The sequence below is a fragment of the Sparus aurata genome, chromosome 9 (genome assembly GCF_900880675.1).
Source record: "Sparus aurata chromosome 9, fSpaAur1.1, whole genome shotgun sequence".
NCBI lineage: Eukaryota > Metazoa > Chordata > Actinopteri > Spariformes > Sparidae > Sparus > Sparus aurata.
The window spans coordinates 29,008,062-29,152,240 of record NC_044195.1 but is presented as its reverse complement, the minus strand read 5'-3'; the positions used below and the strand labels follow the sequence as shown (position 1 = coordinate 29,152,240).

The window sequence follows — 144,179 nt, the reverse complement described above, 5'->3', positions numbered from 1 at the left end:
GTTTTGACAGTAAGTGCTGCCATTATTGATTATGCTTGTCTGGAGTGAGGTATAAAGGCAGTTTTTCGGAATGTTGGTCGTCTTTATCTGAATAAAAAGGAGCTGAGGTCGTGAAGACCAAACTCCTGAAGCCTGCGGTGCGATTTCTTCAAGATCTAGAGGTTGTGCAGGCTCAAGTCAACAGTTTCTCTATGAATTGATCATCGTCTGATCTATAGACGTCAGCAGATAGAGGGAAGTGTCCATCATCATTACTCATGATCGGAAGGGATGCAACGATACAGTTTATTGGCGAACCATCAGCGTCTGTCAATATTCACCGTGACGGATGGCAGCGGCCGGTGTTCATGGGTTCTGTCCCACAGGTTTTGTGCAGGCACGTAACATAACAGCCATCAGTTTCTGAGGCTAAGATAAAACTGAAAATGTTCTTATCAAGAGCAGGCTTAAATATTTCTTCATGTGGAAGGAGGTTACATTAAAGGTTGTTTCTAGAATTTGCTTGATCGAAGATTTCATCCAACAAAGAAAAGAGCTCAAATATTCTCTCAAATGCGAGGATTTCTGTGGTTCCCTGGCACTTAAGGGAGAATGAATAGCAAAAACAATCACAAAAAAAGCAGGCGGATTGTTATTTTAAACATCGCTATCAGCCCTGATTTTAAACCCAATCCCTTAATTGTTAGCAATCACAATTTACCCAGATATTCAAGCCAGGTTCCGCTCTGTTTTGGGGTTTTTCAGGACTTTGTTTCAGGGAAAAACATGGATTTGTTTGATGGATGAACATCACATTTGAATTGAATATTATTGAATATCTCCAACAGGGTGTCATGTAGGTGTCAAATTGTTGTTTGTCAGTTTAAAAGATCATTTAAAAGTGAAGAAAGTCTCAGTTTGTCATGTACATGGTAAAGCGACAGTTTTGCGCAAAACATTGTCGTCTCGCTACAATATACCTCCCAAACGCCAACATGGCCGCCAACTCAGCACCGAACAGGTACTTAAAAGTTACACTGGGGCTGATATGAACGCATATTATCAGCTGAAGTCATGGGAAAGGAGAGTTAGTGACTCTACAAGGTTTCAGTTTTCTTTCTTGGTGAGCGTTAAATGGGACGACGTCACTTACACAAGACAACGCAAAAAAAAAATGGCTTCCATCGTCTTCAGTTGATAAATGTGTAATTCGCGGCACAATTCGAACAGGAACAAAGAATAATTTGTGTCTTGCCGCTCCAGGGAAAGCTGCAAATCTTCACATTTGAGAAGCTCGAACTGTCATTCGTCACCAACTGATCCGTCAATATTAATTAATTGAAATTGCAGGAAAAGAGAACATTGTTGTGGAAGTTCTGCTCAAACACCAGAACCGGGTATTCTCGTGGCTGTGAAACCCCCACGGTGATGATTTGATTGATCCCCTTATGATGAAGAGCATTCCTTCTCCCCAGCTGACCTACTGTGTTTCTCTGTATTTTCATTTGACATTCTATAAAATGTGTATTTATGTCTGCTAGCAACATCTTTATGCGCCGTTGTAAATCCTCGTTTAATGAGCGAAATTCATGCATTTTAATACGTCTCCCCACACATCTTCATCGCTGTAATGCGCAATCTGACATGAGCATATTTTACAGAGCCAAACAGTTGCACACTCCACATTTATTTATTGTTTCATTAATTTTTTTTTTATTGTTTATTTAGATCCAGTTGTGTGTTTTTTGTTTTTTTTATTATCTTCGTCTGTTTTTTCCCCCAGTGAATCCCATTACTGCCGCCGCTGCGCCGGTCCAATTCCCCACGGAGATCCAATTAAGGTTCCCCTTATCTGTCGTCTCGCACCTCAGCTCATTCGTTAAACTCGTGTGTCACTTACAGGAGACACGCAATAAGTGAGGAGAACGCCGCTCAGAGTCTTGGGGAGATTTAAGAGGTTTGGACTGAAGCGGATTTATTGATTTAAATTATCGTTTTTTAATTGTGTCGTCGCACAGGTGGGGTGAAGGTGTCCGACGAAAAAAGTGGCACCCCCTTCCCCGCCCCCAGAAAAAAATCTGTTGTTTCAGACGGCGCGGGGAGCTTTCGAGTCAGTCAGGGTTTGTGATTAATCGCCATGGCAACACTGTTAATGGTCACATTACCGCCGCGGTCAGCTGGGAGGCTTCGTCGCACACGGCTACGAGAGGATGGAGAGGGTTTGGGGGATTGAGGGTTGAAGAAAATTAAGTCTCCAGACGGCGGTCTGCAATGCATTATGGGAGTCCCGGTCACCGCGCACTGCCAGACGAGACATTAATCAAACAGATGCCAGAGACCGAGAGAGCTCTCCCTGTTGCCACGTACTCCCACCTTCCCCCGCCATGTGATTGATTGGTATTCATTATCCATCGATTTGAGCTTTTTTTTTTCCCCCCTCCGTAATCTCTCGTCTGCAGTCATATCGTGGCCCCGGAGGAGATCATTACTGTGAGCCCCCCCAGGACACGAATCATGAGAGTCAAGTGCATCAACTTTGGCTAAGGAGAAGGGGCTGAGCGTGACGACGTTAGCTGCAAAAGCTAACTGAAGCTCTCATTCATCATTTTACCTGGACAAGCACCACGCAATGTAACAACACAGCGAAGAAGGGGAGAATGGGATGATTTCGGGTGTTTGCTGTTTCCCCGGGCGGCGATCAACATGTGGCGGAAGAAGTTTCTGTGTGACTGCGTTCCTAAAGGAATCTGCAAACACAACGCATTCACACACACACACACACACACACACACACACGACTCACTGCTTTAACACATCAGCAAAAGACACGCATGATAATAGGTTCTTGCACCTCTACGCTGGCTGCCACCTGCCATAAAAAGGAACAATGTTTGAATATTTTCTTTTTGTATGCTTTTAAACAGATGAAGTTCTGGACCAATGATACACAAGTGGCCTTAACGACTGTGAAACTCAGAGCTCACACGGTCCTTGACGACTCTCTAAGGACACTCCCACACAGAGTTTATGGGCGTTTTCACACCTATAGTTCGTTTGCTCTGGTCCGAATGAGGGACCAACTTGTTACAATGTTGCATATTGCCTCGAGTTTGGTTTGTGTTCACACAGCAGCATTTACAAGTGGACCAAAATGTGTGATGCGCGAGGAAACTGCTCTCTAATTGGTCTAAAATTTGAAAACGAGGCAGCAATTCAGCTGAATTTAGCACCGAGCAGACAGGAAGTCAAGCACTGAAACAACAACAATTTGACATCCGGCTACTTTTCAAAATAAAACACTCCGTGTTTACACCAGCACACAAATCTCAAAAAAGAGACAAACACAAGCTCTTCTTCTGATCCTTCGGTCGGGAACACTTCGTGTTGTTGTTTTTATGACACAGACCTATAACTGCGGTCGCAAGTGATCATGTGAATATCGCGGGAACTCCTTGGCCTCGCGACGCCAGCTGCCTACCTACTGCACCGTGTCCGACTCAAAACGCAACCGGGGGTTACCGGACGGCGGAGCAAAACACCTGATCGGGCCGTAACGCAGCGGACACGTATCCAGTGGAAATTCGGGGTTAAGCACTGATGCTTCCTGCAGTTAGGTCGGATCGAGTTGGGATCATGTTCTCACCACAAACGAACTGTACCAGAGTCTGTTTGGAACCGGACCAAGACCACCTCTTCAACAAGGTCTCGGCCCGGTTGTTTTGTTCCGCACCCGAATGCGATTGATGTGTTCACACCTTCCCAAACTAAGTGCACCAAGGGGGTAAATGCTCCAGGGTTCGATTCAACCGAACTAAACAAGGCAGGTGTGAAAACGCCCTAAAAGCCTGCAACTCCCCTCCAGTTAGTTAGCAGTGAAGAAGCCTCTTGGATGACACTGAAACAAAGTCCAGTTGGCTACGAAACAGCACCTAGAATTACCCTGACCTTGATGACTGAGAACCTTCATCGATATCAGGATAAAGACTCTCTCTCTCTGCCTCCCATTTGCCAAAATGAATTGAAAAAAACATACAAAAAGTGAATGAATTGTTAGGTCGTGATGATCGTGTAGTTACAATGTGATATTCTGACAATGGAGAACAAGGAAACCTCAGTGGTGGAAAATACAAAGTTAGAGTTGGACTAATTTATTTGTTCTGTCCTTTGTCATATTTATTGAAAGCAACAGGATCCAGTAGGTCTGAAAAATGACGTCCGGATAGGAGAGAGTTGTTTGCAGCTTTGTCGGTGAAATAAGTAGTAAATACATATAAAATCAATCAATCACCATACTCCTCTTCTTCTTCTTTCTTCTTCTTCTTTCTTCTTGTTCATGTTCGTCTTATTCTTCTTGTTGTTCTTTGTGCAACGTTATCTATCGATCTATCCGTCTGTCTGTCTTCTTTTTTTCCCCCCCTCTCTCTCTACAGTTAGGTTCGGTTGATTGGTTCCGTTCTGAACTGCGTTTCAACTCAGCTGCACATCCAGATTTATTACGCTCGAAGCACGATGAATATTTCATTAAGAAAAAGAAAAAAATAAGATAAATGGTTATTTATTTATTTCATTAAAAAAAAACACTGGGTGAGTACGTTGAAAGAATGGGACTCAGGTTTCGTTTTTAATTAGGGTTGAAGATGAGTTATTTATTTATTTGTGTGTTGTTATTGAATGTGAGGAGAATTGGATTTGATTTGGTTTACTGTGAGCAGATTCAGTGAACTCTAACTGAACCCCGACCCTGCTAACATCACGCCGCAGAGCCCCAGCAGCCTCTCTGGTTAGATGTGAAGGGCGTAACGTAAACTCTGCCTTGTCGCTGTAAATGCAACTTCTTGTTTCTGCCCCAGAGAGACTCTTTATAACCAACAACACTGTATTCAGAGCCTTTATTGCTAAATTAACGCAGGAAATAACGTAGCGTCTCCTTAAAGGGGGGCTGCCACAGCTTCTGGTGTTCCTATTATTTTGTCCACCCCCCCTCTGTATATTCACTCTGTTTATTTGCTGCTTCAGTGAAGCAGACTGCAAATGAGCCAACATGACAGCCCCTCTGATCGGAACATCTAATAGCTCTACTGACAGAGATCTCTGCTGCGCTCTCCAGAGCTGGCAACACGATCCATCAATCAATCCACGCACACGCACTCACACACACACACACACACACACACAAACCCTGTTTTTGGTCTTGTGTTGCACGCATCACTTTTTGAGTTCAATCATTTACGCTCATCGCGACTACAGCTGGGCTCGGATGTCTCAAATCTCTAATCACGTGTAATAAAATTATCCATCAAACGCACACGAGTTTAATCTAATTTTAGGTGGAACATCACCCGAAAGTAAAAAAAAAAAAAAAAAAGACATGTGTGACTAAAGCCATTTAATGTAGGCACACAAGTTTCTTCTGCACCAGTGTGTAATCATGACGCCCGGGTGCTTTGGGGGGGAAATTTTTAATATTAGTTCCACATCTGTCACTGTTTTTGGTTCCAGCTACCGAAGTAGGCTGGTAAAAGTACTTCTCCGCGGACGCTCCATCACGATAAGAACGTGTAAATATTACCCTCGCTGTGCTGAACGAGGAAAAATTATCCCGGTGTTTAAGTTTCATAATTCCCCTTGAGTGGAGGTGGTAATTTTCTCTCCGCGGCTTCCTGCTGTGGATGAATCAAAAGAAAATAAGCGGCACAGGTCAGAGGGAAACTGTGAGAATACGCTCGTGTAGAAAAAAAACACAAACGCTCTGTTTTTTCTTTCAGGCCAGAATCTGAAATCACTCTGGTTTGTAGCTCGTCACGTTTTCACAAATCATCTAAAAAAAAAGGGAGGTCGGGGTGTAATTACAAACGAGCCTGGTTTTCAAAGTTTCAGAGATTACATGTCAACCTTTTGTGTGTTTTAAGTTCATGGACACTCCTACTTCAAACTTTGGATTTCGCACCAGAAACACTTTTGTTAATTTGTGAATGACAGATTTAGCAAGTGTGTTTTTTCTACTCGTCTTCCACACCCAGACTTTAATGACGTCACCTCACAGACGGGACGACAGTTTATAAAAGTGCACGAGACCCAATTACAAATTCAGTTGGACCGGATTTTAAAACCAGGAACTGTGCTGTGAAAGGGCCAGGGTCCTGTTTTAAAACCCCCCTTTTTTTTTAGTTTTTAGTAATGACACATTTTAAAAGAATGCAAATGAAACCATGAGATCACCCTCTGTGCTGCAGCGTCCCTCTCCTGCGGTCCCTCGGGATAGTGTGTCTGGTATGTTTTGAGCTGCCTCAGGATATTATGAGCTTTAATTACTGCAAATCAATTCATATATTTGGGGTTTGAAGATGACGGTAAAATAAAGTAGCCAGTCGGTTTTGAAGCCCGGTCACCATAATTAAACGTTTCTGTATACCACGTACACCTTTACACGCCATATTCACGTTACATGTTTGTGACCTTACTGTCATATCATGAGTTGGAGGGGAAGGATGCTAAACCAGTGACTGCAGTTCAAGACTGTGTTTCAACATTTGTGAGTGTGAAACCACTGGCTAATTTTAAGGAGACCTTGGGGCCGCGTTTGTGGCAACCAAAGCACACCTTAACCCTATTTTAAGCTAATACACGATCTTGTCCTAACCCTAACCAAGTTGCTTCTGCACCTAAACCTAACCATAGCCTAAGCACAACGTTGTCACAAGGTAAAGTTGACAATAAAACGTAAAGTTGCAACATAAAGAAATGTTAAGTTTCGAAAAATCTGCAGTTTGCAGAAGCGCACAGTGCCAACATTTATTCTGTTGATTTTCATTGTCGAGTTTACATTTCTATATCCAGATGTTTGAAAAAGTAACTCAGCGTGGTTGGAAATGCATCAAAAACTTTATTTTTCTGAAATCCGTACATCCTGCCTGATCTGCCAGTGCTGCAAACTTGCAGCTCTCAACAGAGATGAGAACGGAGCGAGATGACTCACTCGTTAGCTCCCTCTCTCACAAAGTATGTTTTTATTTCTGGATGCAGTCTAATGGGGTATATGGTATGAACATATGACAACCTACATGTATGTATGTGTCGCATTGAGGTGGCCTCTGGGCCAGACGTGGCTGATGGGCGGCTGGTTGAATATATTATATTATATTATAATATAATATATACTGTCAGGCGTAACACAACAAAGTTCCGGCCCAGTTGCCAGGATATGATGTCAGCAGTTAACGTTTCAGCAAACATAGATATGTCTAAGTTTAACATATCATTTGCACATTAAAAGATTATCAGCTGACTGTCATATCGGGAGGTGGATCGGAAGTGGCGTTATAACGAGCCAACAAGGCTGGCAAACACTCGACCGCGGTGCATAATTTGTAAGGACACTTGTGGGAATTTCAAGCTGTTTATATTTGGCGGCAAAATCTGGTGTTTCTTCAAGAGACCAGGGGATATTTCCACTTTTTTTGCGGCGTCAAAATCTGTTATTATTCACTGGACGCCATCCGTGATCGTGGTAATCAGAACTTTAAAGCTAACCGAGTTGATTTTTTTTTGTGCCTAAACCCAAAATGTACTCTGGTGATCGGGTTGCAAAGTTGAGCGCTTATTTCCATCCCAGATGTTCCGTCCGTCCATCCTCGTCGCGACAAGGTGGAGAGGTGGAGACAGCCCGTCACCCTCCAGGTCAAACTATATCTGACTTATACATCGTAGCTCAATAGACAGAGACAGACTGCCAGCATGATTGATTCAAGAGCGCTTTACACGATTTACTATTTCTCTGATTCCCCTGATTTTACAGCACTGTTTCATTTCAGATAACATCACAACTTCAAGACTTCTGGGCCGGTGAGGCGACGCTCGGCACTTGACTCAACCAGCTTTACAGTTATTTGCTCAGTGTGGCCTCTGTCTGTCATTTAATTATCATTTTTATTGCCACAGGACCCCCTCCAACTCCATTATAGTGCCGGCGGTTGCCACAGACTCACCTGGAATGGAATCAGTCAAACACACACGGGCATGAATTAAACATCGCGGCCGCACACAGAGTTAGCTGTGAGGCACCGCCTGTTAAATCGTGCATTTTGAGTGCATGGCTGCACATGTTTACGGAGAGACGTATCGCGGGCGCGTGTCCATGTTTCAAAAAGCACATCGTAATTGTTTTTAAAACTCTGTGGAGTGATTGCACGCCGCTCTGAGCTGACACCTGGCGCCCCGCGATGAATGCGTAAATAGAATATGACAACAGCGGACTTATTCATATCTTCTGCTACTTTTAACATTTCAGAGGTAAACATACTGGACTTACTCCAAGGCACATTTTTATATTCTACTAAATAGGACGTGCTTATTCTGAGATGTTCTGCACACAACCCAACAGTATAAAATGTTGGCATATGAATACGAACTGAATATATCTGTAATGCATAGTGTAATTGGCTTTTTTTTTTGTTACACTTGGGGATTAGAATTCAGGACTTCAAGTGTTTTATTTATTTGGTTCCACTCTGTTGGGATTGGAAGTATAAACTGAATGAATGCAATGTAATGCAAAAAAAACAACAACAACACAGTAAACACAGGAGTGTAAGAATAGATTAAAGTAATTATAGATTAAAGTTATTCGGACGTGCGTGTGCAATACGGTTGAGCCACGATCGTGCACTTTCTGGTTTTGTTCCCGTCATCTTTTAAAGGTGCACTACGTAGTTTTTGGGGAAGAAATTGAGTCAGAAGAGAAAGACATCAAACGACTGTTTCTTTTTTTGCACACAACTCAACTAACTCAATAAACAAACCCTCCTTGTTGTCACGAATTAATATACAAACTGACTCATTCACATTGTCGATGTTACGATTCCGAGTTTGGATTTAATTCTCAAAACTATATAGAGTTTGAAAAAATAGCACGCGACGAGAAAGGTTAACTCACTAATGAGGAGGAGCAAATGTGGCACTTTGCTCTCCGTCAGCAGTTCATGCAAAACCGGCTGCTGCTGATTCTGGTGTGAAATCACGACACAGTTTTCACACCGTATGTACAGAGATGGGCCCCAACAGAGGCCTGCAGAAAAGCTGTTATCGTCTCTTTAGATAACAGATGTGATCTGCAACAATACATGAACATAATATACTCTGATCATCTATGAGCCCTCCGTTACACTGCCTGGAACTGGAACTGCACATGTTGAAGACGCCCTTGCTGCTCATTGATGTTGTGTGCACAGCTCGTTCAACTATTGCTGCTTTAAATGTGTCTATGAAGACTTTGCATCATTAAAAAAGGAGAGATTTTTGCACATTTTGTGTCGTTTTTAACCGTCAAGAATAATACTGAGAGATGACATAAACCGTTTTCTTACACGAGGACAACAGTTTTCTAAATGATCAGGTCAGGAAGCCGAGTACTTTTCACCAGAGAGATGTTTTTAAAAGAGACATTTCCACGTTGAAGGGCTTTTGACCGAGTCCTTGTGGCTCAGAAAAGACCAAGCTGGAGGACAATGAGGCTTTTTTTCTTTCCGTCTCTCTCTCAGGCCTCAGACACGTATCAGTACTGGCACTCTGCCCACAGGGTGTTGAATTATCGGCACAGAGCCAGTTGTTATTATAAATTGTTGCACTGAATCGCATTCTGCAATAAAAGTATTCCATGTTGTTAGCCTGGACTAATCTGTTTCCCCGTAATTCAATACTTTCATAGATGGCAAACGATGAAATATGGCCAAGACAGCACCGGCAAAGTGCATTACACAGGCCCTGGATGGCGATTTGTTGCCTAATGAAGCCATTAACCTCACACTACCAAATTTGATACAGGCAAAATAATGGCTTCATTAGTGGGAAAAATTGCAGCCCTGTGAGGAGGAATTTCAATGCGCACGTGTTGGTTGGCGGTGCATGTTATCTCGCCGCCACCCACGAGAAACAAAGCTCGCAGCGGCAAAACACAAATCTCGGTTTTCTGTTCGGAGCAACACGCGAACGAGCCGGCGACGACGTAAAGAACCGAATAATGGCCGCATTAATCCCGCCATTCTGAATGATTCATCCCTTTTTGCTGTGCAGTCATTAATATCGCGGTTATTACGAGTTTATCTGCAGAGAAAATTGTGTGTGCGGCGTTTGGTCACGGCGCTCATTATAGATACAGCTGTTCGACTGTTGTGCGTTGAGGTTCAAAGAGCAATAACTGATAGCGTCAAGTGTCATCCATCCTCTCCTCTCTCCGCGCTGATATGCATGGCCGATCAGTCGACTCATTATAATTAAGAGCCGTTAATTAACGAGAGACAGAACTGGCCTTTGCATTCCAATGGCAGCTCAGCCGCCGTGAAAAAAAAAACAACAACGCCGACACCCGAGTCCCTGCGCAGCTCACCCAGAGCGCCGTCACCTCGCCTCCCTCCTTCCTCCGCGCGGGTCAAGAGTTTCTCAAGTAAATCACGGGCGGTGACTTTTGTTTGTGTCTCCCAGCTCGTTCCTGCAGTTCTCCAAGGTTCCCACCTCGGTTTAATACATCATTCATCAAATTACGGCAAGCCATTAGTGTCAAGATTGGGAACTTGCAAATTCTTTGTGGCGTCTCGCTTAGCATATAAAGCAGAGCGCGCCGGCTTTTATGCCCAACTAAATATCGATGACAGCCCTTGTTACAGTTGATGGATGAGCTTCATAATTAGACGGTGCCACCGCTTTCGACTATTAATGAGGGTTGAGAATCGAGTCCTCTCCCCGCACTGCCGAATTTTTGAGGCGTCTCATATTTGGCAGACAGAGGGGGGCCGACCTGCAAAACAATAGCGCGGCGGCAGGAGGCATGAATAAACATCACGGCGGTCTCTCATGCTGGAAAAACTTGAAACAACTCTCGAGTCGCTCTCGCACACGCCGCCACCGCCGCCGCCGCCGCTCTTCTCCCGCGCTTGGTCGAAGGTAATCAACGCTCATTAAGAGATTCATCCTTAATAAAAAAAAAAACAACTTTCTGATAACGGCTGAGGAATTAATGGGAAAATAATTTGGAGGTTAGCAATTTAAATTTAATTATACTCTATGTTAATTGACCAAAACACCGACAGAATCTTTAAGAGGAGGCAGGTGTTAATGTGAGCGGCTCACAAGAGGACTCAATGTCATGCGAAGTTTGTAGAGAGCAGCAATGAAACTTCTGCGGCAGAAGTAAGAAAACTCTCTGAGTAAACTTAAATGTTCCTTACTTTACAGTTCTGTTTCTCAGCAGGATTTATAGAACGCCACTTCCGATAAATGCACGTCAGTGGTGGGCACGTAGCGGCCTGTGGGCTCAATGTGGCCCTCCCAAAAAAAAAGTGTGTTCCCTTGCTGAAATGTAAAGATTTTTATTTTAATAGTCATCAAAACTTTTACTTATTCTTTAGAAGTCAGCAGTAAATATACATGAAAAGACAAAGCTCACATAAATCCTGATAAGTAAGGCTTGTAACATGCTTTTTAACAGATAAATATCAGTCAAAAACATCGATATCTCCCGAGAATCTGTGGATTAAAAACATTTAAATGTGGAGTTACCTATATGTTACAACAAGGCACCCTAACTGCAACACAACAACGACCAAAGTCAAAAGGAGCACGTGTCTAGGGAATTTATTTACAAAATGATATTAAACAGGGAATTTAAAGACAAATGTGCGACAAATACGGCAACGATATCAAATGTTTGATGCCTCGAAATATGTGCTGGGACCCTATTTCTAATGTTGCTGAAGTTTGGTGCTGTTCTGAGCGTTATTTGTGGCTTTTTGATGGCGGTTTCATATTTGGACCCATTTACTGCAGTGTATTGTTGCCGTGCGGTCCTTTCTGAGGATGCTAAAACTACTTTAGCTAGCAGTCTGCAAACTTTATCTCTCGAGAGGGAGTCTAACACAGTTTCACGGTGTGTTAGATCATGGATTAAATTTACACCGGAATCTCCCTTTAAATGATGTTTATATGCAATACACCTGTAAGGTAGTGCACATATGTACCTAACCGAACTGCAACTAATGGAGGTCCAGCACGCCAATGGTGATGTCGTTTTTTGTCGGTTTGGTAGTCGTTGGCAAACTACCTGCTCAGTCCTTCAGGTACGAGGAAGTGCATGAAACCAAGTAAGGATGCAGTCGATTTGCTAACAAGTGCTGCTGTAGATACTCGTTCACCCTCTAATATGTGATAAACCCCAGAAAGACAGTTGAATAAATACTGAACGAGAGATTGCACTGAGTTACAGAGGCCGGCACGGACGTGACGTCGGGACTCCAGCCCTCTTAACGTTTCCAGTCTCTGATATTCTTGTCAGCTAAAAATGGATTATCTCTGGTTTTCAACGCAATTTCAACACTGAGCGGGAAAAGTGACAGACCGTGAGAAAGAGGAGCCGTCGACTGACAGCTCGTCGGCTTCTATATAAATCAGATTATTTTTCAAAGACGCGCGTTTTAACAAAGATTTGTGCGCTTAATTTTGGTTTCTGTGTCTATCTCTTCTCTGTCTGGTCTGAATAAGGAGACGGTAACGGCCTCCTGAGACGTGCTCCTCGGTCTCTCTATCGTTAAGCGCACTCAAACCGCCATCGTTCGCCTTGTTTCGTTTAATTTCCGAGCAAACACACCAGCGGCTTCTAACAAACACCCCTCGCTCCACGACTAATGGTAAGCCCCGCAATCGCTTACTTAAGCCGATTTGACTTTTAACAAAGCTCAAAAAAAAAAAAAAAATGCTAAAAAATCTTCGCTCCTCTGGGTGTGTCACCGCTTTCTCGTCACGGTCCCCGTTTGAAGACTCGGCTGTCAGTTTGTCGACTTAAACATGCATCAGAGCTCCGTCCCCTGCTCCGCACATGAAACGCGTCTCAGCTCCTGCACCGGGATCTGATGACAACTGTGTGAGCGCTCGTCTTTAATGTCTTCAATCCGTTTTTAAAAAAAAAAAATACAAAATCTTTCCGGAGCCAATATTGTTTTTCTTGACAGATGAGCTGTAGGTGAGTAGCGCCACATTTAATATTCCCACAGTGCAGATTCATTGTGCAGTTTTTTTTACTTTGCTCAGCATCTTGTCTTATTTAGTGTAATCTCATCTTCCTGGCCATTCCTCACAGCCTGAACGACGGAGGTCTGAATCAATCACCTCCCTGTCTATAAGAGAGTCGACTCACCTATTAAACTTCATTGTCATGGCAGGTTTTTGCTAATAAAAGGATTTGACGCACCCGAAAAAGAAACTGAAGTCAAAAAGAGTGTTATAAACGCAACACGTTCTGTCACAGACGTTGATGAACTCAAAACAAACCCTTAACGGGATGAATATGATGCTGGAGACAATAGGGTTTAGCAAGATTAATCCCAGATGGCATAATTGCACCAGACAAGTTAATCCGGCGCCACATATGGCTCTTTGGCGGTCCACCGCTGCTCGCCAGATCTGAGCCACAATCAGGCCATAGATTAGTCATGTCACCGCCTCCCCTTCTGGGTGAAAACAGCCGCCAAATTCTGGGGCCTCTGCCAATTTATTAGCATAAAATAACAATACCGTATGGATTTCAAGCTATTAGGAGCCCAGATCTGATGGCGAGACAGGCAAACAGTCATGTTGCACCATCGCCGATCCACGTTGCTGCATCATTGTATCGTAAAAATTAAAGACACGGATGGTGAGCGTCCTTTCAGTCCGCGTCTCCATCAAAGTGGACGAACCTGGCAACGCGCAACTACCTCAATCAATGTGTTTCGACAGCCGCTTGTTTCTTCATTCTGCGACCGTCGACTCCGAGCTGAGACGAGGCGGAAACAGGTCGGATTTGCTCCAGTTCCAGCGTCACTTTATGCTGCTTACAAGGTTCGTTAGCTGGATGCAGGTCAGCTCAATGTACGTGTGTAATTCACATTAAAACAGCCTCTGCTCCTGGTAAACCATACTCCTTTTAAAAAGCAGGTGTTTTATGGTCGGGCCTTATTTTTTCACAGTACAAACTGTAGTTACAACTTTACACCGGCTCTCTTTCCATTCACCGGGATCTACAGAAACGATCGGCACACATGTAATTAACTCAGTAACCTCTTTAACTGACCTGTGATGAAGTGTTTGCCACGGACGGACGCACATCGACTGGCCGGATCTCACTGTTTACCATTTTCATCCACTCTGCGGGCGACCTAAAGCCTCAGATCTCCTCTTTTACTGTCCTTTGTTCTTTGGGGAAGTAAATGGAACAATAACCTTTGGGATTTTATATTGTTTGTGGAAAATGCATCACGGCGGCTTTGAGCAAAGTCTCTACGATCTGTCTTCAATCGGGCACCGGCACTTTCATAGCGTTTGCTTTCAGCCAAGGCGGGGCGAGGTGGTTCTGGTGGCTGCTCTCGTCTGTACCGTGGCCACATATCATCCTAGAGCGAAGCGAATAAACCAGAAATGGTCCAAATCTGGGCCAATTCATTCCTATTCTCCTGGGCTGGATCTGGCCCAGTTGTTTTTTGCCTGGAAGCCTCTCACCTGGAAAGCTGACACTCGAGGGGAAGGTAGAGCGTCATACTTTGAAGCTCGAGGCCACTGACCAATCTGCCGTATTTGACGAGTCGCGGGTGAGAACGTGTCGTGAATTATTAATGAGTCACTGACTTGTCCAGCGCAGGATATATATAACATCCCCGAAGCTCACAGCTCTTCATTTATGTGGCAGAACATGAAACAAGTGGCTCAAACTTGATAAACTTTAATTCCTGACAGAGATATTCTCCATTTATTATGCAGGCTTATAAACATGCGTTGGCAAAGTAAAAGTTCCGGCATGTGAAGGGGAGCGAGGCGGCGGGGGAGAGAAGGTTTCTCTAACCTACAATGTGTTTTGGCCCTTCGGGAGGCAGCTCTTTTCTGTGCAGATTTTTAAGTCAGGAAAACCATTTTGGGCCAGAATGAATAAATAATGTATAACAGAGTGAAGCAAGAACAAGTAGGCTAAATATTTCATCCCTCCAGCCCTGTGCTGTGACCTAAAAATGTTTCGATTGCAACAACAGACTAGTGTCAACTCTGAAATGAAATAAAAATGAATTGAATTGTTCCCGCCAGAGTGGGAAATTGTTCCCACTTAAGTGTGCCGGGGGTTTGAGGCGGCGGGGAAGATTTCTCATACAGCAAACATTAAAAAAGATGACTTTGAGTCTTGAATATGAGGCAGATCCTCTGTTTTTACACCTGCTTGGGGGACTGTTGTACCTGCGCTCGCTGCTTCCGTGCAGTCAGCAGCAGGTGTTGATGTTCCACTTAGCAGGGACGGCTTTTTAACACACAGAGTCTCTGTTATTTTTAAGAAGCAGGCTGGTGTTTTAACTATATGGACATCAGATCCGTTATATCTTTGAAACAAACACGGCTGGAGTTAACACATGTCAAAAACACCAACTTTTGGTGCCACAAACGCGGCTGGAAATTGTCCCACGATCTCCTCGCCAGCGGGATACATGATGAAAACACAGTCTTGAACCGTGGTCACTGGCTTGGCAGCCCTCTTGCCTGTAACTCCACCTTCCATCCATCTCCTCCTCCTTTTCAGTAAGACAAGGAAGGAACAGTTGTCAGTTGAGCTGCTTATAAGCTGATTATTCTTGCAGCACACAACACTAGAAACGATCCAGAGTTAGATCAGTGGATGTCATTGTCAGAATGTGTTTTTTTTTTGTTTTGTTTTGTTTCCTTTGTCCCGTCCTTGCGTCTGGGAGGACGACCCGCAAACGCCTGCCAGAGCACGCGGCAAGCTTCTCCAAGGGGAATGAGATGAGACCTGTCAGCGTTCCAGTGAAAAGAGTTCATTACAGCGCCGCTCACCAAAAAAATCTTCTCGATCTGCATCCTGTGACTTCTCCTCATTCACAACTTTGACATTAAAAAGTCTTTTTTTCTTTATCGGTTCCATCAAATGCTTAAAAACAAAAGGTGTGTTTCGTAGGAGGAGCCGAGAATTCAGAGCACGTCGGAAAGAGTTAGAAGTGCGAGTCCCTCTTCTATTGATAAAGAGAGCTTGGTGACTGTTTCCATCGCGGTCATAGAGATCTGTTCCCCATTAAACAATGGCACATTCATTTTAATAACAGCGCTGCTTTAATGTCAGGACCACTGACTCGCCGTCGCACCGTCACATCTGTGCTGGAGGTGTCACAATTTGCGGTGTAAGTCCCGCGGTGCGAGATGACTGGTAGAAAAGTTCTCCATGCTCCGACGCCAGACTTGTTCTTGGCGGATGGCAGATAATGAGAGCGAGAAAGAAAGAAAGAAAGAAAGAAAGAAAGAAAGAATGAAAGCCAGCGATCCAGACAAAGACCGAGGCAGACTTGAGTTCAGATTCAACAAGATTAAAGTGAGGGATTACGAGAAGGTTCCCCATAAATAGGCGCAGATCATAAATTAAGCGTTCACTTTGTTATGTTATGTTCGTACTCGTGACCCTGGGACAGCTGCAGAATAAATCGCTCTATTTTCCTCCGCGCCGTCTGCTGCTTTTTCTTTTTCCAACAGCACAACAGAATAATCATTTAGGTCACACAACACATTCAGGCGAGTCTGCAAGAGAAACCAGCGAGAGGCTCAGCACATACAAAGACCCGTCGCTTCATATTGAACTTTTAAATGGCAGGTCGTATTGATGTGCTGCAAATTGGCCGGTGATGGCGCGAGCGTCTGCCTGCGTGTGTCTGAAAGTATATCTGCACGTCTGCTCCGGTCCACAGAGGCAATGAAAAAAATAAAAAAAAAACATCAGAGATGTAACGTCTCCCGTCTGAAAAAGTCTCAAATCAGAGTTTGCCTCAGTTCACCGCGTTCACACTGTTTTGTCCCGCTGCCTCTCTGATGTCCGTCCTCCCTCTCGCTCCTCTCCTGGCGTCCTCACACCTACCTGGGTAAATGAAGGGTTTTGCCGTGACTGCTGGAACGGCAGAAAGACAAACCAAGATGGTTTCGGTGAGTTATATTTTGTTTAAGTGAGGTTCTGTGTTTTAGGATGATTTAAATGACAGTTTTTCTAAATGGAGTCTGGTGGATTTGGTGAGAGTGACGCGCTGGCTGTTTCTGGTTGAACCAAAAAAAGGGATTTTACTCCTGATCACAAAGGTCGATCTATGTGGGTCTCTAAGTTTGGTCAGACATGAATAACAACCTCGGCCTGATAAAGTTGGCTAAAACAGGCCCTTTTAAGAGGACGTTTAGTTAGTTTTGAACCCTGTGCAGCTTCAGCATGAACAACTGGGATGCAGCTAATCAATAGAAGATGTTGTTTATCGGCTCCTGCACAGTAACATGGAGTTGAAGAGCTTCTTATCTTTCCGTTCTTTCCCTCAGTGAATTCCGGCCTGCTCTAGATTTGTCCCGTCACCCGGTAATTGCATGAGATCCACTTGACCTTTAGGAGGAATAACTCCGAGTTATCTCCCTTCACTGTGTGTTTTAGACTTTATTAATGAACTCGAACAGAGAGACCTTTGCCTCCTATCTAAATGTCATCGGACATCATGAAACACTGGGGAAACTCCGCACCGTGCTTAAGGACTTTTAAAGCAAGTTTTTGTTTTATTATTTTGCCTCTCCCAGCTGTGACGCAGCAGACCTTTCAGCGGAGGATCTTCTGGCACAGGACGCTTTAGGCGTAAGCCAACTAAAGCTGCTGCTCGGGGCCAGCATGCAAATCACAACGTGAACTCTCTTTGGCTTCCTCTGTTCTAGTTTTGGGCCAATTTCCAAAGACAGGGATTAGGCCTGGCACTAAAATAAAGAGAGCTTTAAAACCAGATTATCAGAAATTGTGTTTCTCAGACGTGGTTTAAAGTAGTCCTGAGTTTAGCCTGATCTTAAATCACCTGTCCTGGTTTTCTTACAGGAAGATTAGAATAACTGAGGGACTGAAAGGAGGCTTTCATTACATCACCAATACGCACAGTGTGTGGCGTCAAACAAACACGATTGATGCGTTACCTCATCATGAAACATTTGCACAGCTGATTTGAAACTTCCATCGTTTACATCTAAGTCTTCTTCTGTCCGAGCTTTGTTGGGGCATTGCAGCAAACTTTGGTGCATCACTGCCGCCTGCAGACCAGTGGAAGAGTGCGACACCCTTTGCAAGAATCACCCGCCTGTACAAATAGAACTGAGACCCACTCACAGAAAAAAACTGCTCCATAGCACTGCCACAGGTCAACAACTTCATCGGAGAACCTTCAGGGAAATGGTGATATTAGCTGTCTTGTCTGTCAGCTAAATATGACGCTAAAGTCTGGAGCCAGTTAGCTTAGCTAAGCATTTAGAGTGGTGACAGGGGGAAACAGCCCGTGTAGCTCTGTCCAAAGGTGACCTGTAAAAGATTACAATTTAACATGGTAACCTGTAAAAGTGTAAGACTGACTTTTGGGGGGAACGATTCTCAGCTAGCTGCAGTGAATATGCAGGAGCAAGACACAATGAAACACAATGAAACACAATGAAACCAAAAGATGGCTAATCCAGATGTACTGGTGTCTTAAACTGGAGCTTTGGAGGTCCCAGTCTCCTGGATAAAATGTTGGTAGTTAACGTTTCTTTGTGTGTGTCATATGTACCATATTAACATTTCTACAATATGTTTCATATCCTGTTGATCTCACATGTTTACGACCTGACTTTCATATCAGCAGGTGGAGGGGATGCTGGTGGAGTCATAGTCGTGAAGGCTGCCAAGCCCGTGACCAGCGTTCAAGGTTAAAACCACTGTTTTGTATTTTTATGAAGCAGAACAATATACAATAAAACAAAATCACGAAATCAGTGGATATTTTTAAGGAGACCTCAGGACAATTTTTCAGTTGTGTTTGTGACGACAAAACCAGGTATTTTAAGCCAAAACAGGATCTCTTCTTAACCCTAACCAAATGTTTTTTGAGTCTACAACGACCAAAACGACAGCATTGTCACACATATCACTAAGAAATATAGTTTTTTTATCAAATCAGTGGTTTTCCAGAAACTTCCATTGCCAACACCAGGCGATGGGGTTGTAACATACGTCAAAGATTGCTTCATGTAGCGTCATCCAACTCTTATCAATAAAGCATTTCCTAAAATTAATGTAAAAGTGTGTTTTATTGGCGTGAGATTAATGAGACTGATGTGTAAATAATCAGGTTCTTTGTTCTTAACATAACCAAATAACCAAATGGGAAAAAAATAAGAAGATCAGAAAAAGTGGTATTCCTCTGTTGGCTGTTATTAAAGTAATCTGTATACGTGGATGTAGCTGCACAATGTTTTTTTTCCAGTCAGAAAGCTGCTTCATTTTGTGTCCTGTAGTATTCCCTGGATGTACGTCCCTACTGGGTTAATCATTTCCATCCATCTCAGCAAAAATCCCCCCTCGTCTCCAATGCCATTTACTTAACGTACTCTCTAATGTGTTAAAAGAAGCATGAGTTTCAAGACATTGACCTTTAACCTTTTAAAAAAAATCATTTACATTCCCGTGACTTCGTGCTTGCAGATCCATGAGCGGCAGGTCTCCTGAGTTTGCCGCCTGTGTCAGGGATGAAAAAGGAAGCTTCGGTCCCTTTACACTTTTCACTCGCTGGCTCCGTGACAGATGAAGGATGAAACATGGCCTTCTTATTGAATAACAGCGTCGATGCTCGTGGCACAGTACGATCGCGATCTCGCGGATTAAGCTGATGGATCGTGACAGCACGTGGCAAAACGGATTTGGGATGTCGGGGTAGAGGCGCGGCGCAGCCATCACGCGAACAGTTTCCGTAACAAATGTGACGGAAAACTCGTAAAATTATGCTAATGATTGGCTAGTGTAATAAAATCTGTATATATCAAATCACCTTTTTTGTATTGCTACGCTGCACATATAGAAGACCGTGGTACTGTGCATTGGCAGCGCTGCATGTGCAAAGGATGTGAAAAGAAGAAATCACATGCAAGTGAAATAAAGGTGTCGGCTTTTATTTTTGTCACAGTGCGCGAGCTGCGATCTGTCCTGCTTGTCATGACGGCCATACGTGGAAGATGAGAAAGACCATAAGGGAAAATGTCTGTTTCACATACATGAACCCTTTTTTGTGTGTGTGTGTCTGCAATAAAACAAAAACTTCAGCGTGTTTTTGATCTGATCTGATCTGTACGTCGCACGCAGTGACTGAGTGAGATTTCTGTCTGTGGGCACGCTGCAGATGAAGAGGAAAGGACAAGAAAGGGAACACGAAAGAAAGCATGAGCGGTACAAAAAAAAAAAACAAAGGCGAAGGAATGAAAGAAAGACAGCTATTGGATGGGGGATAAAGAATGACACCCAGACCGAATGCTTCATCTGAGTGACAGCTCTCATAAATTTTTCCCTGTGATCTCCCAAGAAACCAGATCTAGGTAGGTGTCAAAAAAAATAAGTGCCGGAGACGGAAAAGAGTTGGCGGGGGGGGAGCGGAGAAACTCTCCCTGCGAAAATCTGTGAAATAAAAAGCGGTGGTGAACAAATAGCAACTAGCTGATGTGGTTAAAGTTTCTGATGGCTGCTTCATCTGTTCATGCAACAAGTCCTCAGAGTTAAATGAGGAGGTATGTTAGAGAGTGACACGTATGAGCATTTCCTCGTCTGTTTGTCCAGGTTTGACCAGCACAACAGCAGTCTACTATAGCCGTTTTTAGACAGAGCACCAAGCCGCCAATTTGCCTGTCCTTTTGGCGGCTCGGTCCTCGGTTTTAAACAGAGGCCGGCAAATTAGGGGTCTGTTTTGGTCTGCCGATTTTCCACCTAGGAGGGGTACACTTATTTCCGCCTCGCCTGCTATCTAAAAACGAGGCGGCAATGTGCCGGCCTCTGCGCTGCTGTGCGACCCACAGCCGGGGAGTTTTAAAACCAAGAAACAGCTGATCACAGCAGTCAGTCCATCACTTCATCTGCGGACATTGAGATGAGCAACTGGACAGCCGCTGAGATCCAGGAGATGCTAGCGACTCCTCGGTCTCTGTAGCTGTTTGGTTGTGTTAGCTTGTTGTTGTGGCAGCAAGCTAGGAACGGTCGCTACTTTCAAATTAAAAGCCCCCCGCTAAGAACCCACTTCTAAACTCCAATGGGGTGCAATGTGAAGCTCTTATTTTTAAGTCAAATTCGTCACGTCACATGTTTACGCCTACCTCAGAGGCGGCTTTTGGAAAAGGAGGAATATTACGCCTCTGTTTTAGAAAGACAGGCCGGCACATTGCCGTCCTTATCTTGGAGCAAATGTGCCGCCTTTTCTATCTAAAAAGGGCTTGTGTTAAAGTCCAACACCTTTTTAGACTGCGGACGTCTAACGAGAACTACATACATGCCTATGGAATTATTTAATTTCTAATGATAGCAGACCTAATGAAATTCTGGATTGTTATGCTAAGAAAATAATACTGTTTCCACAGTTGTACAGCCGCTTCTTGTGAAAAGGTCTTTTTTGGGTCCCTGTGCATCATTTCAGATTAGATTCGATTGTAATTACACGTTTTAGCCACAGAGATTCATCATTTGAACAATAACGTATGCCATTATTTGGTTGCCATTTATTTGCTGAAACAACTGATGCTGACATTTCTAATGGGAGGACAGTCTGACATCCCAATAATGGCAGTGCAGCAGAAGATTTTCACTATATCTTTTGTTGTTCAATGCTTGCTGCTGTCAGCAAATGCACATTTTAGTACTGCTGTGCTCTATTTGAGAAATCAACTCTTTGTTTAGTTTTTTTCTTCAAAGTTATCTTCTTAAAAGAGAAACTCTAAGGCACTTTACTGGCTAAAAGGCTTTTTTAAAAAGCTATCATATACTGAAATTCTTAACCTTGTTAATGCATGCTTTAAAATAAGCCGTGTAGCTGCCCTCACACAGCAGCACAAGGCCGTATCAATGTTTTTGAGAACCTCAGGATGAAGTAGCGTCCTTAGAAAGGCTGGGTTATTTTTTTTTTTTACCTTTTTGCCACATGAGTGCCTTTGATTTTTCTCTTTTGTGAACTTCAGTGTTCACCACCAGAGAGCACCTCCATCATACTTTGTTTGAAGTTCCTGAGCACTCAAGACTTTCAGTCATATTCTTGCTTTGAAATCGACTGTCTCGCAAATACATTTTTTCTTTTTTCTTTTTTTTTCTTTCCACAAAAGAAATAGAGCCACACACAAAGTAGCAAGGCAGCCTACCGGCACAAAACATGTCTACCTGGGCCACATGAAAGTGGAGGCTAGGCTCATAACGAACTTTCAAAGCTGAACTCGACCCTGACAGCCGTCTTAACAGAGCAGAACTTTGTACAGGGACAATAATAAGAATATGGATAGTCTTTATCTAAGCTCTTTAAGACGTGGGTTTAGAAAAGTGCCTTCCTTGTCTGTTGTCACCAGGTGCTTCTCTGAAGTATTTGGGGATTTAACGCTCCACTTGTGCGAGTTGTCGATAGCTGTCTGAGTCAGAGAGAGAATTTTACTATGAAATTAGTGCATTAATTCTTAACTATTACTACGTTTGTAAGGATGTACGTCTCCAGTGGGGTTGGGAATAAGATGGTTTACAGCATGAGGAATCCTACAACACAAAACAACATTACATGCACGGCAGCAGAACATCCAAATGTTCCAGGGACTTAGGCTATAATATCAGTGTTACAAGTGTAAAATCTGCACGTTCGACAATGAGCACAGCACGCTCTCTTCTTCCAGAGCATAATAGAGAGTGCGACTTCATCAAATGCTTCGCTTCATCTTTGTCACGTCATTAAAAGCAAATAAAATGTAGCTTCCTCTGATTGGCTCCGGTCTGTAGACATGAAATTTCCAGCCCCCCTTTTGAAAATGATGTTTTCTCCGCGGGGAGCCTTTGAACATGCCCGATTCTTTCCCCCCGTAAGATCTCAAAGAGGGAGAAATAGCAACTTATTGACAGGAGGAGCCGCGGCTGAATTTAAGAAAATGTCAGCGCTGTCAGGAATCAAAAGCACTCCTCTGTGCTCGGAGAAGGACGGGATTCGGCTTGAAAGAATCGTGTTCTTTTATTGCGAGCGCTTGATCTCGCAACAGAAAATCGTCTCTCGCTCCATGCCAAAGAGCAGCGAACAACACTTCATATACCTTCAGTACCTGCTCGTGTAGTTTATCCTAATCAGAGAAGAGAGGGTGCCCAGACATTTTTTTCCCTTTTTTGTTTGAAGATGTAGTTTCACCAGTCGGGGGTTTTCAAGGCTGATGAAACCTCTGTACTCAAGTGAAAGGCACTTGTCTCACTGATTCTGTTCCTGTTGTACATGAGAGCCATCAGTGACTGGTGGGGGAATAAAAAAACAAACAAAAATGAAACCCTGAAACTTTGAATGTATAGATATTAGATTTGATACCACTGATATTATAAGGACTTCAAAATGTACGCACGCACAAATAGAAGCTGCAGATCCGAAAAAGAAAAAAACACAAAAAAAAAACAGTTGATCAATCAACCACACAAGGATAATATCTGTAATTAACGCATCCATCCAAAGCCTTCATGAATATTGATATTTCACTTAACAGATAATTAAAGCAGACATCGGGTGCGCCGTCTAATTTTGTCCATTGTATCGCCGTGATTTAGAATGATTGAATGTGTGTCTTCATGCCAGGCAAAAAAAAAAAAAAAAAAAAGAAGAACGGAAGAGGAATATATTTACATAATAACATCAGGCAGTAATCTCCATGGCGGCGCCAGAGACGTTTAGTATGGAGGTGCAGAGCAGATGATGATTGTATGATAAAAAACACAGGTGAACACAAACTCTGCAGCTCCAAGTCCACTTCAGCAAAAAAAAAACTTAAGCTCATTCATGCTCATTCGGTTAATGAGACACCCCCCCTTTTTTTTTTCTATACGTGAAATACGCCCGTGTCTGTTAGGGATTAAAAAAGACGTGTTCATAATCACCAAAACAAATAAATCCTATCGCTGCTGCATGTGTTGATTAGCTTACACGCTGCTCATAACGTTGTGTATCTTCACGCCTGATACGAGATCGTTCGACTGAATCGGATGATTGCCAGTGACTCCCGAAGTAAAGTAGTATAAACACTGGGTACAACGTGGGTGAAAGTTTTACCTGACCACCATCCACGATATCCTCCCTAAACTTTTTGCCTGACTCGCTCCTTTGCCGCCGTAGTAATTTCTACAGCCACTAGAGGTCGCCACCTAACAAGAAACGTAAATAATGGTCAAAATAAGGTGCTTTCATAGTCAACCAGTTGTCGTTATTCTCATGACGACAGGCTGTAATATATATCCGGAACGAAGAGGACGAGTGTAGCTAGCATTTCTTCAGACGAACCCACATCTAACTCTTATACAAGTTGTTTCTGTGAAAGAGGTTTGCCATGAAGTAAAATAGGGCTGAAATTTCACTGTCTTTAATGCAAATGTTCAAATGTATTCTGTGCTGACTCGTCACAACAGCAGGCGAAGACGAATACATTTCCCCTGACCTGGCGCTCACAGTGTTGATAACACAGAGCAGGCAAAGCAGGATATTGAATCCCCGTTTATGTGATTCATCCTCAAACACTGAACATGCTTCATGATCTGTCTTGCAGATCTACATTCAACAGTGACCTTTAACAGCGCTTGTGACTGGGGCTGCTCGAATTCAACAGAAAAGGCTGCAAACAGAGATATCTAAAGAGTTCTGGGAGGAGGCATTGTTGTTCTATTAACCCACGACAGGTTAATCCAGAACAAGGTCATGCAAAGAATGGATTACTCGTAATGTGAAGTGCATTTTCCCATCGTTGTCTCCGGAATGGCTCGCTCTGTTGAAGGATCGCTTGTCTTTTCCGGCCCCGCTCTCCAGTAGAATATGTTTGCGTTTTTTTCTACAGTATGTATCGTATCACGTGCACATTACATGTAGATAAGCTTTTCTTTCATCTCAGGAGGTGAAAGGGAGGGTGGTGGCGTCACAGCTGGTGGAGTAGGGTGTGTTTCAATGTTTGTAGGCATGAAACCACTGGATATTTTCAACAGAGGTCGGGATGTTTCGAGGTGTGTTTGAAACAACAAAAGCAGGCATTTTAAGACAAAACCATAACCATGTGGTTATTGTACCTAACTAAAGCATAGGCACAGCGTAACACTGAAAACTGAAAATAAAGAAAATGTAAAGTTTCAATTTATCCGTTGTTTGCCAAGTCGCCAGCTATCGATGGAAGGACTCAAGATTTAATCGCAGGTCACGATAAAAACGCTCAGGATACGTTGATCATGTTGTGATCATTGTGAATATTGGTGACTTGAGAAAGCTGTCTTGCACAATAACATACATTCCTTTATTGATTTCTGGTTCATTTTGAATAGCTACAAGGGGGAGCCTGCATCTTTCCAGGCACTGGAAAAACAAATCCAACACCTGGTTTGGCTCACAGTTTGTTTTGCCCACTATATCCCCCACAGGAACGTTAAACAGGATGTGTGGAAATAAGGTGGATTCCAAACCAAAGAATGAGAGCAACATGGGGAGCACACCATTTATTAATCCATCTGAGATCTTATGATTTACTGACTTAAGATTGTTTGATTTTCACTTAATAAATGTGTCTGTGGTGCAATAAAACTGGGTTTTTATCTCAATAAAGTATAAGGTAAAGGGCTTTCAGGATGTCCTGGTGCCATTTTAAGAGTTTTTGATTAGCAGTTACTTTAGCCAAGATAATCATGACATGAATATAATGTCCCCATGCCTGTTGCCAAATTTTTCGTCTGGCACTTATTTTGAACCGTGGTTCTTGAGCGGCTCTTGCTCTGCACCTAGCAATGGTTGTTGCTTAGAAACGTATTCTCCTGGCCTGGAAAGCCACCAGCCTGCCTCGCTTTGCACATTAGCCCCAAAGAGATGTCGTCTATTACACTAAATAGAAAGAAAACATATATATTCTTAAATGTTTACAAAAAAGAAAATGACAGAGCAAAAAAAAATATATATATAGGAAACATTGATTATTAATACTGTAAGGCAGTCAGTCCAGATTGTCAGTATATGTTCATATGGAGCAACGGCAAGCCTAATGGAGCGTGTTCGGCCCTCTCCTTCTGCTTACATCGATCCAGGTTGTGTTAGTTGGAGAGGGTGGGTGTTGGTTGGCTATCGGAGTAGTACGTGTGTGTGTCGGTGTGTGTGTGTGTGTGTGTCTGTGCGTTAGAGCTTTGGCAAGTACAACAAACCTGAGGGGAAACAAGCAAGTGCACTCGCCTTTCTCCAACCTCTACCCAATTAAAGGGAATGAAAAATCCATGAGCGCTCATTAGATGGGGTTTACAGGTGGCTAATGAGCTGATATTTAAAACTTGTCACTTGCCGTCTCTCTCTCTCTCTGTCTCTCTCTCTCTCAGCCTCTCTCGCTCTTTCTCTCTTTTTCTTTCTGGGTTGGCTGCCCTCCAGGACAGAACACCAGCGGGTCTGCTGGGGTGCCAATATTGCTCTGTATCAGCAAAATGTCAGCCAGGAACACTCTCTCTCACTCACACACACACACACACACACACACACACACACACACACAGGATCCAGACTGCATATTCCCAATGCCCGATTTCCATCAACTGTGAGGGCGCATGCAAGATGGACGACCTTAACTTGACTCCAGTAATGTGGGTTTATAATAGGGGATATGACACGAATGAACTATTTCACATGTGCCTGTGATTACGCACACGATGGCCATTCAAGCCCTTATGGCCTCCGGCTCGTGTGAGAAGTTATACTTGTTGTCCTCATTAAAAATCACCTCACCTTTTTAACCAGCGTGTGATAAAAAAGGCCGATAACACCACGAGCCAGCGCCTCGTCTTTCATGCCAGCCGGCGAATCGCAGGCAAGAGCTGCGTCAGGTAGATTGCCTGCGGACCATAACCACTCTAGTTGCAGTGCAGGAAATATTACCTCAGTAATCTGCAGCAAGAGGCATTTCAGCAGGAAATGGCTCCCTGTGCTGGGTTGTATATATGGCCGGGGCTGAGTGGAGCTCATAATTCAAAGCGGCCGTTGGCACTTTTCATCCTCTGTCTGCTGGGGCTGGGTACTGGCTAAATGACAGTGAAAGCCACAATGGCACTTCTACTATTGCTTTACGACTGGCAGAGACCCTGGGGCACCATGACCGGAGCGCTAAGTGAGAACATGGCTGCCAATCACTTGATATTAATCTCTCTGTGTTCAAGAGAGACAGCCGACACGAGAGGGTGGGAACCTGCAGCGGGGAGGAGCCGGGAAGTGGACCCAGGTGGTGCGAGGCCGACAGAAATTAGCTGTGCGTCCGCTCTGAGCATCCAGGCGTCTCACACTCACCTGCACGCGCACACACACACACACACTTAGATACAGTGAAGGTCACTAGTCCAGAGCCTTTTCCCTACTGTAATATGGTAAGACATGAAATTCCAGACCATCTCCTGATGGATAGCTTGGAGCGCTGTGTTTGAAGTTATTGATTGCTTGCAAAGACTGCATAAAAAGACCAGTGTAAATATATATGAGGCCAGGCGGAGAGGTCAATGATAAAACCAGCAGCACAGAGGTGGTGAACCCTTAAGGCATTGACTGTTTACACAAATATGCTTTGCTGGCATAATACAGGAGGATGTTTTTGTATAGCAGAGTTCAGGATGCAGCAGTGATTCCCAAAGTGTGAGCCGTGGCCCTCTGGTGGACTGTGAATTCAAATGTTCAATTTTGTAATTATGTTTTAAATTGCCATTAAATATGATTAAATGTGTGTTTGTATAAAAAATGAGATCAGAATTACACGTTACAGACACAATACTGCGGACACGACGCCTGTCCTCAACTACTACCCTGCTCAGGTCACGTGCCCTGCATGCCACAGTGCTAATCCAGTCACGGTCTGCATGGGCTCACACAAAGTCAGAAATATTTATTTTTCCACAAGTGAATAAACAGGCTGTTCTCAGAGGAAAATAAGGTCCCCCTGAGCACTGTTTGAAGCTAAAAAAAAAAAGGTGGCAGGGTCCGCCCAATATAAACAAAGTAAAACAGTATGAAATTGTGTTGTCTTTTAAAGTCAGTTTGTTCATTCAGTTTATCCAGCCATGAAGCAAGGAACGTTTGTTTATTTAGTTTGTGTAGAGATAAAAAGAAAATGATTTTCTGATTAAAAGTTCTACAGAGTTCCCCTTTAAATTTCCACACACTACTAAACAAGCTGTTTAGTGGTGTGTTAGTTCAAACCTTTGGTAAGCAAATGAGGAACCTGCCAAAAAAATATCAGATTCAGCTGGTTTCAACTTGCATATTTATCTCTTCTCTCCTGCACCTTATGGATTTATTGACAATGATTTATTAATTCAGTGATGGAATGTAAGTACATTTACTCAAGTGCTGTAGCGAGGTACACCTGTGAGGTGCTTGTTTTTTCATATCATGCTACTTTTTACTTCAACTACACTAAATATTAAAGGCAAATATAGCACTTTTTACCAGAAGTACTTTTGCTCAATTACTGTACTTTTTACACTATTGATGTACTGCTACTTTATACTCCCAAATGTTGTACTTTTACTCCACTACATGTATTTGATAACTTTAGTCACTCATTACTTTGCTGCATCGGAACCAAACCATAGCAGTCTATAATAAAATTAATTTAACACCAATCAGATAAAACAAAACAGACACTGATTCAGATAGTCAGTAAAATGCTTAATGTCAGATACAATAATGTCAACAATTGGTCGACCCATAGATGTTATATGTATATTTACATATATTAAGATTTCTCCAAAACTACTTCATGGCACAATTCGAGGGGGCTCGAAAAAATGTCCCTCTTCATTCACAATCATACATACAAGTTTTTTTTTTTAACCAAATAAGGTCTCATGGGGCAAACCGGAAAGGGGCGTGGCTTCGGCTCCCTACTTACTGTTTTGAGTAACCTGAACTATTTATATGAAGTTTTGAGACATCATTATACGGAAAATGAACAGTGAACCACATTACCTAAGGAAGAAACTAAGAAATTGCTTCTCCATGACACAGTGACCAAAGTTTGATGTGAGAGCAACCTCATCTTCCTGGACTTAAATGATGAGCTGCAATGAAAACCCACAGACAGGATGTGACTTACAATTACAGTGTATTTTGATGACGGTGTTTGTTGGCTGTCGTGTCGCTTACTTATTGCTGTCTGTGTGAAAAATCATTTCCGCAGGTAGTCATATGACAGCCCCAGACACAATGTGGCGGTGCTTTCTTCTTCACCCCGCTGCGCTGATAGCGTAGACTCTCGGTCCGCCCCTTTTGGGAGTGTACGTAAAGCCCGCGCGAGCCGTTGGTGAATGCCAGGCCTTTCGCCCGTTGACGTAAAGCAGACGGCGGATTTTTTTTTTTTTAGTACCGAGCGGAGAGGAGATGCACACGGCACTCGAGTGAGGTAACTATATAAAAAACCCATTTGTTATCATTCACTCCCACAACATGGACCCGAGCAGCATTTGCCGCAACGTGTAGATGTTACTAACCACTGTTTCTGAACATTTATCTCGTTATTTCAGACAGCATGCGTTACGGTTGCTCTTTGTCGGCAGTAAGCTAATTTCCTCCGAGTCGTCTGCTAGCTAATGTTAGCTGGTTGAATTGTTGCTTCCTTTACGGGCTGGCGTTAGCATTAGCATGTCCGAATGGGGCGACTGTTAACTAAACAGACGGGTTAGGCGGCTTTGAGCTTGTATCTCGGGTGGTGTAAGGAGACGGATTTGGGTGTCGGCGACTAGTTAGCCTAACTGCAGGTGTTTAAATCGCTTTGTCTGTTTTTAAAGCTGCCGTTTGGTAGGCACGTTTCAATGACGAGGGAGCCTAATCAGTTGTTTCATTATGCGCACCACGTGCAGTGTTCAAGCCCCCCTCCATTGAGTAGTTAGTGATGGGCGGTATCCGTTTCTTAACTTCAATCTGAAAGCAAAATAGATGGTGTACTTAAAGCGAGACTCGGTCATCTGATTGAATTGGCTTGATTATATAAATGCTTTTTTTTTTTTTGCATTTTTACATAAAGTGGCACATTTGATCCAGCTCATTCGGCGGACACAGCAAGTCTAGCGGCTGCTTGTGGTCGTATGCAAATGTGACATTTACCTCATGGTCCCTCCTGATGAATATTCAGTGCACGCGTTTTAACTTGACACATGTCGCTATAAACAAGTAAATGATGAAGAGCATAATTTTGAATCCACATGGGAAAATGTTTGGTTGGAAATTGGCAGTGGTGGAAAAAGTACAGATTTTTATTTTTTCTAAGTAACGTTAAACATGACATTTCTACACAGTTCACTATTTTTCCTGCTTTAATAAGTATCAGCAACAAAAAGTACTCAACTGTTTTTCACTGTCAGTAATAGAAGGGTGAAAATTGGCATTAATTGCCTCCCAAAGTGAAATCAAATGTGTTGCTTTGTCCACAACCCAAAGAGATTCAGTTTTCTGTCATAAAGAAAAGCAGAATAAGAGAAGACGTTTCACATTTAAGAAGTTGTAATCTGAGGATTTTGACAATTTTTCGCAGTACCATTGCTTTCTCAAGATATGGTTTAATGATATCATGGTTTCTAATATGACATTTTTTGAAGTTGGACAGACAATCTACAATTTTACAAAATGTCATGTCCTGACAGATGTAAATAGTGTGTGTATATATAAAGACCTGATAAATATTTATTTTTTCAAATACTCACATAGTGAAACTTGAAACCTTGGACCAGCAGATGCACAACAGTCACTTTTACTACCACAGTATACCTTAAAACTAGTATACCACTGCAAACCTAGTTGGAGGTAAAAGTCCAAACATTGTTTTTGTCTTGGTCTTTTTTTTTTCTTTTTTTCTGGCATGTGACACTACAAAGCAACCACCTGACCCAGACTTATCACCATCTGATTTCCCTTTTAGGCAGTATCGGCTATGTTTCATCTTTGGTCAAACGGAGTAGAAAATGTATTAAACACTGTCACAGAGATTGTTCATATCAGGTGGAAAACAGTTTGGAGTGATTTATGCATGTGCAGTATGTATGTAATCTGAGTTGTCACCAACACGAGTACTAAACTGACCCTTCTGTGTAACATCAGTGAAGTTCCCTGTAAAGTGTTGAGCTGCGTTACGAAACCTTATTTACAACCACAACATCCCACTACCTCTTATGATTGGAACACACAGCTTGAAAGTATAGTTTAGGTACATTACAGAGAGACTTCCATTGTGTCATTGTGCATTTTAAAACGCTTACAGGGCTCACTGATCAAGTGTTGCTTTTGTAATGCAGTACACATGATCCCCTAAATGAGTAAATAAATGCCTCTTCTGTAGAGTAGCAAACAGCCTCCAAAGTTAGTCAGAGCTACATTCCGACAAGTTCAGTTGCATGATTACTCACAGTGATTGATGACTGAGATGCAGGGCAGTGCTGGAAAACGGAACAGAGACTCGACAGTGTCACAAATGGGATCTCATGATTTTGTTTGTGCTGTGTATTACAATGCAACCAATTTTTGTCTCCCATATGACATACACAAAGTCTCGAATGCTGTTGCCGAAACTGTGTTTTTGTCTTGCCTTTGCTTGCTTAACCATCTTAAGTAAGCTTACTGTATGTGGACAGAAAACCAGGGCTTGTATATGTAACTGTTCACAAATGGTTTTATTGCTAACTTTGCAAACATTGCACCCATCATGTCTTGGCTTGGAACTGGATTGCAAGCCGCCCAAGGTTACTTGATTTTTTTGTGGTTTGGCGTCCACTGAGGACAAAGCACATGTAAGTATAAGAGCATTATACTGAGCCAGACTGTTGCCGAAATCAACTCTTAAATCCAAAAAGGACCTCTCATCCACTTATGTAATTAAACAAGCCCTAAATTACCCTATGATTGCTATGAGTGATGTGGTTGAATATTATTTACAGTCTCTATGAGTAAGAGATCTCTTGCAGTATAATTTGCCAAAAATGGCCTCTGGCAATTTGTCCGCTGATATTATAGTATAGCCTAAATCTCACGCTATCCAGGGAGGTTTTTTCTTCTTATCATTGAATAAATGATGATTTAGTAAAGCAACATCGAACCTAATCCTTTTCAAAGTAAGATACAGTACCTGGTAACTGTGGGTTGATCGAAGATCTGTAACAAGGAGCGTAACACCCCTTAAGCCTGACTGTGTTAGCCACTTATTCAACGTTTACATCAACAACGCCTTTGTTAATCTTCATTCTTTATTGGCAAACATTTGTCTCATGGTTGTTGTCATATGAAAAAATATTGACTTAATGATTCGCTCTATTTGGAAATTATAGGTCGTTCTAGAATGATTGGGGTGATTTTGTAGGGGAGTGCATAAGACAACCATAGCAGGCCCTGCTCTGTTTGATTTATCAAGAATGATTGTGATTGGTGATTCAACAAACTCCCATGTATTCAATAATGTTTACATCAGAGTAAATGTTGTATATTACATCAGACAGGCTTCTCTCATAGATTAGTCATGGAAAATGAGAACTTTGCATTTTTTGCCTTTTTTGTATCAAGCAGCAAAAAAGCGTGGGCGTGTTTGAGTCAACTCTCCTTTCTTGAAATTGCACATCTTGTGATTCCCCTATTGCACATGAGCACATTGCAACGTCGATGTTGACACTGAAATTGTAACTGCAATACTTTAATAACAAATTGTTTTATTTTGGCTCAATCCGGTTACATAGTATGTAAAGTCTACCTACACAGGCAACATATTTTGAAATGTGGTTTTTCTTTAATTCATTAACCATCTTTAGAAGGCTATCATTACGGGATTTTTTCCAGAATTATTTGTGATGAAGTGCTTGTTTTGATTATATATGTGTATAAACATTTACTTTGAGTGTAAGATCCTGGAAAAGCTTGAAAATGCCACCTTGAAAAGTGCTTGCATTTGAACCTGTGTAAAATGTATAGGAACCCTGAGATAGGAGGACCGTGTAAAAGCCGCTGAGGTTGTTTTACTTTTTCATGTAACCCTACCTTGATACAGTACAAGGCCGAGGTGAAACTTACTGCCAGCTGCAGGTTTAATAAGAATTCTGTAAACATAGGCCTGGTTCTGTTTATTTTAGTGTTGTGTCCACAATCTGCAGCACATGGAACACCATTCCCACACACCTGCTCTTTAAGATAGTCTTTTATGTAGACGGGGCATTTTGAGTCATGCTAGAGAATAGGTGTTAGTGATGGAACGCAGTATACGAAGTATATTTACTCACATTTACTACTTTAGACTTTTACTTACCTGCATTCTATCAGCACAAAAAACAAAAATAAACATAACTCTACATTTGGCATATAAGTAAATATCTTCAGGTATTGTACATAAACACCGATTGAGATACTTGTACTTTACTGAAGTATTTCCATTTTCTGCTGCTTTATACTTTTACTCTACTAAATTTTGGAGGCAGTTGTTGTACTTTGTACTCCACTTATTTGATAACTTTTAGTTACTAGTTACCTTTCAGATGTTGAATGAGAGCCAGAGTATTGCAAGTTAATTGATTTAATCAGCTTTTGGATTCTGATAATAAGAATGATGTTGAATATCCAATTCATAGTATTCAGTATATGCATGTAATTATACTGTATGTATAATTTCCTTTTACTTGTACTTTTGAGTACATTTATTTTCAGATATTTTATATCTAATAATACATACATTCTATCTTCAGCGGTGTTGCTATTGGACTTAACTGACGAACAGCATTTCGGTGTAGCTCGAGGGCTGTCTACATTAGTGCACAAATGTATTGTTCTCGGTCCTGCCAACTTTTAAGCCATAACCGGAGCACATACCTCTGCAGGACAAGGATCAGTTCAGATCAGTGCTGACATGAGGTGGATAAGCTCGAAGTGTTTCAGCAAACTTACTGCAGATGTTTTTCAATGGAGAACAACATGATTAGGGATAACATGTGGGTGGACATTTTGATATATTCTATACATTTTAAGTTGCTGACTCATTACATTACTAAAATGTAATGCACACAGTATTTCTGAGTAGCTGGTCAGGTGGTTGATCTGAGACTCTGCTCCCTGACTGCTCAAACATGCAGACACACATTTCCCTCCCTGTGCCTCCCCTCCTCCCTGTACAAATTAGTTAAGTCACTCGATGCCAAAGCCTCAAAACATTCAACCTGTTACTTATGTTAGTGCTGGCGTGAACATTTCTTATTGGTGTGGAGTGACTCACATCCCTTTCTGGCTTATTTGTGACTTGAGGTAAGAAGCATCACTCTGTGTGTTGCCAAGGTGTTATTTCTTTTGATATGAGCACATTGTAGTCTTTAGCCGACGATTGTCATGTGTTGCGTCGTGCCTTGTGGTTTTTTTACACTGTGATGAACATGTTTCCAGGCCACGGAGCATCAGGCACACACCTGCGTCTCGCCGGTCTAAATTCAGCACTATGTACAGCATCATCCGCATCCATCCGCAATGTTGTCTTAACGGCTCAGTGGCTTCAACATACAAAACATGAACTTGCTGTTGTATTCATGTTTTTTATTCTGTAAGAAGCTGAGGGAGGTGATGGTGTGTTTTATATACACCTGCATGTGTCATGGTAGCCCACAGCCTAATTCCATACCACAAAGGAGATGGAGGGTATTGCCTGAATTGAGAGGTGTCTTGTTGTCTCAACAGATTAGAGCTGACCCAAGACAATCACACAGACATTTAAGAGAGTTTGGAGTAAAACTCCAATGATAATTGGTTGATTTTATTATTAAATAAGTTGCAAACTATTTTGTTAATCGATTAATCTGTTTGACAAATTATATAGATTAAAAAAGAGACAAAATTCCTTGATTCCAGTCCCTTAAATGTAACTATCTTCTGTTTTTCTTTTCTTTTTTTTTTTTTACTCCTCTGTGATGCTAAACTCAATATCTTTAGGTTGTGGACAAAACAAGACATTTGTAAACACAGTCTTTGGCTTTGGGAAACGCAGACTTTTTTCATCCATTTCTGACATTTTTTGGACCAAACAATGAATTGATTGGGAAAATAATTGACAGATTAATCAACATTAGAAATAGTAATTTGTTGCAGCCCTAGTTTTGAGAAGCCAGAAATCTGAGTTGACCTTTCTTGGTCGTTATTTGTCTTCATATTGATTAGATGATGAGTGTGTTGGGATCTAATCAGACTAAAACATGTCTCTACCTACCACCGCACTGATAATGACTGCTATTATCAGACTGGCTGTTAACAGGCTTTCAACATGTGCTTGAGTCAGGAGATTTGCAGTGGACCTACCTACCGCACAGCTTTTGACAAATTTCACCAAATAGCTACTCTTGATCAGAGGATTGCTAGTGTGACCGTCCAATGACTACAGTGATGGCTGTTTTTGTTTTGCAGCTGAAGTGGATGGTTGTCTGTGTAATGACACAGATCTGTGCTAGCACTTCTTCTGTGCAGTTCAGCTAAGCTGTAACGATGTTATGTTTTGTCTGAAGGAGTTGGTAATGTCTCTAAAACACTGATGGTTAAGCTGAAAACATCTATTTTTTTAAGCTCTCTGTAGTGGCTGTCAACAGAGACATGTTGCATGAACTCAGGTGTTTCGTCTGTCTTTCACTTCCCTACAGTGGATAATACAACAGCAGATCGTGGTGCCCAGAGATTCACAGAGACCATCTGCTGTGACTTGGGTCCATGTGGCAGTGGACATCTGCCCTCTCTTTTGCACCTCAGGCCCTACTAAGAAAACCTCCACTCTGACATATTTGTCCTCTGACTCGATCACAATTATGTCGTCACCATTTATTGCAGTTTTTGGTTGTATAGTTCCCCGGCTTCACATGCATTATAGGGATGCAGAGTTGAAGTACTTTCACTATTATCTACAGTTTAATAAAGTTTGGAAGCCATGAAGGCAAATTTCTCTTCTTACTCTCAGAAAGGAAGTATGGTATATTACTTTTCACAGTAAAGATGGTGAGGTTGCCTGGTAAACAAACAAAGAACAAAGCTGGATAAGGAGCATTGCACCATTTTAGAAAAAGAAAAAATCTAAAAACTAGAATGGCATGCATAAAATATGTTGGCAATTTATATTTGCCTTACATTTTTACTAAAACTGCACGTTGACCTCTAATTGTAGTGTATTTTTATGTATTATTTTATACTGTGTTTAAGTTATGGTTTTACTTCTGTCCCGAAAGGTTAAAAAAAAACGCTAAAAAAGCCAATAAAGAAATGTTGTGTGGACAAAATACAATAACACCTGGAAATGCTCATATGAGTTTATCATAGCATCCCTAATGCATTTAAAAGCAACAGAATCACCAGAATAATTATTGCCATTTAACACAATTTATTTTGCAACTTTCTTTTGATTTGATTTGCAATTTCATCTTTGTCAACGCTGTGCTTATGCTCACGGTTTAACTCATGTCAAATGGTGATTTTTGCCTCTATTTAATGAAAACTCTCCTGCTGTAACAGATCTACTCCGACACCACTCTGTCAAAGGATATTATTCAAAACACTATTGAGCATGATACCACATTTTGTCAGTAGCCATTAAAGTGTGGGTTATGCTTTTCTTGATAGAGTCCTGAGAGTGCATATGAAGGTCAGGAACAGTGGCAAAAATGCTTCCAATCTTGTAATCAAATGGCAAATTTTTGTTACAAAAGTGGAATTGTTTTGCAACAGAAAACATGTTTATTTTATCGTCATTTTCTTGAATACCGGAAGAGATTTTTATGTTACGTTCCTGTTTCCAGTTTCCCTGCTGACAGCGGCTTTATGCTGATGTGAGGTGGATGTGTTGGTCGTGTGAGAATCATATGAGGCAGCTTAAGGGCCAAAGTCAGTTTTTTGCTCCTTGGGCAAAATAACAAGACCCCTGTTATTTCCTGACGACAACAACAACCCGTAAAAAGGGAAAATATTTTTCTCACATGTGGTAATGACATAAATAAGGCTTTCTCATAACTGTTGTGTAATAGTTTAACATAAAAGTTGTGTTTGTTAAAGTTTTAGAGTATTTTAACCTGGTTACTTGGACTTCCCCTTTTTTCTTTTTCTTTTCTTTTCTTTTTCTATTGATTGATCTGTTTTAGTGATTTTGTATTGAGGGGGAGGATCTTATATAAGCCCTTTGGGTTTCTTTTCCTCTCCTGCACAATTATTTGTCTTTGTATTATTAAACAGAATTCTTGTTTTATCATTGTGCATATAAATAAATAAAAATAAATAAAATAAAACATTCATGCTCATGTAGTAGTCTTAGTCTATAATTAAACTGATTAACATTCAGATCATGGTATCTTTATTCTGAAAGAGGTTGTAATTTTTGTTATAAAGTATACACAGGTTTATGTATCATTATGTAGCTTTAATGTAGAAACAACTCGGTACCAGAGAAAAACAGTATACTCGGTTTTCTCTGGGGTTTGAGTTGAGTTGTTTGAACACGACTTAAGATATTTGAAATATTCTTTGTATTTTCTTATGATGGCTGCAGAGTAAAAAAAACTAAATAAGAGTATTAAAAACCCCTACTCTCCGTTTTACCCTTAAAGTTGTCTCACAGTTATGAAAAACAAACGAAGTATGCAACTTTCAATACAACTTTCCTCAAAATTAAGGTGATCTGTATGATATGATTAATACCTTAGTGAAGGGCGTAATGACCGCCTCTCTAAGATCAGCTCCACTCATGGTATGTTTGGAGCACAGTGCTTCATCAGAGCTTAACACTCCTAAACCCCAAAACATAGGTTAGAAAATATGACAGTGGGAGTACTTAGGCGTTTAATTTATGTATTCTTTGTTTAGAGACTGCCAACTGTTAAGTTTGTCATGCTTGCCACTGTCAATTGCATTTATGATGCCATTCTGTGGGCCGTAACAAAAGAAAGGTGTTCATACAATGTTGTTTACAGCTCAATTGTGCACAAAAGCGAACTCAAACAATCCTAAAATGTCCATAAACCCAACTTCAGTGGATTAGATTAATTTAGTATCGAGTGTGGGCTGCATCCATACATTGATAGATTCACACCTTTAGCCTCTGCCAGAAGTAAGCACTGCTCCAGATAACCTTTTGTCATGTAAGAGGAATATTTAAAAAATTAAAAATTCACCCAATCTGTCCTCTTTAATCTCTTTTGCAGAGTGCACATTTCAGAAGAGTTTGAAAATCCCCCACAAACAGTAGCATCAGAACTGGGGGCCAAGAAGGAGGAAACGTATTACGGTGAGTTGACCATGTTGTTGTAATCCACAATGCGTTGACAGGATTATTGACTTGTCAAACTGCGATGACATCAGTGGTTATCAAGGGCAAAGAGCAGACCCTTCCTGGAGGGGTGTAGATCCACTGCAGGGGAGTTAAACAAAGCTGAATGAAAATGATTTGATTGAGGAAAATAATTGAACTTTGCTGATGATATTGTGTTGACCTCTATTTCAGTAAAACTCCACTTGGATCCATTTTTGTTTACTCTCCCATTTATTGTTAATGATTGATACAAGTTGCTAAAAAAGAAAATAATTGATGTAAAGTGATGTCTTCTACAACAATACCCATTTAAAAGAAACAAACCTGGAGTGCACATTGTTTGCGTAGCTCATTAGATGCTTTATTTTCATCTGTTAGAATATTAACTTGTAAAAGTTTGCTCAAACTAAATTAATGATCTTAATCCAGAGACAAATAAATCTGGAGTCACTTATACTGAATTTGTCATGCCTACCTTTTTCGATTGGACACTTAAACTTTAACGTACTAAACAGAGATTCTCTTGTTTCCCTCAAAGAGCAAACACAACAAAGACACCAATCAGGAAAACACAGCAGGCTCTGTTGCGGCTCTTAAAGATAGGCCCTGCTTTTGCCCCAGCCTATCTGCCGCGAGGTTCATAGGTCACTGCTGTCTCATGTTTATAAACACAGTCCTCAAGTAGGCTTGTTACCACACTTAACGTCTGCAGCCTGAGTCAGAACGCCTTCATTCAGACCTTGGCCAAACTAAATTTCACACACCAGTCATTCAGCAGCACACGGCGGTAAGTAGCCTCGCTTCCATTGGCAGAATGAAGTCAGTGTTAAGTAACCAATTTAACTTTGAAAATGTTTGAATGGCCCGGAAGGTTTTGAATTGCGGCGTGTGGTTTGGCTCTTGGTTGACTCGTTGTAAAAGTGCATGTGTTGGGCCTAATTCGGCTGGTTTATAACTTCAGCGCCAAGAAAAATCCTTTACTGTGTTTCCATTAGAAATATATCTCAGTCATTTAACATTATATTGGCTACTTACAGGCTGATGTTAAATACTACTTTGACACGTAGTCCTGGCTTTTCAATGGGAAAAGGAAGTCTAAAACAGTTATTTTACTGATAAGATGTTGACTGCACATTGATCATTAATCAAGGAGAATTAAAAGGGTTTTTTTGTTAAGCCAAGACTTTTAATGTAAATTCTTTGTAAATGAATGCAGGGCTGGGCAATATATCAGTATCGAAATGTCTTTTCCTGGCTTTAAAGGCTGCATGACAGTAAAGAGATGATATTTTCTGGACTTACAAACTGTTGTACTCGTTTTAATGCTTTCTTTACCCACTTAGTCTTTATATCTACCCCAGGCGGCCATATCACCCAGCCCTAGTGGGATGAAGTTTTAGTCACATTTCAAGTAAAAATGTAAAACATTTGCTGGTTCCAGCTTCTTAACTGTAAGGCTTCGCTGCTTTTCCATGTTGCTCATGATAGTAAATGAAGATTCTGTGGGATTTGGTTATTTTCATCCTAGTTTCAGCTCTGAGAAATTGGTGACGAGCATTTTTTTTTACACTTTTCTTCACAAAATGTGAATCCTAGATGGATCTCGTGCGAGAATAGACCCCATTAACTTTTGGTGCAGTTCTGTATAAAGGGACAGATCTAGAATTTTTTTCTCACTTTCGTTACCTTTACAAGAATGGCTGTTGTTTGACATTATCATTAAGTTCCATGCATGGACCTTGATTTAAAAAAAACACAGTATTTAGGTGGCTGGTATCTATGAGATCCTAGATCTGGTGATCTTAAGTTATGGCTAAGCAGGTACGTGTTTAAAATGTAGAGTGATACAGAGGCATCGAGTGTGATATTGGATTCGGGTTGATTGAATTAAAATAGACTGCTGGACCTTGGTGAAGGTGCATACTCTGAGAGACATTCTAGTTGTCGAATTAATCATTTTAGATTGGCAGATTGTTACACACATTACCAATAGCACCCATTATAAACACAACATGTTCTGTTTTTAAAAAGAGACTCCTCTGTGGTACTTCAGTTCGCTATCCTCTCCTCTATTCTCTATTTTTATTTATATTTTTTTGTAGCGATTTCTTGCTTCCTGTGGGCATCCAGAAAGAAATCTGTGTAGTTATATTGTGCTGTATTTTGTTGTTGTTGCTCCCAGAAGCCTACAGTGTGCAGTCTGTTGTTTGGTAGCCTTGATAACTGTGCGGAGGATCTATCACCCTCTTTGTTTTTAACATTTAGCCCAGTATCTATGGTCTGCACAGCACAACGCTATTCCCTTATGATGTGCAGGCTGTAAAAGTAGTATAAACTTTGCTAACAAGCTGGCTTCGAAAGACCTGTGTGTTTGTGTGTTTGTGTGTTATCGTTTGTGTGTATGTGACTGGTCTCTGCTGTGTGCCATCTCACCAACCATTATACGGTATTCCTCATCTGACCTCTCTTTACTCCTCTCCACTCCCACCCCTCACGCATCAACCACCCACAGGCTTCACAAGAGACCTTATGAGGATCATTTGACTGGAATGATATTGCTGCTTCAGGCTTTTGAGAGTGGGGCAAACAAGCAATTTGTTATACAATTCTCTGCAGAGGGTTTATTGTGGTCCAGAAGGCTTCCTGGTTCAGCTAGTAGACCTGTGATGCTAAGCTAAAGGGAGCTGCTGAGGTGGTTTGAGTGTCGCAGTATGTATGTTGTGAAAGCTAATTACCCTGAATCTTTATGTAGATAGATAGATAGATAGATAGATAGATAGATAGATAGATAGATAGATAGATAGATAGATAGATAGATAGATAGATAGATAGATAGATAGATAGATAGATAGATAGATAGATAGATAGATAGATAGATGGATGGATGGATGGATGGATAGATAGATTATATTTGAACTATTGCTGAGAGTGTAGCACTGTAAGATGTCAGTGCATCATTACTAGCGAAGATGTGATCAGGCTTTTTAAGGTGAATATTGATCACTGATTTTAATTAACAACACAGGGAGTCATTAATCCGATCTCACTCTTTAAATCATTATGTTACTCTGTTCTGAATTATGGGTGTTAACAAATATAACTTTGACTTTGTATTAATAAAACATATATGATGACATTCTGTGAATAATCTGGTGCAGATGTTGGGCATGGTGGATTTTATGTCTATCCGTTTATCTGGTTTTCTTTCACTATAAACCAAATGTTATTAAGGTAAACAAACTCAAACTTGAATTTGACAAATAGCAGAAAGTTCTGTTTTTATGTAATATGTAACAGTTGAACACATTCCTTGAATTGGAGATACATTTCTGGATTTTATTGATTTTGCACAAATTTGTCACACTGAATTAAAATTCAATATATGATAAATATAGATAGAATTCAGTCCCACTCAGTATGCTGATATTCTAGGCATTTCGAGTGATCAGTTGATAAAACAGACATTTTGCTTGTGTTACACATCTCATAAACACACCAAACCTGATATAGAATTGGAGTTGCTGTTGTCATTGTTGACCATCAAAAAGTTACAGTCACCTCAGTCTTCCATTGTGATCTTAATACTGGGTATGGAGATATGGTGCAAGACACATCTGCCATAGAATATGACTGTGGAAGCCAGGACAACAATCTTTCAAAAACCTGCTTTCATTTATAAAACATTTGTAAATGATAATTCTTATTTATTGGAGCCCTAATCTAGAACACAAACTCGAGAACACATGTTTACTTTGTTGCTTAAGCTGGTTTTTTTTTTGACTGTCAAATTTTAATCCCACTGAATAAATCACAACAATTATTGAAATATTGGCTACTAACATCTTTCCCACCAAGATAAATGTTGCGAAATGTAATAGTTTGAGAACAAAAAGGGATCCAACTCTGAATGTGTTACTTTCTTGTTTTGGCAGGGGACCAGAAGTGAGGGGACAATGCGAGTCCAGGTGCACACCAAGTTCTGTTTCCTGTGTGTGCTCACCTTCCTCTTCCATCAGTGCAACCACTGCCATGGAGAAGGGCACAGCCATCAGCACGGTGGACACCACCATAACGACCACAACCACACCCACAGCGACCTGCAGATTTCTGAGGCTCCGTACGTGAAAGGAGCCACTTTGTCTCCAGACTCCAGCGGTCCTCAAGGGCACTCTCTAGAGGAGGAGCAGCGCTATTACATCCACGAGCTGTTCAAGCGCTATGGCCAGAAGGGCCGGCTGGATTTCCAGGGATTTCAGAGTCTGCTGTACAGCTTGGGTCTGGGCGAAGTGAAGGTGGTAGATGTGGATCACGAGGATCTGGGTCATGATCACGTAGCTCACCTAGACCTGCTTGATGTGCAGGATGGCCTTCACTCACATTCATCCACCAACAAAAGCCATAGCCATGGTCACGGGCATGGGCATGATCATGAACATGACCATCCACACCACAAGCATCCACACAAAGAAGCAGCTCCCACACCATGCAACCAGACTTCTGTTACCGGTCCAGCTACTGGTGCATCTACAGGACATGACCATGACCATGACCACAAGCATGGTCATGACGCAGAAGATCATGATCAAGCCAAAGTAGAGGATAGTGACCATAAACATTCTGATGGACATGTGCAGGACACACATGATCATGATCACGCACATGACAAAGAGCACAAACATGAGCAGGTACAGGTTCACTCTAACAGTAAGGACCCATCTGCTCAACCTCACGATGATCACGACCACGGTGATCACGGAAACGGTGGTCACGACCACGCTGATCACGAGCATGGTGATCACGGAGACGGTGGTCACGACCACGGTGATCACGGAAACGGTGGTCACGACCACGCTGATCACGAGCATGGTGATCACGGAGACGGTGGTCACGACCACGCTGATCATGAGCATGGTGATCACGAGCATGGTGATCTTGAACAAAGTGATCACGAACACAGTCATGTCCATGGAGTGCAGACAGTCACAGGCATTCCTCCCATCAACCCAGACCAGCAGCCCTCTCCCCAGTTGGAGCCACCCCGAGTCCCTCAGGAGCCACCATCCTCTCCTGCCACCACAGAGAGTCGGCTCAAGAAGCAGAGAAAGCCCGGCAGAATCCGAGGACAAAGAGGACGAAACAGAACAACTTCTCTCACAACGCTGTCTGATGACCATGAACATCAGTCTGAACACAGTCATGTTCACGATCACAGCCATTCTCATAAACATAAAAGAGAAGCACCAGAAGGCCTTGCCACTCCCACTTTGCGAACCCAAGTCGCGCCTGGCCATCCAAGAGGATTAGCTCATCAGCACGAGGAGGTAGGACTTTGTCTGCACTCGCAGTCTGATATCTGCTTTGAGAAGCGCCACTTTCCCAAATTTATGTTTCAGTTATGAAGAAAATCGTAGCACTGTCAGGTATCTGCAGTTGAAAACATCTGAAATATACTGTACTGAAATCACAGTTTTGACATCTGTGACGTCTATGCTTTCTGTTGCAGGGATATTTGAAAAGTTCTGTCTGAAATCTTTTGAAGTTTCTATGCTAACCAGCTAGGATATAGCTTCTTTTTACCTAAGACATCCCCCACTGCCCTGAGCTCCCAGCCTGGGCAGAGGCAGCTAGTACAATCATTACCTTCATGGTAAACTGAGCTTACTGGCTAAGTTAGCAGCAGTTAGCAGCTGCTTCACGTTTGTTTAGAGTATGAATTTGATATCATACAGGCGAAAACTCTGCAAAGTGATGCAACAACTATCTTGCTGATAACCTGAGCAGTACTTCTTATCTGATTGTCAATTTCTCTTAGCGACCTGATTATTCCCAGAAATACTGTTTTTTTTCTGCTAACTTTATTCTGAGCAGTTGCCAACTTTTATTTTGAAACGAAAAAATTTGCCTATAGGTATTTGTTGATGTCCTTTGGTTCATGACTAAATGATAATGACAATGTGAATGGGGGTAAAAGAAGTAGACCAAAAGTAAATCAGTGTGAAATCTCCTTTCATTAGGCTCTACTGATTAATAACAGGATGAAATAATGTGCTAGATCACGCATCATTTGTTAGATCACAATAGCCACCTCAAAGCATTGATTGTATTAATTTGTAAACAAGCACATAATATCTCCAACTCCAAACATCTCTCTCATTTTCCTGCTAAGATCCAGTATCAGCTTCCGTTGTGGTCGAATGTAAAAGAAGTTTGTTCATGTGCACAAAATTGTGGAGATTCTGTCTTCTTGTGCTTACAAAGTTATTTTTAATTTGTTGGGTTTAATAAAAATTAGCATTTTATAACACTGTCACTACTGAAGTATTTTTAGAGTCCTTCTGGTCCCCTCTGACACATCACTTCAATGGATGTTGTTCTTAAAACCAAAACACCAGGAAATCGTTGGCTTTGCTTCAAGCGCGAGGAGTTTATTAATCAGTACTGTAAGTGTCAAAAAATCCTGAACTGTACAAGTGATAACTTGACACAAAATCTGTCTAACAAGGATCAAACACTCCACCCATGCAGGGTTAAAATGTGGCAGCAACACATTTTTCCTTTGTTTACTTCATGTGGTTGACTTAGAATATTTCTGTTACGAGTGATTTTAAAAAGAAGACTTTTCTTCCATGTAAATAATTCAAGTCAAAGTCAAGTTTAGAGTCCCCTCATACTGAATGTGCTCTGTCTCCTTCCAGTGTTTGAACCTGACTCAGCTCCTCAGCTACTACGGCCTGAATCCCGATGCTCCTATCTCCCCCAGCCAGTTTGTCTACCTGTGTCCTGCTCTGCTCTACCAGATAGATAGTCGTGTCTGCATACGCCATTACCACCAGATGGATGTGGAGCAGGAAGCTTTGCCGCCTGTCAGTTCTGGTAAGAGCCAAGTATCTTATTGATCCGGTCCATTTTGACTCAAAAGCACTTGTAATATGAAGAGAAACAAACAATCATTTTTGCTAGTGTCAACCTCCACACCGCCGAGAGCAAAGACTGAAGTACCCTCCGTCAGGGTTTTTAATCCAGAGCCAACTTTATGTCCGTCAGGTTGATGTTATAGACATGTGGGATATGCAGATATTTAGCTTTCTTTGGCCGTGTATACACTGCATTCAGAATATGTGTCTCAGTTTGCGTCACATGGCCTCTTGCACTTTGCAATCAGCTCTGTGCATCATCATGGATGTGTTGTAAGCAAACCACAGGGTTGTGGTAGAGATGCATTGTAGTAACAGCATGCCAGCATCGGTCACGCTCTCGGTTAACTTGTCTTCTGATGTTTCTACACAGCTTTGTTTTATTTTGTTCCACACTTACTTGACGTGGAAGCAAACACTAGCTGGGCTGCCTCTGTCACTGCTGAACAACATCCTGATGTACAGGAGATTTCAGATTTTTTACGCTCCATATGGTTTTTAAAGATCAATACCTCCCTCCAGAGCAGAGCAACAGAATTACATTGCTTGGATCAGGGCTGCCTAATGTTGGCCCTGCATAAGGTTCAGTTTGGCCCGAGAGAGTGAAGTTTATACGGAACCAATTTAAACACAGTTTGTGTCATTATTCTATAACCAGTACAATGTGCAATCAACATCCACAAGTCCAGGGAAAATGTTTGGGTACCCTTGGCTTTAATATTGCCATTGTTCAGTCTTGGAAAGTTGAACAGCCTTCATACCAATTATTGGGTTCAAACCGAGTCAAAATTAACTGTATTCTTATAATAAATTAAGTAACAGAACCTTCAACACCCGTCAGTACATAATCACATTTGGATCCAGCCAGTATGTTGTTCAGTAGATCATTGTTTCGTCGTCAGAACCCATGAATACAAAATGAAAAACACCAGGAAACAACTGGTGCTTGAGAAGCATACTGTTTAAAGTGACATGATAACAATTTGGTCTGTGAAAGAAATAATAGTCAACTGTAATAGTATCTGGTGCCATCAGCCAGAGGAAACCGCTATCGTCAGAAGTGTGAAACCATTGGGGTTTAAAATGTGATGCTATCAGGATCTATAACCTAAAGCTCCTCTCTTGGGGAGGAGCGTCAAGCCTGCAGAATGTAATGTTTATTTGACCTAATTAAGCCATATTTTATAGTGATGATAATTGAAGTGATCCAGGAGTAATAACCATCATCCCCTGGGTATACCCACCAATCTCTGCCCCATCTTCTCATTTTCATTTCATTGATAGGGCAGTTTTTTCTTCTCATTTTCTGCCTTCCGGAGCAGCAGTGAACACTCACCAGAGCGTTATTTCAACACTGACATTAGTTTGAACAGAGTGCTGAAAGTCAGTGCAAGTTTCTTCAAGTAATTTGAGAGCCGAGACCCTCAGACTCAGTGAATATGCTGTGGCTGACTAACCTCAAGCTTCATGTGTTTTTGCAACACCATCGCTTAATTAGCTTTTCTTGAGAGATGAGGAAGGCATAAGATCCAACAGCTCTAAGACAGCCGGCATGGAGACGTTAAAGAATTAGCACTATCACAGATGTGTTTTTTCTTTTTTATTGATGCTCTTTGATCTTATTAACACTTTGCCAAGTATGAAGTTAGACTTGTCGAGGTGCAATAACATGTTTAACTTTTATTTTGAGTCACAAAGGGTTGTTAAAACCCCACATGCCATTTCCCAGGATATTGCTTGTTTTTCATGTTGTACACTTCTACACCCCACTACTTTGCTGCTCTACAGGAGCACTCTGTAACTAAATGACTTACTCATGGCTCAATTAACAGTTGAAGTTGTAGTTTCTGTTTTTTCATGGCCAGGTATAATGTTTCAGAAGAGTAGTGTAGTTACATGTACATACAAAATACATTACAAAATGTGCTTCCAAATGGGAACCTCATGCGAATAAGAAACTTGCATGAGATAAGCAAAGTCTGTTTTTCATGTGAAGGCTCCATGTAACATCAATGTTTCAGAAGTAGAGCGTGACTGTTCTTCTGCAGCCATGTTAATAATATAGTTTAGAGTTGTTTTGCTCACTTTCTGCATGTGTTGGAAGCATAAATAGTTATTTGAAGCTCATGCAGATAATAGGTGCTCGTTTTGAAAATGGCAGCTTTTTGTTGCTCCTAACCTTCTCTGTCATCACTCGATCAAATTTCATGGTTGTGAAGTTGTGTGACCAAAGAAAACATTGTTAAATGAAATACAATCCCAAATCACAAGTCTTTACATAGCAAATATTTGCATGCTGCGATATTAGACTTCTAATTATAATAGATTTAACCTTTTAAAAATCCACTTTGGTCAGGTTAACTGTAGTTAAATGCATCCACCTGGAGATGTAGGTGAATAAAAACCAGTACAAGTCTCAGTTCAAACATCCAGGATTGTAATGGCGTCTTAACTCACTACACTTCTTACGCCTAGCTTAAGAAGAGGGCTTATCCTAGTTATCATCAATTTAATGAATGGGAAAATACATTGGTTATTTTTAGACAGGATTGTGGATGCAGAAAGTATTTAGCATAAATCCTTAATTGATTAATTCTATCAGTCAATCACTCATCCCCAGTGAGTGTATGCATAACTAATGGCCATCAGTGGGAGTTGATGGGCAATGAATGTATTAAGAGAGCTGAATATTTTGTGGGAAAGTCAATCTGGCATGAAAAGTGCTTTGAGCCACCCAGAAAGAGAATTTATTTTTCTTTTGGCATATTTAGTGGGAGAAAGTTTGAAGGAATAAGCGGCCAAGTCACCGTATCACACCACCACCACCACATCATGTGATTGATGCTCCAAATCAGGATTGTTCACTCACCTACCTGCAGCACTCTTGATGAATGTAGGATGATTTGTTTCTGTGCCAGTGTGTGCCCTCGTTATTAGCTAATTTTGGTTGCCATGGCACCAAACGAGTGGTCTTGTGTGATGTCAATTTGGTAAACAAAAAACACACAAAAAAGACTCTATTTGTGGGCTCATTTCACTTATGTTCTTCAGATCATCTTTCGTCTTTATTTCTCTTCTTTCAGCTCGTGTTCCAAATCCCTGAAGTAATTATATACAGAGAGGAAAAAACCCAGAAAGACGCTGAAAGATCAGCTATAAAAAATGAAGGTCAATGTTAAGCCCTACTCTGGGAGTTCACTGTGTTTCCAGGTTTATGAGAATGCAAATCATAAAATCACAGTGCTTTAAAGTTAATGAGTAACAGGTCATAAAATAAAGCCATAAAAGATTGCTACAAATCAAACCTCGACCAGTAATAAACCTACAGAAAAGGCTGCTTTTTTAGCTGTTATGGTGCTTTGTGTGTGCATTAGTGGGTAATGTAAATGTAAATCTATAGGAATGGAAAATGCAGCTTGAGCACCGCATGATAATCAATCTGATCACGCTGCATTTTCACCTGGTAAATTCACTTGTCCTCATGTTACCTGCAGCCGAATCAGATTTTAGTTTTTTAGTTAAGTTATGCTCAGTAGGCGCAGAGGTCTTGGAGCTGTCAGCGTAAACAACAGACAACATGGCAACCGTGGGGTCAGCAGATGTTCTGCAAAAGCTGGATTTATTTTTAATTAGAGGTAACAAGTGCCATTTTAATGAAAAGCAGAAGTTACCGCTGCTCTCGTGAACTTCAGCGTGGAATAACACTGTCAAAGCAGCACTGAAGTTCAACCATGAGATTGGAGGAATTCCCAAACTGTGTGCCCTCTTAAATCTTTAATTATTAAACACACACTCCCCTCTGGAGACACCTGTGTCACGTGTGCCTGAGGCGGCAGAGTGCCACCGCTGAAAACACTCATAAAAATGGTAATGACAGCGAGGAAGACAGCACGAACAAGTCAAAAGGGCAAGAATGGCTCCTCATTAGTGCAAAACTAGAGGCGCTAGACTGTCTGTAATGGCGCACCAAGACTCAACCATAGGCGTCGCCACACGCCACGACGCTACCTCTCATTTACCTCCTGCCGGCATCCGTGGGGGAGCTCAGAAAATTTGCAGTTGGTTTCTCTCTGGTCCCCACTCCCTTCTCTTTTTGCACTGTGCCAATTAGGAGAGCCCGAGCAATACCCTGGGCCATTTTTCTGAGCCATGGCTCACAGGAGATGCGTAATTGGACAGAAGACACAGACCAGTGGGTCTCCTTCTCGCCTGTTCTCTTCCCCTATCTACACTTTCCGTCGCCCCGCCGCAACCCCCCGCACACCTCGACGTCTCCACACACACACACAAAATAAAAAAAGCTGCATAAGGGTAATGAGATAGAGAAGTAGATGAGCTGCGTGAGTGTGAAGGACCTGCAGTAAAAGTACTGTCGGCCTGATATACAGTCGCCTCTCGGGGTTACACCATGTTCCGCTTGAAGAGACAAATAAGAAAGCAGTCAGCTGGAGCACCTTTATTTCTGTAAGGCACATTGGAAATGGTGGTAGCAATAAAAGGAGAAGGTGAGGGTGATTAAAGACATTTTCATCAGTGGTGAGAGAATAAATTCAGTCCGCCCAGTTTGTCCTGTCTAATGACCAGACTCCTCACAGTGAACCTTTTATCAAGTGAATTCAGCTTCGTGAGATTTTGAATATTTTTCAGTTGGGTAACTAAGTAACAAACAGAGACACAGTTCATGGACCCACATTTTCATCAGTGTTTCATCAGAGGTTTCTTTTTATTAGATATTGATACTGTGACAGAAAAACACAGTCATTAAAATACACATTATTCAAAGAGTATAAGAGCATCAATGTCCAAAGTAAATGCAAAAACACCAAGATTTACAAACACGATGATTTATAAACAGTCAGCATCACAAATTGGTTAATACCAATTTAAGTATGTCAGATAATATTTTAATTTTTTTATTTTATTGCACACTTTGAGATTAGATAAAATTAGATGATGGAAAAAAAGACCTGTCAAGAGAAGTTTAGAAGCCATCAGGCTTATATGACAGATTACAAAGATCAATCAGTGGGCGATAGGCCAATAAAAACATAGAAATACATTTTAAAAATAATGCAAGGAAAAAGAAAATATACATAAATGTACAAGACGACATTCATAAACTAAATGTGATGACAGTTTTCTTACTGTCTTTAAATAATGCAAACTCATCTTGGATATTTCTAACCTTCAAGTTTTTCTTTTTATTTGTGCCTTGTGCTTATTAACATATTATGTATTTACATATAATCAGATAACCTGACATGAAGACTTTGTTGGTGGATTCTTCAGAAAACTGGCTGATATTTTGTTACCTGTTCTAAAACAGACGAGCCAAACACCAAGCACCGTTCAGCTCGCAGTGTGTCACTCATTAAGCAAAAGAAAATACCGCAGCTCTGTTTCTATTTTCTGGAGCCAGTAGCCCTAGTCTATGCAGTAGAAAGAATTAATTTTTTAGATACCCTAGTTTTATGAAAAGACCATCTTCCCAATCTTCCCAGCGGTGAGATACTTCTTTAACACTTATGGGAAATTTAGCGGCGAAGAGCAACGTCATTAAAACCCACGAAATGTCTGAGATTCTTTGAGGATGCATGTAAACCTGCAGCGAGAGTCGGGGTTTGGGCAGAAAGCTTCCCCAAAAGCTAACAATGCCAAGTGGCTGCATAATCAGCTCTTAAGCATCAGGGCCTCACTCTGCAGTGAAGATATTTCCCGCCGGAGGAACTCCAGCCTCCTGTTTTCTGGATGGAGAGTCGGCTGCCAGGGGGACAGACTTTTTTTGGAATGTTTTTCAATCCTACAGCTGGGTAATGGGACAGTAACAGCTTGATTCAGTCTCTCTAAAGACCGCTCTGTCAGGCAAAAGACATGTTTCAGATCATCTCTTCAGAAGAGACACCACCTGGGGCCGATTAGAGGAGGAGAGGAAGTGTCTCTGCCACTGTGATTTTACTGTTATTAGTCATTTTTCCTTCTGGCTCGGTGGCATCTTCGCTTCGTTGTTTATATTAGTTAAGCTTCATCAGTTCCCTATATATGATCAGATATATTGGGTGTTGAGTGATGGTCAACTACCTCTAAGGGTCGTAATCTTCAGGCAAGTAATACTTGATTGATGGAATGGATGTTGTTCATATTTAGCAAGACACAGACAGACGTTGACAAAACAATGATGGGGAAGAGAGACAAAAACGTTTGCTGACAATGTTTAATGAAATCAGCATAATGAATGAATTTGTGAAGAGCAGTCCATTTCCCTGCCTCGTTCACAGTATGCTCTTTTAATTTAGCAACCAATCACAGAGTAGAAACTCTTCCTGCTTCCTGTTTCTGTAGTCACAGGCATGCCCAGAGTGCGTGAATGGGCATGAAATATGTGTTCACAGGTGTGTTTTATGGAAAGGAGAATAATTCTGCTGGTTGATTAATCTAGGGATTATTTTCTAGATACATCTTTTTGTCTATAAAACGTCAAAAGATGTAAATAATGCACATGACAACTTCACAAAGCCCAAAATAACATCTTGAAATAGCTTCTTGTATACAAACAGCTGGTTAAAATCCAAAGATTCTCATGAAAAGACAAAACGAGGTTAATTGAACCAGCAAATGTTCGATATTTATGCTTGAAAAATGACTTCATTAGTTGGCACCTAATTTGATAATAGTTTGTTTTTTGATCAGCTCAGCAATAAATGTATTAATCGTTGCAGCTCTAATTCGAACATGGAAAGAACGAGGGGTTGGCCTTCTTTTTCATCAGATGGAATTTAGAATGATCATCGTTTGACTATGAAGACTTTTTAAAATTATCTTCAAACACAAAAATAAAGAACAACCTTGAGGAGATTCCCTAAAACACTCTCCTCAGACTAAGTGTCTGTTGTGGAGGTACTTTGGAACCCCTGACCAAAATAACCTGCTAAATCTGTGAGGAAGTGACATGTGCTTCACCTTCCTGTGCTGTATTTCTGGAGCATTCCTTGAATGCCTCACTGAATGCACTCAACAGCCTGGAAGATGTGCATTACATGCACACTGCGTTTAAGTCAATAGACGTCCTACAGCTGAATGTCAGCAGTGAAGGACCCGGCGTCGCTTTAGCAAACACACCACCAGCTGTGGTGTGACATTGAATTTCATACAACATTAAAGACTTTGTCCTCCGCCACGAACAAAGTTTTTCGCGCTCAATGTTGTGCAGTTTTGAAACACGTCCTGCGCTGACAGCTGGACTGACAGTTTAAATGATAGTGTACCTTTCCGACTTTCTCCTCTTCTGCTTCATGTGTCTCGTCTGTGGCCTTGAATGAAAAATGAGGCGGGTAAAATTCTGCTGAAATGTCACTTCACATTTCTCGCTTTAGGCGTCATGTGTCATCACAAGGACACACGGATTGAAAACCTCTAGAGGATTCCATCATATGTGAGCAGGATGGGAGAAATACCTTCCGTCAGGGGCAGGCTGACGGTAAAGCTGTGGCTGTTGTGTGACAGCTTCTGAACCGACCGTACAGGTCCTTTCTTCTTCTTTTCACAGCTGAACAGTCACACTACATCTCCAAAACAGTGGATGTGGCTCCTGACCCTCACAGTGTAGTAAATGTGGAGTAAATAATACTACTTCTCTTCATCTCTTTTTCTCCAGTTTGGGTTTGGCTGTGGGGTTTCGTGTCCATCACCATCATCAGCCTGCTCTCTCTGCTGGGTGTGGTGCTCGTACCCATCCTCAACCAATCCTGCTTCAAGTTCCTGCTCACCTTCCTGGTGGCGCTGGCAGTGGGCACGCTCAGCGGCGACGCCCTCCTCCATCTACTGCCTCACGTGAGTACACCAGACATCAAGACACAATCTGTGTTCGGTGGATTAAAAACCTTTTTCTAGAGCCATCGGAAAAAAATCAGGGTTGGTATGTATAGAGGTCAATAAAAGAATTGATGAAAGATGATGTGGACCGAATGTTTACAGGCAGATTATTCCAGTCAAAGGGAACTTAAACACAAAGGCTCTCCCAGCGTGTGATTTATCCTTCTTCTCATCATAGATTTGCAAAGATTCAAAAATATGTATCTTAACATCCTTCAAACATCTAGTGTTCATACTCATGTCGTCACATGTGACTGCTGACCCAGTTCACTTTTGAGTTCCTGTTCATCTGTCTGAACACACCGGGTCAATCTGTGAGCGGTCACACAGGAAGTGTCAGTGATCATCAACCATCCTCTGCTCGTTCTGTTCTTTATCAGCCAGACGAGGCCTCAGGGATTTGATCTGTGTGACTTTAGGAAATAAAATCTATGTTCTGATGAATGTGCGATCCTCCTTCCTCACTCTTGTCCTTCTCTCTCGACGTCCCTGTCTGCAGTCTCAAGGACACCACGACCACGGCGAGCCTGCGGAGACCAATGACGTCGATCTGGTAGAAAAGTTTGATGGAGTGTGGAAGGGGCTAACGGCGCTGGCCGGCATCTACCTCCTCTTCATCATCGAACACTGTATCGGCATGTTTAAGCACTACAAAGACCACGGGGTAAAATAAACATGATCAAGCAATAGCTGCTGCTGTTTGCTTTATTCCATCAGTTTGGTTCTCGTGGTGACAGAAATCATAACATTGTCTCTGCTCACAGGGCATGAAGAAGTCGAGTGAGGAGGGCAAGATTGGCAGGAAGCTGTCAGATCACAAGTTAAACCGTCGCTCAGATGCAGAGTGGCTGCACCTGAAGCCCCTCAGCGAAGGTAAGAAACCATAACGGTCATTACGGCACTTAGTTTCTGAGGCGGTCACCTTAACATCTGCTCTTTCCTCCAGACCACGACAGCACCGCCATCTCCTGCGACAACGGTCACAACGACACGCAGCTCACGGAGCTCCAGACGCCCGACTCGCCCACCAACAAGACGCCACTGGCACCCACAAAACCCCAACTAGACCAGCCGTCACCCACGAAAGAGAACGGACGCAAGGCCAAGAAGCACGGACACTCGCACGGCCACGGTCACTCTCACGGTGGGAACTGCCACTCGGACCAGGAGATGAAGGACGCTGGTATAGCCAGCATCGCCTGGATGGTCATCATGGGTGACGGCATGCACAACTTCAGCGATGGCCTTGCTATAGGTACGAGTTACTGTTAGGACCTCTGCGTGAGGTGCTGCAAGGGATTCCTGTGTTACTCCACTAACAAATAACATCAAAGTAGAAACAAACCACCACAAGAGTTGTAATGTATTTCATAATGATGGGTCGAAACTTAAACTTGTCTAATGCCAGATTACATATGTTATGTTTATAATTCATGTACAAAACAGCAAATATAAACAGTGTGAAACAAACTGAAGTGATGAAAATAATCCCCGGGCTCATTTGTCATAACTTGTAACCACAGATTTAATTAAAAAAACATGTTGAATATTTTGGTTAATACACTTACATACTCTTTTAGATTAGGTGAAGAAGAGTGATTACCTGAAGTGAACACAGTGTGGTTGTATGGAGTGTTGTGTGCCAGACTTATACCACTTCTGCCCAGAAATGGGAACTGGTAGAAAGCAGCAGATCATGTACCTCCTCAGACTGCATCCAGAAGGAATTCAGCTTGTTTTACATTCTGAATTAGACGCATCTTTTTTTTACCAGAGCTGATGATGAAAGTAGCTACGGAGTGAGACATCTCACCTCTCTGATTTCAGCTTTGAGTTACACATGTGCAGCACCGATCAGGCAGCTGACGGCACAGATCGGGTAGCGACACAGAAGCTGCTGACAGCGTTATAGCAGTTACTTTTTAAAATATCTTCTACTTGAGTTTCTCTTCAAAAGTTAGCACCAACGTCGTTAGCTTCAACACACATCAGACCATCGTGCCTGACTTGGGGTGAAACTAGCGTGTCCACCTGAGTGCTGTGTTTCCATCACAGTGGAGCAAATAAACACCTGTGACTACCGCTGAGCATTTGATGTGGGAGTAAAAGCCGATTGCACTCATTCACATTAAAGACAAAAGCCAGATGTTGGTGGGTGTTTGTGTCTGTTTTGTCCAGTGTGAAAGGACAATAACCACCCAGCTGCGGTGACTTTCTCCTGGAACAGACTCCAGGAAGTCACAGTGCCTAGCCTATCATATTTCACAAAATGTCAAACTTTTCCTCTCCGCTTTCCTTTTTTTTCAATCGCTGACATTTCCTGAACTTGTTGTCTCTCCAGGCGCAGCGTTCAGTGCGAACCTGACAGGAGGCATCAGCACATCAGTGGCTGTTTTCTGCCACGAATTACCTCATGAACTTGGTAAGTCGATTGCACCGAGATGTGAAAAAAAACTAAACAAAACATGTTATTTTCTCATTACACAGTAGACACTGCAGTCTCCATTTACTCAACAAGTCGAACAAAGCCGCTTTGTGAGGGGCTTTGCAGAGTGATTCACATAATGACAACGTCAACAGCGTCTCAAGCAAAACAGCTCCTTTTCTTACTCGAACCGAAACTTTAATCCGAGTTGGTCTCGCGACCCTCGGTCCCTTAGAGCCCGTTACAAACCCAGTGGTGTCAGTAATCATCGCTCCTCTCTTCGCTCACACAAAATGCACTTTTTTTTCCAGATGAATGTCTTTTTGTCTGACAGCAGCGAGATGGCTGTCTGTCAGTGAGGATGATGTACCGTACCTGGCGCACGTTGTTCAGTAGAGTCAGACTCAAAAGACGGTACAGCTGCCGGTGCGTTCATTTGCATTCAGATCTGATGTCTCCGAGGACACTTTTGATTCAGCGACTGTGAACATTTTTCGTTCAGAGTGGTGTTGCTCTTCTTTCTCGCAGCTCTCTCCTCTGCCTGTTTGTTTATAGTGAGAGCAAAAGGTGGCGGGAGCGGGGTGAAGAAGACAGACAATGGGGCCATCCAGCAGCAGATCAGTACTAATGATGTGTCTTGCCACTGTGCAGTTTCCATGCCTCGTTTGTGTGCTTGATGAATAGAGTAGTGTCAATTACGGCAGAGTGTGAAGCGGTGAGTAATAGCCTTCGTTTGCCTGCCTGCTCCCTCTTGTGTTGACTCGCAGCTTCTTGTGCTATTGTTGTTGTTTTGTTGAGGGGGGAAAAAGGCAAAATGTGTTGAAAGCGTGTGTGTGAAGGCTGAAACTAAAACCTGTGATGTTCAACATTTAGCTGTTTCAGTCGGTTGTATCTCGAGGCTTCAGGGTGCCCAAAAGCTTTGAATCTTATCCAACATTTCTGTCCTTTTATTGTTATTTCTACTCGAGTTTCCAGATGGCGAACTGCTGCACGAGGACGATTTTCAAGATCAGTCTCTCCCCGTGTAATTTCACATTTCCTGTTGATTCGGCGCCCGTTCTTCAGGAGCCACTTGCCGCAGTGCCTTCACCCCTGTTGAGCCGCTTGTCAGACAAACCCAGCGGTTTGATGAGTGCACCTCACAGCTCCTCTTCAACACAAAAGCCGTCCCCCGACTGGCAGCTGGATGGCAAAGATGATGATTATGAGGGTTCTTTAACCACCCAGAGTGAAGCTAATTGGCAGTGATGGGTGTGTTAATTGCGGTAGATGAGGCGGCGGCAGGCGTGTCTGAGTGTCTGACAGTTTGGAACCGGGGAGGCAGGAAGTGCAGGAGTAAGTTGAAGAGGGGGAGAGGAAAAAAAAGCACTTTTAAGTGAGGTGTGTGCGGACTGTCTCTCTTCAACTCCCCCCGCCTTCTTCTCCGGGTTTGATTGATGGATGAGAGAGAAGTGGTAATATATTCATTGTGGTAATTAGCAAGGAAAAGAGGCCGCTTGTTACACGGTGCAGGAAATGTAGGCCACCCCCTTCTCAGTATTCATCTCTCTCTCCAAATCCAGGGCATTTCCGCTGAGACTTGGGCCTCTTCCCGCATTTGGCCCGGCAATGATTGAAGAGGGTAGAGAGGCTACGGCGTGCATATGTAATCATAAGTGTATCAGGACGGGAGTTAAAGACATATTTCTTGGAAAGAGTTCACCTGCTTCAAGACAGAACGCGTTGCATGGAGGGAGTTTGCTTCGAGCAAGTTCACCTCATCAAAAAAAAAAAAAAAGCAGTCGAGCCGCTCAGCGAGGTGTTTATAGGCAGCGCGTCACTCTGCAGACTGTAAACAGAGACTGGACACACTGCTGCTGCTGCTGCTGCTGCTGCTGTACGTCACTTCCTGTCACATTCATAAACAGCTTCTGAGTGTGCAGAATCATTCACGACAAAGAAGCTGCACTCTGATGTGCCGAAAACACTGACACGACACTTTCATCAAACGAAGTTTCGCATTTAATGGACAGTTGGAAATCATGTTGATTCTACACTGATTAATTAAATAACTTGAAGTCTCCCAACACACACAAGTTTGTTGATGGCGAAGACGTGATGAGTGTTAGCTTGTAGGCGGAGTATTTTTATCATCATTAGTCACGACTTCCAGGAAGTAAATTTTTTGTTTAATCATGAAGCTGTGTTTGGTCAAAATTGCAAGGTCAAAAAAAGTTTCCGTGAGGGAATGGGAAGGTAGTTTTTTGACACTTTCTTACTTGACTACATTGAATACATAATGAGCACTACAGGGAAGCAACAGAATGATGTTTGAATTGTGCCATGAATCACATATATGATGTATGAAAGTCTCAGTTTTGTTGTAAAGAACAGAAAAGGGTAAAAAAAAAAAAGTCTGGCATAACTGAAGTTGTCAATATAGCTGAAGGAGAGTTAGTGGATTTTGTGAGTTAGCTGACATGCACGACCAGTTCTACAAAGTTTTATCGAACGTTTAACAAGACAACGTCACTTACGCAACCATTCGGTGTGTCATCTTTCTAATCACATTCTTCAACAGTCTTATATTTAATTAATTTTATGACAAACTGGCAAAAAGAGATTAAAACAGATTTGTTTCTCTCCATTCACTACTGTACATCATTTTCCTGGAGTGGTTATCAAGTAGCTTCTGTTGGAAGGGGCGTGACATCGCCTCTCAGAATTAAAGTCTGTGTTTTAGTCGAATTATTCTTGGAGTGTGTTGGATCATGTGCATCAGAGTGAGAGGATGGATGGGGAAAGCTGTAATTGAGTGTGTGTGTGTCTCTTCTGGCTGACAGGTGACTTTGCGGTGCTGCTGAAAGCCGGGATGTCTGTGAAGCAGGCCATTGTCTACAATCTGCTGTCCGCCCTCATGGCCTATGTCGGCATGCTGATTGGCACAGCTGTGGGCCAGTACACGCACAATGTCACGAGCTGGATCTTCGCCATCACAGCTGGCATGTTCCTTTATGTGGCTCTGGTGGATATGGTAAGTTGGCACACGGCACTCAGAGCAGCCCCAGAGTGATAATTGTCCCTCAACAACATCAGCGTTAACTTTCCCTGTCTCCTCTCCCACGTGGGCCCTCAGACCTCTCCTCCCTGCCTCCAGATCTGCAATGCTAATTCCAGGAAAGTCTGTTCTCTGATCCCAACTGGTTACTTTTGTGTTTTTCATAGCTGCCAGAAATGCTCCACGGGGACAGCGAGGACCACAAGCGCTGCCAGCTGGGACACTTTGTCCTGCAGAACCTGGGCCTGCTGACCGGGTTCGGCATCATGCTGCTCATCGCCATCTTCGAAGACCAAATCGTTTTCGATTTTGGCTTCTAGTGGAGGACGCGAGAGGGGGGAAGGGGAGAGCTGGATGTATCAATATTGTTCTTCTTGGCCTTAACATGCTTTGTTTGCAATGTAACGGCCCAGTCTTGCATGCGATGTGAGTCTCGTTCATGGCCCGTGCCTCCATTCCAAACAAGCCGCGGTAGCTTATGCATATCTCATGACTCTGCCAGTGATGTTTACACTCCGCTCCTCCGTCACCTCTCCTCTGTCAGCTCCGATCTGTCTGCTCCCTGCGACACAAAGAGAAGAAGAGCGAGGCTGCACTCCTACCAGAGAACACCTCCTCCTCTCTGAACCAGTAAACACCGTCTTTAAAAACAAAAAAGAGCGAGCTGTAGATAGGAAGGTGGTGCGGGAGGTGTGTTCCTGCAGAGATGCAGCTGTCACAGCCCAGCAGCTCGCCGCCTATGCATCATCACCTGTTGTTAGAGTGTCATCGTCGTCGTACCCCACCGCTCCCGTCTCTGATCCGCTCTGTGCTGTGTCCCATCATCCATGCCTCGTACATCTGTGGCGTGTGTTCCACCCCGCATCCATCATCAACTTTCAGTGTCATCACGCTGTGTGTATCAGACGTCTCGTGTGTCTCTCTGTGCCAAGCCCTGGCCACTGGAGCGCCGTCGCAGCCGCTCCGCGTAACCGTCACACCGCCAGAGCTCAGTTTAGCTAGCTGCTACATCGGGAAACGACGCCGCTGGCTTCTCGCCGCTTCACCTGCAGACCGCGTCGAAAACAGAAACGTGTTCCTCGGATTCAGTGTTTTTTTGTTTTGTTTTTTTACAACTTCATTTACTCGTCAGTGTTGTGTTTAATCGTCTAATTTGATAACTTTTTTTTTTTAGTTCATAGTGATTGCTAACACAGCTGCCAAAAAATAGCATTTAAGACTCCTCCTTGTTTTTATTTAGAAACTAGATGTTTCACGAATGTCTAACAAATCTCTTTTTTATTTTTGAGGGTTTGACAATCTGTAGCCAGAGGAGACACATCCTTGTTAGGATCTTCAAAATGTGAATCCAGAAAAACTTGCTGTCGTCAACAAAGTGTTGTAGTTTACTAGATTTATTTAGGGTGCCTCTTTGAGTTCCTTAAAGGTGCTTTTGTCCGACCGCACCGCCTGCAGTGGACGTTTTTAAACACACTTGGAGGTTGAGTTGTCTCATTATTTTTATTGTACTGTAAATACAGGAGGTCTTTATAGCGTCAGTAGTGTCAGCGAGCAGCTAAAAGCTAATTGTTCCTGTTAAATAATAATTAGTTCCTTTACAGAAGTACTTTGAAAACTAACTTCCTGACAATCTGAGACAGACCAAGCAAAAGACAACAGAACGATAAACTGCTTTCAAACGACGGCATTCCCTGCACTTATAATGGAGTTATTAAACCGTAAGACTATAATGATTATTGTCTGTTATATGTTGAAATCACACTGCTGATTGTGCCAAAACTGGCCTGAGTGTGGATTTTTCAGTGGCTGGTGCTTGATACTGCCCCATGCATCGTCACCCCCATCCTATCCCCTCCCCCCTCCCCCGACATTCCATCGGCTGTTCTGCAGCTCACATGCTAAGCTAGCTCGCCTAGCTTCAGCTGCTGGAGCACACAGAAAACGTGTGTGGCTTCATTTATCCTGTCACTGTGTGACATCCATCGTCTTTGTCTTAACTGGGTGTAAATCATCAGTCGGTCCGTCACTCGTGTGACGACCCGACTGAATCATGCATGAAGCATGAGTGAAAAACGGTACAGACGTCGTGTCGAGTGTAAATTTGTTTTTCATTCTTTGTTCTGCAAAGTTAAAATACTGACAGCCTTTGTTACTTTTGTGAACGAACTATGTGAAGATCATGAGAAACTCTTTGGGGTGTAGTGCACCGGGTGTCTCCAACGAAGCAGCTGCGAGAGCTCGTAAATCATCTTTCTGTTCTTTTTTTTTTCTGGCATTTTATTATTTAATCTCTTGTTCATATTTAATGTCGGTGCACACAACTGTTTAACGAGACCTGAATGTATTTTTCTTTGAACACCAAGTTCATCATTTTCTGTCTTATTTGACATGAATTCAGTTGTTTCCTACAATATTCATTTGATTGTGTTTTTGTGTTTCTTTTAAAAGAGTGTGGCTCCATTTTTTAAAAAAACAGTATTTCTCTTTTGAGTTCCTGTATTTCTTTGTATAATGTAAATCTGCACTGTGCTGTCAGAGTTGGTGACACTTGAAGACACTATGCCCCAAAGAACACGTTTCTTCACTGTTTACGAGGCAAAGACTGTCTGTTAAATGAAGGTCCATGATTATTTTTGCTTTGTTGTATGTATATTTGTTTAGTAATCTGGATATAAAATGCAAAATGTGACATCCTCGCTGTTTGCCTGTCTGTGCATTCTCCCCCATTACGAAAGGAAAATAAACTCTGAAAAGTTCCTGGACTCCTGATGTCTGATGGTTCTGGCATAATGTTACCGAGACAAGCTGGTGTACAGCTGCGAAACCACAGCAGCAGAACACATCCATCAGTAATGTTCTCCTGCCTCTGGCTGCTCTGCTCTCTGCTCGTCTCCTGCCTCAGTTTCTGCTCCCACATCAGCAGGTTTAGCTAAGTCGATTCTTAAATAAATGTGAAGGCTCAGTGAGCGATGCATACATTTAGAAACCAAATAGATGTATAAGGTTCTGCTGAGTTTCTGTAGCACAGCGGCTGCTGGAGGAGCTGTCAGAACTCGGTAGCGGTGCGTAATGGAAGTCTCAGCGTGGTCTCAATGTAACTCTGCAATCAAGCCTGAAATAAAGTAAAACATGGTGAATTCAATTATCAGAAATGTGTCTGCTGTAATGTGCAGACGTGACTATTTTCCTCTTTTGTTTTGTGAGTTGCTGAGCTGCCAGCTGTGGAGATGTCGGCCTTCTCTTGAATAGAAGGGAACTAAATAACACAAAATATCAAATGTAATTTAAAAACTCAACAGAAATGTCTCTTAATAGAAATCATAGCTCGGTTACACAAGATAAGAGACCTTGTGGTCAGCAGTGTCACGTAGAGGCTAGGTGGCTACGCTAACTAACATCACTGCCACAAATCTACTATTTAGACCTGGAAACTGTGGAGCTGCTCGGCGGTACTGCAGCCAAAAAGTCTGTCGATATGACACATCGAACTGGAAACATGGTCAATAATGACTAGACAAATTGTTGAATTTGATCCATGGAGATTTATTTTTATTTGTAAACCTTTCCTGGAGCAAAGGAAGGTGATTTACCACAATGTAAAGTCAGTGACAGAAGAATAAAATCTGTACAGCGTTTATGTCTAAAACTCGGATCTAGATGGATAAATGGCACGACAGTAAGAAAACAAATTTAACCTTTAAGGTTACATACAATCAAGTAAATCGTCATGGACGAACTTGTGCTCAGTGTCGGATTTGCTGGATTGTTATGTGCAACACAACAGAGACTTCTTCAGCCTCTGTCTTTAATTAAACGTCAAACAAAATGAACTATGAGCTGAGCTGGCAGAGCAGAGCCACCCCTCGTCTGATCCAGTGCTCAGCGGGCACGTTGGTGTCCAGCGTCATGGCGATGACATAGTTGGTGGAGTGGCCGGTGGTGGACAGGGTGCCGCGGCGCTCGCTGGTCTTGTAGACGGGCGACAGGTAACACATCCTCTGGGGGATGTCCTGTCGCTTGATGGGCTTCAGCCACATCTGACAGAGAGAGAGGAGACAGAGGGAGCTACGTGGTTATTAAATCTGAGGCTGCCACATTTGCCCTCCGCTCGCTTCTTCAGCAAACAGTCACTGCCGCTCAGAAGCCGTTTCACATTCAGAACCTTTGACAAGTGGAATAATTAAGCTGGCAGTGAGACTGTGTACGCCTCTGCTGACGCGCAACAGAGTGAACAGTCTTGATTAGATGAAAAATTCATGATGATGGGCGAAGCTGTGGTGAAAGAAACGCATTGACAGGAGTGTGTTTAAAGTAGCAGTTCACCAAAAATTAAAATTCTGTCATTCATGTACTCAAAGGGATGAAAAGTCGGGTTTTCTGGAGCGGCACACTGACAGCATCCTCCTGGAACAACCGAAGAAGATGGAGACGTTTTACAACAGGGGAAAAAAAAACATGAACATTCTCGTTACAGCTCCTTCAGTGTTATTCAACTGAAGCTCAGAGATTCAACATTCGAATTTTAATTTATTTCAAAAGACTTTCTTTACACCATTTTTTGGTTTTTACACTAAAATCTTTGCTGTGGCCGCCGACTTAAAAGGTGAGCAGACACCCGTTCAGAAGAAGACGCACGGGCTTGAATCGAGGGTGTGAACAACGAGGGCTTCCAGATGAGATGTATGGGGCCACTTCATGTTCTGTCAGTTTGTTTTAATACGTAATCTACTCCACCTACATCTTCCAACGAAACGTCCCCTGATGTTCCTTCTGCATGGTGCTGAGTAGATGAGTGAGTTTTAATATTTGGGTGAACGTTTCCTTTAAGTTTCAGAAGTCAGGACAGAAAGCTCGACGTGACTCTCAGCGGGACACTAACCCGAATCTCCCACTTTTTTATCCAAACGTTATGTTACTAATTGGAAGTGTGGGGACGTAAACTTATAAAACAATAGCGTTAACAAGCAGTCGTCCCCTCTGGGCTATTAAGAAGTCTGGGTTTTGCAAAAAGGGATAAACTGGGCCACTCGACAAAAAAAAAAAAAAGAGAGAGAAAACATCTTTAAAATAAAAAACAAAAACAGTTTGTCGAGCCGCAGCCAGAAAAGTACTCATGTGGTTCCATAACGGGCGTCTCTGTTAGGATTTGCATTTCAAAGCCAGCCTCTGTTGTGATCCCCTCCCCCCCACCGCCACAAATAATAAACACATTTTTAATTAAGTTCCGCTCTTGTCGAAAAACTGATTCTGTTAATAACTTGCCCTGAAATGTCTGAATATTTTAAAAAAAGTCAGTCTTGTGCATTATTCATAGTCGCTGGATGTATTGTGGAGACGAGAGAACAGAGGGAGAAAAGAATAAAAGGAAAAAAAAAACAAAAAACTTGATCAGTCGCCGCTCTCTGCCACCGGCGCCGCGTCTCCATCACTCTGTCAGTCTGCTTTCATACATCGTATCAAGCTCGGTTAATTAATAAAAAGGACGAGGGAGCAAAAGGAGCCGGGCTTCCTGCAGGCTGAACGCTGCTGCTGCTGCTGCTGCTGCTGCTCAGTATCAGGTCCAGAGAACAAGGAGCTGGAAACATCCTCCTGGGTGCAGCTGCAGCGACAGGATGACGCTTGTTGTTCGCTCTTCTCCTCCGAGACTCGCAGCATTGGTCTCTGATGAGAGAGGAGAAGGAGAGCTGCCGCCTCGCAGGAGTTTACGGGCTGAATAATGATGGAATCTGCCCCATTTTCATAATTTGATACGTGAACAGATATTATCTCTCGTCTCGTTTGACACCCAGAGGGATTCGCAGGAGCAGAATCAATAAACCTCCTCCCTCCAACTTTATGTAAGAAAATGTTATGCAACAATTTTTTTTATTGCCTCTTTGCCTGCAGTGATTTTTCTTTTTTTTTCCCACCATACGCTGCCAAGTTATCTTACACCAAAGCTTGATAGTTGCTCATAATGAGGAGTCAAGCCTGAACAATATAGGAAATGTAAAACCACACATTTCTCTGCATATTTGTACTTTCACTATAAAAAAAAATGTGCTGCCTTGAAAAGTTTTTAAAAAGTTAAAAAAGCACAGATCTCGACGCTGATCAGTTCCCAGATTTCTCACGGAAGACGAAGACTAAAACCTGAACTTTTAGACAAACAGATGAACCTCGAACCTCACGTCAACTTTCATTCCAGTTCAGATCGTACAAGTCTGAACGTCTTGTAACTTATAAAGAAATCAAACCCTGCAGAGGATATCTGAGGATAAAAACTGAGCCTCAGAGTTCATTCCTGACCTTTTTAATGATATCACATGTTTGTTTAATCAGAACTGTAGATATTCAAAATAATTATTTTTTTGGCGTACTTGGTATCCACGCCTGAGTTGTAAAAATGTAACTTTGACTTAAAGCTGACACAGATGAGAAGCGATGACATTAAAAGCTCCAGAACATCTGCTGAGTGGACCTTGAGGTGTTTCATCACCTGTTTCTCGTCAGTGTTTGTAGGTAACCTGGTTCCAGACCTTAAAAATCAAATCCTGAATCTCAGACTTGTTCGGCTGTTAAACTCAGAAGGCGCCCGCTCAATATTTTGGGCGTTCATTTTCCCCACAGACAGTTTAACATGACGACTTCTACAGCTCTCCTGGTTCAATCACGAGTGGAAAAGATTAACAACCGCGTTCAAAATATCTGGTTCTTTGATAACAAAAAAGTACAAAAGCACGACTCCCAGGGTGCATTTCAGCAAGACACATCCACCCGGAGCTTATGCTGCAATCCCCCGCAAGTCGGAAGTCAATATTTCCAAGTCAGCGTGCCCGACTTTCAATAAAAAATACATCCCAGTGCATCTGCTCGGGAAAAACACGGCCAACAGCAAACTCAACTCACCTACAGCCGCTGATTTAACAGATTAGCAAACTTGAAAAAGATCGGATCAGCACTACATAAAATAAAGAGCAATGAAAAGTTGAGTCACTGTGAAGATGCACAAAAATTCTTGCACAAGAAAATTTGCACGGCGTTCTCAGGACTATGAACTCATTTGTATTCTCTATAAATACTTTTCTAAAAACAAATATATACATATTATATTAATTGTCAACATAAAAGAACAAAACATACAAAAAATATACCTTTGACTAATTTTGTGAGGGACTGCACAACTGTATTTCAGGTAGGGTGGACAAACACCATCAACCAAGCGGGACTCAAGGGAACGCCTTCGCCGTCTTCCTGCAGTTCGCTGAATGTGTCCACGAAAAATCGCCAAATACAAAAATGAAACCCAGCTGCACGGACTGGTGGAAGCTGACTTTAGGAAGAAACAATAGCACGTCGCTCGCTACAGATTGGTCATGACAAAACAAATATCTGTACCTGATATCTGTGTACAGTGTGTGTGTGTGTGTGTGTGTGTGTGTGCTCCTCACCACAGGCATGGGATCGTGCAGCACTTTGGGGTGCGACTCAGCGAGAAGTTTGGTGTGTCTGTCCCAGCGGGCGCCGTCGAGGAACAGCCCTCTGATGTACACCCCTGAGTGTCACGCACAAACACACAGACAATTAGCGGTACAGTGACGTTAGCATCACCAGAACCTTCTGTCCTGTGACTGCCATGTCTGCTGGCTCATCCAGAACCCATAAAACCTTTATGGACCAAGCTGAATGGACCTTCTGTGCTCCGTCACTGTCTTTTCAGAAAGGCATGTGAGCTGTCCTGTTAATAGGCTGGGGGGGGGGGGGGAAGAAAAAATAGGGAGAATAGATTCGGAGATAGCTGACAATCAGTGACACACAAACACACACACATGCACAAACACACTGTGAGATTTGGAGCCTGGCAGTGAACTGTAGGCTGTGTTATTGTGATGAGGCTCCAGCTGGGGACTGATTGAGGGTGAGGCATTATGTGAGAGTTAGACTGAGAATCTGGGAGCAGAGCTGGAGGCACAGCGAGGGGCCGACGCAGGCCGGCATGCAGACGAGACACCAGGGAGGATTTGCTTCAACTTACTCTCTTATATTCAGTCAGGCTAATGTCAGCTTTTGTTTCTTCTCACACCCACTGCTCATTTCGCTTGCGTTGAAAAACGCTCACTTTTAGTCCCATTCCGACTCTTTCCCTCTTCTTCCATACTCCTGGACATTTAACCAATCAAAAGCTGTCCTCATATTCTGATTTTACTATTTCACTACCATCCGTTCTCTTCTCCACCAACCCCACTTAGTATCCTACCGTCCTCTGGGGGATGTTTGTGTTGTTTGTCATCCAGGACCTGGAAGTCGAAGCCGAGCAGGTCGATAGGGACGGTGTGTTTCCTGGCGTAGTTCTGCTGGCTGCCTGTGAGGAAGGCCTGAGTGAAGAAGAATCCCGACACCCAGAACACAGCGGGCGTCCCCTGATCGTCCCAGTCCTGAAAACACAGCAGGTCACAGAAGACCGTGGGCGTGCGGGGTTAATCCATAGAATAAAGACTACGTGTAAAAATGCACGGATGAACAACAAAAACAAAAAATGAGCGGCCACTACCGTGAACACAGCCAAAACAAATATGCTTATGAGCCTTACAGCTCGACAGAATCACTCTCTCTGCAGCTTAAAAAGGTTTGCCTTTTTTTTTTCAGAAGTCAAGCTGTGCAGCCCTGGACCCCAGCAAACAGACAAACAGGACGACCAGAGAGATTTACATTGATAGATGCAGATAGTGAGTTAATCACTTCTGTCCAGGAGGAATTAGTAGTTTAATCCACAGGCCACAGCATGTGGATTAAAGTACCCACTTACCCACAACCATGCCAGCCCATTTTTATAAGTTAGGAGGGAGTAATGAAAACGCATTTGTAAAATGTGATGTTGCAGCCAAGTTCATCACAGTTTAGTTCACTTTAGCAAAGTAAGATAGAAATGGACTGTTTCTGGCAGAACCTGCTGCGTTCCCGATGATCTGTTTGTTATTTATATTTATGGACAAGGTTTATAAAGCTATAATTACGTGGCTAAAGCACACTTCACTAACAAAAGTTCAAGTTGGACCATCCCTTATTACAGTATTGTTTCATCTATTAACTTGTCGATCCACATTAAACACAAATATGCTCATTTCTTGCACACATTCCTTTAAATCTGTCTTCAAAACTGCCATTAAAACACACTATAGCATCATATAACATCTCTACATCTCACCTTACACGTTTTAACTTGTAGCAGAGTGTTTTTCACGGTGTGTAACTCGATCTGAATGCTTCTACAGAACACGCCGAGATGTTTTTTTCTCCCGACTACAGCAAAAACAGCAAACATGTTTCCCTAAAATTTCGAGGTATTGTGCTAAAGGAAGCGAGCTGTATCAGACAAGAAACCCGTGACTTTCCAGCTCGGCCTGTGGGGGAGTCACGGGCATTCTTTTCATTCCACGAGTAGCGATGAACAGGAGGGATACAGAACCTCTCCCACATGGGAACCGACTGTTAGGTGATCAGGGTCACTTCTGAAGACTCACATGATACAGTAGCTCATGTGTCTGCATGTGCTTCTTGCCTCAGATCTGCCCACGGTTGAAAAGCATTTCTAGATCCCCTCCAACTCCGATGTGTTATTGACTGAAGTGGTCTTATGTAGTGTGACACAGCTTAAGGCAGCATTTCAGGTCGTTTGAGAGGGTATGACGGTCGCTGACTTAACATGTGACACCAGCTCCTCGTCTCTGAGGGGCCAAACGTTGTTCCAGGGACTTGTAGCGTCTATGACAAGGAGCACTGTAGTAGATCCAGATGACTCACTCACTCTCAGAGAGATTTTATATCGGCTTTTGTTTTATGTGAGAAAGCCTGCCCACTGCCCAGCCTTTGAGGGGAATTCTGGTATTTTTAAACCTGGGCCCTGTATTGACATTTTGGTGTGTAAATGATTCATGTTTGATAAAGTTTTTGGAATCAGTCCAGCAGATCGCCTCAGCTGGCAGCACCGGGGCTGCAGTGTAATCTGTTAAGGCAACTCGTCAAACTCACTATAATAGACTGAGGTTGTTATTCTAAGTGTCTGACAATATTATGGAAATCATTCCTATAGAGATAGAATGTTAGAATGGAACATTTTGTAACCTGAAACAAAAGTCAAGGAAAAGGGGAGATGTGTGGCAGAAAGACAACGGTGGAAGGAGTTTAAGAGAAGAGTCTGGACTCTATCTAGAAGGAACTGTCAGACAGAATTTGTTTCCGAAGTCAGGACTGACTATTTCACTGATTTTGACAATCTTTATTCGGGAACAACTGTAACAACTTACCTCAGAGTCAGACTTCTTGAACGAGTGTTTGTGTTTTCTGGTAACAAAATGGATATTATTGTTTAACAAAGAAGGTCTGTCCCCATAGGAATCCTTTCTGTGATGCTGCCAGACACTTAAAATAACAACATCAGCCTGTCAGTGGCAAAAAAAAAACAAGCATTCATAATGGACGTGACTTTGCTGGTTGCAGTTGGCCCAAAGGATTATGCTGTAGCTCTGTTCCGGCTGCCAGCTGAGTCGATCTACTGGACGGATTCCAAAGCTTTTGTTTCATATGAATCATTTACACACTGAAACATGTAAACATGAGGCCCAGGTTTAAAAATACCAGAATTGCCCTTTAATGGGAAAATTCTGGACATTCTTAAATCGCCACGATGTGATGCGTGCATTGCTATAACGTTGCAGCAGTCCAATTACTTGAGACTTGCTATTTGTCTTTGTCTGGGCTGATTTTCCCCTCGTGACTAATTGCAGGGGATTCAGATCACCTGTGCACAGGTGAGGAGACTGACTCCTGACTGAGGAGTGGAAGCAGCTGGGGGCGTTTCCTATCCAGCCGATCACGGTGTGATGACGCCCTTTTTGTGAAGGCGTATTGGAGGTGGGGAACGGCACACCGGTGGCTCTCACTCTCATTCTGAATGTGTCCCTGTACCTGATGAGAACCTCATTCCCCTCAGATTGGCAGTCAGAAACTCTGGTCTGTTGAGGCCCTATTGAGTTTTCTTGGCTGCACACATCATTTAAAGTGAGGAGATTGTGTATATGTGAGAACCCCTTGAAATCCAAGCCCCTATACACCTTCAGTTTTGCATTTTATTTCCCTGATGCATGTGGGAGGCATTTGTTTGTTATTTATTGTCCAAGTAGTGGACATGGGGCATTTCCTCCTAGATTTTCATGTTTTTTGTTTATATTTTTATGTTTTAAGTCGGGCTGGCCTGTAAACAGTTGCCCGTCTCATTCAGAACTTACAGCTGATTAATGGTTATGGTCGCCTTAATTAGCTGTGTTTACTATTTTATTTTAGTTTGTGTGCAATGTGCTTCAATTGTGGGATCATAAAAATACTTTTAGTTTTTCATATGCTCCTAATTATTTAGTACTGCCATAGCAGGTTTCCTCTATTGACAAATGATCAGAGTGATTTTTTCTTGTACTCCCAAAAGGCTTTTTCACTCAGTAGTGATGTCAAACCCCAAAAAGCTTATTTCACTTCTCAGCGTCTGATTTTGAGCCTTGTCGCTGGTTTCAGCACCTGTAAGAACTTGAGACGCTCAAGGAAGTCATTAACGTAGCTCCCCAGCGGTTTGAGGCTGGGGTAGGACTTCTTCATCCACATGCCCGGGATGCGACCCGTCAAGATGCTGCTAACCACCTCCTCCAGCTCTGCAGACATCACCACCAGCCCCTGCACAGGAACACACACACAAACACTCACACACATGCAACTGCAAATATTCACCCACGAACGTCTGATTAACACCGTCGCTATTTGAGAATGTGAAGTTGCTAAAGCCCTTTTCTAACACTGAACTGAATATTAGAGATATTCAAGCTTGTCACTTACGAACCTCTCTGGAGAAAGGTGACAGACAGCCACATAATGGCAACCCTTATCGCTCTGCAGGGGGCTTTTGATACCAGTATGAAAGCTGATGTGCTCATTCCCCTTCCTGACTCTCGATGCTCTCTCCACTTCAGTCCCCTGAGACTGGTGCGTCTCAGGAGGAGAGGGAGTGTGTCTGAAGTTTGTTTACTAAATGGAATAAAAAGACACACACTTGTGTTTTGGTTTTTATTCCTTTTTGAATGTGGGTTAATTAGGAGTGTGATGCTAAACGTATTCGCTTGCATACATACTGTATTCAGATTACATGAACTAATTTTATGAGCCAAATAATTACAGTCTTACTCTAATGTGGTCTAATTGTTGGCAGTGTCCTGGCACCTACCAAATCTCCAAACGTGTGGAAATACAAAGTCGCTGATTTTGTTTTTGCCTTAGGAGTGGACCGTTTCATTTATTTAAGCATCTTTTGCTGGCAATTTTAAAAAACACACTGATTAAAATTATATCAAGACTTTGAAATAAATATATCTGCCTAATTGCAGAGAGTCTTAGCTCATCTTGCGCAGCTGTGGTGGTTACTGTCAACTATCACCCTCCTTCCTTTTTTCATGAATCCACTGACTGCAAAACCACTAAAGTTTAAAATGATTCCTTTAGAAATCTGACATCACAAACACATGTTCAAATTTTTATGACATGCTAACGACGCGGCTCTGGGGGTGGCCATTTTCAGTTGGCGGGAGCACCTCTCTGGTCCAGACTTAAATATAATGAGGACTATTACATGGATCAACATCACATTTGGGGCAGATATTCATGATGCAGAGAGCATAAATGTAACTCTGAAGATCATGATATGACGCCTGACCAAAGATGATCTAATGATTGCATAATACCTGCTGATCGTTGGCATGTAAACAATGTCGTCCACCAATCAGAGGGTCTGTGGCTGCATTCAACATCCCCCAAGCTGCTCCTGGTGGTTGTTAGAACAGTGTGTGACTGTGCCACATTTCAGTCAGCGTACAAGCATTCATACACTGGTGGCACTGACTGCTCAGAAGCACAGTCACACACTATATATATATATATATATATATATATATAGATATATATATATACATGTGTATATATAGGCATACATGTGTATATATAGGTATATAAAAAATACTCCAAATCACTTCTGTGTTAGGGTTATTATGTGATGACACACACAAACAGATTCACAAGGTGAATACATTTCCAGCTGATGCACTCACTGCTGGTAATGATAAGCGGAATAATCGCTAATGACAATAATCATTTGTTGCAGCCTAATGTAGATTATTTGGTTCCGTCCGTGGCCTCTGCAAAAGAAAGCAGTGTGACTAAATGCCTTTGCAGAGTGAGCTCAGTTCTTTTCTCTGCTACAGCAGAAAAGAGCACTTTCTGAGAGAAGGTCAGGAGCTGCTTCATACTCGTCATTCCCACAGGGTCGACCACATCTCTGTAAAGTATCCCTTTCTTTTTTTCTGCAGCTCATTGCTTTATAACTTTTTCTGGTGCATAATCTAATAGCAGAGCTTGTACGACACAAAATAAAGCAACAGACTGTACATAGATTTTCGGGAGGAAGCAGTTCTGTACGATGCTTAATTGCCCTAAACTTTCACAATTACTGTCCAAGTGTTTCCTTGTAATAGAATATTATGGTGTTAGATTAGTGCACTTGGAGCGCTGTGCAGAGCGCTTACGGTATCTGATTTCTGAAGATGTATTACCAGAGTTTCCTCTGTAATCATTCAGCAGAGGTGTGCCTCCTCTAATGCAATATTGCTTTCACTGTACAGAAATGTAAAATCAATGGTGATTCATCATTTGGCCTTATTTTTTATCTAAAACAAACAAATTTAGTGTAATTACAGTGCACTTGGCCGTACATCACGCTACAAGTATCCAAACAACAATGATCCTTGGGAACGGGACCAAAATTGATTTCAAGACTTAACAACTACTGTTAACATGAATCTCACATGTGGTCATCTCTACCAGCTCCTCCCGCTTACCTTTATGGCCTTCTGAATGTTGACACAGGAGTCTCGGATGGTGCTGAGCAGGTTGTTGAAGCGGCCCATCTCCTGCACTAGCACTGTGTTCATGCTCTGATTGTAGCTGGTGGGGAAGCGCCTCATCACTGCCTCCAAGTCGAAGTCTGCCGGCAGCTTGCTCAGGATGTCAGCTGCCACATCAAAGACCATGTCATCTGAGGATTTGGCGTCTCCGCCTGACGAGCGGGACTGATCAGAGACACAGAGCGACAGAGGATGGATGAGAAGCGGAGGCAGGACTTGTGGCTCAGTTCGGTGTGACAGTTCATCGTTTTTTGGGGGAGAAACTATCTTTCGCTGTCCTTTGACTTGTCAAATTATGCATTCCCTTTTAAGGAGTCTTTTGCACTGGTGCTAATTTGGTCCCCAAAAGACCCTGATTTTAAGAGGTTGTGACTTCTGACTTATCTTTGCTTATATTTCACCGTCTTTGCGCCGTATTGCTTTAGATATATGCTGCGAAATGACAGAGAATATCAGTCATGCGACTGAAATCTTGATTTCATTTTCCCTTTCTAAATTTGACGGTTCTCAGGCTAGAATACTGCTCCCCACTGACGATGAGATCCAATGCATATATTTACTGGAATCCCTCAGCACACACACACACACACACGCACACGCACACACACGCACACGCACACACACGCGCACACACAGGGCCTCATAAGATGGAAGGCTTCACAACATTTCCCCCCCCACACAGAAATTTGACACAATCTTATCAACAATTCTGATAATCGTTCATGCTGATAATCACTCACTCTAATCTGTGATTCTTCCGCCTTCCTCTCGGCTCAACTTGCACCATTTACCTATTTGATGCTCAGTCACCAGCCAGCGGTAATGGATAATCATTGGCTAATGGCATTGGGGTTACAGTAGGGGAATGACAAATAGCTTTTTCATTCCATTTGAAGCCTCTCCCTGTTTATCGGTCATTGAGACTGATGAGAACGAATTAGATGCTAATAAAGTCCACACATGACTGAAGCCATTATTAATCTTGTTGAAAGGAGTTTATATGAATAAATGCCAGACTCCATTGGGCTCTAATTTTAGCTTGGAGTGGCAATGCCCGTGGAAATGATTTTCTATTTGTTTGCAGAAAGCCAGGTCTGCGGCTGTCTGAACGTACTGCTGCTGTTTGTGACAGCATGCTGTATATTGGTATCTTTCAGAAATTAAATCAGGGGAATTAGACTGTTTAGGATCCATACAGAGTGTGCACACAGCAACACATACCGCAAGAGTGTGATCTTGTTGTATATGTAGCTCACTTGCACTTGTTTAATATCAAGTTTAATTCCCGCCGGAGTCTAGACAAGTCTTGGCAGGGTGAGAAACCTTTGCTAAATGAGAAGCGCCGCTCCGTATCTTAAAATAAAAAAATAAAAATGGATACATGGATATATAAAAAAAAAACTCTTTCCACTTTGCAGGAGAAGCTGCTCTTATGTCTTCTCCAAGCAGGTCTTGACTTGAAATCTGTTAGATTTGATTTGCAGCAGACATTGACTGGAACCGGGAAGAGTTAAGATATAATCCTCAACAAGCTAACCTAGTCTAACTCTGCAGAGCTGAGATATAATGATGTGGGATCACACAGCTCCGCCAAAGCCACTGTGAGTCTTTGCAGTGTCAAAGGAAGACAACGTAATAAGAGAGATTTTTATTGTTCTTTGAGAAGTCTCTCCACCACAACTGAAATATTTATTCATAGTTTTTCTCTTTAATTAATGTTGCATAGTACATTTTGATGGAGGGCAATAAAATATTTAAGGCTGGCGAAGATAGTTATAAAAGTCAGTGAAAACTTATGGGAAGAATACTGATGCTGTGTGTGCGTTCATGTCAAACAGACTGTCACTGCCTCGGTGCGTGTGTGTTAACGTGTTCACTTATTTGTTTGGTGTTGTTGTTTTGTTGTGTGCATGTCATGCATGTGCTGGGCGAGAGTGTGATGCATGCCATCGACAATTTGAAAATGTACCAGCTGAGTGGTGACACTCCACCTGAGCATCTGGGATTTGGGCCAAGACGGGGCACATTCGTTTTGGGAAGCGACCCAGAGCAGCTGGGACTGAAAATCAGTGGTCTCTCTTTTTTTCCCGGCTGCATCCATGCCACGCTGCTGTTTCATGTCTGATGTTTTTTACATTTATTCACAGATATAAACCTCCAGGTCATTTAATGGCAGAGGGATCACAATACTGCATGAAATCCTGGCCCTCTGTCTTCATTAAAATAAAAAAAGCAGTAGTATTCATCAACCAAACAATCCTGTGCGAGACAGACGTCATGTCACAACCTGTTGATTGTTTATGTTTGTCATCAGCTTGTAATATATGAAAAATCACGAAGACAATATGACGACGGTGACTTGGGATGAGTGACATTGATTGCTTCGTGCACAGACAGACTGCTGTTACTGTTGGATTCACCGACAGGGAGCTGAAGCTGTTATATCTGTGGAGTCAAATCCACCAGACTGCTTTGATAAAAACAGTCATTTTACCTTGCACAACATGAGAGCTGATTTGTAGCTGCTGCAATTTGATATTTTGTTTGTAACTTTTGCATTTTAACGTATTACTACATCTGGACTGGATCCAGAGACAGTCAGCTGAGGTGAACCAGTCAATGCGACCTCTCTACCTGTCAGCGAGACGGTCAGTGCTGCAGTGCGACCCCAAAGATCCCCCATGGCCCTCTCATAGCTTTGTAAGCTGGCACTGTTTATCTACCAGTCCCTGCTTAGTGGTAAGCTTATTTTCAATGTGATAATATACCTGTGTCGCAAAATCGCGTACGAGAGCACACTATCGATCAAATTCACATCACTGCCGGTGTGAATAGCTTTGAAGTATCATTCTCAGTTTTTTTTGTATATTTCTGTTGTTTATTCATCATATTCCCAAAGTATAAAGTTACAGTGGCTCAAATAAATGTTTTGTCAGTGAGTTTGTATTGCGTAGTAGTAGTAGTAGTAGTAGTATCCGCTTAAAAATATACTTGACTAATAATTTCCCTCTGAAATGCAGTGGAGTGGAATTACAAGATAATGTAGAGATATTAAAGAAAGAAAAAAACAAACAAACACAAAACTGTACTTAAATGCAGTACTTGTAAATGTATGTAGTTACTCTCCGTCGCTGTTTCCACGTCCATGTGTGTTTACCTGTGTAAGCAGGATGCTGTCAAACAGTAGTTGCGTCTCAGACTGATCTTTGGTGATATCCGCGTTGGCGTTCATGCCGAAAATCTCCGGCGACGGGTTGAGCGGCAGCGCCTTGGTGTATTCTATGTAGCTGTTGTACTGCAAAACAGAGAGGCAGGAAACAGAGGGAGAGTGAAGGGAAAGGACAATTTTCAACGCAACATCAGGAAACATCGCGAGTAATAACACTCATTGAAAAACAAGTCGGCTCCTTAGATTGCTGACATTTATTATAATGACTATGTAAATGTGACTTCATGAATAAAAGATGTGGTTGGAGGGGGGTGCAGCGCTGGAGAACAAAATGCCAAATAAAATGGAGCGCGCCATAGATTGCACTTGTGTTAACAAATACATCAACTCACACTGATGGTGGCTGCCTGCTGTGCCTTGTTACACACATTTTATCTCCTAATGACTTTTTAAAGGTAGCTCAACGACAGTGCTGAGCAACTGTGAGTCCTGTGATATACTCGGTTTAAAAACAAGCACATTAAAGCGAGTTTCACTTTTCTTGAGATTTTAAGGCACTGATGGGTACGTGGTCACGGAAATGTTCTCAGTCCTGCTCTCTCAACTTAGGAAAACCACTGTGTTGGACGGCATTTAAAAGACGACTTTCAATATTTTTATTTAAATAACATGCTGCGTAACATTTCTATGCTGAGATGTACGACATCTCAAAAAGGTCAATCTATGGTGAATAGACAAAAACAGCTGTTCCATAACAGTAGCTAAAGCTGTGCATGTGGTGATTGCAATCACACAGGCAGATTATATTGGTTTGTGTAGAATAAGGACAGTTGAATAAGGAAGTTTCCTTGTTGTAGTTGTTATTACAGTATTGAAAAATGAATAAATCAAGTTACTGTAATAATATAAAGGTAAAAACAAACCTTGCATTTCTTTAGCGATAAAAGCTACTTCACGTTCAGCAGCTCCCCTTGTGATAAAACTGTTGCCTTTCAAAAGTGACCGAGTGTGATTTGCATTCAAAAACTCGTTTTTCAACTAATTCTCCCTGGTATTGATATTTGGCATTTCCTTATCGCTATAAATCTGCAAATCTAAAGATACAATTGAAATGCTAAGAGCAGACTTAGAAAAGATTTAGAGCTGTTTTGTGGGATTTTTCTTACATCTTCCTCAGCTGGTGCATAGTAGAGCCCACTGGGATCAAACTTGTAGTCGGGGTCCTCGGTGACTTTTGAGGTGTAGAAGTTAGAGAGGATGGTGCGCAGGGTCCTTCTGTCCCAGTCATCCGTCACACGGCCTCCATAGTTACACTCGCCAGTCATGTAGCGGATGGCATCAAACGGCACTTCCTGAGGGAAACAAGAACTCATGCATTTTGAACAGGAACCGTGCGTTAGGGTTGCACATCTAAATAGGAATTGCAGGATTTCAATGTATGTGTTTAATCTTCTTCTTGCATTGTGCGCACCTGGCTGAAATTCACTTTAAGTCATCGACTTGGAATGGAAACTGACGTAGTAGAAGGTGAAAGGGTGGGGCTGTGGCCACTGTGGCATTTTCTGGAGGAGGCTTCCACTTACAAATTCAGCGGGCGACACTTGGTTACAAGATGAAAATGTCACTCCGTTCAAAAAAAATCCCCTCAGTAGTTTATTCCCTGCCACTTTTTCTCAGCTGCAGCAGGGAAACAGGGAATGGTGGAGGTTTGGAGTGCTATCTGTTTTGTGGAAAAATGTCAAGAGGGATTTTGAATATAGCTCATGAAAGCTGATACTTGAGTGAAGAGGAGCCCACTTGTAAAAGCCAGAATTTCTATTATGGGCTTAGATGTTGAAAATATATATGTGGGAGTGGATGGTGTAGTTGGCATCTGCATGTGACAGTTTTAGAGTTTTGTTAAAGTCAGTTCACAGGAGTGCATCTACAGTCTATAATATATATATATATATATATATATATATATATATATATATATATATATATATATATGACAATATGTATTTTGTGACTGGGGAAAGGATCTTATAATGTTCTTCCTAACTCATTTTAACTGAGTTACAGGAGAATAACACAATAAATCATCAGTTAGAGGAAAGAAATTTAAAAATCAACTACCTGGTATTGTTCAAGGAACATGTGTAGCTGCTTTACAGAGATCCGGAGGTCGGTCTCATTGAACTCGTAAGGAATGTTCCAGCCTATAGGTCCAAACTTCCTCCTCTCTTGGATCAGGGCGTGGAAGAAACACAGGCCATATAGTAGCTTCTTGAACACTGCCTGACAGGTGGATAAGCATAAATGGAAGGCGTGATCTTTGGTAAATAATTAGACGAGCACAGCTAAAACAAACACTCTGAAATGCACAGTAGGGGTGATAACAGACACAAAGGAGCGCAGGACACCCACTGTTGTAGGTATGATGGATATGCACAGCAAGATATCTAGACACACACAGAGACATGCAAGCACACACTGACCGGCTTGCTGCTGCTGCCAAAAAACTCCGGGTCAGAGATGGGGTCCATGAGGAAGGAGCGGGCAATGTTGGCGCGCAGGCCTTTCGGAGCCTCATTGGTCATCTTCACCCCATTTTGAAGCACCGCAACTGGGAAGGTGGGAGATGGGTAGCTCGTCAGCCACAGCCTGAAGTCTGGGTGTGTCGTGTCTAGGTTCAGCTCCTGCACACAGCCACACGTGAAAAAAATATTCAAAAACCTGCATTAGGGCAGTTCCCATGTGGCGAGCAGAAAGCCTAAGTGCGTGTTCTGACCTCACAGACTCTCTCCAGTGTCGACATCCACGAGGTGGCTAAGTGGCAGTTCTGCAGAACCACCCAGGTGCCCTCTTTAATGGCTGTCTCAATCATACGCATAGCAATAGGACCCTGGCCTTGGCCCAGAGAAAGCGAGGTCAGCTTGTTACCTGTAAAGCCCTACGGGATAAGAACAGAGGTGCGTGCCCACACACACACACACACACACACACACTTATGTAGCTGCTTTTTGACCAGATAGGAGAAAAACATTTCCAGTGCTTTTAAGATGTGTGTGGGAGCCTGGAATATCAGGAGGTATCAATTTCTGCTTTCATTTTGAGTTTGTACACACAGCAGGCTTCAAAGCTGCTGAATTTCCCAGGTGTCTCCGTACCTTTTCATCTCCGAACTTGAGCAATGCAGCCATGGGGTCAGATCCGGGGGAGAGAATGAAGATGAGGGGCGCACAGCAGTGGCTATCAACGAAGGCCTTACTCAGGTTGAAGGGTGGCGCCTCGATGAAGGGGCGACCCAAACTGTCGGAGACAAATTCCTGCACCATGGGAATAACCTGGGGGCAACATAAATGGAGTGTGTTTAATGTGTGCACAGTGCGGTAGTCCTAACCTGATGTATCCTCCAGAAAATATGATACAAGTTACAACTATATAATATCATATCGTCAACAGCATATGAACTGACCTTGTCCGGTCTCAGACAACGGACCACCAGCATCCTCTGAAACTGGGTCAGCTTCTCCTGCCATTTCTCAGGGAAGGGAGTCTGATGGGGGTTCTGCAGATATGCACAACACAGGCCATACTGAATTCATACGGAGTTACTTCAGATTCCTCTAAGGTTGCAGCGATATACCGGTTCAAAGGAACAATGTGGAATAAAAATTGACGATCATCATACGGAGTACATTTGCTCATCTATGGTATTTAAATCTATCAGCTTTGTATTATCAAAATATATATATTTGAAGATAATCAAGTTTCATGTCTTTCATGCTTGTTGTCATGTCTTATTCTGTTGCATTAGCCCAAATGAAAATGCTGACACTGACTGTCCGACAGTACAATAAAGTAAACTAGACATGTCCCTAAAAAGCCACACAGATGATTAATTGATGGATTTAAATGCTGTTTCTAATGAGAAAATTCAGTCATTTTTATTATTATCAGTGGAGGAGGCTTGTCCCTCATTAGGTTACCTCCAGCTAACATGCAGCTGAGTGCCTTTTTGTCAACTTTCCTTGGAGAGGATGGGGAGAGTTCTGGGGTCGGGTTGCATTGTATCGAGCTGTTGCAAGATTAAGCAATGTAATTAAGCAAAAGAGGGGCAATCTGTAATGTGAATGGGGAGGAGAGTAATGCGGGGAGATAAATAAATATGTATGAACAAGCAAAGACTGTAGAAAAGGAAAAAAAGAGGAAGAAGAAAGAGGTGGGGAAACTGAAAAGCCACTGGGTACTGGGTCAGAGCAAAATGTTTGATTAATTTGTGGAACAAGTGTACCAGAGGAAATGAGCAATGGTAGCCGGAACTTTTGGAATTATTTTCCCCAGGCTGTTTATCGAGAGACTTCTGGCTATGTGTGTTGGCAGGTGCTTTGAGACGGATACACCTATTTAGGATCTCCTGGGGATTCTCTGTGTGTGCAGTGGTGTGTTCGCGTGTGTGAGCCTGAGTGCCTGTGTGCTTGATTGAACAGCTGTTCTTGCATCAAGATTGAATAAATGTGAATTCCACAACTGGAACAAACTCGATTTAATTAGACAGAAGTGTTGTGGCTGATTCTGTTGATTATAAATCAAAGGTGGTGTGTGTGTTTGTGTGTGTGTCAATGTGCATGTGTGTGTCATCAATGAGACAAGCATGTGTGCTGCACACGTGTTTGTTTGCGTGCACCACACGTTGATTAAACAGCTGTTCTTGCGTCTAGATTGCATAGATGTGACGAGCACAACAGGTACAAAAAAAGACTTAATTGGATAAAACTTCAATTTTAGATTATTTATCATTCAAAGATGGAGGGAGGGTGTCTGTGTGCATCAGGCAAATTATTTTCCTCCCACTCTTTCTCTTCCTGTCCCACGTATCTATAGTAAATTTAAAGGTGCAATATGTAAGATGTTTGTTTTAAATATTTAAAGCAAAATCAACTAAAATTATCAGCAAAACAGTTCTCATTATGTGTTGCAGAGATATGTGCTGAAGTTATCATGCTAACACGCTAGCCCCAGCCTGTCCTGGCTCGTAATACCACTGCAAACCACTGGTTACTCAGGTGATATGCTGCCCCCTATTTGTTTGGAGTGACCTTGCTTCGACAGGTGGCAGATTCTTACTGTACCTTTTAACTCATAAAACATTATGCTCATACTGTAGTCAAATAAGAAATACTGAGATGACCTATTTGGCAGCATCAGTGATATTATTATATTTAAAGACATGCAGATATAGAAGCAGAACTGCTTGGGAAACTAAACTAAAAACTTGAATAAAAGTATCAATCTATTACATTTACATTTAGGGCATTTAACAGACGCTTTTGTCCAAGGCGACTTACAATAAGTACATTTGTAACAAGAAAGAAACCAGAACATATCACTGTCAATATAGTAGGAAAAAAAACAAAAACAAACAACGTGTCCAGCATGTAATTGTTAGTATAATATATGCATGAGTGTTGTGGGATCTGAATGAGCTTCACTGCTGAGCTGCAGAATGGGCGAAGCACGCATGTGGCTCATGCGCCAAACCCACCAGAAAATAGGTTGAACCTGTTCACTCTGCCCTTGTTCCTGTTCCTCTCACACCTTACAAACACTGCTGATGCTCGTCTGCATTCCACAAAAATACTGTTTTCTCTAATCCACACTCCAGGAAAGCAACAAACAACTTTTATTAGAATCTTAGCCTAAATGACAAGCAGTCTGGACTATGGCTGCCACTGAGTTAGGTTCAGTGTTCAGTGCTCAACACCAATACGTCATCAGTGATGTTTTCTCCACATTTAACCTTATTAGTCGGCCATAATCTGATTCGGCACACTTTGGAATGGTCGTTACATCTTGCCTGTTAAATCCTAGCGGTGCACAACACACAGGGTGGCACTGATGCAAGGTTTACTCTCTCTTCAAAGGCAAACAATTCCTCAAGCTGTTGCCAAGTAGTTCTGCAAGATTGTGTGTATAAGGCCTTAGTGTTTAAATATACTGTGTTGACAAAATATCTGGGAAAAACCCTAAATATCTTTACCATTTGAGCTATAGACTTATGTCCGGTTAAACCTAGAGAATCCAAATGTTCTGGTGGTCGTAGTGGCAGGGGACGTATGTGACCCAGTTTAAACTGCTAAGCAAAACCACATTTAAGATGGAATCAACAAATTTACAGTTTCTACAATAAGACATGCATCCATACTAATGTGCATATCTCCCAAATACGCATTTTTGTAGAATTCATAGACTTTTTTCTCCCTCTATTTCTCTTGGGTATTTTGATTTAATGGCATCTTTCTGTTCATGCCGATTTTAAAAGTGGGCATTAACCCCGATTCTCTGCTACATAACTGCACCAATCATATCATCATCATCACCGACACAGGAACGACACCCACACCAGGCAGGTGTTGATGACACTCACTTGGCTGTCGTAGACCTTCTTCCACTCGTTCCTGAGGGGAGCCACGTCAAGACGCAGACCCTTAAAACACTTGAGTTCATCCAAGCGGCAAAGCTCGTCCCACGACTTCTTGGGGAGCCAGGTGCAGGGATTGGCGTGAGGGTTGTCCAGGCCCACGCCTCCCGTCAGAAGAAAGCGCCAATCGCCCTCATCCACCTGTGGCATTAATCACTATCATGCAGCTATTGAAGGGTTAACACGCAGCCTGACCATTTGGTTAAAAATCCTATGCACATTAAAAATACAAAATACCAATAGTTTATAGCAATCCCAGAGAGGGCCGTGAAAAATCTGTCTGCTTGATTAGCTAACCGCGAACTAACAAACCAACTAAACAACAATATTGAATGTGTTGTCAAACACACGTTTTTAAGTGACTTGCTGTAAACCTGTGCGTGGGTGAAGTGTGTGTATCATCATACCAGCTTGTTGTGCATGAGCAGATTGACACTGAGGCAGAAGGAAAAGAGCAGCTTGTCCTTCTCAAACAGTGAGCGACACACATTGACATACAGTGAGTAGGTAAAGTGGTCTTGCAGGATCTGCAGCCTAAAGAAGATACACATCATAGCATTTTAATAATGTCATTCCAAACCAAACATCACACAAAATCACCCACACTCATGCACCACTACTGGTCTTACATTCCTTGTTTTCTATTCATTTACAAGTCAAATCGGATTCTTCAAGTGGAAAGAAACCTCCAAGCTTTTTTTTCACTTCTGGGAACATTCATTGGACTAGTGCATTTATCAGCCCTGCTCACCTCTCCTCCAAGTTGTCACTCTTATCCGAGTTGTCGATGGAGCTGATGAAGAGGTTAATAAACCAGCTGAGGGAGTACTGGTACATGGGCTCGATGTTAGCCAGGTCAGCGATAGAGAAGAACAAGATGGCTGAATGCACAGCGATGGGGGTGTAGCCCATGCGGGTCTCATCAATCTTCTGCTCCGTCACCTCAGCCACCGCCTGCTTTTCTTGGATTTCATTGGCGAGCACTTTGGAGCAGGAGAGGATCTTGACAGCCGTCTCATCCTCCAGGATGTTTCCCTCAGAGGAGGAGAGCACCTCTAAGATTTTGTCCTCAATCTCCTTCAGTTGTCTGACGATGATGAAATGCAAGGACAAGTTTGCACCAAGAGGATGGAGACATGTTACATCATTAACACATACCTGAGGCTGGTGTGCACTACTCTACCTTTTATTCTCGGCTCCCTGCAGGATGAGAGCCTGTTTCTCCTCCTCCAGGTCAGGCCTTTCCCGGGCGACCACAATGCCTAGCAGCTGGTCCTGGATGCCCTCTGGGGTGATCATGAAGTTCAGAAGAGTAACCTGCAGGGCACAAGAAGAAATACACAGGCATACAGTTAACTAGGGCTGCAACTACTTTTCATCAAAAAATGATCTCCCAATCATTTTCAGAATGATCAATTAATCTTTGAAGAAAAACTGTAAATATTTACATTTGAGAAGCTGCAAGTGTTTGGGATATTTGATTGAAACGACTGATAGCTTATCAATATAATTCCATATTAATTTACTTTCGATCAACTAATCGAATAATCATTGAAGCGCTACAGTTAATGGACATCAAAATGTACAAATGAGTGTGTCTGTTTCTGGGTGGCGTTGTCTCATCCCACCCTTGTTCTCGGACAATTAAGTGAGGTACTTTGCAGCACAGTGTTGATCATCTTGGCTACAGTGCCTCTCCATGAGCCTCGTCCATCCAATCAATTCCAATAACCACTCCAGCCTTGGCAAAGTACAGGTAGGATGCATTTATTTCTTTTTTCTTCTATGTGAAAAGTGTTGCAGCTAGAAGTGAAGGAGTGTTTCTTTTACCACAGCCTTAGTCATTCTGCTCTGCACTTACTCGGAGGTTAAAAGCCTATATCTGCTATCTACTCTCTGCCCTAATAAACGAGTGCACTTCTCCGGGGCCTAATTCCATTTCTATTGATGCTGCGGACCCACTCAGCTGGTGGTAAAGACTCAGAGCCCATATAAATCTCCCGTTTGTCCTTTTCACACATACACCCCCCTCCTTCGCTTCCCTCCGTCCCTTGAGCTCCTTAAGGGCTGGTTTTCTAGATGCTTGCCCTCTTGTATTTGAAAGTATTGCATTTCAAATAGGGCTTAATGGGAATAATGGAAGCCCCGTAGTGTACTGTACTGTAGGCAAAAAAAAAAAAAAGAAAAGAAAAAAGGATTGAGCCAGTTGTGAAAAATGAGTTGAATGTATCTGATAGCCGCCCATAAGGAGCAGGGCCCCTGCAAATAGATGCCTGAAATGTGATCTTCAGTAATGCTCTCCAACCCCATGCCTCACTGTAATTCTGTAATGCAATTTCCTTTAATGCTTCTTTTCTTGGAATTTTTTTTTTTTTTTTCTTTGGAGACTGTATTCCATAGGGGAGGCGGACACAGAGAATCATGATTCTTTGTGTTTCTGGGGTAAAAATGTGCTATTTGAAAGGTATGAAACAATATGTGGGAACCTACAAAGGAAAGTAGGGCTCATCTATTTGTAGGTAAAAAAAAAAAGTCTAAATAATTATTCAGTGTTAGGACCAACTTGCTTTTTAGTTTTGCAGGTATCGTATTATAAAACAAACTAGTGAAAAAGCATTGTACAGTTTAGCGTTGACACAGAACTGGAATTTCTACATTTGATACGAAACCTTGAAAAGTCATTAAGATTCAAAAATGACATATTTCAGTCTTGACTAAAGCAATGGTCTTACAACTGACCAGCAAACATCACCACCCATGATGTGGGTCCAAAAAAGACCTGTTCCATAATGAAGTCTTCCTCACAAATCTGAATTTTTGTGGTACCAACGGAATGTACAGCGCCCCATGATCTATTACATAGATTAATAACAATCAGAACATAACAAACCGGGTTGACTGTTGCTATTAGATGTGATGGTGATGTGAATGCAGATGTCTGTGTTGGTTCCGGTGAGAGCATGTGTTCTATTATTCCCTTCTGTTCTGTCAGCAGCTTTGTTGTGGAAGATTCATCTATCCTTAGCTCCTGGCTCCAATCAAGTGGTGAGTAGAGGAGGCATGGAGGACTACAAAGGGCTCATAACAACGCGACTAACACCTGCTGCAAACAGTTAAAACTGCTCTGATTACACTGTCACAACAAAAGGTGTGTGCAGGCTCGTGCGTGTCATACTGAGTATGTTTGGCAGTGTGTGACTGGTGTAGGTGTGGATGGAGGTTGCAGGTTGCTTTATAGAATTTCAAGCACACAAACAGAGAGTGAACCGGTCCATTACCCTACCTCCTTTGTCAAACTGTAGCCAGCTGACCAGTTAATTTGTGATAGGCCATGACAGTTTCAAATGTGACCGTTTGAATGCAGCAGAAAAAGCTTGGACTCAGTCTATTTTCCATGTTAATAATAAAATGTGTTTCTATAATGTGAAGCCAGTGAAAGTGTAGTGGGATACTAAAAAATATAGCAGCGCCTGAGGCAGTTCACCGCTACAGCACCTTAACAGAGGTCTCAGGCAGGTAGTGTGGGTTGCGCAGCTTGGTAGTTATGTAGAAGCGAAAGTCGGGAGCATATTCAATGGTAGAGTCTCCCAGGCGGATACACATGGCACCACCCTGTTTAAAGGTCTGTCTCAGCAGCAGGGGCTCCAGGATAGGGTCCAGCTCCTCACCCACATTCTCCAGCAGCACTGAAAGAAATCATTCAATCCTTATCGATATTTTCTTACCAGGTTAACCGATTATTTTTAGGGCTTTTATTTAAAATCACACATTTACAAGCAATTTCATTGTGGGGCTGTCAAGTTCAACCACTATCTGCATTAACAGTTGAGCCATTTGCACATCTTCAAATGAGACAACGTTGGCAGTCGGAATACAAATCAAGACATAGCTTTGTTTACAGAATCATTTAAACCTTAGCAACACTGCACCGCTGGTTTTAGTACTATTGATAATTGTACTTGACTACTGATAAAAAAAATATCACTGAGATCGGCAAGGTTGTGTATTTTTTTGCTGTTGCATCATCTAGGCTAATAACTAAGGGGTGATCCTGCTGTTGCTGTGCTGGTTCCTGGATCATTATTAAACTTTCATTTAGCACCAGTTCAGCTCATAATGTATTTACAACATGGCTTTTCGCAGCATCTAATATCATTATTTGGCTTGTCTTAATTTGTTCCTTTTACTTCCTGTCATTGTGTACATTTTCCTGCCTCAGGAAAACACTTTATGCATGTTGCTTTAAAAGTTCTTTTTAAATCAAACACGGGTTATTAATATCTTTGCTGGAGCTGTCGGAGACATTTCTCTGCAATGAAAGCCTGAACACCAACTACTTTTCCCACCAACTTACTTTAGTTGAACTGATAAGCATCCCTTATAAACTTCATTACATTAAAAATTGTAAGGGCTTAAACACTCAGCATATTCCTGCTCCCTGAGATTAGCACTCAACATTTACATTTACCTAGAAACTTGTGTGCACACGTGCGCAAAACCAAGAAATCAGTGAAGCAAGTGAAGCGTTACCAGTTACAGATGCCTTGTTCCCATGACATCATTATTCATTTCCACCTTCACATTAAGTATGATAATGCTGTTCTCGTGTTAAGAACATTAGCACATCTATAATTGACATTATGCCTCGAGGATGTCTGGTAACTAAGTTTTTATACAACGTTCAGTACCAGTGACAACTGATGAACTTTCTCTCACAAGATAGGGAATCAAACCAGGTCACCCTTCTCCAAATCATTTCGTTCTGCTTTATCACACCGATATTGCTAATATCTCAGCGGATTAAACAGAAACTTGCATAACTTAATAAAGCCTTGCCTATCAAGAGATTAGACAGGGAAACATATATTCAACCACTAGCATATAGCCAGGATTACAGACTGCAATACCAATAGCAGGAAACCATAAAACTGGGAAGTATAGAGGATTGTTTGTAGAGGGTGGAGCTGCAATCTCTGGGGAGTATTTTGCACCCTGCAAGGACATGCTAGTCTCTGAACTGTAAGCCTTGTAGTCTGCCAGTAAGCAAAGAGCCAATGGCTGGCTGAGACGGGTCATTATTTAGATGTCTTTTTAATGGCTATAAAGCTGCCTCTGCCTGTGTCTTACTCTAACTCATCTCTTGCTGTTCCCTCTCATACCCTCTTAAAATCCCATAAGACATAAGTATTGTCACACTGAAAAAAAAGCACAAAAAATAGCCACATCTCCCTACACATGTCAATATGATCACGCAAACATAATTCATTTCTTCTGGGATTTTGTATGGAGTCTGCCATACTAATAGTCACAAAGGTTCATTCAAACATCTCACTCAGAAATGTGTTTTTTATGAATTCTCCCACTGCAGAACAGAGAACAAAGGAAAAACACAGCCCATGCACAGCTATTATCAGTCCCCGTGGTGAAGAGAGACCTCGGCAGGCAGTGACAGGAACTGCAACAATGTGGGTGAGGCACACACACGCATGCTCACACACACATACACGCACGCACGCACATACATAGACACAGACAAGGCAGCAAAAGCAGAGGCATCAAATCAGAGAAATACTTGTGCTTACCTGGCGTGCCAAACTGGATGCAGTTCTCCAGAGTGCGTACAAAGTCAGCATCACTCAGTTTAATGATATGCAGGCTATTGGCTTTCTCCATGTTTTTCACCCACTTGTTGGCCTGGCCCTGGGGATCAATCATCAGAGGCCACCGCCTGGCATTACTACAAACACACGCACGCGCACACAAACACACGCACACACACACACACACACACACACACACAGTAGTGCCGGATCAAATAGTGCTGTCTCGTCAGAGGAGGATGAGACATCGTAACAGCAGGAGGGCTTGTTGGAGGACAAGAATTGAGATGTACAGAGGGGGTGAACATTCACTCGGAGCACAGTTAGACAGCTCACAGTTGGGTGGCACACCAGGGGCCATAGTATTGTGATTAAAAAGCAATGTTGCTGCGTCGTTTACACAAACAAGCAGATGTCTTTCGATATTCCTCTTTTTTATGGCTCCTTAAGATTAAAGCAGGCAATGTTAAGTTTAGTAGAGGTTACAAAGTCCCGTCATACTTGTGGGCGATGTAATCGCAATCCTTTAATTAATTGTAGTACGTGGTCCACGTATGCTTACTGTCAAAAACAGACAACTGCACACAGGAACACATATGAATCCATTCCTTGTGCACAGTGAGTAACACAATTCAATGACATTCAACATTCATGCTCAACAAGCCATTTCGGGTTAAAATATACAAACATAAGTTACGTAGGAAAATGTACATCAGATCAGAAGCAGCAAAATGTTGCTTGAGACATCCGAAAGCTGAGTACAAAGGAAATATGGATGCACTTTCCTCTGCAGAGATTCTTGTCTTTAATACTCACGAGATTATGATACCGTTATCTATAGAGAAGCTGTCTGACGGCAGGCCAGCGATGGTCCATGAACGAATCTTTACCGGATCCCCCAGAGAGTTCATCAGAGACATGTTGGGGGAGCACGGGATCTCCCTGCTCTTACAAAGATTCATCCACTCCTCTGTCTGATCCTGCAGAGGAGTACATTCACTGGTAATGACTTCATTTTCACCTGACTACTATGAACATTTGAACTGTAAAGATTCATGTAAAAAGATCATTAAAAACAATAACATGGCATATGGCATGACAGTCAGGCTTAAAAGGCAAAACCATAACTCATTCACTCTACTGCATTCTTTTTTCCAGCATCACAATGGCCCTCTGTGTGCCAAAGATGACCTTTAAAGACTGGCTTGGTTTCCGAGACATGTGAGGCTCAGCACAGGGAAAAAGCAAAGTGCCTGGGTACCTCCAGAGTGTTTACTTCCCACCAAACTGATCGCAAGCATTTGGCCTTTATTGGCCTAAAAACAGTGTTTGGATTTGCATTGGTCACAGAGTGCTTAATAGAAACAACTCATTAATCTAAAAACAAAATGTTGTTAACTGGAAAGATAGCAGGTATTTCTCTCTGAACACAGACTTTACAAACACAGGTAGAAATAAAGGGAAAACACAGTGTTGTACATTCACCAAGTGTGTACCATTGATATCAATATCATGTACCTCATTTCACTTAGGTCATACTCTGTTACTATCAACTTCCAAGTGTGCACCTCCTCCATCAGCTTACCTGTCTGTAGCTGGACGTAAAGGCTCCCAGGTAAGCCACAATGCCCGCTGAGATAAGGATGTCCCCAGTCAGGTTATTGTAGAGCTCTCCCAGATTGAAGGCCATTTCGCTCCAGCGTGTCTTTTCTCCACCCAGGCCTCCAATAAGCTGCTCTGCTCGCTCTAGCTTCTTACTGCAAAGATCGACCTGGAGGATATGATCGGAGGGGGAAAGCAAACATTTGTTGCATTGTGGCCACTGTCCCAGATCAAGGAACAGGATGAATTTCCTGCCGACCAGAGCGACTTTGTGTGATTCAGTAGTAGCATGTTTCAATTGGAGCTGTAGTTACACGAATGTTTTCTTACATTACACAGGTGAAAAGTTTTTCTTTCTTTAAACTTAGACAAGGAAAACTATTAAACAGAATTTCTAACTATCTACCACATAACAAACTAAACTGAGATAAAAAGGACAAACCTGATTCTCTAGCTCAGCCTTCTTGTTTTTGTTAGCCTCCAAAGTCTCCTGAAGCTTTGCAAGTTTATCTTGGACTTCTTTGAGGGCAGCCTGCTTTTTGTGGAGGCTCTCCATGGCCACCTTCAGCTCCCCCTCGGCCTGTGCCAGCTTCTCCTTCTTTGGAGCCACCACCTTGGCCACTCTGAGAGACACAAGAAACATTTCACACAGGAGGAGGATGTAAAAACCTTCAGGATAAGGTTATTTATTTAGATAGTGCAGATTCTTGAAGGAGTTGGATGTACTGGATGATGGCTTTTATATGATTAATTAATTATAATAAAATACATATGATTTAATATGATAACCTTTATGCTATGTGATGTTATTAGCATGCTCATTGTAGTTGACCGTGTAAGGGCAGAATTAATATGAAACACAGTGTTTTCTATTAAATGGTAGCGTAAATTAGATTCTTGTGAGCCTACATTGGGTACTAATGACAACCTTTAGCGATAATTGTGGGTAACATTTAGGACTGTCGGAACAATAATGATGTGAACACTTCCCTTTAAATGATTTGCATCTTGATTTGGCCCGTTACATTAATCACACTTGCACCAGGAAAGTGATTATTCCTTTGAAGTCACCAATAACCAAGCTTCATGTTATTCACTTAGACTGATGAAAAACTCTCTCAACCTTTGTGAATCTGCATCAATTTTTATAACTGATAACACAGGAGGAAAAACACATTACTTACGTGTCATACTTATCCATGGCACAAACCCAGCTACACAAGCCTTCGGCTGCACGGGACGCGGTTCGAATCTTCTCTGGTACAAAGTCTGGGTTGGTTATGTACTTGTTGCGGATGATGGCGATGTAATTTGGTGGAATGTTGTCTTTGTCGTACTCATGGAGGCCTTGAAGAAACTTCATGTCTCCCAGCAGCTTTTTGGCCGGGGGCCAGAAGTCCTCCACTTTTTTACCAGTGCCTGAGGGGTCAGGCACACGATCTGGCTTGACGCCTTTGAGAATGCAAATTGCCTCCATCACAAGCTTGACAGCTGTAGGTGGGCATTTCATGGACTTCACCACTGTGATATCCTATACATAAAAAAAAACATATCTTTATATGCCCTCTTCACAATTCTATTCCAGAACACCTGAGCTTTGAGCCAGATGTTGCCATATAACATGCTGCTCCTTTTACCTGAGTGGTGAGAGTATCCAAGGCGGTGAGGGCAGACTCCAGGATAGGCATGGCTATGGCCAAGTCAGCATCACACTCATCCTTGATGGCCTTGGCACCCATGGCTTGTTCGTTGGCTACAGCCTCGTCCACCTTCACCACCTTCTCTGTCTCGGCCACTTCGACAGATTCGTGCTCAATCACCACCATCATCTCATCTACCTCCTTGCTGGCAACAAGAAGCTGTGGCTGTAGAGCCTCCAACTCAACTTGCATAGTGGCCACCTGGTCTGCTGCTGACTCTAGCTTCTCGAGGCCAACCTCATAGCGGCGTTTTAGCTTCATAACCTCACTGGGCAAAAGACAAAGACAGACACGGATAAGTCCTACAAATGGAAACGCATTTTTCTTGTATCTAATTCAAGTCCTTTATCGCTACAGGAAGTAACAAAACATCAAACAACAGTTAAAATTCCAATGTCCACGTACAGAATATCTTAAATCTTACGCTCTTTTAGTCTCCAGCAGGGCCTTAAAGGTGGAAATGAGTTCCAGGTATGAGGTTGGTGTGACATAGTTGTGGCGCTGCAACTCAGACAAAAAGCGAGCTGATAGTTCTATGGTTGACGTGTGGAAGCTCTTGCACATGTTGATGCAGCCTTCTCGGGACTCATCCGTCATCTCAACATCCTCCAGGAAGCGACAGGCCACAGCCTGCAGGGCATCCTCGGGCCAGGTCTGATAAGGAAGGAAATATGCTGTACTGCCGCTGTGTATGAAGTGTACTTTAATCTCTGCTAAAGTTTTCTGTTAATGTCATCAATTTTCACTGACGGGAGCCTGGATAGGAATTTGGGAGATCAATCCCACATGATGTTGTGGGTTGAATTAAATTGTATACATCTTTCCTCACAATTTTCATATTCATCACCTGTGATAATGCACTGTATATTGTCCCCATCTTTTGATTAACTACTTGTGGCATCTTTAGGTGCAACCAACAGCACAGCAGAACTCATGTAACATACAGTGCATGCACACACCTGGAACCAGTCAATGGTGCAGCAGTTAATGAGGGCGGGGAAACGTCTCAAACGGTTCCTAAACGCATCTCCAATGGGACTCATGGCCAACACCACATGCAGCTGTGTGCGACAGCGCTCCACAAACATGTTGAAGAGGGACAAGGGGCTGCCATCCGTCTGCTTGTCGCGTTCACGTTGCCGGTCCAACACACGCATTCGCTCACAGATTTCCTGCTTCTCATCAACTGCAAACAGGTTAGGCACCTGGAAAAAAAAGTCAATAGGTCTGTTTTTGGGTACTGGCTTTGTTAAACAGAACACATTTGCACCGTTTTATCTTGATTCAATTAATACATCTTCAGATCAATTTGTATATGTTATCCATACCTCAACTCAATCATTGCAGGACCCCCCCCCATATACTTTACCTCACCAGTGTTGAGCAGGTTGCCAATGTCCTCAAGAAAAGACTCGGTTTTGATTTGAGTGTCTGTGAAAAGGAAAACTCCATGAGCTTCACCCTGTGTAGACTTCCTCATGATAAGCTTCAGGTCGTCATGCCACTCCGTGTTGCCGTAGGTCTTGGAGATTTCCACCTGGAAAAGCTCTGCCTCAGCCATGTAGGCAGCCAACCGGGTGAGAGACTGGCGCCCACTCCCACCCACACCAACCAGCAAGGCGTGACCACTTGGCTGCTTTAGGATGCGGGAAATACGGCACACGTGTTCGATGGCAAAACGGAAGAGCACCAGATTCATAGGTGCTTTGCTGATGTTGTTGAACTCCTCCAGGTGCGACTCCACTACTTGTCGGAGCTGGTCGAGGTTGTGCACCTCTCGGTAGGTGCGGTCCTCACCCTTGGGATCGTGAAAGTCACAGAACATAAGGCTGCGCAGGTCATCCTCAGTGACATTTCCATCACAGTCCTGGTCTAAATGCTGAAAGAGCTGATGGAAGTCTTCCTCCATGTGACTCTGAGACACCACCTGTAAATAGCTCACGAGCCAGGAACGATCCGTGTCCTGAACCAGTCGATCATAGTAAACCCTCAGGACCTGAGGATCAACAAGAAAAGGAAAGTGTGAGTTTGAGTGAAAAGTACAAAGGAATCTTCTCACCGGCATAAGCATAGCTGACTGCAGCTCTATGTATTTCCACTTTCTGTATTTTTATGATATTTCTATTTAATTTGTATGTTTCTGATAGTTTAGTTACATAGCTGTCAAGTATTTTCCACTGTTTGTTGTGTAGAACAATACCTCATGCACCAAGAGGCGTTTGATGACAGATGGTTCATCTGCAGACTCTGGCCGCGACAGGCAGATGCCCTGAATGACCCGGGAGACATCGCGCAGATTGAACAAGTAATGGGACTTTGTAGGGGTGGGTAGCAGGTTCTTGGTGGACTCTTTGTACACTGACATGGTACTGTTGACAATCTGAGAGGTCAGAGCTGCAAATGGCTTGGGAAAAGAAAACCTGTTGATGAAATGGTTGAATGATTGTTAAGACTCCATTCAGAATATTTCCCATAATTAAGTGAAAAATGTATCAATGAAATATTTATATGTTAAATAAATATGTATGATCAATGATACTTTTCTATCATATTAATGCATTAACATTGTATTTCCAAAACTCCAATATATGCCAAAGTGTTAAAATGCTATCTTGTTAGAATGCAGGTGATACTCCTGTTTGCAGGAGTGGTTGGATAGATTTGAAACCTATCCAACAGATTTGATTGCTTCCGGACTTGGGGTCTCTGAGGTAAACACTGTAGCAGTGCCGTGAGAGGGGAGGAAAAAGAACATATTTAATCCTGTGATTACTGAAACAGAATCATGTGTAGAACAATGTATCCTCCTAACTTGTAGTCGCCTGTCAGTTTTAATAATATAATTATTTCTGTTCTAAAGTGGAATAATACATTAAAATATGACTACAACAATGGCATTTTTTAGAGACGATATTTGAATCTTTGTTTGGTTAATTTAGAATTCATTGTGTTGATAAAAGTGGTGGGATACCATCCCAGAGCCTTAAAAAGTTGTGGCTCTAATATAATTTACTAAAGACTGAAATTGATGCAGTTTATGTGCACCAGAGTAGCTCAGTGGATGATATGTAGATCCCTGGGTATAAACATACCTAATCGTGAAATGCCAGTCTGTGATCCTGGAGAAGATTGTGTACATAGTCTTCTCGTCAAAATCATTAATGGTAATCATGTTGAAGTGGCGCAGGTACCGAGGGGTGACAGGGTTCCTCCCTCCACCTGAAATACAAGCAGGACAGAAAGAGATAAACTATATCTCTGTCACATATAACATTCCTCATACTGTTGGTATGCCTCCACTGAACTGTTTCTGTTACACTATGACCCAGTGTACCTTTTTTTTCTTCTTATTTCCATGTCTATTTTCTGTCTTTTTGTGAGCAAAAAAAACCCCAACTATTTTTTTTTCTATTACAACATTATTATTATTATTTCAGTTTTTGAATGCATCATTATATTAAGAGAACCACAGCATTTTAGATGACAAAATACACTACATGTTGCTCTCATGTTCATAGTGATGTACTTACATTTAAAAGGGTAACTAAGGTTCAGAATTTGCTCACACATTTTCTAGACCAACAATATGTCCCCCAATGGCATAGCACACAGGGAATCCACTCATGACTTGATCTAAGTCTGAATCTCAGTCAACAGAGTCTACAAAGGGGACAACAGTAGCTGCTAGCCCTATGGTTCATTGATGTTTGAGTTACCAGGACATAGCACTGGTCTCAATTCAACACACACGTTTACATTTGTAATTCAATATACTTGGACACCAGTAAAAATGGGCTCCTCCATTGTTTTCCTTGGTGTGGGTTCAGTGGCTGCCATGGCTATACTGGGCAGCAGCTTAGAAAAGCTGAACAACTGTCAGCACAGGCATCGGGAGCAAATACTGTAGCTGTGTTGGCACCTGAGTGTGGCACCCAGCCTCTTTCTCTGACAGCTGTTGCTGCCAGCTGCCTCAGTGGACAGGGCTGGTTTCACATTTACACCGGCGGTGGTTGTGGTGTAGGTGGAAGTGGTAAACACTTGCTATCTGTGAGCAGCTTAAGGCAGTGAGGAGCTCCACGAAACAGCAGGTAGTGCTTTGTGACACTGACAACACCTCAGCAGCCGTTAGAGGAAAATAAAGTATTCGCTTTACCCACCTAAACATCTGCAGTCCATCAACCAATCAAGGGCTCTGATTCAATATAATTGCTTTGACAATACACTTCTGATAAAACCACAATTGCTACTCACCAGGTGGTCCCATGGCACAAATGACCTGGATATCCACCAAGTTGATCATAGAGCAGTCTTTCGTGTCATACCAGTTCCAGTGGTCCAGCCACTGACGCAGCAGCTCTACAGGGGGCTGGGCACCATAAACCTCCCTGGCTGGCATGTTCACATCGTCAACAAATATCACCTGACAAAGTATTACATTAGAAAACAAGATGAAATACTGATAATGCCACAACATACTTAAAACTATAGTCTTTTTGTAGAAAAAACACATTACACATGCATCCAAGAATAAAAGTGTGCTTGCTTTAAAAAAGGACTACAAATCATTACAACTGACAGCCTTTTAGTGACTCAACACTGATATGAGTGCAAACTGAAACAAGCCATTCCACGATAAAACATCTAATGAATACAAGAAAGAGGCCGTACCATTTTCTTTCCCAATGGAGGACCGAACACTCCTTTGCGCCGCTTATCTAGCTTGGACATAATAATGTTTTGGGTCTGAGCAGCTGTGGTCTGAGCTGAAAAGTTGATAAATAATGGGCTGTACACATCCTTCTGCAGCTGATTCAATAGGAAGTCCTGGGCAAGAGATATTAGAAATACAAACAAAGATTATCATCAAATCTCTCAGGAAAAGAGACACTCTGAAAAAAAAGCACTGTATGACAATAAATGGAATGTTTACACAGTTTGTATAAGGATTTACTAATGAAGTACACCCTGTTGTTGTACAGTACAATTAATCAAATGTATGTGTGTATTTATGGGGATATTTAGAACATCCATGGGGACTTCAAGCAAGCTTGATAATTGCATACTTGACAAATAGTACATTTGGTTGAAAATGTTTCAAAGTGATCTCACCCTCTGTTCTGTGTCAGCATGCCAAATACAGCCTGTACAGGTAGAGTACACATAAAATGATAATTTCGTATTTGATCCCAGAAAATGGTTGTGATAAGCTTTATAATCTAATTAAATGTGGCATTTAGTGGGAATTTCATTAGATAAAAGCTGGATCTAAGTTAATCGCTGAAAATGACTGTGAAATGAAGTAGGGGGCTAGTTGCCCTCTGAGGAAATATCTAAAGTAATGTTCTGCAGGTCAAAAGGGTAAAATCAATGAATTTTTGATTTCGCATGAAGGTTTACAAAAGGGCATTTCACTAAAAGCTTTAAGAGGCTTTCATGAAAGGTCATTTTGATAAGATGGCCTTTTGGACAACTGGCCTTTTGTGTTTCTATGAGCAGAGAAGGTAGAACAGAGAACGTTGTCACGGGTGATTTGATGTCTTTTATAAGCATTTGATCTATTTTCATGGTATTTTATTATGTACCGTATGTGGTAAGCACTCATGCTTCCCTTGTGCACATGTTTATTAGCATGATCACAGTGCTCTCACACAATTGTGAAATCATGTGGGTAATGACCTGCATAATTAAAGGGGGCTTGTGATGAGAATGATCACATGCTGCAGCCGTGGTGCATCATCATCCTCTTGACTAAATTATAAACCAGTGGCACAGCTTCTGTCTGTCTCACTCAAGAGTCCACTGAGGCAGGTGAAGGAGCCTTGTGTACAGCTGTCTGATGGTATTGGTGCGGGCATCGTGCCAGTCACATTCTTATGGTCTGAGTAGCTGGTGCTCCTTTATCACTCCTGCCAGATTTGGGATTCAGCCACGGTCTGCTGGTTGCACGGGACAGGGCTGCTCCACCACGCAGACAGGAAGGAAGTGGAGAACAAGGCAGGCTCCCCAGTGAGATGATCTCTATTCACCCCAGAGTCTCAAGTTTGAGCACACTAATGGAGGAACTAATGAAGCAAAGGGAAGGAGGGGGGGATTAGTCCTTGATATAAATAGCTGAAGGTCTGCGGAGAGATACTCAGTATTCCTCCAAGGTGGCCATTTCACACCTGGTGTCTGTGGCTGTATTGCCTCCAAATAATTTGTGTGTCAGGAGCACTTGCTTAAGTTTCCTGAGGCTGGGACTACACTACACTGGAAACAAATGTTCACTCAACCGAAAGAATGACAGTGTTTTTCAGCTTATGAAAATAAACATTTCTACTAATAAAAATTGCTTGAAGTCCAGTCCCCCATTCCCCTTGAGAGCAGACGATGGGCAAAAAAAGAGACGAACGGAGAAATAAAAAAAAAGACAAATTTAGCTCAAGCAAATTATAGGGACCCTGTGGAGGTTTTAGACCATATGTAGCACAATGGGCAATGTTATGATGAATGGGTCCCAGTTTAGTTTGTATCTTGGGACTCACGTGCATGGGGATACAGGTGGCATGATTCACATTCATGCCGAAGGTTTCCTGCTATTTTGATGATCAATGGTGATGGTAAAGGCACCACGAAGCACAGCAATACGCTAGCCAACGTCAAAATATAGAACACTGCAGGCTAGCAAATAAACATGTAACAATGAAGGTTTAGGAATATCTAAAAGGTAATTTTAGTGAGGAAGAAAATACATGTTGCCTCAGGGATACACCAAATGAATTTTGCAAAAAACTAAACTCCACAAAGTACCTTTTGATACTATTTCAATAATCATTGTGGATTGTCTGAACCTTAAAAAAAATGGTGTTACAACAAATGTTGTTGTAGAATTGCATTTAGTAGAGCGCAAACCTCCACCAAGGCCCGACAGTCCCCTTTTGTACTCACTCACAGATATCAGCCACAGAAATAAGCGTGATTTTATAATAGTTACGCTAGCTAGCTGACTTTAAAGCAGTACAGTATGCTTAGTGCAAACTGATACCAACACCATTGGCGTTATGATATTGTTAGCAACCTTTTTAACAGCTGGAACCAACTGTCAGAATTCTTACACAGAGGTAAACAATACAGTCACTTTGGACCTGATCAAAACTCTTAATTCACAATCATAATGATGTTTTTGAGGAAAACAGACACTTTCATTCTGCACCTTTCTCCAAGTTCTGTAAGCGTATTATTAAAAAAAAAAAAGATTTATTTAGTTGAAAATGATATCAATATGACCTTTAAGTAGCTGTGGTCGATTAAATCTGCTGGATGTGGTGTATCTGCATCATTCTTACCTAAAATTCCTTTCTGCTCAACACTTTATACCAAAGTGCTTTCCAAATGTCACATTAATAAAATAATAGAAAGCAGATGACTCACTGTAATGTAGACACTCTTGCCGGTACCAGTGGGACCGATGAATATAGCGGGCTTCTGGTGGGTGACGAGGAGCTCCATCAGTGCCATGTAGCGCACTGTGTTCTCAGTGGGCACGATGATCTCATTGAACTGCATGTCCTTGCATATGGGGGGAGCAGTATTTAGCTCATCTGTCCAGAGCTCCCACCTGCCTGGGCCCTGTAGAAGGAGGAAAAAAAAAACGACTAGGACTTCCATTTTAGATATGAAAATGAATTGTGCCTCCACTCAAACAAAACATATCAAGTCGACACATAATATCTAGTCTCTGGCTGTAGATGTCAAAGTATGACAACATGGAGCATCCACATGGATTTGTCTACACTGTGAGACATAGACCGATCAGGTATTTGTACATAAAAGGTCTCTAATCTTATATGACCTTTTCCTTCAATAGCCTACAAAATATCAACATGATGTATATTTGGTAAATGGCTTTGAAGCTAGATGTGGCATCAACCATCCCTCTGGCTTTGGTACCAAAGAGAAATCCATAATAGTCTTGTGTAGCCAGACTTCTTTGTTAAATCCATATAAACTCTAAATAAGAGATCTTGGCCAAACCCATTTTATATTCAATATAGCCTGGATAATTACTAATAAATGCATAAATGTCACACTGATTAGATCAATTCCAGGGTAATTTTTCTCTAAAAACTTTGTTACAGTGGACTTTCAACACATTTACAAACCACATTTACAAAATATCTCAAATCTGCTTAAATTGGGAAACAAGACTGTAACATTGATATGAAACTGAATTTTCCATCACATAATAAAAACAAAATACAAATTAACTGGCGAATAATTAAGTGCAGGTGGCGCTGTGCGACTGAGACTGAAGCAAGACACAATAAAGGTCACACAAAGATAAAAAATGAGCATCCCTCTTTAGACCCCTGAGGAAAAAGAAAAATGTAATAATGGTATGTAACTCTGTCAAGTCCATAAGTGGTTTTGTCAGTTACTGTGGTCAAAAACTACTGTATAGAACTGCATAATCATTCGTATTCTTTATTATGACAGAGAGATATTTGGTTTTCGTGCCAATTTACCCTGACCTCTGACCACCAACATCTAATCAGTTCATCTTTCCATCCACATTTGAAGAATTTCCCTAAAGGCTTTCTTGAGATATTGCGTTCACAAGAATGAGATGGATGAACAGATGTATGGATTGACAGCCTGAATTACATTACGCCTCCGGCCACAGATATCGCCGCCGTGGGGGCATAAAAATGCAGCGCAGTGCTTTCCGCTACACAATTATCAGAAGCAGCCATACCTCTTTAATGAAGCGATATTGGTAGACTGTTCCATCAGTGGGCAGCGGCACTGTGAGCTGTTTAGCTGGAGCCTCTACAGTGGCCAGGATGCCGTGGCAGGCTCGTGTCTCTTCACTTAGAGAGCCATTCAGTACCTCCCTAACCACAGCATCAAACTTGTGTCGGCCGATATCATCACAGCTGGAACCCACAGACCACATCAGGCAGAACACAAAGATGCCCTGTGTAAAAGAAAAAAATAAGGACAGCCTTCATTGCTTTTGTGGGCCAAATAATTAATTGGATGAGTGCATTAATGCTTCACACCAGTTGCTTAAGTAGAATATAATAACTGGATAAACATGGACCTTATTACATGATACAGTTCATGTTTTTGTTGCTTTTTTTTTAATGGTATCATAAAATCACCTACTTTACAGCTGCATTTTTTTACTTTCTGTTATTCATTATATTTTACAATCCTTACCTGTGGACCACCACCTACAATATGGACATTTATGTTCAGTAAAGTGTTTCTAGATTATTGCTGAGTATCAGGTTATCAAGTTACTAAATAGATACTTTCATAAAAGTATGACATCTTAGTAGAGATAGTTTGTCAACATTCTCATTGCACAGACAAGATTAAAATCATTGAACTGATTCAAATGTACAGTACACATGTTATTTCATGAGACAAACACCAGAATCCACGGAGCACAGATGTCTTTGTTGGGAAAAACAACAGGAATCCTGTAGTCATTGAAAATTCCAATGGCCTCATGAGCTATCATCAGCTTAGCAGCCTCATGATAGCTCCTGCTGTTTAAAGGCTGATTAATTCAACACTTTGATAATGAATGGCTGAGAAACATGGGAGAGAGAGGTTGAAAGGCATTCATCAGTGCAGTGTGCCACAGGGGGATAATAGCAGTGCTTTCAAAAGACAGGATTCAGGACCAAAAAAAATCGATTGGAACTCATGCAGGGGGCAAAAAAAGCACTCATCTGCTAAAACTTTTCCACGCTTTGTGGACCTGTTCGGAGGCAGACTTGATCGAAACAGTATGTAAAAGGGAAGGGGGTGGGCTTTTTGGGGGCTTCAGAGGAAATGCCATCGTTAATTCTGTTGTTTTCGGTTCACAACCTGAGCTGTGAACTCTTGTATTTCATGAGGGACTGCAGAAGTAACAGCAGATTGTCTAACACTGAACATCACTCAATCAAGCTACAGATGTAAAATGATCCCTCTTAAATATTAATACTATATCAGGAAGGCCCATAATTTTGATACTAGAGAGGCATAAGGAGGCTGTTTTTCAGTTCCTGTCTCAAAAACTAATGCAAGGAGATTTACTGTCATGTACAAAAGGATGACAATATAGAATAGCTTATCATCAGACATTTCAAAGTTAACAAGTAAAACTGTTTTTAAAAAGTTTGAATAAAATATCTAATGGAACAGAACACCAGCTGCCCTTTAAACAGGATGGGTTTTAATACATAATTACTGAATATATGATCATTAATGAGAGACATTTCTGGTCATGTTTTGTATTTATTTCATTTCATTTCATTTCCTTTGCTTTCCAAACTGTATCAGATATTTCTCTGACTATAGAGACAATGTGGGCACTGTGTCATTGTTTTTGTCATTAGTAGTTTTATTGTTTTATCATTGTTTGTTTCTTTTTGTCTTGGATTTTTAGTTGTTTTATATTACGATGTAACGTGTGCTTGTGTGGACCCAAGGAAGAAAAGCCTCTACCATATTAGTGGCTAATGGGGATCCATCGAAATAAATAAGACCATTGTTGGAACTGTTGTTATTTAATTGCACTTTACAGCTACAGATTACTTGTACCGCACAATTTGATCATTTCATACCTGTGTTACAACATTTGTTCTAACTAGGCTGTGAATAAGGCATTTGTAGAATTTGGGAACTGACGAGAAGGAAAAATAGAAGTCAGAAAGTTTGCCTGTATTCACTACCATACTAGGTCAAAACAGGGGAGATTGGTCTGCCAATATGTCAAATTTGGTCAGTGTCCTCTGTAGTTTTGCAGTGTATCTGGCACCAGTGGCTCTTGTCTCTTTTCTCTTGCTATACATTCAAGCAAACCGGTCATTTTACCCATTTAGTGCGGTTTCTCACTTATGTAAGCCTTTTTTGTCTCCACCATGATTTTCTGCACTCACAAGCAAAACCACAGGCTTACAACATCAATGGGGAAACAAAACTTGACATCGCAATTCTTTTAAACCAGAAATATTCTCGATTTGTATTCTGAGCATATAACAACTCTGTTTAGAGTTCTTACTATTTATTTCCTCTCATACAAGCACAGAATAAATGTACATGGTCAGCTATAGTCTTTGCTGTGTGTTCAAGTGCAACTTTTTGACAGAAGATGACATGGTGACACATTGGTGATTAGTGTTTCTAAGCTTTTGTGGTTCAACTGTTGTACGTTTGCTTTGTTGCGTTATGCAAGTAGATGTTTGACACTAAGACCTTCAGATACAGAGGCTTGGTTATGTTATGTGTGTATATTGTACCTGGCAGGATGCTTCCAGAACACTGGGATTAATAAACCTTAATTAACTCATTAATGTTTTCTAATAACCCATAATGGGCATTTACGTTGCTGTAGCCACTTGTGGTTTAACATATTCAATGAATAACTTATCATTGTTAATTAAACAATAATAATTGTTCATAGCAGGAACAATAGTAGCAGTGGGTGTGTTCACAAACCTCCAACCAGGAGCAAATATCGTTTTCGTTCATGCTCTTCATCTTTGCTTCATCATGAAACTCATCCATCATACAGTCCATCAGATTCATCAGGGATTTGACTAGATTGGTGTCAGAGGTCGGCGACAGCTCCTAAGAAAGGTGGAAGAGAAACAAAAACACATCAAAACTCGAAGACAAGTGATGTCTGAGTACAGTACTGCACTCAGAACTCATTAGAAGGTTTGTGCAGTTGACTAAACTTGTCAATCAAGAGACAATGCTGCAAGAAAAAGAGAAGCTAAACTAAAATGGAACTATTTAAAGGTCAAACTTTTCTGATAAAACATGCAGGAAGAAATACACAGACATAATATCAATAACCAAAGAAAAATGTACTGTACTGTCTACTGTAGACAAAGGGTGAAAAATTCCCCTTATTCGAGAAAAGACAATTATACTATTTGCCAACCAAGTCCAGCTGAAAAAATACACTGTATTAACTGAGGATGGTTCAGCACCTTGGTGGCCTTTCGAATGAGCTGTAAGCAGGCGGGCAGTATGCGGTCAAAAAGGGCAGTGATGAGGTCTTTGTGCACTGCGTTGACTGTAGCGGGCAGGGTATTGAGCCAGGACAACAAGAAGGGCCTCCAACCAAGCATATGAGGCTCCATGTAGATCATACCACAGCGAGACACCTGCCACAAACATACATCACGTCTTAAAACACATATCTGAACCAGTGGTACTCAAAGAACAACCAATTTATAAGGATACTATGGCCAATGCAGTGTGATAAACTTAATTAATGATTATTACGATATCATCATCTTAATCAAAAAGAAAAAATAGAATTGTGGTGGTTTGGAGCCCTAATTTTATCTTTATATTTATGGAGTTCATCCAAATAGTTCATATCATACCCTTTAAACTGGTGTATACCGTAAATACAAGTTTCCTGCATATGTGATTCCATGTTTAATGACAATCTGATAGCTAGATTACTACCTTTTTCTATAGGTAAGCTTTTAAATGAGATCCCATAGCTCCAAGACCCACCCAAGCAATAGCTTCAGTGCAGGTAAAGTTAGAAGAAAAGAGGAAAGATAAGCCGTGTACGGTGAAGACATGATGTATGAGCAGTAGCTAAGAGGCATGCCGATCTGAAATAGTGAAAGAAAAGAGTGCTTCTTTAAAAGAGTACATAAAGGGAGAACAATAACTTTAATAGACAAAGAAAGGCAGAAAGAAAGGAAAAATGAAGGAAAGGAGGAGAAGGAGAGATTAACAGTGCACAAAAGGGACCCTGCACAAAGTAGGGGGAGTTCGCTGTGATCACAAAAATGTTGATGCCTCTGCATTCAGCATGTTGAAAGGAACAGCTGACAGGCTATAGAGAATAAAAAATTGAAGTCTGCTTAATAAAAACATAGAGCCAGGGAGATGCAAAGGTATTCTCTCAAGGCATCTATGTATTGAAATCGAGTGCCTTTGTTACCGCCTCACAACAAAGGACCATAAGGAGAGGTACAATTTCTTGTTTAAAATGTTTTTTTTAACGTATTCTCTAGATCTATACAAGGATTGCAATTTATTTCAAAGCCTGTGATGTTTTTGTTTGCAAGTTTTAAAGTTTTATGACTGACTGCATTTATAATATGTTGGTTATCTCCTCGAGCAAAAATACAACCTGCAAAACATGTGTGTCTACTGCAAACTTCCATTTCACATAGCCTCAGTGGGAAATGAAATAAGAGAAACAGGGAAAAAGTAGTTATGTGATTTCACTCTGGTAGGACATGAAGACCTGGAACAGTTAAATGCATGAAGATATTTTGGGGTCAATTAAAAATATACTAACAGACTCTTGAACAGAGCACTTCCTTGTGTTTGTCTGTGCTAAATAGCATTCATTACAGCCATTTAGACACACACTTTAGACACATTAATAAAAATCAATCAAAATATGATCTCAAAATGCTGAATGTTTTGTACATATGTTTTGAACAGCTGTTCCGTTTTTTGACAAATTCTACTGTAATCAGGTAGATAACAGACAATGAAAGCAGACAGCACCAGGGCATGACCATTTAGGAAGAATACTCAAGAAAGTGTGTGATAAAGACAGGCATGAAGGGCATTTGTGTGTCATTGGAAGGATGATGAGATGATGTTGGTTAGAGAGCGATGGGCTATATTTATAAAAAAATGTGCTCAAAACCAGTTGCAAAAACTACCATCTGTGTAGAGAGAAATGTACGTTTCTAAATAACAATACATTTTCCATCCTCAGCTATATCCAGAGATTGAAAACCATCACTGCTAGAACGAAAACTCGGACAAAACCCTAAATCAAAGTGAAGGTGTTTCTCACTGTGGCTGGCGATGCCACCTCCAGGTCCATGGGCTCAAAGATGAGGCTCATTTGTGGCGACATCTGAATGATCTCACCGCTCATCAGACACAGCTTCTTGTTGTCGTCAAGCACTGTGTTCATATTCTCAATCCACACTGCGTCCACTGGGCCGTCAAAGATGAGCCATTTTCTGTCGGGGCTCTGAGAGGAGAAAGAAATATGATTGCTCACACGCTGAAGGCACATTTTCAGCACACCTTATGGCACAATTACATCAAAAGAAAGGTCGCAAACAGTCACCACATTGACCACATTGGTTACCTACTTGCTTGAGTTTTTCATTTATTCTACCTAACCAAAATGTAACACATTCCCTATAAAGCAAATATAGCTATAAGTGTAAAACTTTGTAATAATTGATGATGAGACAATTGACAGATGGAAGGTGGAATGTATGGATGTAAGGAGGCACAAACAGTCTGACAGATAAACACTTCTAACTCTGAGGAGGAGGATTTTTACTTCAAGGAAAAGACAAACTAAAATATGCTAAATTTCTTAAGTATTCCCGGAGCTTTAAAGTTTAGAAGGAGGGCTTAAAAGTGCAAGAAAAGAACTGACATTATATCACTTGGTTTATGAAGACAGTGCCGGTATCCTTTAATCGTATGCACATACTGTTTCCATTACCTTCCCTCTGACAGAAATCTGTGTGCATACTTTCAAGGTCACGAAACATCTCCTGTGCATTATAATGCTAGCGAATAATCTTTGCTAAATGAATGAAATTAACACCTACACTGTCATAATGGGAGATGACAACAAGAGTCTATTCCCCAGTTAAATGGACTGGCAAGGGCTGTGCTTTAAATTGATTTGTTGAAATATAAACAAATGGAGATGCCTGAGCTGGGGCCATCTGGTGCTTGAGAGGAAAGTGAGTACGCCATAATGTAATGATCTGACAGAGAGCGTTGGCACTGAAAAAAAAAAGAACGAAAATTACATTGTGTATATGCAGTGAGTTTAATACACTACACTGCTGCTGACTCCAGATTAGCACACAAAGAATTAGTTTAGTAAAATGCGATGCAGAAAAAAAAAGAGCAAAACAAAGAGACTTCTACCCAGAGGAGGAAAATGAGTTTCTTGAAACTGAATTAAGACCAGCCTTGTTCTTGTTTTCTATTTTCATTGCATCAGTATGTACTGCCTCGGCTGTCATAATCACTCCTCACACTCCTTATTCATTGACAAAAAAACAATTTGTACAATGACAACTTTATATACAGACACAGTTTTTAAAATGACAAGTTCATTTGGAAACAATTTGAGAATACGGCAAACAAATGATTTTCCGTTATGACGTGCACCCACTGCCATCAGTAAATCACTGTCCGTGTGTGTGTGTGTGTGTGTGTGTGTGTGTGTGTGTGAATGAAAGAGAGTTATTAAAGATCTAAATTTAACAAGACAGCAGAATGTTTCTTTTGTTTACCCTGTCACTGCAGCCTTTCTTTCTACCAGCTTGAAATTAATTGGAATGTCATGCCTATTGTACAACGATCCATCCTAAACTCGTAAACTGAGACTGAGGAGACAATAATGAATCTAAGTCTCATCTTCTGGCTGCACAGCTCCCTATAACATCAAACATTTGAGCATGTTGAATCTCTGGGCACATCCTAGTGTGTCTCAAGTATAACTTGCTTGAAGGTTTGAAGCCATAGGAGGAAGTGCAGCAGCAGTTTTCTCAATTGTTATGGAGGTAGCACATGGCTTCAAGGAATAGAATAATTCTACTGTCATCTCAGTTCTGCTTTACAAGTACTGTAGGTAGCCTGAATGTCTATTTTGAGCAGCAGCACAAAGTAGCTGAGACAGAGATATTTTTTGCTTTATCTAGTGGCACAAAGTTGCTTCAAATGCCTGTTTCCATAGAGACAGGATTGGTTTTAAAGCCTGTGATCTATGCTGATATTATGTATCACTTACTGTCATTACTTTGATATAACATTATTTGACGGATAATTGTAATTTTCATATAAGTGGATCAAATTTGAACAGGCCATATGACTTGATAAGGTCAGGAGAACTAACAAGTGATACCTCTGTACAACAATTGCAGTCACATAGTAACAAGGTAATTGAGCATCCAGCACTAAACAGATTTGAACTGAAACACACTGAAATGTGATGATACTTCTACTAGATCCTCCAACCATTTCACCTCACCTGGGGTAAACAAACCCCAAAATTCCAGTTACAATAAACTGCATTTACAGCTTCAATGTTCATATTATAGAGGCCATTTATACCCAAATCATTTCCATCTGAAAACTGTTTAGTGTGCTCATTTTCACGGTATCATTCAAATGTGGGAACAAAAACACATGGACATCATTCTGAGGCAGAAAAAGGGATAGAAACAATCACTGCAATGTCATCCTAGCAATGGTGGCTTTGGGAATCAGCATAAGTGTGAAAACTCTTATGTTAATTGGGCTAAGATTAAGTTTTTGTTAAGTAAACAAAATGCAGAAATCAAGCGGCGATGACTGTGAGGAACAGAAGTGTAAACGGCAGAACATCATACAGAAGTTTAAAGATCTAATGTCAGAAGCTCAGTATGACATATATTTAAAATGCTGGAGGCTTACATCAAAAAGTAACCCGTCTGACTGTCGTCCAGCTGATGCTGCGCAGCATGATAGACATCGCACTGCATGTTCCTCTGAGAAACATCTTTATAAAATGTTAATATTACTCTAAAGCTTCTTCTAAAGCTAAACTTCCTTCACCAAAACAAAGTTCTGACTGTTTTGACATATGTGAAAAAGTGCATCAGTCAAACTGTTGTGGGGGAAGCCATTAGCTGTGGACAACAGTTTCAGGAGAACATTTTTGTGTTTAATAATCGAAGATGATGAGATTTGTGGATTAAAAAAAAAAAAAGTTTAAAAGCTAAAATGAAAGTATTATGAAGCATAGTATTGGTTGGCAAATTTGTGAAAAGTGACTACAAACAGTACAGTATCTGACTGTGTTTTATATGACCAAAGAATAGGATCTCAGAGGGGCTGTGTGTGTATATTTGTCTGCCTGTATAATCACAGAGACACAGACTCAATCAATGACCTTGTATATGGAGAAATTTCTCAGAGGATCCCAATAGTAAGTCACCTTCCTAGCTCGGCTCCTCAGCCGTGTCCTCCAGGAGGTGTGGTATCTCCATGAGGATAAATGATGTGGATTACTCACCTTCCATCATGACTGAGGGAGCCTCTCCGATAAACACCAAGAAAGTTTTCAGCTTTAAGTTCCACCATAACAAACCCAGAGGACTGGGTATATGTACCAATTCAACACAAAGCACTGTCTAATTCTGACTGACTGACAGGACACAATTCAAATGTAGTTCCAGTGAACCACGCTTCTAAACTGTCTGCAAGGCATGTAAAATTACACAAAAAAAAAAAAAACATACATTTGCTTTGTGTTTGTTTACTAGGTAAATCATTTTCAAAAGAAAGACATTCATTAAATGTGTCTGCAAGTATCAAGAGTATGAGACAAAATATAAAAACTAGAGCTTGTTTTGATACATAACATAACAGACACATAACATGACATCCAATATAGATGCTTCAATAAAACCTAAAGATGATTTTAAAATACGGTCTGGTCTTGGTTTTTGTATTTCTGAATGAGACACCATTTTCTTTTCTTCCATTGGAGATAATTAATCAACTTTACCACAGTCTCCGCAACAGGATTCATAAAGAAAAAAACATTGGTCCACATGAATATACACAGTATTAAGCAGATCAAAAGCAGTGGGAGTCAACATGTGATGTTAGGGCTCCCACAGTTCCTATGCTCAATTGGCTCTATACAGTAGTTTGTGCAGCATGACATATTTTATAAATATGTAAATCTTACCACATATATCAACATGGGTGAATAATGTGCAATTATGTTGGACTTCAGGTGCTTTGTATCACAGAGAAGAACAGATGGTGTGTGACTAACCCTGCACATCTGTATCGTTCAATCAACTCGGTCCTCACAAGTTATACAATAGTGTGTTTTTCCTTGTGTTTGATCCTCAAAGAGTTTAAACCAATACAGTCTACTCTGAGCAGCCATCTTACCTGAGAAGCAGCAAAGGATCTGTAGCTGACTGCGAGGATGCCGTCAGACCACTCGTGAGAGACGGGGTCAAACTGCCCATACAGCTCGCCCATGGTGATGGATTTAGGATTGATTACTGTGATCTGTACCTGGTTCTCATCCATCAAACCCTGGTGCAAAAACAGACATAAAGAAGACACACAGATATAATTAACTCAAGAATGGGATGCACACAAAATAGATACACACACATATAGTGTATAAATTTAAAAAAAATTAAAAAAACTGCAGAAATGAGCATGACGAGCCACTAATTTGACCAACTTGTCTATGGCATGACTGAATCGCTTGAAGATTAGCGTCCGTATGACAGGACTTCTGCTAATGGAGGGAAAAGAAGCAAAAACTGCAACAAACAGCTTTTCAGACAAGGTGTCGCTTTGAGTTAAAAACAATGAGTAAAGTGAGCTGCTGAAGAAAAAAAACAACAACAGAAAAGGAGAGAAAGGGGAGGGAGGGTTGGACATGATCAGTGGATGTGCAGCAACAAGGATGACGATGATAAATGTGGCATTCCCAGGCGTTCCATCAGCAGGCCTTCATCTGTCTCCTTGGTGGGATGCCTCTCAGCCCTCTCAGCCATGTAAATACAACAAGCCAGTTCTGCTCTTCACCGTGAGATCGATAACTACTAAACAAAGACTACAGCCCTGACAAATTGGATGGATGTGTTTACTTGAGACAAACATGTAGCTCAGATAAGCCTTGGATATTGAGTGTAATGCATATTTTTACTTGACATGAAGGTTTCTATCATTTTTTTTTATTTTACTGACTGAGCAAGTTCTTATCCCAAGGACTCAGGAAACCCCAACAAAATTTGTAATAAAATACAATTAAAAAATGCTTGGTTAACCATCTGAAAACGGCGATTCCTGACAAATTGACCAAGTCAATACCTGACAAGAACATTATATATAAGCTGGACGTCAAGGACAACACAACGAAGAAAACAAAGTAGTGTAGAACAGCTATTGATCAAGAATAAGTACCATGCATGGAATCATGAAATGGAGTATGCTGACATACAGTTCGACGTCCCATTTTTCTCCACTTTTGTTGCGATTAATTTACATCGCCAAACTACAAAATTTTGCCAAATACCACAGTTTGTATACCACGATTTAATGTCTTAATTGTTATTGTCAACAGATGAAGAACACAGTGGCCACTTTCCTCTACAGCACAGGGTATCATACCTTTTCACAGACGTCGTGAAGGGCTGCTGCTAGCACACGATAGGCACTGGTCTTCCCTCCAAAGGGCTCACCCACCAGCATGAAACCATGCCTCACTATCATCATCTCAAAGATCTGCAAGATTTTCTCAATAAAGAAATCGGTGACTTGCAGGTTCATACGCCGGCAGTTTTCCTTGATGGCCTCCAGCAGGACGCGGTAGTCTCGTTTTGGAAGCTGGACCCCCGGGAAGAGGTCAGAGGTGATACCCTGAGATGGAAAAGTAAAGTAGATGGGAGACAGCAAAGGAGACGATTGAGTTGAATGAGAGAACATAAATACTTTAACACAGTTTTAAACACAACCTTACTCCCATGCATACACAGGTTCACCTTGAGATAGGTCAACAAATTATTTTTCACATTTTCAGAAACCGGTGCACACACACACACATAATCCAGTGAACCTTTGTGACTCAAACAGACTTAAATTGTCCTTGAGCGTCATGGTTCCAAATGAAGTGACTGGAATTAACATGGGCAGACATCACTTGATGTGTATCGCTCCATTAATCAAGACAGGAGGAGCTCAACTCTGTCGCACCTCAAACAGCTTTAGATCATGGGCCAGGAACTTGGGTAGATTGACGTCGATAATGGATCTCAGCAACAGGGTGTCTTCATTCTCCTCTGGAAACGCGAGCTGCGGTTCAACACACCCGAAGAGGAGAACACGAGATGAGAAAATACAAGTAAAAAAGCCACATAACAGAAATGTAATAAGAAGTGGTTGAATTGCAGAGCTAAATGATGACAAATGTTACTGTAAAGTCACTGCAAAGATGTAGTTAGTGTCTTAATGACACCCCTGTATTCCAAGAGTGGATTTTAAAATAAAAAAAGGAAACAGACTTAGTGTCCGTGCTCAGTCAATATCAAACACACTGAAAGAAATAATATGTAAAGTATATATCAGGTCAAATTTTTCGGTAAATCAACCAAAGATTCCGTCCTATCACATCATAATGAATCAGTATTGAGATACCTTGAGGTTTCCAGCAGCAGTCAACACAGACTTGACAGCCCTCATCCCATAGTCGTAGTGATGCTGTGAGGAAAGCTGCTCAGAACAGAGTCGATAAGTGGCTACAATTTTCACAGACAGGGGCCGCGCAGTCACAAAGCCGCACGAGTAGAGCACAATCTCTGCGATCATTGCATAGTCCGGTACCATCATAGCCACAGTCCTGAACAGAGCCTGGTGCAGGAGACAGTTTTTAGTTCCAAAACATTTAAAATTTTTACGTTGAAAACCACAACTTACATCAGTAATATTTGGAGGCTATGTTTTGAGCTACCTTTAATGCAAGAAACATTGAATACTGTGATTCAAACTCCTCGGAATCATGTTAATGTGGTTCATTGTTTGGACATTTAGATAGAAATGAATGGCTGAGAAACTGAGTTTACCTTGAGGTTGTCTGGTAGCTCAGAGCGACCAGCGTACCCAGGATTCATAGTAATGAACACAGCACAGGAGGGGTTAAGTTTTAGCTCTGTCCCTTCAAACATCAGCATCTCAGCGTGGGCAGCAATCCCTGAACACACAGATGCAGTTAGATACAGTGTTTTTTTTTACTTGTACTTTGGTCACTTTTTTGTAATGAGCACACTGAGGATTACATACATAGATACTCTGTAGTTGCCACAACTGTACACCATCAATAGGTGACAAATCCAGATGACAGGCTTGGCTTTTAAATTTGTCACAAACTGCTGCTTAGGTCAGAAAATTAATTCAATTATGCCCAAAATCCAAAATTTGCTTGCGATGGCTTTGTAACCTTTACATCACACTTCACACAACACATTTTTGATTCAAATAAAAACTCCAGGTCTTGAACTAACTGTGAAAAATATTTTTAATGCAGCAGCATTTAAGTAACAGAAACCTATTAGCATTTTCCAGCTTTAGTTTTGAGCAAAGAAACATCTGTATTCCCTTTGGCACTTGCATCTTATGGTGCAAGTCATTCAACGCCTGTAGCACAGGACACACTGCTGTGCTGCGTTGAACAAAGCTATGCTTGAAGTTCGGCTGGCCAGCCTTCACAAATTGCCTCGGCTCTGTGTTGCATCTCTTTGTAGTCATAAACCTGCTTTTTTTTTTTTTTTTTACTAGTGAGAATACGCCAAAATTGTTTCTGGTATACTGGCCGCTTATGCAAAGATCAAAGGAGAAAAAAAAGCCGGAAAGTCAAAAATAATATAGAAAAAAAATAACAGCACAAACCTCGCTGTATAGTGAGAATCTGTTGAGCCACCACAGACAGCACCTCCAAGTCAATGCGGTTAAACTCATCAAAGCAGGCCCAAGCTCCGCATGACAAAAGGCCCTGGTAACACGTACACAGACACACACAAAAACAACTGTTTGAGCGGTAAGTGGGAGGACATTTCAGTAAGGTGTAGGCAAAATCAGTGTCAACAAAAACATTTCTTGACACTAAATAGTTGTGGCGTACATTTCATATACTACATTTATTGCGTATATACTGTATTTATATCACATTTGATGCATAATGGTCGGCAAACACACCTTTACTACGGTATTACCATGTATTTGTAAGTATACATTGTTATGTTTTGTATACAGTGACATTAAAACATTGGTGTGCAGTTCTGTGACAGGGGGAAATCAGCATGGGACTCCTTGAAGTGCTGATAGTGAGACTGCTGGTATATTCCATGGTGGAAGTATCTGTTCTGGCACACTTCCATCTGAAGAGTGAATATCTGCTTAGTAAACTATTTCTTCTACATGCTTGGTTTCTCTGCTGTGTAGGAAACAGTGTGTATCAGCTTTTGCTGATGTGTTCAGTCACAGCTGTGTGTGAGAGATAAAATTTGCAGAGCAAGTAGTAGGAAAATTCAAGTAAATCTGACTTATGGTGAAAGAGTTTTACCCACTTTAAAGAACTTGCCCAGAGCAATGTAGTCCAGTCCATCAGAGCAGTTGAAGACTACACACTGCTTGGCCACAGCTTTGGCCAAGTCTTTGGTTGTCTCCGTTTTTCCTGTGCCAGCTGGGCCCTCAGGGGCCCCTCCCAAATGTAGGTGGAGGGCACCAAACAAAGTGCTGAAAAAGGAGGAATGGACAAGAGAAGGCTCATGAATACCTTATGGCCTGTCAGTGAGTCATGTGATGAAGTGTCTCCTCACTTTGCTATGTACATATATTTTTATCTGTCAAAGTAGACATCTGTCAACTCTAGCTCGCTGTCGAAAAACTTAATAAGATGTTGAAGTGACTGCAGGCTTCACTGCAGGGAAGCAATATTGTGGAATCTGGTTGAGCTGTTGAGTGCTAAACCTTTCAGACTCACTGGAACCTTATATTTTCATATACTGCAATGAGGTTGGATTTTACACTGACTGATCAAGCAGTGATTGCTTTGAGGTAGCTACAAGCATCCTGACAAATACATTTGTTGAGTGGTCTTGTGTAGTATCTTTACCGGTAGCAGCGGTCAGTGAGTGGGGTAATGACCAGACGTGGAGTGTTGCCCAGGTATTCATAACCATAAGGTAAACCCGCATTGATCATCTTGGTCTGGAGGGTGTTTTCCTGCACAAGTGTTATGCAGAGTTCAGAAGTCAAGCAGTCAGTTGAAATGAATCCCCAAACAACCCATTCCTCTATTACATACCACCCAGTAGTAGCGCAGTTGGCTAAGCCACTCAAAGTCATTCTCATCACTGATCTTCTTTTGCACCAGTGTGGCGAGCACGTCCCTGGCATGGACGTCCAGCACAACAAGGGCTCCGAGGGTCACCCGGTTCTGCTTGGAGAGCTTGCCTCGTACGAGTGCCACGATGTCGTCAATCTGTTTGTTGTTCTGCTCCAGGTAGGCATCTAACGCCTGAGGGAGATACACATGATTAAAGAGAAGATAGAGCATGCTGGAGTTTATCAAGACAGGGAGAATGCTATCAAGACCCCATCTATGAAGGTCACAAGTTTGATGCCTGCAAACGACTATTACGTCGATCACTGTCAAGCTGTCCAAGAGATAAACACCATACTTTTCCATCTTTTATCAGAGCTATTGCTGACTGGGCACGATCTTCACCTTATGAGGGAAATGTAACAAATTGTGTTTGGAGGCTATTTCAAAAATACAATATATATGACCTGTGATTCAAAGAGGTTTGGAAACCACAACTGGTTACGGCAGCATAAAAAAAGTTGTGTCAGTTTATGAGATATAGGTGCTCTTCATTTGACGTGACAGACTGAAAACAGTCTGTAATCCAGATCAGACCAGCGAGTCCCGTACCCACTCTGTGTTTAAAGTTGGACTGTTTCGAATTTGATAACAGCTTGTAGAAAGTGCCAACTGGGTAAGTCATTACTGTAAGTAGCATACTGATTGAACGGTAATCTGTTTGTCATGGAGTTTATCCAAAAGTGATCAGACGTTCTTGACCTCATCTTGACAATCTTTGAAATCTTTCAGGCGGCCTCACGCGTTGTGTCTGACATGACATACTTCACATCATGCGTTGCCATGGTTACAGCTTTGATACAGACAACATGGAACTTCAGAGCATACTGTTTGATGATGTGTTTCAGAAAAGCACGCTGGCTTGCTTGCTTGCTTGCTTGCTTTTCAACAGAATGTTTGTTGGTATGTGGGTTGGTCTGTCGGTCAAAAACTATTTAGTCTGTTGCACGGTAAACAGTGCTAACCATGATTTGCATGACTTGAAACAAAATCTTACAATAGTGCAAACAGCAGACGTGCTATCCAAATGGTTAAAAGAGTCTCCAGCAGTAAGTGTGTTAAACAAAATACTGAGTTTTCTGGGTTTTCGAAGATACTCATTTATTTTCAAGAAAAACGCATGTCTATGGTTTGTATGTATGTGTAGCAATACTGTATATCAGAGGCACAACTGGGGCTAAACTGAAGTGAGCTTATGTATGGAAGAGCCCAGACAACAAAATAATGTGAAAATGGACCTTACCCAAACACGATTAAGAAAACACAATTTGCATGTAATCGTATACAGTAGGCAGTTGATCACCTTCTGTCCTGAAATGATGGCTTCATGAATGTCCTTCGTCCAGTAGACCTGTGAGACGCAGAGCACCGTCTGGCCTGGCCAAGCACGCACCCAGTCATTCCTCAACTCCTTGGGGTATGCCTCGATTGCCTCCCCAATTACCTACAATAGACCCAGCAGCAACAGAGGATTTAACTCCCACGTGTATCATGGAAGAGAATAATAAGCGTAGAGGGAAAGGCCTTGAATCTCAGAGCTCAGTTTTGGTGTCAAATGTTGAGTCGAGTGCGTCTAATCCTATTTGAACATGGGAGAATAAAGAAGCTTTAAAGATAACAATCATTAATAATCCACACATCACCTTATGCAGCGAGGCAATCATGCCATTTTCGAGTTCCAGAAGCCATTTCTCCACCTGACCCCTGGCTTTGGAGGTGGAAATGATATCCAGCAGCTGCACCACCTCGCCCTCGCTGCTTTTCATGTGGGTGATGTCCAGCACGTCGGTGAATACTACATTAGCAATGCCTTCAAAGCACTTCTTCAGATGCGGCTGGACCCTGGAGGAGAGTAACGGAAGATAACTGAATCACAAAGTATTTGTGAAGACTACAGTATATCTGATCTAACTGAATGACACTGAACTGATAACTGACACAATGTGGACATTTTACTAATTTATTGTACTCAATTAAACCTATGCATCTTAATTCACTGGTCACATCAAAACTATACTCACACTTAATGCACACAAGTATGTGATTGTGTACAGGCTGGGAGGTTTGTCAAAATGTGTCTGAGAGCAGAGCAGAACTGTGTATAAACAAATCCAGTTTAGACCATAGCGGGCGACTACTGATGCTGCTGTTGCAATTTTTCGGATGAAGATTTGTATTTAATTGAAACCATTGTAAAAATAAAATAAAACTGAATAGAAATAAAACAATAGTTTGAAAGATGCCACAATCACATTAAAATTCTACACATCTTCTACAGAGTTTTTAATGGGTATAGGTTACCCCTAGAGTGAGGGTAGTTTATTAGTCCAAATCTAAAATGAGTCTACATGCTGATTTCTGCAGATAATGATCCAAAAATTTGCATTTATGATATAAAAGAGTAATGATGCACCCAGTTTGAATGCCTGTCCCCCTCCTGTGAAATTATGTTTTGAAAATGAACAATGAAAACTCTTGGCAATGCACAAATAACATTAAAGACATGCTGACATTAAGCATGAGAAGAAGGACTTTGTCTCGAAGCTACAACTCATTTGAGTCCGTATTACTTTGGTAAACTACTATTTACAAGGTCTCAAGTTATTTCTATCAGTCTTACGGCTGCTTAAAGTCAGCCAGCTTGAGGAGGGAGGCAAGTGCAGAGCCACACCTTGTGGAGGAATAAACACTTTGAGTTTCAAATCAGATTCTGTCTGAGCTGGAGCTGTTTACTGACGGGAGGAGAGCTCGGAGATTACTTTTAAACTTTCCGGATTAAAAAGTGGCTTTATCTTCACTCCTGTTGATCGACCTGACTGCAGCAGCAACCCACCTAGCTGACCTCCGTTGTTGCTTATGTTCTATGCTGACTGAAGCAGGAGGGGAAATGTACTTTATTAGACAAATTACATTTCCGAGAAGAGGAGAGAAGGAGAGACAGAGTTAGAAGTCTGTGGTGAGTGCTGAATTCACCTGAATTCAAACACACAAATAGACACACATACGCCCTACATCGGGGCCATTGCATGCTATCTTATAGCTAATTTTAAGTCAGTAATCTGGCTGTTTGGGGCAAAGAATCACTTGCACAAGTAACCTGAATAAACGAAAAATGATCCTGCGGTCAAACTTGCTTTTCTGGTGGTGAGCACACCAACAACCTCCATTGCTGATGAAAATCTTTCTGACAAATGTTCACAGACAAGGCCATGTTTTTAACTACCTTGAGTAAAGAAATTTGACATTTGAGTGAAGAATTCATATATATTATATATGTAAGAAGATCATTTCTAAGGATCTGTAATATATCCGATATAATATATCTTCTTAACAAAAATATCCCTCCAACTGTCACCCCCCAGAAGTGGTCCTGAGTAATGTGACTGCAACGTAAGTGCAATGTCCTCTGAGGCCCTTCTTATGTTACTCACTCTTTTTAAATTTCACACAGTAAACAGTCTTTCCTAGTTTCTATACAGGTTCACATCTCTATGTTTCTGTTGCTACACTCACTGTGCACAAAAACATTCAGGGAAAACAGGAAATAGGAACAAGTATTCCGATGTGAAAACATTAAAACTTTTCTGTGCTTTGCCTCCTTATATCCTGTAATAAAAGCAAGCCCTTTGTCAGCGTTGCGTAACATTCAGCAACCAGTGTATAAAAAAAAATCAAACTAGCACTTTCCCGTCATTACACTGCCCTCCCCAGCCTACTGAAGAAATCCCTTCTTTACAAAGGAGCTCATGATTGTGTGCATCTGCACTGATGTGATGACAGCTCCCAGAAGTAAAAGAGAGAACAGAGGGATTGCAGAGCGGAAACGTAAAGAGAAATAGAAATGGCATGAAGCGAGCAAGAGTCTGGAACATCTTTTGTGTGGAATCACATTCATTATTAACCAAATGCTCTGGGTGAACTGAGACGAGGTTTGGTCATCAGTGAGGACTGGAGAACCACTTTGGAGGTTTGTAAAGGCATATTAGTGAGCTGAATAATGTTAGGTAATTTTTTTTTTTTTTTACATACACAGATATCCACCGATGCTATTAGTTGTCATCACAGATAATGGTTGATAAAACATTATATATATATGGCTTTGTGCACTATAATGCCTGCATGTTTAAGCTGTTTACCTCGTGGGGTCTTTGGTCTCAGAGAGGATTTCTAGCAGCTCTTCATTGGATAGGAAGAAGAACCGAGGGAAATAGAGACGCTTCTTCTCCAGGTAGGTATTGAGACCTTTGAGGATCATCTCCAGAAGCTCGTTGGACTTTTTTAGCCTCTCCAGCATCTTGTCGATGGCTATCACTGCCAACACGTGCTTGTCCTGACACAGATAGGAGGGAACAGTGTTTAAAGCAAATATTCACTTTGGTTAAGTACTTTCAATCTACTTTGAACAACATTAGCTATTTTATTATTAACATCAATTCCTAACACCATGTTGTTAGATGTTGATGAAGGTTCTCAGTCAACAACAACAACATTCCTGTTAGCTTTACTTTCCAGTCAAATTACACGACCAATTACAAAGCAGCCGACAGTTTCTTTCCCAATTACTAACTAACTTTAACTCCTTGGTATCAGGCACATTTTAAGTGTTGGTATGGTAGTGAACTTTATTAAGGAAACATATGACAAAAGGTTGCTGTGTTCACATTTTTCCAGCAGTGCAGTGTTGTCACTGCTGCCTTGCAGGTAACACTAAAACACTGCAATATCTTCCTTTAGCAACATCCATTTCTATGTTCCACAGTAAGGCCCACTTGTCACACAGCGGCCGTAAAAAAAAAAAAAAAAAAAATCTATGATGGGACGGTAATAGAGATTTCACCTGAGGCCTGTCTGGCACCTATGAAATATTTCAGCTCTGATAGCATCCCATCTGTACACTAATTCAATATCCTCTCGAACTGTCACCCCCAGGAAGTGCCTAAATAAAAACTCTATCTAATCTTCAAGGTTGGACAGTGAATGCCTGAACCTGCTCGTATGAAAATGTTGGCGATGCTGAAATGAAGCATAAAGTCTGATATCACCCTCTGAATGGAATGAAATAAAATGCAGGAAGGAGCAGAACACAGAGCCGGTGGGAACAAAAGTAAAAGGAAAAAAAACAGAGTAACATGATATCATGCTATCTCTGCCCTACTGCAAACAACTCTGGACAGAAATGGAAGGTAGAGAAGTTGAAAACAGGAAACTTTAGTGTTTTAAATCCTCATTAACCCAGTCTGCTATTTCACCCTGCAGGAGGTAACACCACTCTTCTAAAGGATGCGACACAGTTTTTTACCTTTTTGCAAATGGGTACACTTTAACCGTAACCAGCTGATATAGTTGAAGAGCTCACCTACAAAAGGACTGGGTGCTTTCTTCTTTGTCTGATGTGCTTAATTAACCTCAAGTCTGTTTTTGCTTTGTAACTCCATCCAAGAGCTTTCACATCTTCTAATGACATGCAAGGTGAAATGTTTACATGAAACCATCTACATACAAATAACATGGCAATAAAAGATATTAGATATGATATCACCAAATTACACCATAAACACTAGTAATACAAAAGCAATTGACGCAGCAGATATTCGGTGTTGGGCTGTGTGTGTAATACAAATAATTCTACATTAGCAGATGCTCTGGAAAAATCTACAATCAATACTGCTGGAAAAGCAGCAAAGAGGAGGATGTACATTAGTGCATTGCTTTCACTTGGCAACACTTCTGTTTTGTATCGGATGAGAGGTCACTGTCCATTAAAAAGAGGCCTAAGCCACTGAATGAAACTATTAATCTCGTTTGAAGTTCTCTTCAAAACCAGAACCACAAAGAGTTTCTCAAAAAAGATAATTATTTTTTGATCTCTCATGATTTCGTATTGATTTCTCAGGGCAACTCAAGTTGAGGCAGTGGCTGGTGATTCTTGTCAAAGGGGCTTTTTCTAATATGGGCTCATTGTGTGATACAAATAATAAACAGAAACTAAAACTATTTGGATAATACTAGTGCTGCAATAGTATGCAGGAGAAAATACAGTTACTGAGACTAAATAAAATGATAAAAAGCTTTGACTGCATTTCAGTGGATCATCCAATTATACAAGCCGAGGGTGTCTGATTGATGAACTGTGATCCTGGCTTTTCATAGATTTCATCAGACTTGTGATTTTGGCCCATTCTCTAAGAGTGAATGTAATAAGAGGGCTATTTTTATATTCAGTGTGCCAGCGGGAAGCTATTCATGAGCACGCTGAAGGGATAACAATGTTCTAATGCATGTATTATGTGTGATAATGTGGTTTTCATGCACAAAACAGATGGCTTCAATGGGCGACATGCACTTTCCTCAGAAGACATGAAGCAAGTCTGTAAACTGTGCACTGAAAACAAAATCTAAAGAAAGTGTTTTTCTTTGTTCTAATGTGACACACGCTACACACCCAGGACAAAGCAGAGTATTTTGTCTGCACGAGTGTTAGAGTACTTACAAGTGAGCTATTATTTTGCCTGTTTATAACAGTGCTGTTACTGTGTGAACCCATCAGTCTACTAGTAAACAATATGTCAGTCATCGTCCCTATGAGCTCAGATGGTCGATGTTGTTTCTCCCTTCCTCAGCTCATTAGAGGGGGCAGCGGTGTGGTATGCTGCGACGTTGAGAGGTAGCAGGTTCATAGAAATAAGTCCTTTAAATTCATTTGGCCCTGTTTTTATCTGCAATTGTGCATGCAATGGTAGATAAATGACACATTAAAGCAGGGAGCAAAAAGGGAAAAGTGGAGGAAAAGGGAGTTAAGACGTGGAAGCTGGAAGGCACTGGAAGATCAGTGGATCTTGAGCAGCTCCCAGTGGTTGATCTGATGGAAACAACCCCAATAAAGACCCTGATGTGAACTGAGGATAGGAGAGCTGCACTGTAGCCAGCCTTTCTTCCTCACACTGTTCTTTGGTGGTATGGAGGTGAGATGATTCCAATTTCATGCCCTGCTGACAGATGCTATGGACGAGATGAAGGGATGTGTTCTTTGTCAGATTGTGATGCAGTGTGAGCGAACAAAGAGGGGTGTTCATTCTGTAACTGCCCTACATGGCATGGTGAATTGGAATCATTAGATTTAAACACTGCAAGATATGCATGATTACAGAAGAAGGGCACAGTGAAAATCACAAATGTATTATCGATTGTGTTTCTTAACAGTGTTCAGATATCCTGGGGAGCAGCTACATTAGGGATATTCTCATTTAGGATCACCACTCGCGATATCTAATTTTAAAGGTTTTTTTTTTTTTTTACCCCCTGCAAATTCTATGAAGAGAATACTTCACAGTCATTACTGGTGGTCACAATTATGTCCATAATGGCAGCCATTCAGTAACTGCATTTACATGAATCTTAATATTCCACAAACAATTAGAGCAATAGCCCAATAAGTCCAAAAATACCACACGGAACTAGCTCATTTGAAAGAGACTGAACATTCATCTAGATAAGGCTGGTTAGGGTCAATCAGATCGAGAAGGGGGACGTAAACCAGAATAATATAAGGGAATAAAAAACCTTCACATGCTTACTTCAATCATTTCTCTCTGGTTGGAAGAAATATATTCTGTCTGTGCATGTTCACCTTACATAGGGGCTGACATTAGGTGACATTGCTTCGGGAACAAAAAGTCACGGTGCTACTGTGGCAACCTTGTTGTTTCTCTATTTTCTGTGTCCATAAGCTATAAGCAGACTGTAAGCTTCACAATTCTGATTAAATTATTTGGGGCATGTAAATCTTATCAGAACACTTTGTTTCCTGTCCATGTACACGGTTAAGTTGGAGTCTCTAATCAGATGGATTTCATGTTGAAGAAATATCGTCCATGTAACTCCAGCTAGTGTATTGGTTACAAAATGAGGAGCACAATCATCTGTAATTAAAGGACACTTCCAGTGAAAAAAATAATTTAAAAAAAGAAATCAGTTTTCTTGTTTCTGATAGTTTACATTTCTTACAAACAACATCAACATCATCTTGTAACCACAGTCCACTCTTTAGTCAGGTGCTATCCAGACTGCTGAGATACTATACGTTTCTATAGAGATGACATGCGCAATCCTTATGAAAGACAGGAAAGAAGAATGAGAGAAAGAAAGTTATGTTTATATGTAATATTACCTAAGTATATTGTGTTTGTTGCACTTTGCAGTGAGTTGAAGATCCTCTAAAAGGCTAACTGCAATTTAATAAACAAGCACACAAAGGAATGTAACCTTTGTGCCAGACTAACTGTGTACAGACGAGTGGGAGATTGAAATAATTTCTTTCAATATTGAAATTACAATAATACACACAATAATATTTTTTTCCGTTCCATCATCTCACTCTTAAGCAATATCAGTCTGTCTCCCTGCTCTACAAACACACACACACACACACACACACACACACACACACACACACACACACACACACACACACACGCTTTAATTAGCTGTGTTGGAAATGCAGTAATAGATCCTTGGAGATTCTACAAGGCAAAAGTAAAAGAAGAAATCCTCTCAAACCAGTCATAGTTGCTAGGGCAGCAACAAAGACCAGAAAACCTTATACACAGTGTTCTGAGACAGTTAGCAATAAAGCAGGTACCAGCCTATTCATTTGGAAAACACCCTGAAACTACATAATTACCTTACTAAGGAAGAAAATGGCAACACGAAATTAAATTGACACAGCGGGTAACGATGAGAAATCCTTCCTCACTGTCTGAGCTTATTAAGTTAACTAAGTGGCAGTGTGGAGGCTAAGCCAGTTTAACAAAACACAAATACACACAAACAGAAAAATGCTTGTGACAAAGCACACTTTTTTGCAATAATTAACCAAATAGATGCACATCAATATAAAAGTCTTCTTAGTGTGTTTGGTGTGTCTAACGATCACTCATCCATGTTTGACAGGGGACTTAAGTACCAGCCTTTAAATGTTGTCTGATATTTAGGTCTTATATGACTTTATTAAAGCTGCTACAAATAACTTTTTTTTGTTGTTGTTGATTCGGTCGGCCTTTGCTCACAAATGTGTGAGCAACACTGCCTCCAGTGATAAAGATCTTGTTCTGGCATGTGCAGCTTTTTTAAAAAGAGGTTAAAGAGATTTTTTAGCTATGTAAGATTAATAACTGGAATATGACGATGGTGTGTCGTACTAACAGGCTACAGAGCAGCTTCTTTCTTTCCTTCAATTAATCCTCAGCACTCCACCATAAACATCCAACCTGGAGAAGTCGGAACCCTGATGCAGGGACAGGCATCAAGAATAACTATGTAGAAATAACCAACTTGTTTTCCGATGGTCTTCTTTGCTCATGTAGGTCATAAAAAATCCTTCAAGGTCGACATTAGCCTTATGTATGAGAATGGTTTCCAAGCATACATACAGCAAAGTGATCACTTCACTGAAAAAAGCCTAAAAAAGAAATGCGCCCAAGTTTCCGAAAAAGCGTGAGCAAAATGCAAGTGTAAAAGATTCTATACCAACATTTGTGCCAACTTCCTCCATAACAGAATGTACACAACTCACAGTGGACTAGACAATACGCATGCGCATCTGTGTGTGTAGGCTCCCTGTCCCTTGGTGACCTCATTTTCTTTGTGGCTCAGTGTAGCCCTGCCTCTTCCAGACAAAATCCATAATTTCTATTTGATGGTGCAGTCAGGCTGGGCTTTCTGGAGGACACTGCCTGAAATTGATGTGTCTCATTTCAGGTCTACTGAGGACGCCAATTACCCTTTGGAAACTCTTTGAGGATGCTGGTGCAACACTGACTTTTTATCCTCGTTCTGTTGTTTCTGTCCAGTTCTCTATCCTTTTCCTGCTGATTCCCTCCTCAGTCTGCACTGTCTTGCTCTCCCTATCTCAGTCTAAAGATTCCTTTCTGCTTTTACTATATACTTGCGAGCCTCTGGCTCTCCTCTGTATTTAATTCTATGCTGTCACTCTCACAATAGTGCATGTTTGTTTGTTTAGGTTGTTTTTTTCCAAACTACTCAGCTTCTATTGTCATCCTATTTTTCATTCTGTCATTCTGATTATTAGTACACTGCCTGTTAATATACCAGGCTTGAACTGTGTACATCTCGACTGACAAAATGTTGTGACGCGGTGTTAAACATAGATATAAACACAACACAAAAATTTGCAAAGGAATTGTGTTTGCCACTAACAGTTTTACGATGTGTTTCCAGGTGAGGTTTCAGTTTGTATGTTTTCAGTCTAGCATATGTCAAAAAGTGCCAATCATGGTATTATGTTTGACTGTTTTCCAGTGCCCTAACATGAACATGAAATCCAGCTATTTGCTGACGTGTCCGGTAAACCTACTGATCAGGCTTGTAGTACGTCAATATTTCCAACTGTTGGTCAATTTTGCATCACTGAAACATGTGGTGTAGTTATGGAGGATCAATATCACTCCTGTTATAAAGAAATTATAAAAATACAGCAGCCATTCTGTAGGAAATGGCTCTGTATGCTGGATCAGTCGAATGTGTTCCTGTTCAACCGAGATTGATTGTTTGGAGGGCAAAATGATTGCAAATGAAAGTGTAGACACTATGTCTTTCAGATCTGATTTGAGAAACAAATCTGCTTAAAAGAGGCTGACTGTCCTAACACTACCTAGTACAAATATGTACTAGGTAGTACAAATATTAATTGTCTCTAAATAAAACATCAATAGTTAATAGTTAATAATCATTTTTTCTCTGATGTTACTGTTACTTCAAGAAACTGTTCCTTGCTGATGGCATTGTGTTTGTTCTGGCCACCACCTACTTGCAGGTCTTTAAAGCTAAATGATCTTACAACCTGTTGCACTGTGCAGAATGACTCATTGAACAAAAGGTCAGCCAAAAGTGATATGTGATATCATAGTCTATTGATCCACCAAACAGGAGGGCCATTTTTTTTTACTAATGCCCCTTCAAAGAAATCTTCATGTATTATAGATGGTCTTCCCAACCATTATCGCATCCTGCTACAATAATAATATCATTGAGGAACAAAATCAAACATAACAAAAGCAAATTCAGTCTAACAACTTACCAGGGAAACTTGTTTCATGGTTTCCCTCCAGGTTTTGTCAACAGTTGTGAAACGGCGTCCCTCTTCAGGCATCTGAGTCATGATGTCTGGGGAGCTGAAGATGGGCTCCAGGTAAAGCCAAGTGGACTGCACCTTTAACCATTCATCCAGGATCTCTTGGAGGAGCAGCAACTTGCCCTCCCATTCCCTACAAGACAACATGACTGTATTAAAGTGAGAAGACAGGGATAAGAAACCTTGAATGAATCATTTCAAATTATCACCGCTTGAAGGTAAAAGGGGTTTTGGAATCCTAAATATGCATGAACATTATCTTGCCTTAAATGTCAAATATTATCTGATCTGTAGCGAAGACATACGGTATAAAAACAGTGGCGACTGGCTCTGAATATGCTGAAAAAACATTTCCTTATCCTTCTATGATATCATCTTCGCCCACCCACAAAGTTAGATAATTGCATTATAAAGTTCTCATGCGATAGTGAAAAAAATGTTACAATAACTGCTTTGGCATCCTGCCAAATATGGCACATTGCATTTTTAAAAGCTGCAGGGAATCCTGTGTCAAACTGTGCCTGGCAGCATTATAATATTGCAGTAATATCACAAATTATACTGGATGGGAAAATTTTATCATTTGCTGAACTGAGATACAGATAAAAAACTGAATAGTAATGAAAGAATTATACAGTGTGCTTGAGTGAAACCGTTTTCCAAGTTTCACAAAGAATATTTTCGCTACAAGTCTGAGACAGACAAACAATTCAGGTTGTGTGGCTTCAGTCAGAGGTATCAGGTCTGTTCAGGTTGTTGATTCATTATTCTACAAATATTAATGCTCCAGCTAAGACCCATTATGAGCAAGATGTAGCAGTGTCACTCACCTCTGCAAGGTAAAACTCTTTAGTAATTGCTAAGTCAATAAGATTCAGAATTATGCAATTAAAACTAAAACATTTTTTTTAAAGAAGCCAAGAAAATAATTCTCAAGCAAATCTCCTCATCTCTTACTGTATCTCCACCTCGAAAGGCTTAATAAATGGTGAGCCCCTCATGGTTTGCGTCTTCACAATGTGGTCGTCCAACAGCATCTGCACATCATCCACAGATGATAGGATGGAGGTGCCCGTTTCTCGGTAGGCCAGGAGCATGAACTCCATGTCACCCCACTCGCCGGCCATCTTCTCCATGGCCTTCTCCAAGGAGTACTCCTTGCTGGCTGCCTCGCTGATGCCCTCAAAGCTGCTCAGATGCTGGTCAAGTTGCATGGATATGAAGTTAGCCACACAGGCCTGACCATCAGCTGGCTGCAGGGAGACACCAGCCGCCTCCGACATGGCATCCCAGTGGCGTTCACGTAAGCCTGGGTTGCACAATACCTATGAGGAAGGAGTAGCACAAACCAATTAAATAATGTAGTGGACAGACATTCCCATTTTAATTGATATTCATTCGGTATGATGGAAGGACAACGTAATTGAGTGTGTTATTTTAACTCCTATAAATATCTAATCGCAGTTAAATGTCTTACCTGCACCATAGGAATGTGCTCCTTGAACTCCTCTACCTTAGTCTTCATGGTGGTGGCAATGCCTAGTGCTTTGGGAACATCACTGAAGCCTTTCTCCAGCTTGTACAAAGTACGCCAGTAGTTCCCAACATCTCCTTCCACCTACATTTGAGAGGGGATTTTGATTCACAAAGACACCGGAAACACATGGAATGACTGTGATGAAATAAACTGAATTAATAAAATGTTTACTATATATATATATATATATATTCTATTCCCTCGGTGGAAAAGTCATAGTTTTCCAGCATGAGAAGATGTTTTTATATATATACATATATATAAAACATCTTCTCATCTTTTAAATCTATCTAACTAATATAGAAAAAGATATATGAGCACTGCAATAAGAGCCCACTTTGCTATTTAAATAACTAAAACAGTCATTGAGTATTTGCTTAAATGAGTGGGGTGGTTAGTTGCAATGGCTGCAGTCAAAGAGGTAATAATGACAGTTATAGCAATGGTGATAGCAGCTGGGTATGAAGATGGAGGAAGTGCTTAGTCTTTAAAATGCAGTCGATGCTGACAGCACTAAAAGTGAGGTTTGTATGGAACTTTGCTCTGCAGCGACCCCTCCATAGCTATGGGCTCTCATCCAACAATTGAAAACACCTGGGGAGGCCACTTTCTAAGGAGGCTACTTTATGCTTGGAGAATGAGGGCTGACGGAAAAGGGAAGGAGCAGTTGTATAAATAAAGAAAAGTATAAATACAAGAATAAGTGTCCTGTGCCTTCCCTCGGAAAAGTCATAGTTTTCCAGCACATTAGCATTTTTTCAGGTCTTCCCAGTGACTGGATAAATGGCTCTACGGACATATGAAATCACCAGACACTCAGCATTCCTGAGTTCAAGTTCATACTGCTCCCATGAACCTGGCTTATTATTAAGGGTCAAGACCGGCTATCATTATCTTTGTAAAAACGTCATCTTACCACAACTCATTAAAACTTTAACGTACATGTATGGACTTGGACAGTATAGACGGGGTTTGAATGACAGCATAATGAGAATAAGATACGTCCTTCTCAATTCAAAATACTTAATGGTATGATAATTAAACTTTTGGTACCTTGTCTGGATTCACACCCGAGAGCGGTCCATTGAGCCACTGCTCGTACTGGTTCTGGAAATCAGTGGCTGTCTCATAGAGGCGCAGGAAGGGTATGAGCCTGTCATGGACCTTCTTGCGCTGTGGGTACTGGGAAACAGACCAGCCATAGGCCTCTTCCTCCATGTTGAAATCATTTATCTTCCCAGAGTAGCAGGAAGGTTGGAACAGAAGCAAAGGTAGGAGGATAGAAGGAAGAAAGATAAAGACACACAAAGAAGAGATTGATGGATGAGTAAATTAATATGGATGGATAACAAACATCTGATGAAACTTCTTACATCGTCTATCCTTGAACGAATTTAAAGCCAATACTGCCCTCTAGTGGGTAAATATTTGATAGCATATACTGATGTACAACAGATAAAATGCAATATTCCACTGTACAATGAATGTAAGTCTGTCAGTCAGAAGCATGACCACCAATTCATTTTCAACCTTGAATCATACCACAAAAAGGGGAATGTGCACGCCTGTGTAAAGGGCCCTTATGCACTGGCTATGAAAGGTTTTAGTTTAATGAAGTTCCTATGCATGATTTACTGCCATATTGGCCAACTGACCCCCTTTTTCTACTCCTATATTTTTTTAAGCATTAAAATCCTTATGTACCTTTTCCAAAGCTAACTCCAGTTTTGCATTGAGGGCCTGGGATTTCTTCAAATACATGCTGAGATCCGTCAGCTCACCGTACGTGGTCAACTCCTCTACTTGTACACTGTAGCTCTCCAGTTCTTCCACAAAAAGATCACGGCACATCTGTAATACAGAAAAGCATTTATCATTCACATCAACTATTTAGCTCTACAGTTTTGATGCAAAGGGTCATTCAGATTCCAGTCAACAGACCAGTGGGTCAAAAGATTGATATATACAGTAGAGGCACCGACCTTAAGGTCCCTCTGATATTGCTCTGTCTTTTCAGAAATGATCTGTTGGTGTTCCTTAAAGATGGAAGGCATGCGCTGAAGCCAATGGATGGTCTTTGTGTGGAGCTCCATGTCCAATGGTGAGAGGGTGACGAAGTCCATCAGGTAACACAGCTGTGTGTTGGAGTCTGACAATCTTTCCTCCAACAGGGGCATCTCATCGGTCTCCACCTTACTCATGAAGGCCTGGATGGGGTTATAGGGCAACAACAAACTCAATTAAGACTTCCTTAAATGGTAAAGTTTAAGTGTTTATTTCCTGAAAATGTGTGATTTCGCAGGCTGTGTAAGTTAACCCATGAGCCCTTAACATTAAGTACCTTGTAGCACAACTTAAAATTAAAATTGTCATCTGTTATTACTTACAACTGGATGCCTTGTTGTTTTGTGGACAGGGCTGTGAATGACATTAAGTCGTACATAGCACACCATAACAGGCTTGTCTGTTTGGCATGAATTTGGGGTAGTTACCTTGAGTTCAATCATTGTCTGCGTGTCAGGCGGTGTGCTCAGAGCCTTCACTGCAATCTTCTCAAATTCATTACAGAGCCTGTGAGAGGAGTTTAGTGACACATACAAAGGGTTACACAGATTTACTTTTAATGGCACAACTTCAGCTGTGTAGGACCACTAGAAGGGGCTTATACAGCAGTGGGCCTAAAACCAAAAAGAGTACCACTGCACTTTCTCTTTGACCTGCACAATGTTTATTTCATCAACTTTGGAAAACCTCTATGTGCATATCTCAGCAGTAAATATCAAAGATATGCACTGTTAAGCCCGGTCAGTTTCATTTTAAATGATAGCTTGCTTCAGTTGCATTTTGACATTTTTAAATGGATGGGGACAGAAAAAGTGAAAAACAGTGAACCAACTGACTGGTTGTTGATTTCCCGATGGTCCTGTAGCATCCGATTCACCAGTTTCTGCTGAAGCCCCTGAGCACGCTTGACGAGAGAGTTGATAAGCTCATGTGACTGAACCTCGAACATGCCAAGACGTACAACCTAGAGCCCAAAGCACTGATCAGTAACACACTCACTTCACATCATTTAAGAAAAGATTCTGAAACAAGCATAGAGTCCAGAAAACATCAACTGTAGCTCTTGAGATTTTTTAGATTGATTATGTTTTCAGGATTTGTTAGATAGTTCTCTGGGTTGAAACACAGTTATCATTAGAATCACAGAACAATGACACATTAGTACCCTCATTGCTGTCACTCAACATTTGTTTGGTCTAATTTTAGTAAAATTGCACATATTCTAATCCTACAGTCTAACTCTAAGTTCCTTCAGTCATCACCAGCACCAAACTGTCTAAAACCAACATGTAATAACTTTTATAGGCATTGCATTGCCATTTTAAGTGAGTTCCATCTTGCTGACCAAGTACCTTGCATGCTGTGTACTGGATCTGGTCAGCAAGCTGCTGGTAGTGCAACACCTCTCCCAAGATTTCCTGGAAGGAATGCTGCTCACTGAGGAACTGCTCCAGATCTTCCTCTGCCTGCCTGGATACCAGTGTGGCATATTTATCATACTCGCGGACATATTCCTTGGGCCTGACACACTCAGCCCAGAACACCCTGCGCACTTCCTCCTGATGTGCCTGCAGGATCTCTGGCAGGATGATGGGCTTCAGGGTGTTTCCAAACGTGGAACCTGGCTAAGAATACAAAAAGAAGGGTACTGATCCAAGCAGAAAACATGTTTTTTGTTCAGTGGTCAAGGTAGATGATGGATGAATTCCAGGATTAGCAAGTGTGATATCAAAATATAGAATAAGGTATCCATCCAGACGACATACTGCAGGAAAAATCTACCAACCAATGAGATTCAGCATCAGAACACTTTCTAAACATAAAGCTGTGATAAGAATTTCTCTGTGTTGCATGTAAAATATAATTACATCCAACATGAGAATTTGAATTCACAGGGATTGTCTTGTACAGAAAATGAAATGTGTTTCTAGTGTTCCCCCGTTTCAGACTTTTGCATCCACTGCATGTGAGACATGATATACTGTTTGAAAACAGACTGAACAGAAACTGAATCTAAGGTATGTGTGGCATCTTCTCTGCCATAATATGCTGGGCCAAGCTGGAATTGACTCATTCTTGCCTTCTGTTGCAATTGGACAACAAACACCCATTGTTGCTGCAGTTTGCTAATTGCTGAGACTGTTCCAGTCTGCTTTTCCCAAAGAGCCACGCGGGACAGCAATGAGCTTGTCAATGAATTCTCACTGCACTCAAAAACACTGACAAATGACATAAAGGTGAACAACGATGATGAAAGAAACATGAATAGCATACTCAGTTGAAAAATCAAGGGATCTAAGGTATTCACTTTCTGCAATTTTTTAATATAGTTAGTTTCAGGTTTATTAGACAAGTACAACTAGCTAAGGTAAGATTTAGTGTAGGACTATATTAGACTCAGAAAATGTGTTTCAGCTAGTTGTATCTAACTATCCAGCATGTACAAACCCCAAAAACACACACGTCTTACCCATTCAGGGAACAGTTTGGTTTCCACACGAGGTACCATGTTGATAGAACTGAGCATGAACTCATAGACATTAAGGAGGACCTCCTCGTACAGTTTGAGGTTGGGCTCAAAATTGATCTCTTTGTCCTCCAGGATCAGATGCAACACGAAGCCTGGGTGCTCACAGGCCCGCTCTGACCGCTGTACAAGACAGAAAAATATCACAATTTCAAGTGTCCACCTGTTCATGCATTTGTCTAGCTGGCGTTTTTACACTTTCTCCTACCGGATCAGGGGAAATGAGGTGTGTATAGTCGCTCATTGAGTCTATTGCAAGGTTCTGCAGCTTGGAAGTCATCAGTGCAGCCGCACAGTTGAAGAAAGACAATAGCTTTGGCATGTTGCTAGAGGTAGGCACCAGCTTGCGCCTGCAGCCCTGGTAGTAGATATTTTGCACTTCAGGAAGCCAACTAGTGTAGAAAACAGCAAAACAAAGTACATTTAATTCAAAGGAACGGTTAATACTCAAACCTCAGAGGCATATTAAATAGTCAAATGATAAAATAGGAAAATTAAACTTTGGTGTTCCCAAAGGGGGAACAGGAGCATAGGAGTCCACTGCAGTAAGTGGCTTGATGGTTTGGACAGTAGGTTCCTAAACTTTTTCTGCAAGGCCCTTCTTTAGTAAAAGATGAATATTTTCAAGCTCCATCCTCCCAGACACATACACATCTTTTACTTGCATACACCTATAAAAATGATTTCAAACATTGTAATTAATACAGAATCTTCACTTCAGTGGGACATCTTACAAAAATAGGGAACCTTAATAAGGAAAAAGTCTCCTTTATAGTGGAAGCTCTTAAAGCGCAGCACAGATCTTCTCTTTATTTTACTGTGCAAGAGCATTCATTGCCTTCAACAGATTTTCTCAAAATTGCCTCTCAGCGCAAAAAGGGCCAGCTTCCTGGGAAGACATAAAATATGAATATTTTCCTTGCAAGAAATAAAATGTACTATTGTACTGGTATCATATTTTTCATATTCATTTAGCCTCACTGCACCCTGCTGGCACTGCATTTGATGGTTGAGTTTCAGGGAATGCAAGCTCCTCATACCATCACATTTGGTAACATTCTCATACATGCGGCTGTAAAATCGCATGTGAGTTTAAACATGAATGATTAGATTATCATATTTGAGGCATAGTGTCCTTTAGCTTTTACTCTGACTATGAGCAGAGCGGTAGCACCTCACCAGAGTCAGTTTGTATTCTATGAAAGTCTGTAAATAAGATGATGCATAATTTCCTGAGGTTGGGCAGATACACTGAATATTGTTGTGATATAGCCTCAGGTCTAAATCTCTGACGTACTGATGAGCATGACATTTACAAGTACTCAAATATAGGATTTATTAAACCATTTTTGGAGTTGTGGAGGAGGGCATGCATTTGCTGATGTCCTTCTTACGGCTACCGTTTGATGTTACTACATAAGGGCAATATTATACAGCATGAGTTTTTGTATAGCTCATTCAAAATTAATGTATGCTTCTCTGCACTCCTGGGCTCTATTGAAAGCACACCCCTTACATCTGTGAATGAAATCCACAAAAATAAAAAAGTCCGATTCTGGTTGATATTTTAGCTGAGAACAGGTACCTGGGTGACATGGACTCACTTTTTGAGAAGAATTCCTCTGGCATTATCAACATGTCTGTTGACAATCTGCTGAAACACAGAGAGCTCCATGGACTCCTCTCTGCTGTGCAACTCCTCCACATCTATCAGACGGAGATTTCTGCAAGCAAGTCACCCAGGAGGGTACGATGATGGTCAAACATGGATCTAGTACAACAACTTTATTTGAGGGGGTATTTAGGATGGGGTAGTAGTGGCACAAATTTGACAAAAATCAGCATAATCTATTAATGAACACCTTTTTAGTGCGTGTCAATGCAGTTAAGGCAGCTGCAGGTATTTGTAAAAACTGCTTCAGATCTTGTGCATAAAAATGCAAGACCATTTACTTGTAAATATTTTGAAAGGCCTGGGAAAGTTTCCCCAGATATCTTCGAAACCAGGAAAACTTTTTCTCAAGGAGACAGGAAATATTTCAATGAGGTATAAAGAACGTATGTCTATTATTTGCTATGTGGACATTTTTGATATAAAATGTTTCAAAAATCAAAATATATTTTGGGAAAAATATTTGTCATGAATGTGTAACTATAAATGTATAACTATTTACTTATGTGTAAAGAATGAAGGTAAGAAGCTGCAGTCTGGTGGGGATCCATGTCAACTGGTAGTTATCCGGGATGGATAAGTCATACACATATAACTTTTTTTTATGTGTAAACAATGAGGGTAAGAAGCTGCGGAAGTCTGGTGGTTCAGTACGGTGCTAAAAAAAGCTTTACGTACATAAACTAACAGATAGATCATAGCCAACTTACTCGTAACAGACATGCCAAAGGTGCAGAACCTGAAGCATAGTGGGGTTGATAGAGTGAAGCTTATCCCTCATCCTCTTTCGTGCATGGACAAAGGATTTGTTCCATGGTTTTGGCACTACCTCCACTCTGACAGGGAAAGATAAGAAAAGGACTGTGAACAAACTTTTTAATATGTTAATTCATGATCTGAGAGGCTTCAAGAAATGTTTTACTGACACTCAGGCTGTCCACGTACAAAGTAAAACAAGGACTCTCTATGACAAGAAGAGAAACATGAAACATTCTCCATCACGTCCTGCTGACTTACTCAAGTCTGTGAGGGGGCAGATCCTTCACTTTGTCCTCATTAGTTTCCCGTGAATCTTTGAATGTGTATTTCACTGCAATCACAAACAAAACCTGTTAAGCAAGAAATATTTCATTACCACATTTTTTATTTATAACAAATTCGTAATTTATACATCTTTGGATGCATACTTGTTTTCAATTCCTGATTACAGTGTGGATTTTAAAGATCACATGCATGCATGTAGGTTATATGTTTGCATCTATTAAAAGCCAATACAAAAAAATACACACAGATTGCTGTCTTCATGCTGAACAAATAGTCCTCCTTGATCTGATCAACCAACAGCTCCAATGGTGCATTCAGGCTCCTCAGGTGGCAGGGGACCATTCCCTTAATGTTCTCCAGACAGGAATCCTCCAGAGGAGCCACATCCTTAAGTTCTAACCCTTTCTGGATGAAGTAGTTATATTTCTGATGGAACAGAATATAACAAAAACATTTCAGTTGCTGTAAGAACATTTAAAACAAACAATTTCATTATTTGGGGACAGAAAATAACTGCATCCAGGAAATCATTGATAGTGAGCTTCCATTTTAGCAGAGTATATGAGTCAGTGTGTGAATATTCCAGTGCTGATTTCATTTACCATGCTGTGTGTGTCAAAACGATGTGCCTAGCTTTATTGGTGGTTTTATTGTGGTCTTAGCACAGGCTAGAATTACAAATATCAAAAAGACTGCACTAAGCACAATGTAGGAAACATATCTAGTTACTGCAACCAGTGAGACCACACACAAAACAACACAGCGATTTACAGGCTACCATATCAAATGTCTTGAAAAGCTTATGTAAAAGAACGACAGCACAATGTCTTTATTATGGGAACGTGCACAACAAAAGAGGGCATGTCATATAATATGTGGTGTCAAGTGTGTATTGCTTTTCACTGTTATTCTTTACTGTAAATTTTGGAGTGCCGCGTGGTAGAGAGGTGCCATCATCATCCCCCTCATCCTCCTCCTGGGGGCTAAAGAGGGAGAAAATTGTCAAAATGTGACGCAACAAATAACACTTAAACACACATTTTCGGCTAATGACCATCATCTCACTGAGCTCCTTGTGCTTCAAGCAGGTAGGATCTATATATTACCTTCACTGAAACTTGAATATCATTAAGGGTGGCCCTCATTTACAATCGTGTTGAGTAATAGTTTAAAATGAATACAAAATATGAAAAGATACAGAACTAAAACAAGCTTTTAATTACAGATATAAAGATATAAAAGACATAAAAAACTTTCAATTAGAAACAGGTACAATATCAAATTTATATGGCAGTGGTTAAGTAGTTAGTCAGTTAGTCATGTCATTCCTATCATTCTGAACAATATAGAGGACACAATTGATGTAGAAATGAATTAAACATGAATTGAAACATGAACACAGACAGGAATTAAGCTTAAAAAACTGTGAAACTCACCATATGAATTTAACCATAGTTTCACGTAGCTTCTTGTGCTCTTTGCCAAGCTGTGTGCGAATACTGCTGATATGCTTGGAGGCCTTTCTGCTCTGGAGCAAGTTCTGACCTCCGTAACTTTGACCTGGTCTGCTGTCTGCACCTTCAGTGAGCCCATCTCCTTCAATACACACACACACACACACACACACACACACACACACACACACACAGCAGTTCAAATATGATGTCCTTGGTTAAAATAAAGCAGTACCTAAGAATACTGCTCTGTGTGACTTCAGTTTTAAAACCCACTTTTCTCAGCTGCTTCAGTTCCTTGGGGTCTCTGTATGAGTGGGGGATACGGCGAGAATGAAGGTTTTGTTTCCATCCAGGGCTGTCTTCCGTAGACCTGTACAATGGAGTTTGCCATTAGATTGAGCCCGTTTTCACATTTAAATAGAGAGGCGTTTGGACCAAAACATATGCAACTTTAACAAGGTGGAAAATGACAATAAAAGAGTAATATGGGCATAACGCTAACTGCTTTATTGTCAAGCGCCAACATTTTACTTCCAACTGAAAAAGTTAGCTTAGGCACACAAACACAGTCGGTTAAACGGGACAGACATTTCCTGGTTTCTCTAACTATGTATGAATTTAATGTTTGCTAAACTTACCTGTGGATGTGGTAGTGAGAATACTAAACTATCGATTTTACTTTTCTTCTTGGGTGAACTCATGTCGGTAGTTGTGCAAAGTTATCATAACGAAGCTCCTTAACGAAACACTTGTGCCGTTGCTATGGCCGTTGCTAAGGAAGCCAACGGTGAACTCGCGTGAACTCCGGGACCAACGGGAGTTGGATACTGTATTCATGGTATGAACACAACGTGTTTGGTAAGAATAACATAATGGAAGAGGCACTGTGGAGAGAGCTAAGGACTTTTTTTTTAGCGAGTTTTATCTGAGGATGTTGTATTGTAGACGTGAAATCCAAATTTTATGACTGTCAAGTTATATTTTTAAAGTGGGACAACAGAATATATGTTTGTGTTTTTATGTCTTTATTGACACAACCAACTACTGTTATTTCTATTAATAAAAAATGTTATATTTGTGAGAGACTTTTCATTTTGAATATAATGAACATTTGGAACAAAATGTGCCCATTTATTTAAAGGCGAATGTAAATCTCTATTTTATCATGTTTGTCTTAAATCCAGTTCCATTATAGCAGGTAAAGCACATCCTGACAGCTTGGAATATTACTGTCAGATACTGTTCCCCCTCTGTTCAGTATGAAAGGAGGCTCAGATATCTTTCAAATTCATACTCCTGACTTCTTTCCCCACAACAGATAAGTCCTGTGATTTTTAGGCTGATATCATTAAATTTGACCATTAAATTTGACCTGGTATCATTACATTTGACCATTTAAACAGGGGGAACGCATCCTGACAGCTTGGAATATTACTGTCAGATACTGTTCCCCCTCTGTTCAGTATGAAAGGAGGCTCACACATCTTTCAAATTCATACTCCTGACTTCTTTCCCCACAACAGACAAGTCCTGTGATTTTCAGGCTGATATCATTACATTTGACCATTTAAACAGGGGGAACGCATCCTGACAGCTTGGAATATTACTGTCAGATACTGTTCCCCCTCTGTTCAGTATGAAAGGAGGCTCAGACATCTTTCAAATTCATACTCCTGACTTTGTAGTGGGAGACTACCATCCTTATCCGTCAAATTATTCCACAATCAGGCCCAGTAAATCCACTTGAAGGTTAAAATCCAAATTAAAGGAAAAACAGCCCAGATTTTAGATCCAACTCAGAGGAGAAATCCACTCAGAACCTAAGTTCAGAGCAGAGGTGAAACTGCTCAGAACCTAAGTCCCAAAATCACTCCAGAGACTAAGTCCCAAAACTGCTCCAGAGACTAAGTCCCAAAATTTACTCCAGATCAAATCAAATCAAATCAACCTTTATTTATATGGCGCTTTTCATACAGAAAAGTATCGCAAAGTGCCTTACAGAGATGTACAGAAAAAGAGAAACATCAAATAAAATCAGGAGAAGAAAGTTAAAAGAACCCAACCCTCCCACCCCCACAGTCATGCACAGAGACATACACAAATATGTATACGTTCATACACACATTCACACATACACACACAGCCACGCTGACACACAGACACACAGACACACACACTCACACCTACACAAACACTAGCTGTCACTACAGAGACATGGCCGGGCAGCGAGACCTGAGGTACAGAGGAGGCTAGAGGAAGCTACCTTTGGGGGGCCAACCACACTGGGAGAGATCCCAGTCCAAGGTCGCAGGGAGCACCGCCACAGAGACCACCCCAACCCGGGCAGACAGGAGGCTCCGCACCAAGGTGCAGAGCCCTCTAGTCGCCCGGGCCGGAACTGTCCACGGGACAGCACCCCCCACAGCCAGACCAGAGACAACTCCCAATCTGGCGGGCCCCCTGAGGAAACACTGGAGATTAAAAACTGTTGCCTAAAACAGTAAAGGGTTAAAATACGGAGGCTAAAAACATGAGGGACTAAAACATAAAAGCATAAAAGCACAGAGGCTAAAAACATGGACTAGAACATAAAGCCTAAGTCCAAATCAGAAGCGAGGCAGCAGGTCTTCAGTCAAAAAGGTGTTTATTCCAAGAGAAGTTATAAATCCATTAGGTATCCCCGAACAACTGAGAAATCTCCCCGGATCACCCCCTTTTATACCTGGGGTCGATGTCACCAACGCCCCTTCTTGGACTACCCCCCTCGTCATGATCACGCGAGACTATCATCTTAATATTATTCAATATCTTCCCTAATGGCTGCAAAGTGTCTCACCCAGGCCTCTATCTTGGCCTTGGGTGGGCTGCGGCGTCACCTGTTGCCTCCTAACTCCAGCCCTGTTATTATAAAGGGAGTATCTGACCTTGGTCTTACATCAGGCTCATATTCACTGTTAGCACACAACTGTAAGGTGTATTTCTCAAATAAATGTATATGCATGATCATGACCCAGTTTATATTTGCCACTACAACTTCTTTTCCCAACAACAGGTAAGTCCTGTGATTTTCAGGCTGATATCATTAAATTTGACCATTTAAACAGGGGGAACGCATCCTGACAGCTTGGAATATTACTGTCAGATACTGTTCCCCCTCTGTTCAGTATGAAAGGAGGCTCACACATCTTTCAAATTCATACTCATGACTTCTTTCCCCACAACAGATAAGTCCTGTGATTTTCAGGCTGATATCATTAAATTTGACCATTTAAACAGGGGGAACGCATCCTGACAGCTTGGAATATTACTGTCAGATACTGTTCCCCCTCTGTTCAGTATGAAAGGAGGCTCACACATCTTTCAAATTCATACTCCTGACTTCTTTCCCCACAACAGACAAGTCCTGTGATTTTCAGGCTGATATCATTAAATTTGACCATTTAAACAGGGGGAACTCATCCTGACAGCTTGGAATATTACTGTCAGATACTGTTCCCCCTTTGTTCAGTATGAAAGGAGGCTCACACATCTTTCAAATTCATACTCCTGACTTCTTTTCCAACAACAGGTAAGTCCTGTGATTTTCAGGCTGACATCATTAAATTTGACCATTTAAACAGGGGGAACGCATCCTGACAGCTTGGAATATTACTGTCAGATACTGTTCCCCCTCTGTTCAGTATGAAAGGAGGCTCACACATCTTTCAAATTCATACACCTTACTTCTTAACCCACAATAGATAAGTCCTGTGATTTTCAGGCTAATATCATTAAATTTGACCATTTAAACAGGGGGAACGCATCCTGACAGCTTGGAATATTACTGTCAGATAGTGTTCCCCCTCTGTTCAGTATGAAAGGAGGCTCACACATCTTTCAAATTCATACTCCTGACTTCTTTCCCCACAACAGACAAGTCCTGTGATTTTTAAAATAGCTCGAAGGCGAGCTTTTTGTTAACGCCCGCTTCCTTCGCCCTTCGGGGCATTTCGGATGGGGGCGGGACCAGGGAAACAAACCTCGACGAGGAAACAGAGCTCGATACAACACCTGTTTGCTGGCATGTCTATGGCTGTCACCATCATCCGCCAGAAACTGATTTCCGTCCGCGGGAGCGCGCACGGCCTGTTACGAGAGTTGCCACCCGTCTCGTTTTTCCCATAATTGTTCTCTTTTTTCATCAGCTGTCCCAGGAAAACATACATTTTTCCTGGTCAAATCAGCCGCAACTTTCTTTTTTTCCCAGTGCGTGAATCTACTGACATTTACGGTAATCGTAATGAAACCGCTCTGAAGAGCTGCTGCAGTTTCACAATCAGACCCATGAAACATACGATACTTTTACATTTACAGTTACCATACGATTGTTCTCGGTAATGAGCTGAAGGTATCACAAAGGTATCCTCCCGGATTTCAAAGTATAGGACGATGTGAGGAAAAAGTTGTCCAAGATTCATATACTGCTGAGCTTAGTACATCCTAGACTACTTGCATGAATAATATTAAGTACTTTTACTGTGTACTTTTTTAGTAATCCTGTGTCGAAAACAATTGGGCAAAATAATAAACAATAATAAAAAGGTAAGAGATAGATTCTTATAAACATATGTACAAGTGCTTCGCCCCTTTCTGTGACATCACCCCCATGATGTCATCATTCACATTAATTTCATTAATTGTATGCTAAAAGTACAGAACAGAAATCTATAGCACATCACAGGAAAGAGGATGAATGCATCCCAGACTGGGACTCAACCCCCCCCCCCCCAAAAAAACCCAAAACCTCCACAGATACACACAAAATCTCTTTAAACCTCCACAAATTCACTAAAAACTTCCACAAATACACAAAAACCTCCACAATGACACACAAAACCTCCACAATGACACACAAAATCTCCACAAAGAGACTTAAAACCTCCACAAATACACACAAAACCTCCACAATGACACACAAAATCTCTACAAACCTCCACAAATTCACTAAAAACTTCCACAAATACACAAAAACCTCCACAATGACACACAAAACCTCCACAACTTCACTAAAAACCTCCACAATGACACACAAAATCTCCACAAAGAGACTTAAAACCTCCACAAATACACACAAAACCTCCACAATGACACATACAATCTCTACAAACCTCCACAAATTAAAAAGAAAACTTCCACAAATACTCACAAAACCTGCACAAAGAGACATGAAACTACCACTGCTCTTCTTTCTCATCTTGCAGATGATGGACGGTTGAAAGGACGACACACCAAGACGAACAAGACGAGTCAAACATTGGATACCAGCCACCACAGGAGCCTGAAGGGAAAGTGTGTGTATCTTTCACCTGTACTTTACGAGGGGGATCAAACCTGGCTGATATACCTGCGGTGGACTGATGGTCACTGTTCATTTCTCCAGAACGAGAGCAGCCAGGAGCTGAAAGTGTGGGCACATGAAGGAACAGGCTGCTGGTGACGCATATAAACTGTTTTCATCTGGATCTAACAGTCATAACTACACAAATGACTTTATGTGCGTGGTTACAGCAAAGATATATCTGTAAAGTTTCTTGTAACCGGATAATCACAAATGTGGCCAAAGTGTTGGCAGTTTATATCGTAATCAGGAAATGACATTTACGTGATCACAAGCAAGTAATTGTAGTATTGTTTACAGTACTATTATGTGTTTGAATGTCTGATGTCCTTGATTAGGCCTATATTTAACTAGACTGTTATTAACATGATCTACGGATGGCTTCTGTATAAAATAAAGAATTAATCTCTATTGCAATTATCCTTATGTCTATCTATTATTTTACCTGCTCCATGCCCTCGATTACAACCAATCCAGTCATTTTTACCTGTTGAAAATCCTTTAAAGGGTCAACACAGCTCATAAAAGGCTGTATTTCACCTGCCAAAAAGTAATTACAGCTCCTACCTTGTGACTGAAAGGTTGTTTCTGCATCAAATTGACTTTATGTCGCTCTTTGTGGTTATATTTGACAGATTATAGCCCACTCAATCCTTTTGACCTGTTGAAATACCTTTAAAGGGTTGAGATTATCAATAAAAATTCCTAACTAGGGATACCGCATATTTACTTAAAAGATAAACAGCAATCTAATTATTAGAATTTTGAAAAAAATACATTTTTAACTGTTTTTGAAATATAAAGCGACAAATTCAATCCTTTGGCGGGCCCAATTTGGCCAGCCCTGCTTCAGTTTTAGTCCTCCGTATCCTGCGCTAGATGCTTGATTGTTGGACCCAGTCTTCCTTCGGGCCATAGCCAGGACTGCTTGTTGTCCTGAGGGTGCTGGCACCCTGTACACATTGGGCGACATGCAGGATACACACAATGGGCTTATACGTTGGCCAACAGACAGACTGAATTTACTGGTTATCACAGTAATGAGACCATTACATATAAAGTCACACTTATTGAAATCCATTTAAGTGAAAAATCCAACATTTATTCGCTTGAACATCTTAATTTGCCACCAAAATGTTAGCTGGAGAAACTAATTTCACAGCCATTAAATTGTCATAAACAACAACACTGGATTACTTTGAGAAAAATTATCTATTTAATAATTTAACTGGACAACAAATACTCACCAACAGCCCGGATCAAATTCTTAGCTCACCTTCTTACAGGTAACACTTAACACGCATTTTAGCGTATATAGCTACCATAAGCAGCAGTCTAGCTATGGGCCCACAAAAATGTACTGGGATGAAGGCACTCAAACCTATTGAATTAACATTACTTTTTCAGGTAAAACTCTATATGATGAGCACTCTCTTTTAAAACCATGTTTAATTATGACAGTGGGATACATAAAAGTTGTATAAAAAAAGTGCTCCTGAACACAGAGGCAAGCTTCCCATTGAAACTGTGAGATTATTGAATTTGAATATCGCTTTTAAAGACCAGGTGGTAGGTTAGCTTTAAAATATGTACTCCCTCTGACCTCCCTCAGTAACTATGGTCTCGGCATCGTTGAGGGAAGAACTATCCTATATCTGATGTGCCATGCTTGGATGCAGTTTCATTCAAAATGAACCCACCAGAACCGCTCAGCTGCCCGCACAAAACTCTAGCTGTATCTGGCGTCTCCAGCTTGTGAACATGTGGCTGTTTTAAAGTGTATTACCATTTCTCATCATGCTGAAACTCTCCTGGATTTCTGAAACAAAAATACGCATTGTTTTTTTCCTTTATTTCCCTTTATATATTACATTAAAAATATCAACACAACTATTTACATGAAAATCCAAAAATATATCTGGTTCAGATCAACTCAAGAGCCAAACCTCTCGCAAAATACATCCAAAATAAACACATCAACTTGTCTCCCGGCAGAGTTGAAATGCTAAGAATTGTGGAAAAGGAACAAGTACGTTAAAATTAACATTATTCAGGATCATTTGGTTTGTGTTGGTCAAACAAAATAATCTATAATAAACTAGATCATAAAACTATACAGTGCTTATGCCAACATTATCTGGGATACTGAAGCATGTTTAAAAGCCTGAGTATTTTAATCTGAACATTTTGTTGGATCATGAGGAACATCTGTGAGTGGAACAAGATGAACTTCAACATGTTACTCCAAGTAAGACCTTGAGCACGGGTGTTTGTTTGGAATAGTAAGTGCCGATGATCACACACACTTTGACATACATCACCGAACATGTCCAGTATCTGAGGTGGGTTTCGTGCTGCTTTTGGAAAAACCCAACTCCGGTCCACAATAACAAGAAAGACAAAGTGACATGCGCCTCTCAGACAGAGCATTCATCAGACCTTGTAGTGGCTGAGGAGCTGCTCTTTAAGCTCCAAACAAGAGTTTTAAAGTTCTGCCCGTGAAACGGCATTCTTCAGGACAGGCAGTGTGAGCTCAAACCTTAAGAGAAAAAAGACAATTAAATATTAGTATAATTATAATTAAACCGTTTTAGCCATTTGTCTCCCCACAAAAGTGTCTTTGCTTTCTCACTATTAACCAGAAAGGGTCAGTTAGTTTGTTGTAACCGTGTGAGCTGTGAAGGTAGCAGCCAGTTAGCTTAGCACAAAGACTTGAACACAGGGAAAAAGCGTGGTAGAGTGGTATCGGCAAGTCTTGCTCTCCAGACATAAGAAAATATGTTTGTTTGGTAAAGTCCCCAGTAAATGTCACATTATCATGATTTTAATAGTGTTTGGTGTAATGGTGTGTTCATGCAAAACTGTTTATTCCCACTTATCATGAATCATATCGCAACTGTAATGTCTGTAAAAATAACCACAAAATGACAAACGCATGCCATATCATACATGAAACTCAACTTTTTGTTTCACTCAGAAGTATAACTTGCAGCTACCGTTTCACACAAATCATGGAAAAGCAGAAAACTGAGCCTCATACCATTCTGTGATGCCTCTGGTTAGATCCAACTGTGAAAAATCGACCATCACCTGTTGACAGGAGCAGAACTTCAAAATCCAGTCAGTTATCCACACAATTGCAGAAATGTGACAACCACAGCGGGCAATACATTGTTTTTTTGCAATACATGTGTGAAATGACAGTATTTTTCAACACTGAACCATAATAAACTGAAGCTGGAAATGTAGAGGCTCGTGTATTTGTCTCACCCAAGGCTTTTTTTTCTTGTGCATGAA

The 144,179-nt window shown here is 41.4% G+C and overlaps 3 protein-coding genes across 4 annotated transcripts in view; 1 reads left to right on the top strand and 2 right to left on the bottom strand.

The window, feature by feature from the left end:
* The first annotated feature begins 29,329 nt into the window (after positions 1-29,329).
* Positions 29,330-59,075, top strand: slc39a10 (solute carrier family 39 member 10). Its single transcript, XM_030428649.1, has 11 exons — positions 29,330-29,451; positions 38,225-38,307; positions 42,264-43,652; positions 45,027-45,204; positions 52,897-53,072; positions 53,614-53,778; positions 53,879-53,987; positions 54,061-54,369; positions 55,456-55,536; positions 58,362-58,552; positions 58,744-59,075. The coding sequence occupies exons 3-11, from the start codon at positions 42,285-42,287 to the stop codon at positions 58,894-58,896; spliced, it is 2,730 nt and encodes a 909-aa protein (XP_030284509.1). The 5' UTR covers positions 29,330-29,451; positions 38,225-38,307; positions 42,264-42,284; the 3' UTR covers positions 58,897-59,075.
* A 3,023-nt stretch (positions 59,076-62,098) lies between these two features.
* Positions 62,099-136,286, bottom strand: dnah7 (dynein, axonemal, heavy chain 7). Of its 2 annotated transcripts, XM_030429260.1 has the most exons (67): positions 136,144-136,286; positions 135,779-135,875; positions 135,485-135,644; positions 134,965-135,031; positions 134,294-134,474; positions 134,022-134,094; positions 133,715-133,840; positions 132,937-133,056; positions 131,541-131,724; positions 131,276-131,455; positions 130,158-130,430; positions 129,642-129,769; positions 129,234-129,312; positions 128,724-128,948; positions 128,446-128,592; positions 127,795-127,974; positions 126,682-126,822; positions 126,162-126,529; positions 125,151-125,337; positions 118,192-118,385; positions 115,699-115,897; positions 115,359-115,499; positions 113,978-114,190; positions 113,786-113,895; positions 113,238-113,406; positions 112,561-112,663; positions 111,738-111,865; positions 111,313-111,525; positions 110,872-110,970; positions 110,290-110,538; positions 109,051-109,200; positions 104,915-105,097; positions 103,062-103,238; positions 102,562-102,693; positions 99,821-100,042; positions 98,497-98,694; positions 95,755-95,910; positions 95,338-95,506; positions 94,179-94,305; positions 93,287-93,506; positions 92,456-93,082; positions 92,046-92,291; positions 91,511-91,740; positions 91,024-91,354; positions 90,571-90,917; positions 89,829-90,009; positions 89,370-89,555; positions 88,601-88,764; positions 87,767-87,921; positions 85,680-85,870; positions 83,368-83,501; positions 82,936-83,271; positions 82,592-82,718; positions 82,131-82,325; positions 79,179-79,271; positions 78,871-79,047; positions 78,492-78,653; positions 78,199-78,399; positions 77,837-77,998; positions 76,885-77,070; positions 75,707-75,844; positions 72,484-72,714; positions 70,124-70,276; positions 66,813-66,990; positions 66,007-66,110; positions 65,710-65,888; positions 62,473-62,613 (listed from the first exon to the last, which is right to left on the bottom strand). In XM_030429260.1, exons 1-67 carry the CDS (start codon positions 136,204-136,206, stop codon positions 62,604-62,606), a joined length of 11,955 nt encoding a protein of 3,984 aa, XP_030285120.1. In that variant the 5' UTR covers positions 136,207-136,286; the 3' UTR covers positions 62,473-62,603. The 2 variants fall into 2 exon arrangements, with proteins under 2 accessions (XP_030285119.1, XP_030285120.1); XM_030429259.1 differs by lacking the exon at positions 65,710-65,888 and having other exon boundaries at positions 62,099-62,613.
* Positions 136,287-142,713: 6,427 nt separating this feature from the next.
* esyt3 (extended synaptotagmin-like protein 3) overlaps positions 142,714-144,179 on the bottom strand; it is a 13,680-nt gene continuing 12,214 nt past the window's right edge. Inside the window, exons 22-23 of the mRNA XM_030427305.1 lie at positions 143,923-143,972; positions 142,714-143,421 (exon numbers count right to left, since the gene is read on the bottom strand). Of these exons, the coding sequence (XP_030283165.1) occupies positions 143,367-143,421; positions 143,923-143,972 (105 nt within the window). The 3' untranslated portion in view covers positions 142,714-143,366. The remainder of the gene's footprint in view (positions 143,422-143,922; positions 143,973-144,179) is intronic.

Excerpts from the sequence above, each read along its gene's own strand:
- slc39a10 (XM_030428649.1), top strand. The coding sequence starts at position 42,285 with ATGCGAGTCCAGGTGCACACCAAGTTCTGTTTCCTGTGTGTGCTCACC. Across the intron at positions 53,779-53,878 it reads AGCACTACAAAGACCACGGG|GGCATGAAGAAGTCGAGTGA; the intron begins GTAAAATAAACA and ends CTCTGCTCACAG. Across the intron at positions 55,537-58,361 it reads CGAATTACCTCATGAACTTG|GTGACTTTGCGGTGCTGCTG; the intron begins GTAAGTCGATTG and ends TCTGGCTGACAG.
- dnah7 (XM_030429259.1), bottom strand. The coding sequence starts at position 136,206 with ATGAGTTCACCCAAGAAGAAAAGTAAAATCGATAGTTTAGTATTCTCA. Across the intron at positions 113,896-113,977 it reads AACTGCGCTACTACTGGGTG|GAAAACACCCTCCAGACCAA; the intron begins GTATGTAATAGA and ends ACACTTGTGCAG. Across the intron at positions 66,111-66,812 it reads CAAACATCCCCCAGAGGACG|GGGTGTACATCAGAGGGCTG; the intron begins GTAGGATACTAA and ends CGTGACACTCAG.